This window comes from Mesoplodon bidens (assembly GCF_964165515.1).
Source record: "Mesoplodon bidens genome assembly, chromosome: 19".
Classification (NCBI taxonomy): Eukaryota; Metazoa; Chordata; class Mammalia; order Artiodactyla; family Ziphiidae; genus Mesoplodon; species Mesoplodon bidens.
In genome coordinates this window covers 27,051,417-27,195,595 of record NC_138179.1, presented here as the reverse complement: position 1 = coordinate 27,195,595, position 144,179 = coordinate 27,051,417, and positions in this window count along the sequence as shown.

Sequence of the window (144,179 nt, the reverse complement as noted above, 5' to 3'; positions counted from 1 at the left end):
GAAATCCCTTTTCAAGAGCTGCCAATGACACAACTTCATGTTAATGTACTACAAGTCCTTACGGGCACACGCTTGATTTCATTTTTTCATCTGAATTTCTGATGTCAGGGGACCCAGTGCAACTTTTAACTTGGCCAGCGTCTGACAACCAGGCTGCTGGATTCTGAAGTATGCCATCAGTGGAATGTGTGCTTTTCATCTTTGTTCTCTAAATCTACTTTTTATTTGCCTGCATAAAGGAGAGAGAGTCCCTTTAATGTTGTGTGGATAAAAGCCACAAGAAAGAGATAAAGCATGGCGCATGTACTGGGCCCTTAGGGGTAGACAAGCAAGAAGTTCGGGAGGGCTCTTTTCACCAAAGAAAGGCACTTTGCTAGTTGAGACAATTACAGACAAGACAATTGTGGTTTAATTTGCATTCATGGAGGACTGTCCCATTCTGTAGGAAGAGATTTTGGCAACGACAGATGAAGGCCGGTGTGCATCTATAACCCACAGTCAAACACATGATGAGGAGGACATAAATGTGGTTTTAAAGCTATTTGCTGCTGGCCCTAGACATTCACCAGAACCACCAGGCATGGCTTAAAGCAGAGTGTTTGGCCTGTCTTCCTGCTTCCTCCAAATTCTTTATCAAAAGCCAAGAACGCATTGCCCTTTGGATGATATGCAATTCGCTCTGCATATATTTCTCTTCTGCCCTGGCGTTGATTTCAAGGGGCCCGACCGTGGATGTTCCCGCTGTGGCCTTTCTCATCTGACTGTATCCCATTACTCCTACTTAACTACTTTTAAGACCAACAGAAGGCACAATTCATCCCTCTTCTTGTTAAGTTTGAGAATGTGGTTTTTTTTTTTAATTAACTCAGCAATAAGCACGATGAGAATTTTATGAAGGTGGACAAAGCCCTCCCTTTATCCTTTAAGTTCCAGAGCTGAGCTGAGGGAACTGAGATCATTTTCCAGGGGGAGAAATCAGCAAGCCTTCACCTTTTTCCTTGATGCCTTACTTTGTCCTGAGCTTTCAACATCAAGCCACCACACAGATGGGCAAACAGAGACTCGGGACACTGGCAACGTAAGGCAGCCCAGAGGGACGTTCCTAGTTATAAAATCCAGGAGAGTTTTCTAACATCTATTAATGAGCTGCAAGCCTGAGGCTAAATGAAGACCAAGCCCCGATAACTTTTACCTTTCATTCACATGAGGGAGAAGCTATTTTGATGTTTGTGTAGCCCCAGAGAGATCTTTGTTCTCCTGAGCTGAGATTTAAAGTACTATTGAATGTGCTCCATTGAGTCTTAAGGTTTGGGCAACGTTTTCCCAAAATGCGGCACATGCGGCCCCCTGAAAACCACCCTCGCACACTCCAGGCTGCTCTGTGAAAGCACCTCACCTCATCTTCCCCAGAGCTTTATTCACATCCTGCAGTAAACAAGCCACACCAAAGGACTTAGACCACAAACAAAAGTCAAGGGGAGGTCCCTGGAGAGACTGGAGCATCCCCTCATTTCCAGATTTGGGGTTCTCTGTTCTGAGCATGAACTCTCTCCAACGTGCTGCTTCCCGTCGGTACGCCTTTTTAAGCACGAGATTTGTTGCTGGATGATTCTAAATGACCATCGCCTGCTAACAAAGCCATCCTATTTAGACGTGGGCTGATGAGATAGAAAAATGGGTGGTTCGGGTAGATTTCATGAGGTCTAATAAATCTTTAGGAAATTACAGCTCATCCCCGAGTCTCCCCTTGTGCACTCTTTGTGTTGCTAATACACATTACGCCTTGGCTGGCTTCACACTTTCAGGCATCTCGGAGGTGAGGCCTGTACAAAGCTGCAGATGTGGAAACGGAGGAGGCGTTTGCACCGAATGTTACCCATTAACATTGGCATGGCCCACAAAAGAATTTTACTCTGGTTCTCCGGACTCAAAAGAGCTCTCAACTCGCAACTTGGGAGCTTAAAGCAACAAGAAGAGAGATGGGGGGAAGAAAGAAAAATAGAGGAGACCCCTGTATCTCTGGTTAAAAAATGCATGTTTTCAGTTCATTGGTGTAAAATATCCCGAGAGAGAGAAATGGACGTGGCCTTTTAAATTACAGCAGCAATACAGTTATAGAAGTTAAAAATTATAGTACCAGTGATGAGAAGTGAAAAGTTAATTACCTTCTCTCCCTACATTTTGGTGACTCATGTTAAGTTCCTCATACATGGGTCAGGAAACTTCTAAGCATATGAAAGTAAAAGATGCATGATAAAGAACCAATTTCCTTAATGCATATAATACTCTTATAAGTGAGTCAGAAGCTGAATAATGACTCTGGAAAAATGGGCAAGATATAAAAAGCAGCAGCTTATAGAAAAAAGTGATCAGTAGAACACTACCCACTCAGTGGAATAAATATAATATTGAACAATGAGCCATCATACTTTTCCTATCAGATTGGTGCAAATTTATAAGCTTAATAATTCCCAGTGTTATCAAAGATGCAAGGAAACAGATACTTTCTTTTAGTTCTGGCGGGAGTATGTATTTTTGGACAGCAGTGTGGCTGTTCCCTGAGTGAAGATCCTTTGACTCAGTAACTCCCTCATTGGGGTTGATCATAGTAATGGAATTTGTACACTCCTACAAACACTCCTACTAGAGGGTTCATTGCAAACAACAGTAGTAGGATAAAAGGGGGGAACATCTAGATTTGCATAAACAAGGGATAGTTTAAATAAAAATATAGAGTCTATGAAGTAGACTCCTATGCCTGCGTTTACAGACAGTCCCGACTTGCAATGGTTCAACTTACAATTTTCTACTTTAAGATGGTGTAAAAGCGATACTCATTCAGTAGAAAGCCATGCTTTGAATTCGGAGCTTTTCCCAGGCTACTGATGCATGGTACAGTCCTCTCTTGTGATGCTGGGCAGGGCAGCCACAGCTCCCAGCCAGCCCTGCCATCACCAGGATGAAAAACCGACACTTAACAACCATTCTGGACCCAGACAACCATTCTGTTTTTTACTTTCGGTAAAGTATTCAATCCATTACATGAGATATCCAACACTTTATTATCAAACACGCTTTGTGTTAGATGATTTTGCCCAACTGTAGGCTAATGTAGGTGCTCTGAGCACGTTGAAGGGAGGCTAGGCTAAGCTGTAGTGTGTGCTGGGTTAGGTGAATTCAGTGCATTTGTGACTTAACGATACAGGCTTATTGGGATGTAACCTGATGGGAAGTAGAAGAAGATCTGTGAGGTGCAAGCCTGGGGAAACAAAGCTGTGCAGGATATAGTATCAAGGAATTTGACTCCCAGAGATTCCCTCACAGCAGGTACCTGCCTCTGTATGACACATGCAGTGACCACATGGACCATTACAGGGGGCCCATCCCCTGGGCAGTCAGTAGAGCTGACCCTGATCAGACTTCGTGGGTCAGAATCTCAGGTCTACCATTTTATGTTGGTGTGAACCTGGGCAAAGTGCTTAAGCTAAGTCTTAAATAATCTATAAAATGACAATAATCATGCCTTCCTCACATGATGGTATTAAATGAAACAATGTATGTAAAGTGGTACATACAGCACCCAAATTTGTATTTCCAGTCCAGACCCGTCTTCTGAACTTCAGAATCACATAGTCAGCTGCCGATGTGCCACCTGCTTCACTGAAGCATCTCTACCTCTGCACTCTCAGGACTGAACTCTCAACCTCGTCCTCCCGCAAACCTCTTCTAAATCTGCTGCTGCCTTGACTTCTCCCTCTTGGTAGATAACACCCCATCCTTCCAGCTGCTCAAATCTGGATTCATTGATTCCAGATTTCTATTATCTTCTCCAAAAGATTTTCTATTACCATTTCTCCAAAGCCTGGGAACGCATGTGCGTGCGCGCGTGCACGCACACGCCCCCCACCCTCCACACACACACAAAGAGTTCTCGCCAACCCCATCTCATCTCTCACCTAGGCCACAGCCCTAACTTCCTCAGTAGTTTCCCTACATCCTCCCTAGGCCCTCTCCACTCTATTTTCTGACAACCAAGCAATCTTAAAATAATGCAAAGCAATTATGTCACTCCCCTGCCTAAACCTGCCTGACAGCTCCAGAACGATTTAAGGATCAAGTCCAAAATTGTTTCCATGACCAACTACACGCTCCATGATTTGGCTTCTGCTCACCTCTCACGCTTCACCTCCTGACATCTGCCTAGTGATAGCCTCCAGCCACACTGGCCTTCTCTGTTATCACAGGCGTTCTTTCTGTGGATGCTGTTTCTTCCAGATCTCTTTTGTTTCTAGCATCCCTCTTCACGTCCCACTTCTTGTCCTTGGGGGCCCAGATGAAAACTCTTTTATTGAATTTCGTTGCACTCTGCAATCTTTCATAGCATTTATAACAATTTTAAAATGATATATTTATTCACATAAATATGTTTAATATTTGTCTCTCCCCCAAAGATGAAATGCTCTGTAAAAGCAAGAAATGGATCTCTTGATAACTTCTTTTTTTAAATTTTATTTTATTTATTTATTTTTGTCTGCATTGGGTCTTCATTGCTGCACGTGGGCTTTCTCTGGTTGTGGCAAGCGGGGGCTACTCTTTGTTGAGGTGCGCGGGCTCTCATTGCGGTGGCTTCTCTTGTTGCAGAGCATGGGCTCTAGATGCATGGGCTTCAGTAGTTGTGGCTCGCGGGCTCAGTAGTTATGGCTCACAGGCTCTAGAGCACAGGCTCAGTAGTTGTGGTGCTGGGGCTTAGTTGCTCCATGGCATGTGGGATCTTCCCAGACCAGGGCTCGAACCCGTGTCCCCCGCATTGGTAGGCGGATTCTTAACCACTGTGCCACCAGGGAAGCCCTCTTGATAGCTTCTGTACTTGGAACTTAACACAGTGCTCAAAATAGAGTTGAGACTCAATGAGTATCTGTTTGAATGAATAAATCACATGAAGGTATGACGGCATACTAAGCAGAGCTATCAAAGACTTGAGCAAGGCCTTACTTAATCAATGGTTCTCAAGTTGGGGTCTCCAGATCAGTTGATAATGATGCTGCTGGTGCCAGTGCTTGTACGCAATAGTTTCATCTGTAAAATGGGAATAATTTCTGCCAAACTGGGTTATTAAGAGAGTTAAATTGCAACATACATGAAAAAGCACAGCACCCTGTAAACAACTGGTGCTCAATAAATGTTAGTATTCTTTCTCAGTCCCTATTGCTCTCCGGAAACTACTGCTATGCTATTAAAAAGGCAGCATAATAAACAGGCTATTTAGAAAAGTATTATCTACACTGAGACTTAAAAGCAGGAGGTGGAATTAAAGGCCTTCCCTTGACCAAAATGGAATACATAGGGTCTTTTAGGACTATTCCAACCAATTTCTTTGGAACAAACAAACAAACTTCCTTTGTTCTCTCTTTTCAACTGGATCTTAGCTTAAAAGTAATCAAGGAGATCTAAGCAACACTTAAACCCTGGTAAGTAGATAATGGTTTCCAGCAACTGTCAGAATTTCTGGAAAAGGAGAAGGTCAAAAACTAAAAGGATTTTCTCCACTAAAGCTTCCATATATGAGCTCTTCTTATATTGCATCCTGTTGGGTAGTTACAAGAGGTAGGCGAGCAGCCTGCATCTGCTGCTAAAAGATAAACTTAAGATAATGTGACTGAGTGTGGATCCCCCGCGCCATTAGACTTGTCAGACTCCAGCTTCCAAATTTATGGGGGAAACCCACTGATATCTCATGGCTTTAGGAAATGGTGGCTGGAAACATGACCTCCTTGGTACAGGCCTTGCCATCATTTAACTATTAATTTAAGATTCAGCAAAGGGAGATAAATTCAGATCTCAGTGACAAAAATGGCCTTTGAGGTCTTTCATCTTTGTTGTTAATGCTAATGGCTAACAAGGGGTGCAAACCCTTCACCCAATTCTGTCATTTTTATGGCAAAGAGCAAATGGTTAGGTTAAAGCCTAACCACCTCGGGGACTGTTTGCTCTTTTCTATTCCCACTGCCTTGGTCCGCTTCATCACCACCTCTGATCATTGGGTGATTTAAAAAAATTGATTTGTGTGAGTTCTGAATGTCACAAAAATTAGCCCTTCATCACATGCTACAACTTTTTCTTTCCTTTACATTTTTGCGCTGACTTTGTACATGCTATTTAAAAAAATTTTGGCTGTGCACTATGCAAGTTTAAAATTATGTTTTAAGTTTCTCAGTTTTGATTTGGAGCCTTCTATAAAGCTTTAAAAGTCCCTTCCACAACAAGATCATCAAAAATAGTTTGCCTGGGTTGTTGTCTAAAATACTTCTGGGTTGTTTTTTTTTTTCGGTATTTAGATTTTCAGTCACTTTGGTGTAATACGTAAACTGATGCTCTGTTCTTTTCCTTCGATATCCATTCACTTGAACCAATGCTATCTCCAAAGCATTTTCAAAGTGGCACCCTTATCCTATTCAAAATTTATATTTTAGGTGTATATTTAGTGTAAAATGAAGTGCTTTTTGGTATATTCACCGCTGTGCAGTCATCGTCACTAATTCCAGAACCCTGACATATGCTGAGGCTAATTCTGAACTTGTGTTCAGTTAAAGCTACTTGTGTCTCTTGCTGCGCTAGCGCCAGCATCTTCTGACTAGTGGTATTTACGATGCATTTTAGTAGATAAGTCAGTACATTAACTTAGACGTTCTCTTTCCTGGAAGACAGGGAAGAATGAATTATTCTGCAAAGCATGAGTCATTTCTGGGATACAAGTACCCAAATGTTGTCACTTTGGTGAAAACAGATTTTGAAGGTGCTTGATTCACTTCGCCTGTTAACCCTTACTGATTCAGATTCTATTAATTCAAAGTCCATAATTTTCTTGTTTATTTACCCATGAAAAGTAGCCCCCCTCCCTACGTACTTGGTTTAAGCATTCAACTTTTGTTTTCCTGTCCCCTTATTTAACAAGCTCATCACAAGCATCTTCTCTGTGAATTAAAATTCAACCCTCCCTGTAAGTCTTCTGTGGCTAACATTTGTGTTTATCCTGACATCCCCACTTATTGAAATAGATGGTGAATGCCCAGCGTTTCCCAGGCGCTGGGTGCCAGGAGGTAAAAGGATGATAAAGACAGAGAGAGTCCTCACTCTGAATATGGGTCCAGGAGGTACTTCATAGATGAGGAATTCTTTTACAGAGAAAGTGAGCAAGTCTGAATGTCAGAAGTCTCACTGCCCAAGCCCTCATGTCTAATTTGAGGAGGCTCGTTCTGAATAGACACTAGTTTCCATTCACTGAGGATGAAGTAGCATCCCTCCTTCCATCTGTCCTCAATCTATGTCATCCATCTACCCCAAGCACAACCTGAAGCGACACAAGGATGTGTGTCTGCATAATTGAAACAGTTGGCCCCCATGCACCTGCATCTGTCTGCGTTTCGGTGCAAACTCATCCCCTGTGCAGGTTGGAACTGCTGGTTTAAGATGTCACGTTCTTAGAGAAAAAGCAAGGCTCTGTTTCACTTGTTTGCCCGTCCCCGCGACAGCGCTGCACAGGTGGGTGCTGGCTCCCCGATGATAAAATAGTAATGAGCACCTAATTATGGGGAATTGCATAATGAAGGGCACTCTTGCCTCTGCCAGCTCCCAGTCGCAGCTGGTACCTGAACCCTCTGCTTGTGGCAACAGGCTACTTTCTTCTTGAATCATCCGAGGGGAAAAGGCAGCAAGCCAGCACACCAGCATGGATTCAATTTCCCCCAACAAGTTGGTGCTTGATTCCCGTTTCTCCCGGGCAGGATGGGAACTTGACTAGTCATTCTCCTAATCATCCAGGGAGATTAGTGTGTGCACCCGGGCTGTGGACTAATGATAATGCCCTCCATTTGGAGAGGACCTTAAATATTCAGGCTATGTAACCACACCCTTCTGGATTTCTGGTAACCAACTGCCCATGTGTCGTTCGGTAACCGCAGGCAAAGTGAGAGGCAAGTTTCAGCTCAGTGTTCCACGAATTTGCCTGTTTATACGAATCATCTTGGACGTTTATTAAACATATACATTTTCAAACCCCCATCGAAACCTCCTGAATAAAAATCTGCCAGCTGATCCCAGATCTGCCACTAACCATGACTTGGGAAAGTCACCATTTTTGTTTGTCTGAGCTGTCTCAGTTCTAAGATGAGATGGAGAACTCCAAGATCTGAGAATGTGATTCTATGGTGCATTGCTCCACTGGAGAGGAAGTGTTCCTCAACTGCTCTCCTAAACCAGTCGCCCATTCCTATGCTGCATGTAGCCGAAAATGACTACAAAGGCATCTCCAGTTCTACACGTTTTTTACTGTGTGACTTGACACTGCTTCCACTGAGGGATGGTGACGATGTTCCCTTCCCTTGAATCTGGGTGGCCTCGTGACTAGAGTGGAAGTGATACTAGTTGACTTTTGGAGCTAGGTCATGAAATGTGATACAACTTCCTCCTGGTTCTCTTGGGATGCTGACCCTCGGAACCCAGCTACCATGCCGTGAGGAAGCCCAAACAGCCTGTGGTCATGAAGAGACGCCCATCCCACGGTCCTGGCTGAGCAGAAATTTGCCAGCTATGTGAACCAATAGCCATCTTGAACTGATAACAGATGGACCACGTGACAGTGAGTGTAACTGATAACAGATGAACCACATGACAGTGGGTGTAACCGGTAACAGATGGACCACATGACAGTGAGTGTACGGGATGTATCTGAGCAGTGAAAACAAGACGAGTAGGTGGTGTCTGCCAAATTATGGACAACTTTCATGAGGGGATTGGATGTGATTTAACTGGCAATAAGAGCTATACCTGATGGAGGAGTTTAGAAAATACTTGAGAGGCAAGGGTGATGGTAAAGGGGCCACTGCGTTTATTCCAGCATGAGCTGAGGAAGTCCAGAATTAGGTCCGTGAGGGTGGAAAAAGGGAGACGAGACAGTCAAGGGGTTGAAAAAAATTAGCAGGACACATATTCAGGGGAGAAAGGAGGTTGAGATTAATGCTGCCCATCCTTGAGCTCGCTCACAGCAAGAATACTGGTCCTCTTGGCAGAAATGGGAAAATTGGGAAACTGGTGTAGGAAAAATCTTCTCTTCTCACTTGTAATTTTAATCGAAGCATTGCTATTCATTATTTTTTTTAACAACTCTTTCTTATAAGCACCAAATTTTAATATCTAAGTCACTTTTTGGGGGAAAAACACATCATCAAACACCATCAGGAACTTCCCTCCAGAATAAAACAATGATGTTCATTCCTCCAAACAACCAAATTCAAAGTCTACCAAAACCAAAACAATGAAAAAAAAGCCCACGCAGAAAAAAAAAAGTAACAAAACTCACATTCTAGGGGCTCCGCGCATTTAGCAGACTCTGCTATGCTATCCGGTCATCCTTCAGCTGACTTTCAAAAAATAACACCGTGCCTCATCAAAATATACATTTTCCATTTGCTTTTTAAAATTAAAAATAATAATTCTAAAAGGAAAATGAAGGAATTCACAATCGATTGCCTCACTCATTTCGATATCCCGTGTAGCATATGAAGGTCAGGATGGCTATCTGTAGCTCACATGATGAGGTGTGAGCCAACTTGAGGGATTACATGTCAATTTTTCTTTCCCTTTTTCAGGCTTTCTGTGTTTTCTTCTTTAATTTTTTTTTTTTAATCTCCTATCCTGTTTAGTCTGCTGTGGAACTCAGACAATTCCTAATTTCACTGGTGTTCATTTTAGGGCTAAAAGGATAAGTGCTTATGTGCTAAGCCAAAGGAATGTTCCAACCAAGACTCTGATTTCCTAGGGGAGAATCACTTATTTATTAATTTTTAAAATTTTCGTGTCTTGCTGAATCCTTTACCTCTCTACGGGAGAGGTCACCCTTAGCAAGCTACTGGTGATCATGTGATGCTCGGGGCAACAGAGTTCAAGACTTTGGAATAAAATGCTTAGAGAATGTTCTAGAATTTATTGTGAGATTTAGGTCTTTTCCTCTCTCCTCCCCCCTTATTTTTTTTTTCCAGCACATTACTTGTCACAGGCAATATCCACTTCTCATTATTGGGCACCTAGCAGAGGAATGTTGAAGTCATTATCAAATGCATGGCCTGAAGCCCACGTTGGGTGTATTATTGGATACTTCCAAACTATAATATTTCAAATTAGGGAGGACAGAATTCAGTGGAAATTTCAGGGGACCATTATCTAAGAGCGTTTTAGGGAGACGATCTCTTCTAGGGCACAATTATGTTTTAAAACAATATTTCCTTTCAAAACTCTCCCCTTGGTCTGACTTTTCTTACTGTTAACTGACATTGTTTCTTCAAGATTGTTGCACACTCTGTGATAAACCTGGGATCTTTCTTCAAATTGTAGATGTCCCCGGTCATTTTGTTTAAAGATAATGTATCTTCAATTAGTGTTTAAATGGAAATTTTTGTATGTGTTCCAAGAGGTTCAACTGCCCCCTACATATTCTGGTGTAAACCTCATTTTTCATCAGAAGTAAGTCTTTCGATGGGTTCTTGAGAGGACTGTTACCCTCCTGTCCCGTCATGTAATTTCTGGCTAAAGTCCAACGTGAAGAGGAGAACGGAGGCTATTTCAGTCATAAATTGTTTTAGTATCATAAATGGCCAAGAAAACTTCTGATTAGGGGAAAGAACAGTGGAACTCTAATATCTAAAGAATGGAAAATCTACCTTTCATACAGTTTCACATCCTAATTCAAATGAACTAGTGATAAATGAACTGGAGATGCGCTTTTGGAAGTTGAGAGCAAACTTCTGGGAGGAACTTTATTAACAAGTTTGTTCTGAAATTTTATACTATCCCAGGAGACTTCAAAATACAGATTCAGGGGAAGTCAGAAAGAGGTAGCATCCAGATCAATTCTAGATCCAAATATCATAATCTTGTTGGCTTGGCGATACATGTGAAACACATAAATCATAGTGAAGTGCTTAGTTTTCAGTCCCCAGGATAGTCTTTAAATTCATCTCTCATTACAATGGACATTCTTACCTGTGGCTTAAAGAAAATCTTGTCTTAAAAAGGGCACAAACATGTTTTAATCCACAGAATGTATCATCAGACCCTCTTATGGCTGTGTCAGTAACCTGTGCCATTCTTGGCTTCTCTCTTTGGGAATTTTTCTCTTTTTGGTCTTTTGTCATCTCATTGCCTCCGTTCCCCCAGTACTTGCTGGCTTGCTTTTATGATTCTTACACTTTAGACACTCCCAAAGCCTCAAGCTTTGACACGCCTCTGGGCAGGTTTCCCTTGGACACGCCCTTTCAATCGTTAGACCATCCCCTTCATTTCCTTGCCTTAGAAATCAGCCTCTTATAGAAATCTCATTTCTACTTTCCGGTACGCATATCTTTAAGGTGGCTCTCATAGGATATGGTCAGAAGTACCTTCAAGCATTACCCCCAACACAAATGTGAAAATTAGATGGGTTTCAGTTAGTCTTGTGAGGTTGACACATAATGGACCCAGTGAGAGAGATGCTAGGAAAAAGAAGCAGGATGGCCCCAGGCATTTTACAGTAACCCGTTGTCTGGAGCAGAATGCATCATTCTGAAAAGGGTGTGTGTGGTGGTTCCCCAGTGAAGTACAGAGATGGAAAGTCCCTGACGGTGTCAGGCATAGTCTCAGAGAAAGAGAGGGGGACTGGGATGTTTGATGTGGCTTCCGTGCCCATTGGAACCCATTTCATCATGGGGCCATCCGACGTCAGCCATTCTCAGCTTGCTCATTAAAAAATAACCTTAGCTGCTTCTCCTTCTGATTTCTCTCCCAATAAGAAGACTTGTAATTATGAATTGGCTTCATATGTAGCTTTGCCCATAAGGAAGGAATGAGCTGTCCACGCTGAGAGGTGAAGTTCTGTTAGACGACATCTCTCATTGTAAATTATTAAGCTAGAACACTGGTTTTAAAACTTCGTCTTTGGATCTTGATTCACGCATCTGTGCCTCAGCCCCAGGATGCTGAAAGAACAAGTTTCTGACCCCACAAGGCTGGGAGCCAAACCTTGAACGTGGAAAGTCACCAAGTAATACCACCTGACAAAGCCTCGTGGGAGACAGCTGTCCCGCATACCATGGACGATGTTCTAACCTCAAAAGACGTTTTCTCCTTCTCCATATCCACAGGTGTCTTGTGTTTGCTCTGTGTCAGATGACTTTCATGAGAGAAAAGCTCAGTAAATTCACCTTGACTTGAACTTGACTCACCCTTTTAGGGATGGGAGATTTTTCCTACACCGGTTTCCCAATTTTGCCATTTCTGTCAAGAGGACCAGGATTCTTGCAGTGAGTTCAGCAGCATTCATCTCAACCTCCATAGCTCCTTTCCAGCCTGAAAATGTGCCCTGTGGGTTTTTTCAACCTCTCACCTGTATCATCTCTCGTACCTTTGTGAAGGTTCCACAGAATCAGTGGTTTTCAAAAGTTAAGCTTTTCCCACTGTGCATACGTAGTTTACATGGTGATGAGGTTCTCACGGTGTTTACAGAAGGACCACAGAAGCATCTTGTAGTCCTAGACTTCCGGAAGAGCTCTTTGGGGTGGCTCCTCAAGGAGCACCCCAGTCTCTGAGTCTTACACACCCTCCCCTGCAGGGAGAGCATCACTCTGGCTAATTTCTTCCAGGGTATTTCTCCTGCCGCAGCACACAGCTTCAGAAAGGAGAGAGCAGAGCTCCTGGCATCTTGTCCCACCTGTTCCCTGCAGGCTGCAATCTGGGCTTTGTAGAGACAGGCAGCGCGTCATACCCCTTCGTCTCCTTGTCTGGTTCCTAGTCTCTCTTCATCCCACTCCAAAATCTGTCTTCTGTCTGGGGCTGCAGGAAGTGAGGCCCATCTGGGAGCTTGGTCATCCTCCAGAGGCCTTGGAGAAGGTCCACCTCACACCCTAAACATTCCTGTCAACTGCCACCCCTTCCTTGCATGGGTGTTTTGAATACAAAGGTCACCATTTTTCTCCCCCGAGCAGAACAGGGTCCTCGAGCAGACTCTGAGATGAGAGATAGGAGGCTTGCTGCTCTGGAGAAGAGCTTTCATCCATCCTCCACTGCATGATGCCCACTCACAAAAAGTCCTCCCACTGGGGAAGGTTGAAGAGGAGGTATCCCTGAAAGGTTCCAGCCTTGGCTGTTTTTGACAACCTGGTGTGTGCCAGGTAAGATTTATTGCCTTCGGAACAAGATCTAAAGCCAAGTGCTGTAACCATTTCAGTCATCAGTTATCAAATCCAGGTACAGCGTCTGCATAACCGATGGTCCTTGTATGGAAGGCGTGAGGGGCTGGCCATTCCTGTAGACTCCAAGGCAACAGATATCTGCCCTCTGCACCCAGCCTAGATCTTGAGTGTTTTAACACCCAGTTACTGCACTGCCTTCAGGAAGCCCATCAACGTGCAGTGACCGCATGGTGTACAGGTCAGGTATGGGGCAGAACAGGCATGGGTGAAGTGCCTCTTGGCTTGTCCTCGAGCAGGACAGCCCAGCAGCTGGGTACGTGGGGAGCTGCTTCCCTGCACAGCCCAAGCCCCAGGCTCCAGGAGAAACACAGAGAAGCACCACGATATTCATGGTGGGGTGCTTACAGGGAGCACTGGTATATGACTCAATTCTCCCATTCGCCCCAAGAATTAAGGACTGTCATTCTATTCTGCAGATGAGGAAGCTGAGGCTAAGTGAGGTGAGATGTCTTTGCTAATAAATGGCAGCGTCAGCGCTGAGAGCCCAAGGGGATGACATCAAAGGCACCTGCAGATTCTAAGCACCTACCAAGCCACAGTCCCCATAGGTTACTCTCAGTTTAGGGCAGGACTCTGGTATGAAAAGCTTGTGGTGGATTCTGCAGGGTAGCCCCCTTACCTGAAGGATTCATCTCCTGAGAGGACCATCATGAAGTCAGGGGTGGGCTACATTTTGGAAGATGGGTTTAAAGTTTAGATGTCCAAGCCATACCACAGGAGAATCTGATTTAGCTGATTCACGTGGGGTATTTTTGGTAAATTCTCCAAGGGATTCAAACATGCAGCCAGGATTGAAGTGCTTTTCAGGTGTACAGGAACACCCCCCCTTGGTCAGAGAGGACACCTGTCACCCTGTACTCTCCTTGCCATCACCTGGGGACAATACCTGTACTTTTGACAAAAATCAGAAGTAAGGGGAGTCACCATAGAGGTCCTGGGAAATGTGCAATAGAAATGGAAAATTTCCATTTGTCCTTGGATGGGACAAGTCAACAGGCTCTGTGGGGTGGGGAGAGCGTTGAACTCAGGAAGACCCCCAGTTTGGAATGAGCAGGGAGGGAGGGGAAGGAAGCTTTGGAGTAAGTGGAAGAGTGGCTCAGTGGACATCCCCACTTCTTCTGCAATGTCTTGGGTAGCCTCATGACTGATGAGGTGGAATTTTCAAATTAAGCCAGCGTTTTCTATTAATATTTCTAGGAATATTAATTCCTCGAAGTAAACTGACCTAGGGCAATAAATCACTCATTGGACCACATTACTAAGCGATGAAAATTTACGTGAGTGCCCTCTCTTGGGTATGCGATAAACGCCTCTTCTACCGGGAGATGGGTGTTAGGGGATCTGGAAGCCGGCTGAGGGCTGCCCTGCCCGAAATCCCTTCGTACACTGAGCCGGTTGCTTCAGGAAGAGATAGAAACATTTACTTAGGAGCTGTATTAGTTTCCTGTTGCTGCTCTAACAAATGACCACAAACTTACTGGCTTAAAGCAACACAAATGTATTTTCTCACAGCTCTGGAGGCCAGGAGTCTAAGATGCGTTGGCAGCTCTGCATTCCTTGGGGCAGCTCTTGGGAGAGCCTGGTCCTTGCCTTTTCCACGTTCTGCAGGCTGCCAACATCCCTGGGCTAGTGGCCCGACATCAATCCAACTTCTGCTTCTCTTGCCACATCTCCTTCTCAGACTCTGACCCTCCAGCCTCCCTCGTATAAGGACGCTTGTGATGACATGGGACCCACCTGGATGATCCAGGACAATTGCCCATCTTGAGATCTTTAACTTCGTCACATCTGGGAAGTCCTTTTCACCATGTGGGGTAACATAGTCACAGGTTTTGGGGACAAGCATGTGGACATCTTTGGGGGCCCTTGTTCTGCTTGTCACAGGAACTTACTGGGAGGAAACAGATCAGGGTTCTGAACATTTGGATATTCAGTGTTGCCAGAGTCTCACTCGTGGATTGTGATGGTCCCAAATAATTCCACAGCCAGCAAATCATGCCAGGGACCCACAGGGCATTGCTCCAGGGAAGGATTGTCTGCATGGGTGGCCTGGAGGTGCACCTTAGGCAAAGGCTGGATCAGGAACCTTTAGACCCTGGCATGTGGTTGTGCTTTGGCAACAACATCCTGGGAAATGAGCAGGAACAAAAAAAACCAGCTCAACAAGGGACTTCCCTGGTGGTCCAGTGGTAAAGAATATGCCTTCCAACGCAGGGGACTTGGGTTCAATCCCTGGTCGGGGAACTAAGATCCCACATGCCACAGGGCAATTAAGCCCATGCACCTCAACTAGAGATCCCGCGTGCTGCAAACTACAGAGCCCACGCGCTCTGGAACCTGCGTGCCACATCTAGAGAGAACCTGTGTGCTGCAACAAAGATCCCACATGTCTCAACTAAGACCTGTTGCAGACAAAAAAAAAAAGAAAGAAAAGAAAAAAAGAACAACTCAATGAGCCCAACTCGGGGTTCACTACAGACACAAGCCAACAAAGGCATCCCTGCAGCTGTGGACCTGCATCTCTCAGGGGGCTTATGACCTGCCTGCCCAGGTGGCTCAGACTTTCCCGAGGTGGAAGGAAGGATGCACGGAGAGGCACGGCTTCCTGTGCAGACGGTACACGTATAACTACCTGGAGAAATAAAAAACGTAGTCATGTGTGCACCCCAGGGTGGTGATGCAGAGATGCTTGAGCACAACCCAGTGCTCTGGAAATCTGTCTGATGAAGGCGAGCACAGGGTGGGAGGGCTCAGTCTTCAGAGCAGCGATGCCTCTTCAAGTTTAAGGGGCACACAGACCCCCTGGGGAGTCTTGTCAAGATGTAGACTGTGATTCAGTGGGTCTGTGGTGGGGCCCGAGACCCTGGATTTCTAATTAGCTCTCTGGATACTGATGCTGCTGGCTCTGAGCCCACTGTGAGTAGCAAGGAGCAGTCACACGGCCCCGACATTTTGAAGGACCACCCCCCTTGGTTTAATGCTCTTCTTCTGCCATTTTGAAATTCTTAATTCATTTTTATGCAAGAGACCAGTACTGTATCTGGTTCCTGATTTAGCATCAGAGCTGGGTTCAAATCACGACTCTGCCCCCACCATTCGTGCCATGTGCTGGAGGAAGGTCCTTAACTCCCAGGCTCATTTCCTTTGATGATAAACAGGATGCATGGCAGAGGCTGGGAGGGTAAGATGAGACGCTTAAGTCTATATTTGATGACAAGAGATGCTGGTGTTGCCCACACGGATCCTGCTGCCCTTACCGGCAATTATTGAGTGCTAATTTGTGCCAATACTACACTATTAGTATTACTTTTTTTTTGCCATTTAATTCTTAGTAATCATTTCCTCTTTAATCTCACTTAAGTGGTATTAAAGCCCTGTGGTAACTTTTGTTTTAATGCGGCTCTGGTGCCATCGTACGCTTAAAAGAAACAGGAAGGATTTTTCAAAGGGAAGCTATGTAACCCTGAGGCCAGGCATTTCCTCATAACAGTTTCAACCACAGTTCTTTGTAGATGTGAGTCTCAAATCCTCACCAGGCTGGCTGGTCGTACCACCAGATGTCTTAAGTTTTCCCTGAAATCCACTGCCTGGGGACTGATGCTCTCCCACCGGGTAACACACAAGGCACAGAGTTTAGGCCAGAGGGTTCAGGTCAGACGTTCCAAGGTGAAAAATCAAGGTGTGTGTGATAAGTAGTTTTCTTCTGTAAGAAACAAGAAGGAACTAAAAGCACAGGAAGAGTACACCTGTCAACGCAAAGAGGTCTGATCAACAGTGTCCCAAAGCCACAGGGAGGCTAATCCAATGTCTTGATAGAACTCATGTGCTTGCCTGCTTCTTTCGTAGGTCCCTAAAAGACCTAAGGCTTTTTGGAGCCACGTCCCTGTAGAAAAGCATCAGGTACCATCCCTCTTTGGGTTCTCCTCCCCAGCGTGCATAGAAGAGCCTTCAGCATTGCCGTTCTCCCAGCTTCTTCCAAAGAAAAAGCAGGTCTGAGGCATCAGCCCAGTCACCTGCCATTGTAGCAAAATACACTCAATGCTGGCTGTGGCTAGCATCATCTGGGGGCACCTTTAACACATACCAATCCATGGACCCCACCTGCGAAGATTTTGATTCAATGGTCAGAGAAGGTCCAGGTATTAGTATATTTCAGAAGTCTCCGAGGTGAGTCTAAGGTGTAGCCAGGTTTTATATGATGAGATTGTTTTAACCTGAGTTAATTATCAAGGATCAGAGCTTGGTGGGTAAGAGCATAAATGCTAGACTCATACTGTCTGGGTTCAAATCCCTGGGCTGCCCCTTACCAGCTGTGTGGCCTTGGCAACTCACTTAACTTCTCTGTGCCACAGTTTCTTCATCTTGTAAGATGGGGGGAGGGTGGGGAAGAATAATGCCCCCTTTATAGAGAATTCAGTGAGGTTTCCTCTGCAGAGGACTTTGGATGACGTCTAGCCCGTGGGAAGCACTGTGCAAGCTTTTGATAATTAAATATGCTCTATACACGGTAAAGCAATGTGATTTATGAGAAAGGTGTATTATTATCTTAAGGTGTTTTGGCTAATTACTTAGATTAAACGATTTTAAAATTTTGTGAAGTGTCAAGTTAACTTATTTTCTGATCCTAATTTTGAAGACTTTCTTGGGCTGAATTTCCCCCCTACACTTTTTCTCCAGTTTGTCTGTGTTGGCTGGCTTAAAAAAAAAAAAAAAAAAGGATGTCAGATTTTCTTTACATCTCCTAGCACAGACTTTATTGCTCACAGGTCTGTCCAATTACAGCTAATTAGCTAATGTATATTTTTCTTTTGCACAAGGGTGTATAGAAAAGCTTTTTATTATTAGCAAAAGGCTTACGTTCCAAAAACTGTGATCCTCACAGATGATCCTGCTGGTAGAAGCAGCAAGATGAAGTCAGGCTGGGAGTCAGGTTTCTGCATCAAATCCAGCTCTGGAGAATGCCTGCAAATCAGAGGGAGCAAGTTAGTGACTCCAGAACAGTAGTTCTCAAAGTGAGGTCCCTGCACCAGCAGCATCCTCATCCCCTGGGAACTCGTTAGAAATTCATATTGGGGACCCCACCCAGACCTGCTGAATCAGAAACTCTCCCTGGATGGGGCCCAGCTATCTGATTTTGACTCTCGTGCTGCTAAAATTTGAGAGCTACACTTTAGTACATTTCCTCCAAATCTAAAATGATACAGTTCTGTTTTGTCAGGAAATTAAAATGAGAAACTTCTTACAGTAATTCCCACCAAATTCTTATCTTTAACCTTCAAGAATGTATTTAAAAAAAAAAAAACCCTGTGCCATAACTCAGAACTACTGTAACTGTAATTAAAAGCATGAGTCAATGCTTCATTTGGTTGACATGTTTTGAAAATATGGAGTTTAGTTAATTTATTGTCAGTGCCTCTGTCGGTCCAAAGGGCTAAATTGTATATTTACATCACCAGAGACATTTCCTTTCTCTTATGAACTTCTGTGTTTTATTTACTTGTCCTTTCCCCCTTTTAACTGTTTTTACTATTTTTGAGTGATTTTTTTTCTTATCAACATAATGTTGTTCTATTTTTTGGATTTGTTTCAATTATGTTTGGAGTAAGAAATCTGAAGTGGCCTATTGTACGTAACTTTTTATCTATCTGATAGAAATCCTTAATAACTAAAAAAAAATGTGAGATATATTTGCTTAGTATGTCCCATGCACTGACTTTTATTTTGATGATTTTTTTTCCCTGAAAGTGATCTATTTTTTGGCAAAATGAAATTGAATAGTCATAAAAACAATGAGCTTTACACAGTGTATTTTCCAAGGTGCTATGATTTCCCCTTTCTAAGGCATGAAACAATGTAAATTACATCATTTTTTTCAATAAAAGACAAATCTCTGGGAAAATATCAAGAAATAATAACTACTAAATTATATTCTTATGTTTATAATTCTAATACTCACTGCAGTGTTTTGGTATTGTGATTTCCTTAGAGAAAATGAAAGGACATATGTATTATACTAAGATCTTAATGAATTCTGAGATTTAAGTAAAATTAACCCTTCTTTAAAAAGAATTCGTTAATATGAAATTTTATACAAATAATATCTAGATTGACATAAATTACAGGTTTTAGTTTTGTGGCTTCTATCAATACGGATTTCAGTGTAGTTCAGTGTAGTTCATATACACGTGAGCCCAGACACTTAAATTTGAAAGATACTTTCCACCTTTCAAGAAACTGATCTCTTTGGAGTTCTGAGAAGAATTATACAAGTAAAAGTTTCATAACATTGTTTCCGAAGGATTCTGTGAATTTTGAAGAATGATGCAGACCCTTAGTCAGTATACCTCTGTGATGGAGGGTACCACTTTATATTTGTGCAGTGTTTTATGGTTTTCAAAGCCCTTTCGTGTAGACCCACTGAACACTCTTCAGAGATAAGGCAGGGCGGGTATTACTATCCCTCTTTCCCATGTGAGGAGACCGAGATAAAAACAGTTGACTCTTCAGAGCTGGGTCTGCAGCTGGGGGCTTCTGACCTTGAGAGAGGGGTTTCTACTTTCCATGAATCTTATTACATGGAGATATTCCATCCAAATCAGCTGCAGTTCCCTAATGCTTCATGAAACATAACTTCACAGGACAGATGGCAGTGACTCCACCAAAAAAGTGTATCCATCCATAGAGAGTCAAGTGGGAAATAGAAACTCTTCTGAGCTAGCTGCAAACTTCTGTGTAACCTTCTCTATCCACATGTGAACATTGATCAAGTGGTCTTTGACTCACTGATCAAAATATACTGAAGAATATTGAACCTCCGGAACTTGGTGAAAGGCCACGGAGACGGTTTTAAAGGGTTCAAAACATTTTCCGGGTCTTCTCGGGATTCATATGAGAAGAGAGTAGAACCCTAAACAGACAGAATTATTGGGGATCAGGGTGGAAATAGGGGTGCAGGATGGGAGGCCTCGAGGAGAGCAAGTTCTCGGCCATGTACCCATAATCTGTAGAAATAACGACAGTAAAGTGACTGAACCAAGGACCGCTTTAGAATGGAGGTTGTGGTCAGTGAGTGGAGGGAAATGTTTGCATTAGGCATTCTCCCAAATGTCAGGCTGCTGTCCTTTAGGGATAGACAGTGAACCATCATGATGAACAGCCCAGTTCTGGAATCAGACTGCCTGGTGCAAAACCTGACTCTGACATTTACTTGCTGTGTGTCTTGGCCAAGTCACTCTCCGTGGATCTTCGTCTTTGCAGCGAGGATAAGGACCAGGGGGTATGTGGAGCCAGCTTGCCCCTGCCTATGGGAGACCCTCATTCACATCTTTTCCCAACTCAGCATTCAGTGATGTAATATTGCTAGCTTGAAAGTGGTCATTGGTGGGAGTCTTTACACCATGAAAATTAGCAGAAAGCTACAGAGCAGAGCTTTTTTTCTGTTTACATATTGATATATAAATATACATGGAGAGCCGGGTGTTAAGCACTGAGGACATCCTTCCACAGTTGTTGACAGCGTTCATTGAAATAGGTTACATCGCTGGCTGGCATAGTGGCTGGGACACAGGAGGGGTTGAATTAATGGGAGCAGCTGATTTTCATCATAGCAGAAATAGTAGAAGTTATAGAAATAGCCCTTCCTTTGTCTACAGGCAGACTTAGGGTCAGACCCCAGCTCCACTTTTGTGTCACTTTTTTACCTGGACTCCACTTTATTCCAGAGAGGTGTGAGATACCACATCCATGTCCTTCTTTGCTCCTTCCAGAATCCCTTTTTAATCTCCCAGGATGCCCAAACATTCCCATCTATTGTACTTTTAACTATAGCATCCATGAGAACACACTCAAAAGTTTCAAAAACCCGTCAGGTACCATTACTTTGGACCTGACACCATAGCTTCTGGATTTTGGCTTTCAAACCAATGGCTCACATTAAGGCATACCTCATCAGATAGCTGGGAACACCCCTGAGGGGGGATATTTCTTGGAGTTTGTTCTCATTTAGATTTAAATGATTTCTGTTTCCAAGCGGCTGAGGCAGACTATATGTAGAAAAAATGAGAAACTCTCTCTTTCCCTCCAAATTCGGTAAAGGAATTTCATAGACCGCACAGAAAATCCCAAGGAACCAAATTATGGATGATAGAGCCCTGAAATGTCCCCCCACATTTCCAGAAGTCAAAGAGGATTTCCTGGCATGTCAGAGCTGGAAGGGACCTTTAGGGTGATCTCATATAATCCTCTCCTCTCACAAAAATGCCTGAGACTTTAAATCAACTGCCTAAGGGTGCACAGCTGGCTAGCAGCTCCAGCAGAAGTGGGATTGGGTCTCTCCATGGCGCAGTGGTATGGAGGTTGCTAATCCATTTTGCAAACCCAAGAGTATTGACATCAAAGCAAATCCTATGTGACCTCAGGGGTTATCTTCTGTAAACATCTACTAATTGGTTTTGCCAACCTGAGACCTTTATGGTCTTCCCATCTAATTTCCCTTGTTCAGTGCATTTCTTCCTCTATAAAAATATCCATCTTCCCTCCCTGTCACACAGATACACTCACGGCACCTCCTTTCAGCTCCTCCCTCCACTGAGGATATAAAGCTGTCAGGTCCACCAGTGACAAGAGCCAGGCGGACCGCTCTAGTTTTTCATCTTCGTGTGGGGAGATGTGTGTATGTCCCGCAGGCTGGCTCTCTCCGGGGATCGATGGACCAGATACGGGGCTGTGTGCTGGATCCGCTAGTCTCTTTGGGGCTGGGGTTCCTATCAGAATGGACCCCACCCTCACTTCTACCACCTGTTCTTATGTCTAACCCTGTGGTCCAGACAGCAATGGGTGTCAAGTTCCCAGAACCTTCCAGCAATTTTTGAAACAAGATGAGGCAGTGGTTTTCCATTCTTGGGTGACTTAATGTCATCATAAAACTTCTCACCTCTCCAGAATCCCACGGTGGGCTGAAATTACCTCCCTATCAGTGTGAGTAAATTTTCCTTCCTTTGGGAAACAGTTTTAAAATTTAATTAATTGGGCCTCCCTGGTGGCGCAGTGGTTGAGAGTCCGCCTGCCGATGCAGGGGATACGGGTTCGTGCCCCGGTCTGGGAGGATCCCATATGCCGCGGAGCAGCTGGGCCCGTGAGCCATGGCCGCTGGGCCTGCGCATCCGGAGCCTGTGCTCCGCAACGGGAGAGGCCACAACAGTGAGAGGCCCGCATACCGCAAAAAGAAAAAAAAAAAAATTTAATTAATTAATTAATTTTTAATGTATTTATTTAAACACATTTATTTAAATATTATTTTTTAATTTATTCTCTAAAATAAAATTTTTATTTTTAAAAAAAACATTATTTTAAAAAATGAAAGCAATATGGTGTTGATTTTTGTGCAGGGCTGGTGCTTCATGAGAAGACTGGATATTTGTGTGATTTTTTTCCCCTAGAATAGAGAAGCGCTGACATAACCAATCACATCTCCTTTTTGCCCCTTTGAGTAAGTACCCAAATGCTGTGACAAATATATTTGAAACCCGTAGTTCTCTAACTTGAGCATCTTTCAGACTCAGCTGGAGGGCTTATGAAACCCCAGATTGCTGGGTTCCACCCCCAGAATTTCTGATTAGCAGGTCTGGTTTGCGTCCTAAGAATCTAAATTTCGCCTGAGTTCCCCTGTGATGCTGATGCCGCTGGTCCAGGGACCACACTTTGGGAACCACTGCTCTACAGCTTAGGGGCCACGTTTTCTCTCGGTGCTTATCAGCCTTCTCAGGTATTGAATCTCTACACTTGACCCCTTTTTGCAATGAGCTCTGTGCTTGAGCTAATTGGTCCAGATGCAGGACACACAGCACAGTCAGACCTAATTTTCTGAACAGGCGGTGTGCTGCTGAATACGGACAAGGGCTGTAGCTGTGAGTGAATTTTAGAGAGGAATTCACAGCCCAGCCCTGGCCTGAGCACAAGCAGCGTGGTCTGCGCGGGTTGGATTCATGGGTCAGAGGATGGCTTTCATCTGTGAAGGCTCCACGGCAAGAGCAACGCTTTATTCTAGGTCATTTAGTTTCTACTTGAAAGAATGTCCCCAAGGAGGAGGAAGCTGGCTCTGAACTTTCCAGAGAATCCGTGCTACTTATATATTCGGCCTGGAAGAGTAGAAATCAGGGCTACTTAAATTATGGGTAACATATTTCAGTGGAAAGCTTGTGGTTTAAAACCAGAGTTTAGGTATTAATTCCACCACTTACCAGCCATGTGGCTTGAAAGGAGTCACTTTACCTCTTCAAGACTCATTGTGTAAAATGGGGGACACATAATCAATCAGCAATGTTGGTGGGAGGGTTGACAGTTATGTGTGTATGAAGTAGGTCTGATGTGAACCTCAGGAGGCCTATCACACAAGCTAAGTTTATGAGCAGGAAAGCAACTAACGGTGAGTGTGCAGCCTGAGACTCGGCATTCCCACTCTGTCCGGGGCCTTTGGTGCACTGCTTAGCTCAGTGACCTGAGCCAGCAGGTGGGGACACCCCCAATACAACATGCAGCTTGCACAAGTGGATTGTAAGAAAGTCGATGCATCACGTACCCTGAAACCTCTTTGTGGTCCAACCACAGGCACACGCTCCCCGAAGAAAGATAAATCAACGCACACAAGCACACTCCAAAGCAAACAAACGAACAGCCAGCCAGGCTGCCACTATTCACTGCCACCACCTCCCCCATGGTCCCTTGTTTAATCACTCAATATTCGTTAATATTGAGTCTACGTCCACGACCTTTTCCTGACAAATGGACCAGGCCCACACCTTTATCAACATGACTTTGCATCATCCCTTAGGCAACTCAGTTCTGGTTAAGTTCACTCCTATCCTGGAAAATGGTAAGCATGCAATTCATAGTGACTTTTAATTTTTTATTATGAGAACGTAAAGAAAAGGACACGACAGTGGTCCTCCTTTCTCTAAAATAGTCCACACACAGTACCCCGACTTTACCTCCTCAAATAAAACTACTCGTAAGCACTGTCTGAAGATGTGGCACTGGAAGGTGTAGCAGAGGATGACTCATTGCTCAAAATGTTATGATTGGGGAAAATGGGCTACATACAGGACTTTTTCCTTAAATGCTATCTGCCATCACAAAGATATGGAAGAAGAGGGATTAAATGAGAAACTGTCCAAACACTCTTTCTGTAAAGTAATAGTGTGTTAGTCAAGGTTCTGCAGAGAAACAGGACATCTGTCTATCTATGTATCTATCTGTGTATCTATCTATTCATCTATCTACCTACCTACCTATCTATCCATGCATCTGTCTTATCGATAGAAAGAGAAAGAGACAGACAGACAGAGAGATTTATTATAAAAAATTGGCTCATGCAATTAGGGAGGCTAAGTCCGAGATCTGTACTTAGTAGCTTGGAAACCTAGGGGTGTTGATGGTGTGGCTCTAGTCTGAATCTGAGCCCAAAGGCAGGAGAAGACGGTTGTCCCAGCTCAGAGACAGGCAGAGAAAGCCAATATTTCATCATCGTGGTAGGCTGTATAAGGCACCCTCCACCTGCGCCCTGCCCCAAAGACGCCCCTGTTCTAATCCCAGGAACCGGTGAATATGTCACCTTAGATGGTAAAAGGGACTTTGCAGCTGCGACTGAGTTAAGAATCGTGAGATGAGAGATTACCCTGTTGTTTAGGTGGGCCCACTGTTATGACAAGGGTTCTTCTAAGGGATTGTGAAGGCGGGAGACTCAGAATGAGAGCAGGAGAGGTACCCACAGAGGCAGAGGTCAGCATGAGGCAAGATCACAAGCCAAGGCGTGTGGGCAGCCTCCAGAAGCCAGAAAATTCAAGGAAGTGCTTTCTCCCCTCGAGCCTCTGGAAGGAATGTGGGCCTGATGGTCCATTTTAGACTTCTGACCTCCAGAACTGTGAGAGAATAAATTTATGTTGCTTTAAGCCATTAAATTTGTGATAATTTGTTACAGTAGCCATAGGGAACTAATACAATCATTCAAATTGTTTTATACCAGTAGCTAAAAGATGAATAGTTCTAATAATGGTGGAAGAATATGCTAGCCATTTGGAAAAAAGAAAATGAATATGGAGCATGACTTCACTCATTAAAGCAAAATAAATTGCAAATGTATTAAAGATTAAAGAGGAGGGAGTTTGGGATTGACATGTACACACTACTGTATTTATTAAAATGGATAACCAACAAGGACCTACTGTATAGCACAGGGAATTCTGCTCAATATTATGTAACAACCTAAATGGGAAAAGAATTTGAAAAAGAATAGATACATGTATATATATAACTGAAGCACTTTGCTGTACACCTGAAAGTAACACAACATTGTTAATCAACTATACTCCAATATAAAATAAAAAGTTAAAAAAAAATACTATAGGAGCAGAAAAAAAATGGGATACTCAAAAAAATAATCTTGATGTAATGAAGGAGACCTTTTAAAGCAAAGTGAAGTTCATAAGCTTTAAAAGAAAAGATTAATAAAACTGGATATATAACAAAAAATGTTTATGAATGAAACAACCATCATAGGCAAAGTCGAAAGCAATCAACTCCTATAAAAGTTTTTGTGACAAATATTACAAAGGCTAAATTTCCTGAATATATAAGCAGTTCTCACAAAGTTATCAAGTGTTCAATAGAAAAAAACTTGGGAGTATATAAAAAGGAAATTCACAAAGAAAGACTGATAGCTGATAAACAGATGAGAAAATCATTTTTGATTAGACATAATGTAAAAATTCACAAGTTTCAAAATGAAAAACTATTTTGTACCTAGGATGTTGGCAAATATATATAAAGCTTTGTAATGTGCAGTGTATGAGCTGGTGTAAAGAAATGGTCCCTCTCCCACATGGCTGGTAAATTGTAACCAGGAAATTGTAACCAGTTTGGAGAACAGTTTGCTGATAAACATAAGTTTAAAATGGTCATTGACCCAGTGAGTCTACATCTCATAAGTTACTTAGCCTGCACTTGGGTTCAGAGAGATTTATACTACAGTGTTCATTGCCACATGGCTTGTTATTGCAAAAAACAAGAGACAACCTTTGTGTCCATTATTAAGGGAGTGAGCATATAAATATGTTACACCTGTAGGCAGCCATGCAAAGGAAGCAGACTGATATTTATGAACCGCTATGTAAAAAGAAAATTTTCAAATGATTAAACAACAACAAAAAATCACAGTGTAGCACAGCATATACAATATCATCCCATTTGTGAAAAATGGATAATCATATGGATATTATTAACACTCATAGCCTATATCCATATAGTATATGGAAAATAATATATATCTGTTCTATATACAAAGTATTTCCAGGAGGCTTAAGTTGGTTTAATCACAGGAAGCCTTCTGGAGGCTTTCCCAGAGGTAATGACAGTTGGCCACTCTCGTTACTTCTGGGAAAGGAATTCCATATACAAGAGACATACATTCCTTTGTGTACATTTTGTGTTTTGATTTTTTTTCGAGATGCAATATTAATTATTAATTAAAAGTAGTTAATCAAAGAAACCCATATTAAATAATGAGTCATTAAGTTTTTTTAAAATTAGGAATGCATCAGAAACCTCTCAAAGTCAGATATTACCTGTTATTAAAGCATTCTTTACGTCTTCTGTCTAAGAGCTGTAACCACTCCTGTTATCCATACATAGAAATTAGCATAGGCAACAGGATCTCAACTAGCAAACACACACATGCACACATGCACACACATGCACACTTGGCAAAAATTTTTTAAAAAAGATTACACATAAACAACATTTTAGTTAGGTGATTATCTCTGGTAGGTATGTGAGTGATTATTTTTTCTTTGTGTTTTTCTTTTCTCATATTTTGACAACTAGCTTATATTACTTTTATAAAGAGAAACTACAGTTTTAAAATTATTGATATAATTGAGATCTATACCAGATAAACTAAGTTATATTTGAAAAATATATACAAGATACATATTAAAGTGAAAGGATATATATCAAAGAGTTTTAACAGTAAATAGATCTTCCTAGAGAAGATTTTTCTTCTTTTCTGTGTATTCCAAATTTTCTGTGATGAACATTACTGTGCTTTAAATGGAAAAAAACTTCAATGCTAGGCATAAAAATTGGGAAAATCTCTTTCAGATATAGTTCAAAAAAAACCCCATCAGATTCTTAAAGGCTTGACGGCTTCCTGTGATTAAACCAAATGAAAACTGTTTTTCAGTTTGTGGAACCATTTTTCAGAATGGATGAGGAAATACATTGAGTGAGTTAGTAACCTTTTAAAATCTGATCGGAAAGCAGTCATTGGAAATAAAATCTGGAGCATAAATCTACTTTGAGGAGTATCTTTCCAGTTTGAGCCTCAGGGGTTAGCAATGTTAGAGTTTTCTGTATCATGCCTTCATATTGATGGTGATTAAATACATGAACACCTAAAGAAAAGAGAGCAGAGCCTCAGTTACCTGTAATGGAAGGCTAAACCTTTGTGATTCAAACCAGAAATGACTGCAACAAAAGCTCTGGCAAGGGGCTTGGTGGCAGAGATATGGTGTTGATAGGACAGACAGCCAGAGAACTTAAGCATTTAAAAACCCAAGTGAGGAACAACCAACACATGGAAACTGCTAAATGTCCATCAACAGAGGAATGGATAAAGAAGATGTGGTACGTATATACAATGGAATACTACTCAGCCATGAAAAAGAATGAAATAATGCCATTTGTAGCAACATGGAGGGACCTAGAGATTATCATACTAAGTGAAGTAAGTCTGACAGAGAAAGACAAATACCATATGATATCACTTATATGTGGAATCTACAATATGACACAAATGAACCTACCTACAAAACGCACAGACATAGAGAACAGACTCATGGTTGCCAAGGGGGAGGGGGTTGAGGGAGGGATAGACTGGGAGTTTGGGATTAGCAGATGCAAACTATTATACATAGAATGAATAAACAACAAGGACCTACTGTATAGCACAGGGAGCTATATTCAATATCCTCTAATAAACCATAATGGAAAAATATACTTAAAAGGATGTGTATATATGTATAACTGAATCACTTTGCTGTACAGCAGAAATTAACACAACATTGTAGATCAAGTATACTTAAAAAAATAAAATAAATTAAAAAACCCAAGTGAGGGAAGAACAGTCCTGCTTTTATATTTGAGAGAGAAGGAAAAGGGGAGGGGTGGGGGAGAAAGAGAGAATAATAGTGGGACAAAGCACAATCCACTAAGAGTTAAAATACTATAGAAGAAGATGCTAATCTACACTCATATGCTTTTATTTCTTTAAACTTTGTTTAATAGCGTATCTATTCAATTACATACCGATTAAGGCACTTAGAAACAACCAGTCTTTTTGTGAAAGGTGCGTGCTAGCGCAGCAGAAAACCACCAAAAAAAACCTGCAGGTTTTTTCAATGCCACATTAACATTTGATTTTCCCAACCTTACTGACTCACTTGGCAAACCACATCTTAATGAGAACAGAGAAGTGATGAGGCATAGGGAAAAAAAAAAAAAAAGCTTCTAGAGGGCATGTTAAATTTTATGAAGATATGAGTATTAAATTTGTCATGCTTCAGGGGAAAATGGAAAATAGTGACACCATTTTTGGCAAATACAATTTTATTATGCAGTATGGAAAAGAACAAACACATAGATATCCAATACCCAAATTTAATGTGTCAACATTTTGTCACATTTGTTTCACGTTATTACTTTTAAGAAATAAAATGTTATAAGTACTGCTGGAGCCTTTCCTGAACTTCTGTCCTGGACCATTTTCCATCCCTCCTCCGCCAGACATAACCACTGTCCTTCTCTTTCATGCTACTGTACATATAAATTTCCGTAAATAATATGCACTATTGTTGTATGTGAATTTAAACTATCTGTAAAAATGTCATTTTGTATTTATCCTCCCAAGAATAGCTTTTTCCATCTCATACTATGTTGATAGGACTTAATCAGGTTGCTACATGAAGATCTAGTTAATTTCGCTTCTATAGCTTTAAAGTATTCTGTGGATATAACACAACTGATCAATGCTTCCACTGATGTATATTGAGCTCTTTTCACTTGTTTGCTTTCATGGACAACAGTGCCACGAATATTCTTTATCTCCATGTACATCTGCTCTAGAGTTTCTTAGATAGTGAAATTACTGAGTCTTGGGGATTATATAGCTTTAGTCTTAATAGATGTCATCAAATTGCTCTTCAAAGTAGTTTTACAAATTTATGACATACTTCCATCAGCAAGGTAACAGGGTCTGTGTTTTCCCACGTCCTTGTCAATTAGAATTTCACATGTTCTAATTTGTGCCCTTCTATTGGGAGTGAAATAGTGCATCATTTTTGCTTGTTTTAGCTTTCATTCTCTTGGTTATAAGTGACATTGGTTTTTTTTTCCTGTTTTTTTTTTTCCATAAGTTTATTGACCATTTAGATTTTCTCATCTGTTAAATGTTCATTTATTTTTTTGTATTTTTTGGTATTTTTAAATTAATTTGTAGAATTAAAAAAATATGTTTTCTGGATGATACTTCTTTGTCAGTTACATGGGCTGAAATATATTTGCCCAATCTGTAAACAATATAAATTATTACATTATTTTTGCCTTATATCATATGGAAATACTTATGTTTAAATGTAATGAAATTTATAAAAGTATTTCCTTTCATAGTTTGTGTTATTTCCTCTCAGTTGAGGAATCCTGCCCTATCCTAACTTATGATGATATTCTCTTTCATTTCCTTCAAAAAATTTTATCGTTTAGATTTTCATGTTTCATTCATCTATTCAGCTGGAATTTAATTTTGTGCACGGCATGAAGTAATTTCATTTTCTTGCTTAGGAATGGCCAGTTTTTTTGGTGCTGTTTATTGAATACTACATCATTTTCATACCCATTTGTTATGCAAACTCTCTGTCTTTTATCACATTTTTATGTGTAGTTGGCTTGTTTCTGTGATCTCTACTCTACCCCACTGTTTTACCTGTTCCTAGATTACTACCATGACTTTATTAATATGGTTTTATAATAAATCCTAATCAGTGAAAAAGCAGATCCTCCCTCCCACATCTTCCAAATCTCTGCCGGTTGTTGCTTTACTCGTCCATATGCATCTTAGCGTCCACTTCTTAATTTCAGTGAAAGGCGGTATTTGAAATTTGACTTGAGTTGCATTGAATTCATGGACTAATTTGGAAAAAAATGATCAGACACCACCATGCATTTTCAAATGTATACCTGTTGAACAACTATTACTGAGTGCTCACTACATGCCAGGCATAGATCCAGACATCAGCTATACAGCAGTGAAAAACAAAATGGACCAAAACTCTGCATTTGTGAAGCATGCATAAATAAATTGACCAAATGAGGAGATGAATGAGTGAGTTATAAATTGGTCATGCTACGGAGAAAATGTTACTGAACTCAGGTTTGGCTGCTCGTTGCTCAAGAATCTGGTACTGAGAGACACGTGGTGGGTAAAAGGAAAGATAGCTTTATTGAGGAAGCTGGCAATCCTGGGGAATAGGTGGACTCATGCTCCAAAGAACCAACTCCCTGTTGTCCATCAGGGAACAAAAGGTTTTAAAGGGGCTTTTCAGGAGTATACAGGCGGGGGTGCTATGTGCAAAACATCACAGGCAGCTCCAACAATCATCTTGGAACTGGTCATGCAGTGGTCTGATCAGCATCATCTTGATGGTTTTAAGCACAGTTAATCTTCAATTCCAGGGTCGGTTTATTCCTATTTCCTTGAAGCTGGTTCTCAGAATTGTGTCAGATGGAGCAGCTTATGTCATGGCTACCGTTCAGTCATCATGCAGTTAGCTTTTACCATTTGGTGGTGGTTTTAGTATCTATAAACAACTCAGGAATGTGTGTCAGACACTGTTTTCTATGTCTTTCATGGAGGAACTAAAAATACTGTGACTCTGTAAGGCAGATTCAGTGTTTAAACTGCTACCAGTTCTCCAGATCTAGCTGCTATCTTTGTCACTACCTATCACTACTCTCACTATCTATATTCACCAATAAAACAGATTGTATTATAAGATATATTATGGTCACTAGTTCAGCCTTGTCTTTCTCCAGCTTTATTGAGATATATTTGACATGTAAGTTTTGTGAGTTTAAGCTGTACAGTGTGATGATTTGATGCACTTATATATTGCAAAATGGTCACCACCACAGCATTAGCTACGACCTGTATCACATCACATAGTTGCCACTTCTGTTTTGTGGTAGGAACATTTAAGACGTTCTCAGCAACTTTCAAGTATATCATACAGTATTATTAGCTACAATCACCATGCTGTACGGTAGATCCTCAGAACTGATTCAACTTATATCTGATGTTTGTACCCTTTGAGAAGCATCTCCCTATTATCTGCCCCCAGTTTAGTCTTTAATAAACTAGAATACTAGTCTATTTCTATCTCCCTAGACTGAAATGGATTTTTTAAGACAGAAATTTTTTAAGACAGAAATGAAGGGCTGACAGAAATATCCCATTTTCACTTCGTTCTTCTTCCATTATTCATTTTTCCTTTTTCTTTATTCAAAGCCACTGTGAGTAAAAAGCAAGGCGAGAGAAAATTTCGAGAGAGAACCCCTCACACGTGCTTGGTCTCTGTGAGATGCTCTGTCATAAGCATCCTTGGGCTGTATTTGTTCCCAGAATTTCAGGTCTGTGGCAGCCAACCCATGCCTTCAGGAGCCATGCTCCAGGCCTCCCACTACCTGGAACTTTCTCTTGATTGTCAGCCTACGTGTTTCTTTACAGTAAGTCCCTTACATATGAACTTTCAAGTTGTGAACTTTCAAAGATGCAAACGTGCCCCTGGATGCCAGCTGTGGTACTGTGCTACTGTACTTTTCAAGGTACTGTCCTGTAAGATTAAAAATGTTTTCTTTATTTTTTGTGTTTGTTTGGTTTTTTATGTATCATTTGTGAGAAAAGTATTATAAACCTATTACAGTACAGTACCATATAGCCGATTGTGTTAGTTGGGTACCTAGACGAACTGTTGGACTTAGGAACAAATTGGACTTACAGACGTGCTCTCAGAACAGAACTCGTTTGTATGTAGGAGACTTATTGTATTAAATTCCTTCTGCAAATTTGGAATCATACCCTTGATACCACCCACAGATGTCTTTCTCATTTGGTTGTTTATTCTATTAGCAGTTATCGCCTCATCAATCCCCCTCTTTCACTTGGTCTTCAGGAAAGCAATGTGGTTTGTATTAATATCTTCAATCGTCCTTCATAAATCAATACTTCACATCAAGTCACTTAATTATCTCTGTTCCTTTTCTTTCAACCCTCTGCTATTTACTGTATTTATCACACACTTCTCCAAACAAACGTTTTAAGACTGTTGTAGGTGTCAAATGAAATGGCCACTGGCGTTTCATAGTGGTCTCCAAAGAACTCCTTTACTAATGGAGTTGACAGCGTGGGGGACAGGAATAGGTTAAAACTTCTCACCAGAGCAAGAAAGTAAGACTTCTGGTACAAAACTGAGCTAGGGCCAAGCAGTTGCCCTTGGAGCAGATCAAGGGATAACCCCGGGGTACACAAGCTGGTAGATAATTTAAGTGAAGATACTACCACATCTTCCCCTTACCTCGCCCAAAAGGATGTTTTTAAAAAGCAAAATTAGGGGGGAACCAGGGCAAGGTAGTTAGCATATGCTGTAAGGAAATCCTGCCCAATACAATCAAATTTGAACCAAAGCTAAGGAAGATAAAAGAATCTGAGAAAATGCCCCTCCCCTAGTCCCCAAAACACAATGTGATGTTGTAGGAAGCAAGTGAGAAGCATTCTAGAAAACCACGCTACTACCCTACTCTAAAAGGATGAGGACTGGAGGTGGGGTCAGGCCACGGTGATATGATGAGAAAAAACAAAAATAAAAAACAAGCTGCCGTGTCTCACTTTACTCAGGACTCTTTTTCAACACTACAGTAAAATGTACAGATCTTAACCTCACATACGTAGAATCGTATAATATCAGATTTTGTGATTGGCTTATTTCACTTAACATAATTCCCTCAAGGTTTATTCATGTTGTAGCATGTATCAGAATTTCCTTCCTTTTTATTTTTAAGGGTGAATAATATTCCATTGTATGTATATACCACATTTTGTTTTTCCATTTATCTGTCTTGGTCTGCTTCCACTGTTTTTGCTGTTGCAAACAATATTGCCATGAACATTTATGTACAAACATCTGTTCAAGTCCATGATTTCAATTCTTTGGGGTATATACCTGGAAGTAGAAATGAGTGATCATAGGCTGGTTCTATTTTGAATTTTTTGAGGAACTGCCATACTGTTTTCCACAGAGGCTGCATGTCAAGGTCTGCTTAAAAGCGGACCTTAATTTTAGCTGGAAAACTTTAAATCTGGAATAGGAAGATTAGACATTTGGATACACAGAGATCCAAATTGACTTGTAGTCGTTTCTGTAGACCAGCAGCCTCAAAAACAAGAAACAAATATGTGACTGTGTTTTCTTAAAAACATATTGCTAATTGGATTTCTATTAATCTGCAAGCAATAAGCCCATATTATTTTAAAGTAGATGATCAACAACATTATAAATCAACTATACTCCAATAAACAATGTTTAATAAAAAAAAGTAGATGGTCAATCTGGGACCATAGGGACACCCTCTCAAAGGGAAAGCATATTCCCCCAACTTGGCAGCAAGGGTACCTTGTGACACTGTTCCATAAAACATATAAGAAAAAAATGCTTAATGACAAAGTTAATCGGCTTCTATGACCCCCCCTCCCACCTCCATCTACTGAAATTCTGGCTAATTCTCTGCATTTATACCAGCCTTCCCTCTCTGTCTGCTATGGAGAATATTGAAATGAAGCCCAGGTAAGCAAGAAAGGAATCCAGAGTATGTCTATTGACACTATTTTGTGATAAATATAAGACTGGATAGACTAGTACCCATTTCAAATGAGCAAACCAAAACAAAAAGGAAAACATAATGTAGAGCTAGTGGAAAATTCTCCAAAAAAAAAAAAAAAGAGAGAGAGAAGGAAATGAACATAAGCTGCAAAAACAGATGAAGGCTATACTCCTGGAGAAGACTTACTTCAGGAATAGTAAGAATGATTAAAAGAGACAATGTTTTACTTTTCATTATAATTATAATTGATGGGCTTTATGAATCAAGGAATGAAATTTGAGAAGATGAAGTGTTCTGTAGAAGTTACTGTTCCCTTTTTTTTTTTTTTTTTTTTTTTTTGCAGTATGCGGGCCTCTCACTGTTGTGGCCTCTCCCGTTGCGGAGCACAGGCTCCGGATGCGCAGGCTCAGCGGCCATGACTCACGGGCCCAGCCGCTCCGCGGCATATGGGATCCTCCCGGACCGGGGCATGAACCCGTAGCCCGTGCATCGGCAGGCAGACTCTCAACCACTGCGCCACCAGGGAGGCCCTACTGTTCCCTTTTTAAGGTTGAATAATATTCCATTGTATGTATATGCCGCATTTTGTTTTTCCACTTATCTGTCTTGGGCTGCTTCCACCTTTTTCACTGTTGTAAACAATACTGCTGTGAACATTGATGTACAAATATCTGATAGTGCTAAGACAGTAACTGTGTGAGACGAATAAAATCACAATGAGACATAAGGAAATAGTAAAGAGCATATGTTAAGACAGCATAAAAGGGATCACGTGGAGATGCTAATCAGAGGAAAGCAAAAAAGACACAAAGCCAATTAAACAGCGGAAGATTTTCTGAATCATCATCGATAAGTCTTAACATATGACAGGCAACTTTATTTTCTTTTTAAATGACTGAAACCAAGATATATCCTGGGGAACGTATTTAATTTTAAGAATGAATTCTCCAATCACTTAGATCCGGGTTTCTCAGCCTCAGCAGTGTTGGCCTTTTGGACCAGATCATTCTTCACTGTGGGAGCTGTCCTGCGCCTTGTAGGATGCTTAGCAGCATCCCTGTCCTCCACCCACTGGATGCCAGCAGCAATTCCTACCCACCTCGTCCTTCCCACCATCGCGAGAGCCAAAAACGTCTCCTGCAGGGCAAAATCAGCCCAACTGAAAACCGCTGAAGTAAACATGTCACTAAAAAGACAAAATTGAGCCGTTTACGACATTTACAAGATTATTCAGCAAAGGTCTGGGAAGCAAGGTTGACCAAGCTTTGACAGAAATAGAATATGCCCTAAGAATTCTCTACTCAGTCAAGTGGGTGCTCATCCACTTATTTTTCAAAGTCCTTAAAAATCAATATGAAAATACAAGTGCCCCAGTAATAAAATGAGCAAGGACACAAATAAAAAGTTTACAAAACAACCAGAAAATGCAAATATAAAAAAACCGGAAAAAACTGCAGCCTCATCAAATGAAAGTAATTAAAAAGATATTATTTTTCAAAGATCAAATTGACAAATCGGAAAAAAAAGAAGGTAATATGCAGTGTGGGCTAGGAGTCCTCAAACATTTCTTATATTGTTCTGATGGCTGATTTGGATTTATGTATCAAAAATCACTTGTCTTAAAATAATTGTGTTAAAATCATTGTGAGTAAATGGAAAGATTTGTCTAAAAATGCTTATTGCACCGTTGCTTATAACAGGGAAGAACTAAGTTGAACATAAATATATTACAATAAAGGACTGATAGTTACATCTATATGATAGTCATAAAAAGTCATTTTGAATAAGAATTCTTGTTAGCATGAGTAAAATTCTAATTGTGTTAAAAAATATATCAATGCACATACACACATACAGAGTGAGAAACTGACTAATTTAAGGTAATTATACCAAATAGCCACAGTAGTTATTCCTGAAAAGTAGGGTTTTGAATTTTTTTCTTTTTGTGATCTTTCTATATTTACAACATTTTCCATATTCGTCATTTCCCATATTTACCATGACTTTCATAATTTTTAAAAGGCCATTTTGAAGTAAAAGTATAAACTGAGGAGAGATCTTCATTGAGCATTTACTCTGCTTTTGGGGGTTAAAAATAAATCCGTTCCAATGGTTCTAACACCATATTAGAGTGAGCAAAACTATTCTGACCGATCCCTCTCTGCCAGTTCCTCTGTTCTTATTTGGGCTGACACTGGGCATGCAATATTTCAGATTCCACAGAATCACCCATGTCAGGTTATCATACTAGTCATGATAATTATGAGCTGTGTCCAAAAACACCAAAATAATTCAAGGAGGTCAGCTAACAATGACTCCTGTCCCCTTTTAAGGATGCAGTGCAGTGATCCCCACAAGCCCTGGACTCAGCTGTTCGATTCAACAGCTCACGTGAAAAAAAATCGCTCAGTTCCATGAGGAAATTTAAGTGCTAGAATATGATTTACAAAAATTAAATTGGCAAGGAATGTGGCAATAAAGTTGTCTAATGTATTCCAGGGTGTTGGTGGAGAGATTATTTAAAGTAGCCGAGGGCAGGAGTGATTTAAAATCGGCGGCTGAGCAGTGAATATTTTCAGAGCCGTCTGAGTCTTGGGTTGGGTAGATGGCATTTTAGTTCAAAGGCTGTAGTCCATTTCAGGGTTTGACAGGAAAATGTAAGAGGCCAGCTGAATTCTTGCCAGAGGATATAACAAAGAATTCAGAATCCCATACCCAGCCCGGCTCACACAAAACAATAGTTCTTTTTTCCCTTGTTTGAAATGCAAACCGGTCAGTCACTTTTCTGTTCCTACAGTTGTAACTAATGAAATCGTCTTTTCAGAGCTCTTAACAATGGCTTCCCTTTCTATCTCTGGGTTACTCTTTTCTTATTATTCTTGTTTCCACTTTCCCCCAAGAACTCAGGTCTCTTAAGACCGGTTACAGTGGCTGTAGCGTAAACATCATGTCCAGGACACGTTGCTCTTGGTTACTTTATTAGCCTGGATCCTGAAGTGAGGAGGATGACACAGAACAGAGCTGGGATATGCAACATGAGTCAAAATGAAATCTTTGTGCTCCAAGCCATGGTTATTTGTGGTTGTTTTGTTATTGCAGCGTGACTTAGCCAAAGCTGACTGATGCAGAAAAGGTGTACTTACTGCTGGAATTAACACCCATGGGTACACATGAGCTCCTAATGAAATATCTGGCATGCAGGTGGTGCTCAATAAATGTTTGAAAGAATAAATGCAGGGACAGCTTTGTCATCTGCAGGCTATGAGACCATCAATTAATTTGTATAATTAATGTATAATTATGTATAATTAAGGACACAGTAAGTTGTTCTGTTTGCCATTGGTATTGTTATGATGCTCCAGAATGAAAGTGTTAAAGCACAGAACAAGCTCTAAAGCGTTCTACAAATGAGCTTACCCACTCAAGTTAGTGAGAATAAATATTATTTCTATCCCACCTATTTGGGGTGAGGAGTAGTCATTTATTTTCAGTTTATACACAAGTTAAAAGTTTTTTCTTGTCTCTCAGCAAGGCATAAAGTAGAGAAATAGGGGTAAGTAGACATCAAGATGCCTAGTGTCTACACCTGGATGATTCATCAAGTAGCCAGTGCCCTTAGCCAAGACACCTCCCTTCTCTAGACTTCCACTTTATCTATAAAATAAAAGATTTACACTAGACTGCATACGAGTTCCTTTTCAAGTCTAGCATTCAAGTCGAACCACAGACCTTCTGAGGCTGGACTCCACAAAACTGTAATGGCAAATTCATCTCCATGTCTTTGGTTGGGGCTCCATCTGCCAACATTTCTAGATGAAAACTGAACAATGGTTCATTGCCCAGATGCTTCCAAATGTCCAGATGTTTGGCACGGAGACCTAGTGTGTGAGTGATTGACTAAATTGCTTCATTTTTCATCCAGACCTTTCGTCTGGGTTCAGAGGCAACCCCTCTCTCCACACCTGGAAGAGAATCTTACACTCGTGTGAGGACCTGAAATAAAGACCAAGAGGGAAGTATGGATTTTGAGCTCCTTTTTCCATGCACAGATTAAAGCTAACTGAGACTTCTTATAGATAAGAGGGCCAATGACGTTTCACTCCACCCCTTCACTTCTTCTGCTTTAATCTCTCCGTCTGAATGTAAGATTCATGACGCTAGATGCTGTTGGTTCCTAGAAAATATAGCGACTAATGAAATCAACAGGCAGATTCCCTTCAGCCTAGCCACCACGTGAGTCAAAGTAACAGATAAAAGGAATGAACATCTGAAAACCATTTCTCTCCTGTGGTCATTCCTCTTTCTGCTCTCTCTACATGCTTATCTGTGGGTATGCCTCGAAGCTCATTTCCTTATCTAGAGTTCTTCTTCTTTATCATCTTCACAAATACATCTATTATCATAAATCGGCAATAGTCTCATCGTAAGTGTAGAGGGAGGATGGGAATACACCTAATCCATCCAGACTCTGAAGCTTGTCTTTGTGTCCCCGTGGGGGAACACATTGCTACTATTAAAAATGTGATATAATTTTCAAACACCCACAAAAAGTGACATCTGTGGGAAGCATTAACATGCTTGTATTTTTTGGTGTAAGTAAATATTGTAAAATTACGTCAGGATAGGAGATAAAGAAACATAGAAAGGCCATTCACGAATTTAACAAATATTCTTCGATCACTCTGCCAGTGTGGCCAATTAGGAATCTCGTACTACCCTGCTAAATAACAAACTACCCCAAACCCAGCATTTAATGCAATAAATAGTATTTAGCACGTGATTCTGAGGGGCAGCAGTTTGAGCTGGATCTGGCTGGGCAGTTCTTCTAGGGGACAATCGTGCAACTGCATTCAGTTGCCGTGTGAACTGGGACCAGCTCATCTTTGACAGCTTCCAATGGGAAGCACAGTCTCCCGTCTTCCAGCTGGTTATAAAGGCTGGTTCTCAAGTGGCAGGCAGTGGTCCAAGAGAGCATGCGAGTGTGTGAGGTCTCTTAGGCTTGGTAATGACACCGCATCGCTTCCGTCATATTCTAGGGGTCAAAGGAGATAAAACTAGCCCAGATTCAAGGAATAAAAAAAATAGACTCAACATTTTGATGAGCAGAGCTGTAAAATCACATTGAAAAGAGTAGAGATAACACACAGAGTGGAGAGTTGGGACCATTCCTACAAGCAGTTCCCCACACCCTTCCAGATACATTTCCTCTACCCTTACACACTCCAGTTTCTGTCCCAGGAGGCTGATTGGTACAGGCTACATCAGCATATATATGGGTCTTGTTTTTGTATCCATTCAGTGAGCCTGTGTCTTTTGGTTGGAGCATTTAATTCATTCACATTTAAGGTAATTATTGATATGTATGTTCCTTTTACCATTTTCTTAATTGTTTTTGGGTTTGTTTTTGTAGGTCCTTTTCTTCTCTTGTGTTTCTCACTTAGAGAAGTTCCTTTAGCATTTGTTGCAGAGCTGGTTTGGTGGTGCTGATTTCTCTTAGCTTTTGCTTGTCTGTAAAGCTCTTGATTTCTCCGTTGAATCTGGATGAGATCCTTGCCGGGTAGAGTAATCTTGTTTGTAGATTCTTCCCTTTCATCACTTTAAATATATCGTGCCACCCCCTTCTGGGTTGTAGAGTTTCTGCTGAGAAATCAGCTGTTAACCTTATGGGAGTTCCCTTGTATGTTATTTGTCATTTTTCCCTTGTTGCTTTCAATAATTTTTCTTCGTCTTTAATTTTTGTCAGTTTGATTACTATGGGTCTCGGCATGTTTCTCCTTGGGTTTAACCTGTCTGGGACTCTCTGTGCTTCCTGGACTTGGGTGGCTATTTCCTTTCCCATGTTAGGGAAGTTTTCAACTATAATCTCTTCAAATATTTTCTCGGGTCCTTTCTCTCTCTCTTCTCCTTCTGGGACCCCTCTAATGTGAACGTTGGTGTGTTTAATGTTGTCCCAGAGGTCTCTTAGGCTGTCTTCATTTCTTTTCATTCTTTTTTCTTTATTCTGTTCTGCAGCAGTGAATTCCACCATTCTGTCTTCCAGGTCACTTATCCGTTCTTCTGCCTCAGTTATTCTGCTATTGATTCCTTCTAGTGTATTTTTCATTTCAGTTATTATATTGGTCATCTCTGTTCATTTGTTCTTTAATTCTTCTAGGTGTTTGTTCTTTAATTCTTCTAGGTCTTTGTTAAACATTTCTTACATCTTCTCAGTCTTTGTCTCCATTCTTTTTCCGAGGTCCTGGATCATCTTCACTATCATTATTCTGAATTCTTTTTCTGGAAGGGTTGCCTATCTCCACTTCATTTAGTTGTTTTTCTGGGGTTTTATCTTGTTCCTTCATCTGGTACATAGTCCTCTGCCTTTTCATTTTGTCTACCTTTCTGTGATATGGTTTTCCTTCCACAGGCTGCAGGATTGTAGTTCTTCTTGCTTCTGCTGTCTGCCCTCTGGTGGTTGAGTCTATCTAGGAGACATGTGCAAGCTTCCTGATGGGAGGCACTGGTGGTGGGTAGAGCTGGGTGTTGCTCTGGTGGGCAGAGCTCAGTAAAACCTTAATCTGCTTGTCTGCTGATGGGTGGGGCTGGGTTCCCTCCCTTTTGGTTGTTTGGCCTGAGGCGACCCAGTGCTGGAGCCTGTAGGCTCTCTGGTGGGGCTAATGGCGGACTCTGAGAGGGCTCACGCCAAGGAGTACTTCCCAGAACTTCTGCTGCCAGTGTCCTTGTTGTCACAGTGAGCCACAGCCGCCCCCCACCTCTGTAGGAGACCCTCGAACACTAGCAGGTAGGTCTGGTTCAGTCTCCCCTGGGGTCACTGCTCCTTCCCCTGGGTCCCAGTGCTCACACTACTTTGTGTGTGCCCTCCAAAAGTGGAGTCTCTGTTTTCCCCTAGTCCTGTCGAAGTCCTGCAGTCAAATCCCACTAGCCTTCAAAGTCTGATTCTCTGGGAATTCCTCCTCCTGTTGCCAGACCCCCAGGTTCGGAAGCCTGATGTGGGGCTCAGAACCTTCACTCCAGTGGGTGGACCTCTGTGGTATAATTGTTCTCCAGTTTGTGGTCACCCACCCAGCAGTTATGGGATTTGATTTTCTTGTGACTGTTCCCCTCCTACCATCTCATTGCAGCTTCTCCTTTGTCTTTGGATGTGGGGTGTATTTTTTGGTGAGTTCCAGTTTCTACCTGTCGATGATTGTTCAGCAGTTAGTTGTGATTCCGGTGCTCTCGCAAGAGGGAGTGAGTGCACGTCTTTCTACTCTGCCATCTTGAACCAATATCTCCTGTCATCCTTACTGTCCGATTTTCATCCTTCATAGGATTTTCTGCATTAGAAAACTTAGAGTTAACTTTGTTCTCACTCCTATTCAATACTTGCTTATATTTACATGTAATGACTTACCTTAGAAACTAGAGTTCCCTCTAATATTTACAAAGATGCTCTGAGCTCTCTTTAACTTATCTGGATGAGATGACCATAATACACAACAACAGGGTTATAGGAAGAATTAAATACGACTATATAAATGGATCTGTTTTAACCCGGTTTCTGGTCCATGGCTGATGCCTCATAAATGCTCATTTCCTTGTGTGGATACATAAGAAATTTTAAAACACATTTTGTTGGTTCATGTTTACTTATGTTTGTACCAAAGTAATATGCACACATGACAACTGTAGTAGAAGCTATGGGTGCTTCATCTGTATCCCTGGGTCCTCACCCTGTGCCTGGTCACCATAACTGCTGCCTGGCAGTGTCTGCATCTTTGTGCCTGAGAGCTTGTTTGCTAGAACCACGGCAGGCTGCTCTGCCCCCTCATGTACAGTGGGCTGGAAGTGCTGGGAAATTAGCAACACGCTGGGAGCAGCCTTCAGCCAATGACTGTTGAGGATCAGTGTATAAATACCCCCAGGTCCCTTGCTTCTCAGATAATTATAAAAAGATAAAAGATAATTATAAAATGCTTGGATTATGTTATTTTCCAGTTTTCCTGTGGAAATAGCTTTAGTTGCTCATTGCAATCGCTGGTTTAATAACCTAGTCTTTAGTGGTTCTCTTCCCTATAACATTTCCCCCACTTTCTTGCAGGTAGTCTTTGCATCCCAGTAGACAACTTGCCTCCAAGACCTGATTCAAGGTCTACTTCTGGGAGAATCCAAACTATGACAGTCACAGTTAAATAGCACAGAATAGCCTGTGATAAAAGCCAGGGATCTCACTCCTCAAGGACAATTTTTATTTTTTTCTTCAGTTCTGGTTTTTATTAAGGTGCCTTCATCACTGGAGATCAAATGCTGATATCTCTGTGTTTTGATTTAACCATTTTAGGGATATTTATAGACTTCCTCTTAGGAACGATGAATATTTAATCTTTTATGAGCCCACCCACAATGTTCAATGCTTGACATGCACACTTTTATATTTGGTTTTGTTATTGGCTACACTTAATTTTAAATCATCTACTTAAACCTCTGTTTCTCAATAAATCAACTTCCGACAGTATATACTGACACCCGAGTTAATAAGGTTAGGATGGACCCACCACCTTCTCCCTCCCCCACTTCCATTACCTGACTTTGGTCAACTATACCCTTGCTCTTACTGTGTCAAGGTCATTAACATTTATCTTCTGTCCTACAGTGTCCGCACAGCCTTCTACACTTTGTCCATGATTTGATTCTGAAAGTCAAAAAACTATACTATATAGAATTTTATATTCTAAAAGTTGAGGATTATACCCACAAACACATATCCCAATAATGTACATGTTGTGTATGTTTTTCACCTCTTAGGATTTACTATCAAACGTTGTTTTTGTTTTGTTAACAGTTGTTAAATACCCACCATATGCCAGGTGCCTCCAGGTAATAAAGATACAGTGATGCCCCAAAGACTCCCAGTCCTGGCCTCAAAAGAACAGATAGAAAAGGTAAAACCAAGCAAATAAATGATGACCAACGTGTAAGTGTTCCAAAGGAAAAGTACAGTGTGTTTGGTGAGGTTACAATAGGGAAACCAGATTTAGACAGGAGGGTTAGGAAAGACCTCTTGGAAGAAGCAATATTTACTCTGAGACACGAAGGTTGAGTCGATATTAGCGATTAGCATGATGTGTGGGTGAGGGTGTTTGGGGAAGGAGGGAGGCACAAAACACAAAGTCCCCAAGATGGGTCAGAGCCTAACATCACGATGACGGTAAACTTTGGACTTTGGCTTTTATTCTAAGCATGAGTGGAAACCATCCAAGGGATAAGACAGGAGTCAAATGATGCCAGGGAGCTGAGGAAGGGGATTCAAGGACCAACAAGGATGATTTCATGACTAATAAATGAGATCACATAGATTAAGTTCTTAGCAGAGTGTCTGGTGTATAGAAAGTTTTGAAGAAATACTAGGCATTATTATTTTTAATGATCGTTAATTGGAAAATGATTTATACTCTCAGAGGTTCAAATGCCTCCCTTGTAAAAATAAGGGTAATATCAACCCCAAAGTGTGAATACAAGACAGGAACCATATCATAAACTAGGAAGCATAAGTAATTTTTGTTCACGGATGAATGTGGCCAGCGGAGTGGTCTTGTTTCTCTTTCATCTTGAGAATATTTTCACTGGTGTAGAAATTGCTCTTGGCTCTCCGAAAGTAAACCAGAGTGTATGTGCAGCTTAGCTGTGGAAGTGCCACTGGCTTCCTTTGCTTTGACACAAGTGCTTTTCTTCCTTAACACTCCCCAGACCCACTGCGTGGGAGTGGAGGTGTCTGCCAGGAATCGCAAAGTGAGCGTTCAGCCCGGTGTATGTGCCTTGGCATTTTCCCTGCCACCATTGCCAAAACATCCAAACCTGAAACTTAGTGGCACTGCAGGTTTAACGATCCACTGACAGAAGCTTTTAGAAATGTGTGGTTTCTCTTTGTGCCAACGGGATGTTTTTCCTCTGGTCCCCATTTTCTGCAGGTGGTCCATTTAATTGAACTTCCAGCCACTACCTTTTTTTTTTTTTTTTTTTTTTTTCTTTTTGCGGTATGCGGGCCTCTCACTGCCGTGGCCTCTCCCGTTGCGGAGCACAGGCTCCGGACGCGCAGGCCCAGAGGCCATGGCTCACGGGCCCAGCCGCTCCGCGGCATATGGGATCCTCCCAGACCGGGGCACGAACCCGTATCCCCCGCATCGGCAGGCGGACTCTCAACCACTGCGCCACCAGGGAGGCCCCAGCCACTACCTTTTGCTTTGATTTTTGCAAGGGAATTTACTTGTCTTCCCCATACATTTCAAATTCCAGAATCCTATACATTTCCTGTGTTTTTCTCCTTCTCCCTTCATCCCCACTGCCTTCAAACTCCACTGCAAAAAGATTTTTTTAAAATCCTACAGAATAAAAAATTTCCATGAATCTGAACTGAATCTGGCATCATTTGTACCTGAGCAGCTAGTTGACTCTGTGGCCGGATGGTTTGCCTCAACACCTGAGATTTTTTTTTTCAATGACCTTATTTTAATGGTCCGATTTGGACAAATCCTGAGTTCTTGTTGAAAGGGATACGTGAGACACCTCATTTCTCTAACTGGTGACAGGAGTTTATGAAGTCTGGGCTAGTCCAGGGAGGCGAAACTAAAGGAATGAATAGGAGTTTCCAGTTTGGACAAGCCCCAGCAGGGGTGAAGCCCAGGGCTCACACATCATCCCTGTGATTAGGAGAGGAAGGCTTCCTGGAAGAGGTGATGCTTCAAAGCCGCAGCTAGAGAAGGCATGTATCCGGGAGGACCTTCCAGGTGCAAGAGGGGTACTAAGGCAGGGCTGCGATAAGCAGACCCAGGAGGCTTTGAGTAGGCTGTCCTGAGAAGAGCTGAAAAGAACATTCCAAGTGAAGGAATATAGACAACATGTCAAGGCCCAGGGCCTGATGCAGGACTCAGAAACAGGTGAGAATCCACCCAGTGCACAGGTGTGCATGCACCTGAGTGTGACGTGGATGTGTGCACAGGTGCACATCAGCAATGTAAGTCTTAAGCTCCATGCTGGTGTTTCCGAGACAACCAGGCATCAGGCAGCCACATCATTTCACAATCCCTTCAGAGAGCTGAAGGGCACAGCAGTAGTGCTTTCTGGAGGTTTTAGGGAGTCTCAGTTTCCCTGGGAAGAAGCGTGCTGTAGTGATTGAGTCAGACAGGCTGTGAGATCAGGGGAAAAAAATCACTTAACATCTCTGTGCCTCATTTTTCTTATCTGTGAAATGAGAACTGTTGAGGTGCCTTCAGTCTGAAAGGGGGAGTATTCTTAGCTCCTCTTCCAAGACTAGGAAATGTGAACTCGTGATCATTCCAGGAATGATCATCTATTATTAGTCATCTATTAGTTCTATTAGGTCACCTATTAGTTCAGGTCACAGAGTGACAGCCTCTCTCCCTCTGACCTAGAATAACCCTCTCTTCTCTGCTGGTTGCCTGTAGACGCAATGCCATTTGAGGGGTCTCTCTGTTGAGCTTCTGATGCCGAACATGGGATCGAGGGGTCTAGTAAAGTCTGGGATCCTAGTGTTTGTGGCCAGAGCATCAGAGCATCCCAAGAACTCATAGGAGAGCCTGCAGGCTCCCAAAGTCAGGATGAGGTTTGCTTCTGGTGCTGGAATTGGAGAGAGGGGAGAGACTGCAGAAAGGTGTGCTACGAGGTTTTCTGTCTTGTTTTGTTCTGTTTTTAGCTTGTGTTAATTCATGGTCAAATACTTAAAGCTTTGAAGCAAGTTTAAGGTATAATGCACCTTATATTTGTATGAGCCCAAGCCTTCACAAGAATAATAAAAATTCGAGTTCAAGTTCAGACAGCTCAGTGGTTCATTGCTTTCTTTTAATTATTCTCATATCTCAAAGGGCTACTCATCCTTTGAAGAGCTCTGACACTGATAAGATTCACAGATAACTGACCCCAGGAGGGTGTCTGTAGGATTAAATGAATTGTAGACAAAGAAGATGCTCCTGGGAAGCGAGTCCTTTCTTCTGTGCATCCCTGGGTTGGAGTCAACCCTCCCCTCCCATGTGCCCTGACAGTGTGCTTCCTGAGTTTCTGGTCCAACACATGTCCTTCTGCTTCCTTCTTAGGTCAGCCCTCCAGCTGGACTGTATACCCCTTGAGAACTGGGGTCATGTCTTATTCATTTTTATAACCTTCACAACGAAATGTAACTAAAACATCAGGAAGGAAAAAGCCCCCATAATTAGAGCCTCTTCTATCTTGAGCAACCCTCCCAATAACTTTCGGGGCTGTGACAATGCATTTGCTGCTTCTCTGGTTTTTGAAGCCTTGCTTCATTTTCAATCTTCCTTCCTACTTCTCAAAGTAATAGGAAGTATAGGCTTCTTTCCAAATTTAAGTTTAAATGAACTTAGCTTTGACAATGCTGTGAACTCTTGGTGATGGGGTCCATGAGAGATGAGCTATGGTGTGTCATCAGGACACCAGACAGGAGAGAGGAAAAGCCCATTGTCTATCTGCACGAGGAGGCATCACCGTTTGTTTTTTTTTTACACATTTCTGAATTTACTAAAAATGTGTGCCTGCTATATTCAGTAATTAGTCAACGTTCATTTTTAAAAGAAAATAGGAGAACAATTTGTTAAGGGTATGCAATAAACCAAGGCAACTTGGATTAACTAATGAGGATTATGGGTTTGCACTATTTTTTTTTTCAGCTTTACTTTCTTTTTTTTCCTTTTTTTAAAAAATTTCTTATCGGAGTATAGTTGCTTTACAATATTGTGTTAGTTTATACTGTACAGCAAAGTGAATCAGCTATACGTATACATATATCCCCTCTTTTTTGGATTTCCTTCCCATTTAGGTCACCACAGAGCACTGAGTAGAGTTCCCTGTGCTATACAGTAGGTTCTCGTTAGTTATCTATTTTATACATAGTATCAATAGTGTATGTGTGTCAAGCCCAATCTCCCAATTCATCCCATCCCCCTTCCCCCTTGGTATCCATATGTCTGTTCTCTATATCTGTGTCTCTATTTCTGCTTTGTAAATAAGATCGTCTATAACAATTTTTTCAGATTCTACATATATGTGTTAAAATATGATTTTTTTTCTCTTTCTGACTTACTTCACTCTGTATGACAGTCTCTAGGTCCATCCATGTCTCTACAGATCACCCAATTTTGTTCCTCTTTATGGCTGAGTAGTATTCCATTGTATATACATACCACATCTTCTTTGTCTATTCCTCTGATGATGGACATTTAGGTTGTTTCCATGTCCTGGCTATTGTAAATAGTGCTGCAATGAACATTGGGGTGCACATGTCCTTTTGATCACAGACAAGTTCATCTTTTCAGCTATGGCTGGTGCTATAATCAGATGCTTTCTCTAGAATAGAGCTTCTCACAATGTGGTCCTTGGACCAGCAGCATCAATATCATTAAAAAAATTTTTTTTAATAGAGTTTGTTTGTTTGTTTGTTTGTTTATGGCTGCGTTGGGTCTTCGTTGCTGTGCACAGGCTTTCTCTAGTTGTGGCGAGCAGGGGCAACTCTTTGTTGTGGTGCGCCGGCTTCTTATTGCGGTGGCTTCTCTTGTTGCAGAGCACGGGCTCTAAAGAAGATGTGGCACATATATACAATGGAATCAATATCAATTTGACACTTGTTAGAAATGCAAATTCTCCATCCCTGCCTCCAACCTCCTGAAGGAGAAACTTGTGGGATGGGGGCCCAGCAATACACAATAGCTGAACTACTGAATGCTTATCAACACCAATGGGGGAAAGGGGGTATGGCACCTGACACAGCTTACTTCATTCTCCTATCAAAACAACTTTATCCTAAAAACAATTTTTGTGTGCCTTTGCCCTAAGCAAGTGGAATAAAACATCCTCACGTAAGTCATAAACAAGTGGATTGAAATCATATCAAACCAATACATGACATATGAGCTCATAATGATACTAAAGAAATTGCTCACCTTTGGAATATTCTGAGAATTATCCCCATTATTTTGAAAATGTGTAAACAAAAGAAAATAATCATGCATCTATATTGCCTTTTCTATATAATGTGTAGCGCTGGGTAACTAAGTAATTAATGAGGAAAGTGATATTTTAAGGAGTATTTCAGCTAATGAAGGAAGGAAGAATGCTAAGGTTTGAGTCACCATTTTGCAAACACTCATGAATTAATTTGGATTCAGGTTAGATTCACCCCCTCTGGATCTAACTGCCCATTTACACAAAATACAAGGTTCATGTTAAAGACACTATGGAAAATTCCACAGTGCCTGAAACTGCAAAATCCAGACTGTGGGAAATTCTACAGGTCAAATGTCCTGGTACCTTCAATACAAATATGCAAGAAGAAAGAAAGATTTGAAAGGAGAATCTTTGAACCTGGGGAGACGTCTCAACCAAATTTAAAAAATCATATAAGACAATCAGAAAAATATGAACACTATAAAACTTTTAATATATTAAGGATTTATTGTACATTTTAAAAAGTGAGAGTAATATTATGATTAAGCTTTTAAAAACCCTATCTCTGGAGGTAGATACTGAAGTATTTATAAATGATTCATGGCTAGAATTTGCTTCAAACTGTTCAGGGGCCAGGGAGAAATGAATAGGGGTATAGCTGAAACAAGATTGGGCAGGCACTGATAATCTTTGAAGCTAGGTGATAGATACAGTAAGTTCACTATAGTCTTCTGTCAGTTAACACTTTTTGATATGTTTGAAGTTTTCCATAATAAAAGCTTAAGAAAAACTTGGAAGCAACCAAGATGTCCTTAGTAGGTGAAGTAAGCCAATAGATACCTAAGCAGTGGTCCATCCAGACAATGAAATATTATTCAGCACTAAAAAACAAATGGGTTATCAAGCCATAAGAAGATATGGAGGAACTTTAAATGCATATTACTAAGTGTGAGAGGCCAATCTGAAAAGGCTATATATGTTTAATTCCAATTACATGACAGTCGGGAAAAGGCAAAGCTATGGAGACAGAGCACAGAGGGTTTTTAGGGCAGTGAAAATACTCTGATACTTAATGGTGAATACATGTCCTTGTGCATTTCTCCAAACCTGTAGAATATACACCACCAGGAGTGAACCCTAATGTAAGCTGCAGACTTTGGGAGATAATGGTGCGTCATGGTAGGTTCATCAATTGTCATAAATGTGCCACTCTGGTGGGGGATTTTGATAGAAGGAGGGTAGGAGCAAGGGGTATGAGCAAAATCTCTATAACTTCTTCTCAATTGTGCTGTGAACCTAAACTCTTTGAAAAGTAAGGTCTTAAAATACACAGACACACACAGAGCAACATCATTAGTCATTAGGGACATACAAAATAAAACCACAATGAGATACCACCACATACCTGTTAGACGGGCAAACAATAATAATAAAAGACAACACTAGGGCTTCCCTGGTGGCGCAATGGTTGAGGGTCCGCCTGCCGATGCAGGGGACACGGGTTCGTGCCCCGGTCCGGGAAGATCCCACATGCCGCGGAGCGGCTGGGCCCGTGAGCCATGGCCGCTGAGCCTGTGCTCCGCAATGGGAAAGACCACAACAGTGAGAGGCCCGCGTACCGCAAAAAAGAAAAAAAAAAAAAATAGACAACACTAGATGGAGGAGCAACTAGAACTCTCACTGACACTGCAGGAACGCAACAATGATACACAGGCACTTTGGAAATGAACTTGGCAGTTTCTTTTTGTGTGTGTGTGTGTGTGTGGTATGCGGGCCTCTCACTGTTGTGGCCTCTCCCGTTGCAGAGCACAGGCTCTGGATGCGCAGGCTCAGAGACCATGGCTCACGGGCCCAGCCGCTCCGCGGCATGTGGGATCTTCCCAGACCGGGGCACGAACCCGTGTCCCCTGCATTGGCAGGCGGACCCTCAACCACTGCGCCACCAGGAAAGCCCTTGGCAGTTTCTTTTAAGTTAAACATAAACTAACCATATGATGAGCAATTCCATGCCTGGGCATTCACCCAAGAGAAATAAAAACATGTTCACACAAAAACCTGTATGCAAATGTCTAATAGTAACTTGATTCCAAACGTCCCCAAACTGGAAACAACCCAGATGTCCTTCAACTGATGAATGAATAAACCACGTATAGTCCTTCCATACAATAGAATTCTATTCACCAAGAAAAAGGAATGCAGTACAGAGCACGCAGCAGCATGGATAAACCTCACAAGCATTATGCTAAACAGAAGAAGCCCAACTCAAAAGGCTACACACGTGTGACTCCATATTTTGACATTCTAGAAAAGGCGAAACAATGGGCCCCGTGGGTGGTGGTGGGGTCGACTACTAAGGGGCAGGAGGGAATTTTAGGAGGTGATGGAACGGTTCTATGTCTTAACTGTGGTGCTGGTTACAAAATGGTGTGATTTGTTGAAACTCCTACAATTGTCCCATCTTCAAAGAGTGAATTTGCTCTATGTAAATTCCACGAGATTTTTCTTTCCTTAAGTTCCAAATGCAGATCTCTGTGAGAGATAACACTGGACTAAAAGCCAATGACATTAAGATGAGGTCAATTGGCCAACAACTGCCAGGGGATGGCAATTCTGACCCTTCCTGATTTTGGAGAACAAATGTTAAGGATGGTGGAGCGCCCGGGGCTTGAGAAGGGAAGAAAGGCTGGGGGAGGGTGAGGGACAGGCAGGGGACCAGCTGGTGGAGCTTCCTCTGGAGACCCAGGCCAGCCCCAGTGCAGTCCCTCGGGGCACTTGAATAAGCCATTCATTTGCTAATGATTCTTTGGGAGCAGCTTACCCGGAGCCCTGGTGCCCAACCCCCCGCCCACGGTCCCACATACCTCCGGTGCTCATTAAATTATTTTCCTTGATTTGCCAGAAATATATTCCGAGACCAAAACGATCCATCATAGGTATACTGGCTCAGTCCTGCTTCAGTGAAAAGCCGGGTGCAGCCTCGTCCTTAAGTTCTTTCCCCTGGTGTTTCCCACACGCGGTGCCACGTGGCGGGAGAACGCGGGACCTGGGATCCGAATTCAGAGACTTCGGTTCAGGACGCATCACTGATGGGCATCGTCCCTTCCTGAAGCCTCAGTTTCACCACCTGTCAAGTGGAAATCGTCGTTCTCAGCAATAATGCACTGTCTGTATTTGTAAGCGATTTGTAATCTGGAAAATGTTATTTATGCGGGGAAGCACCAGCAGGGACCTGAATCCCCTCAGCCGTGACCTGGGCTCCCTGGACGGCTCAGACCTTTGTTCTGCCGTTTTTACATCTGTGATATGATACGAGCCTCCTCGGAGGATCCCGGTTCCCACTAATGCAGCCCCTAACAATGGCTTCGATGAAACAGATAAGCGAAGAGGCCAGAGGGTCTTCGGAAAGAAAGGAAGCTTGTAGCTTTTCAAGTTCAATGAGGCTTAGGAGGTTGGAAGGCTCTCCACATAAAGGACTGTTTAAAAGAGCGTCCCGGATTCAAAGCCCGGGCTTTCCCAGACCCCTGACCACTTGCAGCCGTGTGTGTACCGTGCCTCGCGTTCCCTTCTCCGTCATTATTTCAGCCCAAGCCTGGACCCCAATCTGTAAGGACCCAAATGGATTACCTGCAAGGTCTGACTGGCGTCAGCCCTGGGAACCCCGGGCGGCAGGTGCAGTCCGGTGCCCCAATCCCAGCTCGGGGACTTGATGTATGCAAATGCTGGGGCCATCAGGTCGGGGACAATGGAGCGTCCTTAATCCCCCCAGGCGAGGGAGGGGGAGAGCCTTGTCTGCACCCCTCCCCCCTGCCGAAACCTCCACAGGACGGAGATCTTCCTTCACCTTCAAAGTGTGCAGCCCAGAGGGAGCTCCCAGCTCCAGCTGGGACCCCTGGGAGGCTCAGCCCAGTGCTCTGGGGGCTGAGAGGGGACCCTCAGGGGTTCCTGCTTCTTGGTGAAAACAAGCAAGCCCTGGAGGGGGCAAGGGGCTTGTCGGGGGTCTGATTAGGCTGTGCAGGCCGTCGGCCTCCAAGACGCATTTATTTATGATTTATTCCACCCAGGCAAAACCCCAGTTCTTACCCTGCTTGGCCCAGTGACTCTCCCCTTGGTGACTGAGACAGCCCTGGCCCCTCCGAGGATCCAAAGCAGAAGCAAGGTGGCTTCTGTCTGAAAGGCTTAGATTAAGTCACCACCACCAAGGGGACCAGGGTTTCTGTCCCCACCTTAGGTCTCAGAAACCCTCTTTCATGTTCACTCTTTAAACTATGCAAGTCACCACTCTGCTAGGGCACCTAGGGCACTCTGCTAGGGCACCATCTTTCCATAAAGATGGAAAATGCATGGTCCCCGACCCCCTGTAAAAATGAATTTGCCCCTCCCAGCTCCTCTCTCAACCCACAGAGCAACTCAACCTTCAAAGTGCATATGTTTTTAGGCAAGAAAAAGTGCGCTGCAGCCTGCATACAGATTAGGAAAGTTTACAAGAGAGTCTTACATTGTTCAGGTTCTGCCAGTATTTCCTGTTCTTTCTTCCTCCTTCCAGATGCTTTATGAGGCCCTTTCTTTCACTAAACTCCAGTGATCACTGTTCTGGCCTCAGGTAAGTACCAATACCCCACTTTGATGCTGTTCCCAGAATTTCCCTGGATTTTGTGCCACTTGCTAGAACACAGCTCGCTTTAACACGGGAGGAGGTGCATTAGGGAAACCCCGAGGTTCCCTCCAGGTCTGAGATTCCGTGACTCAGGGACAGTGCAAAGCTCTCCGATAGTGCTGCAGCGTGCACGTCTGGTATCAGATGCCACTTAGGTTTACCCCCAGGACAGGAACAGAGCTTAGGCCGATGCCTTTTGAACGAGAAGACTAAACATTTTCCCCTATGCTTTCTTATCTCCAGGAAGACTTGTTTCTTAGACACTCTGGGTCTGACTGCAGTTAGAAGAGGCTCCTGGCTGGCTTTTGGCTCTGGCACTGGGTCTGGGACACCGTGACCCTCTTTGGACACCTTGGCTGTGCCCGAGTTTGAGCCCATCCAGCAGCAGCATCTGTGGGGCACGTGGAATTGCACAGACGTTCACTTCCCTCCACCAAAAGCTGCAGAGATGCCAAAGGCACCGGCCCGCTTGCACTCGTGATACGGGAGAGTCTGGTTCATTACTTTCTAATGTTTTCAGATTCAAATGATCATGTCAATTAGCGATAGGAAATCACCATTAGGTCATTTTTCCTATCCTCTCAGGGGCTGAAGTGGGATCAATGTACGTTCTCCAGCCCTTTGTTCCCCTTGTGTTAAATGATGTAAGGAATGGTGCTTCTATTCTTGAGAGAGTATTACATATTCTAATAGATTTTCACAGTTAAGAAGGCCTTTCATCTTTTTTTTTTTTTTCTTTTGCGGTACGCGGGCCTCTCACTGTTGTGGCCTCTCCCGTTGCAGAGCACAGGCTCCGGACGTGCAGGCTCAGCGGCCATGGCTCACGGGCCCAGCCGCTCCACGGCATGTGGGATCCTCCCGGACCGGGGCTCGAACCCGTGTCCCCTGCATCGGCAGGCGGACTCTCAACCACTGCGCCACCAGGGAAGCCCAGGCCTTCCATCCTTGGCCCAGAGTTTCCTTTCTTGAACTTCATTTCATGACTTCATTCTTTGGGTCTCCTTGTACTGCAGCCTCTCCCTTCTGGGGTTTAGATCCTACAGGTGCATTTCTTAGCATCAGTTCTGTGAGCGAGATACATGAGCCCAGCCTGCCCGGGATGGAAACAAGTCCAAGTGGACCAAATCTTTCCTTCCCAGTACGAATGGAAAGGATTATAGAAACAGATGAGTGGGTGATACTGACCCAGAGCCTGAGGTGTCGTGGGTCAGAGAGCCCATTGGAATTTTTCTCTAGGTTTTTTATGATTCAAACAATATAAATTGTTCTGTTCCATTCAGAAGGACCAGGCACACCAATTAGAAACATCCCTTTTGCTTGCTGTGTTTCCCAGCCGCATCCTTCTGTACACCAACACCACCTGTTTCCATCTGGGGATAAAGATGGCAGTGGGGGAATCAAGGCTCTCGGGGGCTGGGAGGGGAAGAGTATTCTCACTGGGGTCCCGTAGGATGTGGCTTTTTCAGTCCCTCTTCAGAGACCCCCCAAAAGTCTCATTTTCCAAAGATGCCCATGAAGTATTGGCTTGTTCACAGGCTGTAGATACTTTGTTCAACTCTGTGCTTCTGATTGGTTCTACAGAAAATTGGCAAATCATTTGCAAATTTGGCCAGAACTCTTTCTGGACTTTTCTTTCAGTACTTTTCTCAACTCCTGGCAAGCTGGCTTGGAGACCCCCAAACCCTGCCCACCGCCCCCATACCTCTGCGCTTCCCTTTTAGACATTTTTCCTTCCTTGACTCTTGACTTCCAAGTCATTGGAAGGGATTCTGATAAATTAATTCAAAGTCAAGTTCCCCTTGAGGGACAAGGCTGTGGCTAGTTTCCATCCTCAGTAGCTTGCACAAGACTTGTCTGTGCAAAGTAGGTGCTTATTCGATGTATGGTAATTCAAAGAGGCTCTACTGTTTTCACTAAAAGATTTCAGAGGTGTAGCTCATTCTTTAACCTTCTTTCCTTTCCTCCCTCCCTCCTTCCTTCCCAATCTCCATTCTTCTCTTTACAATATTGTTGACCATGTAAACATAGCAAGCGCATTTTGATCTTCCAGGGATACAAGAGAAAACAAGACAAACAAGGTACTTTTGTGAAACTTGTGTCTGTTGGGGAAATTACAGTAACCAAGTCTAGGCAGGAGTACATGAGGTGAGTTCAGAGTGTGGCCGATGCTGTGAAGAGCATCACCTGCGTGATGTCCTGCAGCTACAAGGTATCAGTGGGGATAGGAGGTGTGGGGAGAGGAGCTTCCTTGGGATTGGTGACAAGGATCTCTCTCCAAAGTGACATTTGAGCTGAGTGTTGACCAAAAAGAAGCATTCACCTATGTGAAGCTCTGGGGCAGAGAGTGCCAGGCAGACTGTAAAATGGAATCATAAATGTTCTTGCAGGGGAGATAATTGGGAAGTAAGTAGGAGGCAATGCGGCTGGAGTATGCTGAGCTGGCAGGCAGATCTCGTTGGGACCTCCTGCATCAATGTGAAGTCTTGTAGACCATAGAAACAAGGATGCACTTTAACTAGAAAGATTCTCCTGTACCATTGTCATTTTGCATCTGTCCTGACCCTGCTTTGGCTGTTCTTTTAAGCACTTATGACTGTGTTACAACTTGCTCAAGAATTAGTGCCTTAAAATAACAATCACCACGTATGATCTCAAAGTCTCTGTGGCTCAGGAATTCAGAGGCCCTGGCTGGGCAGTCCAGCCCAGGGTCTCCAGTTCTGCTTGTCGGAAGGTTTGACGGGGGTGGGAAGATGTCCTCCCCAGGCGGCTAACTTATGTGTCTGGTGCTGCTCGTGGTCAGAGGCCTCAATCCTGGCCATGTGAAGCCCTCTCTGGGGCTGCTGGAGTGTCCTCAGGACATGGGGGCTGGTTTCCTGCAGAGCGAGTGATCTGAGGGAACGAGGTGACTGGACCTCAGAAGTCAAACACCATTATTTCTACAGCATCCTCTAGGTTACACAGGTACGCTTTGGGTTTACAAAGGGCATGGGTACAGGAGGTGAGGGTCATTAAGGACCAACCACGGGTTTGCTTACTTATCTGTGTTTAACAATATTTATGCTGGATAATTTCCAGGATCTTTTCTAAGTCTAGTACTTTGGGGTGATACCTTCCATGAATACTCATGTTCTCAAAGGATTCTGGTTTTAATTATGTCATTCCTCTGCTCCAAGTGAAGAGCATGAGAAGATGGATAAGAGGAGAAGGATGAAGCCCATGGTCCTCTCAAATCAGACCACAAAATACGCTCCAAGGCTTACACTAGAGCTGACACAATCCCGACTGCAGGGAGAAAAAAATAGAGCTGTAGAGCTTTATGACTCACCTCGTAGGATGGACTTGGCAAGCCTGAGCTCGCCCAATATTCCAGCAAACCAGGGTTGTCTTCTCTGTTGCTGCTGGGGCTTCGTCAAGCCACACACGTACTAGAGTTACTGGCGGGAAAACGTTATGAGAGGGCAGCCTGACAATGTGGCATTGTTCTGTGGGATTTATGACCGGGTTTTAACAAATGACTCTTTATCCCATGTGTTTTTCCCTCGGTTGTTCGCTACGCCTCAGTGTGGGCTCGAGGGGGATGTTTGGGAACACCTGTTTTTCTGTTGTGTCTCCAATATTTCTCAGTACATCTTTCAACTCTTCATTGGCACTGTCCTGGCAGCATCCTGCAGATGGAATGCTGTTTTAGGGCAGTCCGGGGGAGTTGGCAGTGGCAGTTCTGGTGGCAGCTGTGATTTAGTGGCAGAGAACATCCCAGAGTTGAATTTGCCCCAGCAAACTCCTGTTGCAACTCAGGATGGGATGGAACAATGTCAAAATTTGGAGAAAGGAGAAGAGGGTATTGTATGTCAGCCAGGGTTAAGGGGGAAAATATCTTCCAAAAGTTAAAAAAAAATTCTTAAGGAAATACATCATTGAATCACTATGATTTGTCAGGAAACTGGGGTTCAAATCCTGATGTCTTACTCTCTATGTCTTAGACAGGGACTCATAATCTCTGTGCTTCTGTTTTGTCATCTATTAAATGGATATGAATATCTTTGTTTGCCTACTGTGAGAATCAGATGAGAAGGTAATAATTATTAGAAAGTACTTTCAAATGTATTCACAGTTGCAGGGGAAGAGGCCATCGTAGGAACATGGCTTTGCAAGCAGTCAGCTCTGGATTCAAATTTAGTTTCTGCAAGATACATGTGCCCCAATGTTCATAGTAGCCCTATTCACAATAGCCAAGACATGGAAATAACCTAAATGTCCATCAACAGATGAATAGATAAAGAAGATGTGGTATATATACAATGGAATACTACTCAGCCATAGAAAAGAATGAAATAATGCCATTTGCAGCAACATGGATGGACCTAGAGATTATCATACTAAGTGAAGTAAGTCAGACAGAGAAAGATACCATATGATACCACTTACATGTGGAATCTAAAATATGACACAAATGAACTTATTGACAAAACAGAAACAGGCTCACAGACATAGAAAACAAACTTATGGTTACCAAAGGGGAAAGGGGGTTGAGGGAGGGGTAAACTAGGATTTTGAGATTAGCAGATACACACTACTATATATAAAGTGGATAAACTACAAGGTCTTCCTGTATAGCATAGGGAACTGTATACAATATCCTGTAATAAATCATAATGGAAAAGAATATGGTGGGGGGAGGACCAGTAGTATCACTGGATCTGCAAATCCTGAGTTTTTCACAGTCCTGACTTCACCACGTTAAGAAAGGCATTGATCAGGCCGAGCTCATGGGGAGACGGGTAAGCAGGACAGCAAAGGATTTTGAGAAAAACTCTTAATGAAGAATGGATAAAGTTCCTGGGAATATTTAGCCTAAGTGGGGAGATTGTTAGTAAAGCAGCTGGGATGGGGAACCTGAGCACCAGGCGATGAAAAATAAGAATCATCGTACCTAAATCCACTCCTTAGGCTGCTACTAGCCTTATCACACTGATTTCATGGATGGCGGAAGAGTAAGACACAGAGATCACCTTCCTCCCCACAAATACATCAGAAATACATCTACATGTGGAACAACTCCTACAGAACACCTACTGAACGCTGGCAGAAGACCTCAGACCTCCCAAAAGACACCAGAGGGCGACCTACCTGCAGAGGTGGAGCCAAATCCAAAGCTGAGCCACGGGAGCTGTGCGAAGAAGAGAAAGGGAAATTTCTCCCAGCAGCCTCAGGAGCAGCAGATTAAATCTCTACAATCAACTTGATGTACCCTGCATCTGTGGAATACATGAATAGACAACAAATCATCCCAAATTGAGGAGGTGGACTTTGAGAGCAAGATTTATTATTTTTTCCCCTTTTCCTCTTTTTGTGAGTGTGTATGTGTATGCTTCTGTGTGAGATGTTGTCCGTATAGCTTTGCTTTCACCATTTGTCCTAGGGTTCTGTCCATCCGGGTTTTTTTTGTTTTGTTTTTTAACTTTAAAAACATTTTTTCTTAATAATTATTTTTTACTTTTTATTTTAATAAATTTATTTTATTTTATCTTACTTTATTTGATTTTATCCTCTTTCTTTCTTTCTTTCTTTCTACTTTTTCTCCCTTTTATTCTGAGCCGTGTGGATGAAAGGCTCTTGGTGCTCCAACCAGGCATCAGGGCTGTGCCTCTGAGGTGGGAGAGCCAAGTTCAGGACACTGGTCCACAAGAGACCTCCCAGCTCCACATAATATCAAACGGCGAAAATCTTTCAGAGATCTCCATCTCAACACCAGCACCCAGCTTCACTCAACGACCAGCAAGCTACAGTGCTGGACACCCTATGCCAAACAACTAGCAAGACAGGAACAGAGCCCCATCCATTAACAGAGAGGCTGCCTAAAATCATAATAAGGCGACAGACACCCAAAACACACCACCAGATGTGGACCTGCCCACCAGAAAGACGAGATCCAGACTCATCCCCCAGAACACAGGCACTAGTCCCCTCCACCAGGAAGCCTACACAACCCACTGAACCAACTTTAGCCTCTGGGGACAAAAACCAAAAACAACGGGAACGACGAACCTGCAGCCTGCAAAAAGGAGACACCAAACACAGTAAGAAAAGCAAAATGAGAAGACAGAAAAACACACAGCAGATGAAGGAGCAAGATAAAAACCCACCAGACCTAACAAATGAAGAGGAAATAAGCAGTCTACCTGAAAAAGAATTCAGAATAATGATAGTAAAAATGATCCAAAATCTTGGAAATAGAATAGACAAAATACAAGAAACATTTAACAAGGACCTAGAAGAACTAAAGATGAAACAAGCAATGATGAACAACACAATAAATGAAATTAAAAATACTCTAGATGAGATCAATAGCAGAATAACTGAGGCAGAAGAACGGATAAGTGACCTGGAAGACAAAATAGTGGAAATAACTACTGCAGAGCAGAATACAGAAAAAAGAATGAAAAGAACTGAGAACAGTCTCAGAGACCTCTGGGACAACATTAAACGCACCAACATTCAAATTATAGGGGTTCCAGAAGAAGAAGAGAAAAAGAAAGGGACTGAGAAAATATTTGAAGAGATTATAGTTGAAAACTTCCCTAAAATGGGAAAGGAAATAGTTAATCAAGTCCTGGAAGCACATAGAGTCCCATACAGGATAAATGCAAGGAGAAACACGCCAAGACACATATTAATCAAACTATCAAAAATTAAATACAAAGAAAACATATTAAAAGCAGCAAGGGAAAAACAACAAATAACACACAAGGGAATCCCCATAAGGTTAACCGCTGATCTTTCAGCAGAAACTCTGCAAGCCAGAAGGCAGTGGCAGGACATATTTAAAGTAATGAAGGAGAAAAACCTACAAGCAAGATTACTCTACCCAGCAAGGATCTCATTCAGATTTGATGGAGAAATTAAAATCTTTATAGACAAGCAAAAGCTGAGAGAGTTCAGCACCACCAAACCAGCTTTATAACAAATGCTAAAGGAACTTCGCTAGCCAAGAAACACAAGAGAAGGAAAAGACCTACAACAACAAACCCAAAACAATTAAGAAAATGGGAATAGGAACAAACATATTGATAATTACCTTAAATGTAAATGGATTAAATGCTCCCACCAAAAGACACAGATTGGCTGAATGGATACAAAAACAAGACCTATATATATGCTGTCTACAAGAGACCCACTTCAGACCTAGGGACACATACAGACTGAAAGTGAGGGGATGGAAGAAGATATTCCATGCAAATGGAAATCAAAAGAAAGCTGGAGTAGCAATTCTCATATCAGACAAAATAGACTTTAAAATAAAGACTGTTACAAGAGACAAAGAAGGACACTACATAATGATCAAGGGATCGATCCAAGAAGAAGATATAACAATTGTAAATATTTATGCACCCAATATAGGAGCACCTCAATACATAAGGCAAATACTAACAGCCATAAAAGGGGAAATCGACAGTAACACAATCATAGTAGGGGACTTTAAAACCCCACTTTCACCAATGGACAGATCATCCAAAATGAAAATAAATAAGGAAACACAAGCTTTAAATGATACATTAAACAAGATGGACTTAATTGGTATTTATAGGACATTCCATCCAAAAACAACAGAATACACATTTTTCTCAAGTGCTCATGGAACATTCTCCAGGATAGATCATATCTTGGGTCACAAATCAAGCCTTGGTAAATTTAAGAAAATTGAAATTGTATCAAGTATCTTTTCCAACCACAACGCCATGAGACTAGATATCAATTACAGGAAAAGATCTGTAAAAAATAGAAACACATGGAGGCTAAACAATGCACTACTTAATAACGAAGTGATCACTGAAGAAATCAAAGAGGAAATAAAAAAATACCTAGAAACAAATGACAATGGAGACACTACGACCCAAAACCTATGGGATGCAGCAAAAGCAGTTCTAAGAGGGAAGTTTATAGCAATACAATCCTACCTTAAGAAACAGGAAACATCTCAAATAAACAACCTAACCTTGCACCTAAAGCAATTAGAGATAGAAGAACAAAAAACCCCAAAGTTAGCAAAAGGAAAGAAATCATAAAGATCAGATCAGAAATAAATGAAAAAGAAATGAAGGAAATGATAGCAAAGGTCAATAAAACTAAAAGCTGGTTCTTTGAGAAGATAAACAAAATTGATAAACCATTAGCCAGACTCATCAAGAAAAAAAGGGAGAAGACTCAAATGAATAGAATTAGAAATGAAAAAGGAGAAGTAACAACTGACACTGCAGAAATACAAAGGATCATGAGAGATTACTACAAGCAACTCTGTGCCAATAAAATGAACAACCTGGAAGAAATGGACAAATTCTTAGAAATGCACAACCTGCTGAGACTGAACCAGGAAGAAATAGAAAATATGAAGAGATCAATCACAAGCACTGAAATTGAAAGTGTGATTAAAAATCTTCCAACAAACAAAAGCCCAGGACCAGATGGCTTCACAGGCGAATTCTATCAAACATTTAGAGAAGAGCTAACACCTATCCTTCTCTTCCAAAATATAGCAGAGGGAGGAACACTCCCAAACTCATTCTACGAGGCCGCCATCACCCTGATACCAAAACCAGACAAAGACGTCACAAAGAAAGAAAACTATAAGCCAATATCACTGATGAACATAGATGCAAAAATCCTCAACAAAATACTAGCAAACAGAATCCAACAGCACATTAAAAGGATCATACACCATGATCAAGTGGGGTTTATCCCAGGGATGCAAGGATTCTTCAATATATGCAAATCAATCAACGTAATACACCATATTAACACATTGAAGGAGAAAAACCATATGATCATCTCAATAGATGCAGAGAAAGCTTTCAACAAAAGTCAGCACCCATTTATGATAAAAACCCTGCAGAAAGTAGGCATAGAGGGAACTTTTCTCAACATAATAAAGGCCATATATGACAAACCCACAGCCAACGTTGTCCTCAGTGGTGAAAAACTGAAACCATTTCCACTAAGATCAGGAACAAGACAAGGTTGCCCACTCTCACTACTATTATTCAACATACTTTTGGAAGTTTTAGCCACAGCAATCAGAGAAGAAAAAGAAATAAAAGGAATCCAAATCGGAAAGGAAGAAGTAAAGTTGTCACTGTTTACAGATGACATGATACTATACATAGAGAATCCTAAAGATGCTACCAGAAAGCTACTAGAGCTAATCAATGAATTTGCTAAAGTAGCAGGATACAAAATTAATGCACAGAAATCTTTGGCATTCCTATATAATAATGATGAAAAATCTGAAAGTGAAATTAAGAAAACACTCCCATTTACCACTGCAACAAAAAGAATAAAATATCTAGGAATAAACCTACCTAAGGAGACGAAAGACCTGTATGCAGAAAATTATAAGACACTGATGAACGAAATTAAAGATGATACAAATAGATGGAGAGATATACCATGTTCTTGGATTGGAAGAATCAACATTGTGAAAATGACTACTACCCAAAGCAATCTACAGATTCAATGCAATCCCTATCAAATTACCAATGGCATTTTTCACAGAACTACAACAAAAAATTTCACAATTTGTATGGAAACACAAAGGACCCTGAATAGCCAAAGCAATCTTGAGAACGAAAAATGGAGCTGGAGGAATTAGGCTCCCTGACTTCAGACTATACTACAAAGCTACAGTAATCAAGACACTATGGTACTGGCACAAAAACAGAAATATAGATCAATGGAACAGGATAGAAAGCCCAGAGATAAACCCACGCACATATGGTCACCTTATCTTTGATAAAGGAGACAAGAATATAAAGTGGAGAAAAGACAGCCTCTTCAATAAGTGGTGATGGGAAAACTGGACAGCTACATGTAAAAGTATGAAATTAGAACACTCCCTAACACCATACACAAAAATAAGCTCAAAATGGATTAAAGACCTAAATGTAAGGCCAGACACTATCAAACTCTTAGAGGAAAACATAGACAGAACACTCTGTGACATAAGTCACAGCAAGATCCTTTTTGACCCACCTCCTAGAGAAATGGAAATGAAACCAAAAATAAACAAATGGGACCTAATGAAACTTCAAAGCTTTTGCACAGCAAAGGAAACCATAAACAAGACCAAAAGACAACCCTCAGAATGGGAGAAAATATTTGCAAATGAAGCAACTGACAAAGGAGTAATCTCCAAAATTTACAGCAGCTCATGCAGCTCAATAACAAAAAAACAAACAACCCAATCCAAAAATGGGCAGAAGACCTAAATAGACATTTCTCCAAAGAAGATATACAGACTGCTAACAAACACATGAAAGAATGCTCAACATCATTAATCATTAGAGAAATGCAAATCAAAACTACAATGAGATATCATCTCACACCAGTCAGAATGGCCATCATCAAGAAATCTGGAAACAATAAATGCTGGAGAGGGTGTGGAGAAAAGGGGACACTCTTGCATTGTTGGTGGGATTGTAAATTGATACAGCCACTATGGAGAACAGTATGGAGGTTCCTTAAAAAACTACAAATAGAACTACCATATGACCCAGCAATCCCACTACTGGGCATATACCCTGAGAAAACCATAATTCAAAAAGAGTCATGTACCAAAATGTTCATTGCAGCTCTATTTACAGTAGCCAGGACATGGAAGCAACCTAAGTGTCCATCGACAGATGAATGGATAAAGAAGATGTGGCACATATATACAATGGAATATTACTCAGCCATAAAAAGAAACGAAATTGAGTTATTTGCAGTGAGGTGGATGGACCTAGAGTCTGTCATACAGAGTGAAGTAAGTCAGAAAGAGAAAAACAAATACCATATGCTAACTCATATATTTGGAATCTAAGAAAAAAGAAAAAAAAAGCTCATGAAGAACCTAGAGGTAAGACAGGAATAAAGACACAGACTTACTAGAGAATGGACTTGAGGATATGGGGAAGGGGAAGGGGAAGCTGTGACAAAGTGAGAGAATGGCATGGACATATATACACTACCAAACGTAAAATAGATAGCTAGTGGGAAGCAGCCGCATAGCACAGGGAGATCAGGTCGGTGGTTTGTGACCACCTAGAGGGGTAGGATAGGGAGGATGGGAGGGAGGGAGATGCAAGAGGGAGGAGATATGGGAACATATGTATATGTATAACTGATTCACTTTGTTATAAAGCAGAAACTAACACACCATTGTAAAGCAATTATACTCCAATAAAGATGTTAAAAAAAAGAATATGAAAAAGAATATATGTATATATAACTAAATTACTTTGCTGTACACCGGAAACTAACAGAACACTATAAATTAACTATACTTCAGTAAAAAAAATAAAAATAAAAAAATTAGTTTCTACAGTTGAGTTGTGACTTAGTCCCATGCTTCTCAAACTTTAATGTGCTCACAGATCCCTTGGGGACCAGGTTAAGATGCAGATTCTGATTCAACAGGGCTGGGGTGGGGGGCCTGGGGTCTGCATTTCCTGGTGATAACTAAGCTGCTGGTCCTCACTTGGAGGGCAAGGAGTTAGCTTCCCTAAGCTAGGGATTCTTAGCCCTGGTTGCCCGTTGGAACCATCTTGGAGCTGTAGAAAGATCCAATGCCTAGATTGCATCTCAGATCAATTAAATCAAAATATCTGAGGGTGGAACATAGCATCAGCATGTTTGTCCTAAGACTTGGTTTATTAATCTGAAAAATAGGAAAAGAATCATCTTCCCCTCATAGACTTATATTGGGATTCAAATTTTATAAGTATCTTCACACAGTGTCTGTGTTATAAAAAACTATCAACAATGTATAGATAGTATAGTGAGTTTGAATTGAAAGAGTCCTTGTACATATCAATTCTCAGAAAACCGTGGGAGATAATTCTATTTTCCAGACTCTGAATTGGAAGATTGGGATTGACATATATACACTATTGATACTATGTATAAAATAGATAACTAATGAGAACCTACTGTATAGCAGAGGGAAATCTACTCAATGCTCTGTGGTGACCTAAATGGGAAGGAAATCCAAAACAGAGGAGATATATGTACACGTATAGCTGATTCACTTTGCTGTACGGTAGAAGCTAACACAACATTGTAAAGCAACTATACTCCTATAAAAATTAATTTTTTTAAAAAAAGCGTCTGCAGCAGGAGATGGTATATCTGAGACTTGAACCCAATCTCCTCACTCGTTTCAGGGAACAACTGTGTGACTACACATGGCGCAACTATGTAAAGTATTGCCTAAAAACCTCTTCCTTGGGATGTAAAGCTGCCTATGTAGAGTAATATCACCACAGAGGTAGCCGTCCATTCCTGGATTTCAATCACTTCACATCATTCTTTTTTTTTAATTAATTAATTTATTTTTAAATTGAAGAATAGTTGATTTATGATGTTGTGTTAGTTTCAGGTGTACAGCACAGTGATTCAGTTATATATGTATGCATGTATCTATTCCTTTTCAGATTCTTTTCCCTTATAGGTTATTACAAAATACTGAGTAGAGTTCCTTGTGCTATACAGTAGGTCCTTGTTGGTTATCTATTTTATATATAGTAGTGTGTATATGTTAATCCCAAACTCCTAATTTATCCGCCCCCCACCCCATCTTTCCCCTTTGGTACCCATAAGTTTGTTTTCTATGTCTGTGAGTCTGTTTCTGTTTTGTAAATAAGTTCATTTTTGTACCATTTTTTAGATTCCACATATAAGTGATACCATATGATACCTGTCTTTGTGTGACTTACTTCATTTAGTATGATAATCTCTAGGTCCATCCATGTTGTCACGAATGGCATTATTTCATTCTTTTTCATGGCTGAGTACTATTCCATTGTATATATGTACTGCATTTTCTTTATCCATTCATCTGTCGGTTGATACTTAGGCTGCTTCCATGTCCTGGCTGTTGTAAATAGTGCTGCTATGAACACTGGGGTCCGCTGTAGTGAGGAATGAGCCACAGGTGGAATTTACTTCCTTTGTTCTCTAAAGAGAAGAGGATGCTCTGAATACACACCTGTGAAAGCTGTGTCTATCCAGCCTGCTCCAGGAATGGATCTCACTTTAGTTCAGAAGGAAAGCATGTCAATATAGGGCTTGATGTTGGGTGAAGCAAAGAGAAATGGCCTTTTTGGGGGACAAGCCACCCCTTTTGTTCCTGAGCTTTAAAGTGGGTAAGTTGCCGTTTGGGACCAACGGAGCATCTCTGGGTCCCTCTGACTTGCTCCTTCCCTTTGTCCCTCTTCCCCTGGAGGATGAAGAAGAATTAGAGAAAAGAGAAACCGGTGAGAAATCACTTTTTTAAAAATCCATCTTTACTGGACTTCTGAAAAAGATTTTTGGGATTCCTAAAAGGGTACGTGGTCTCTTTTTTTTTACCAGGGCTGAGGTTAGCCATAGAAGTAGGGCCTGGAAGAACCGATGTTGTAAAAATTATGCAAGCAGCCTACTGGCATGAGATCATTTCAACTTGGGTGTTTAAAAGCGCCTGAACATTGCATGCAAGGAACTCATCAGATTCCAGCAAAGGCTGGCATAGCACACTCTGAGATGCTCTCAAGGGATTTAAGGATTGCGCCCTGGAATGTTCCCCTTTCCTGTTTCCATCCTGATGATTGAGAGAAATGGCTTTGAGGGGGAAGAAAATCTTCCGTTTGGCAACTGCACCAAATAATGGATAGAAAATAGTATTTTAGATGTAATTGGTGTGTTTTCAGAATTGGTAGAGACCGAGAGAGCTCTTATTTATTTTGAAAAAAGAAACTAAATAGAAAATAGCTGTGTTATTGAACAAGCCACTGAAACACACCACACAGGGGATTTATTTTCTAGTTGCTGACAACCTAATGTGGGTTTCATTTCTTGTCATAGGCTTAGATATGAATCCAGAGCTGACGAGTTTTCCCTCTTATGGGATATTTCCTCTTTGTAAGGGTGCAGAGATATTAAGACACCTTGGCTAGGCCCTTTTGTCCTGGCGAGGTCACCAGAACACTCAGATAATCAATTACAGGGTATTTTGGCTAGACCAGGTGTAGGTAGGTGTCCCATCCTTATGGATGGCTAGAACTCTCCCTACCCTGGTAACAGGACCTTTTGGTAGGGGAGAGAGGAAGCTCTTGCCTCCTTTGATGTGAGGCTCAAAGTTATTACAACACGTCTGGAGGGCTGAGTTTGCCCATTTGGGGCCAGTTGTCAGAAAATGAGCATCTGGTCTCTGGGGGGAAATTATAGTCAAGAGTCAAGGCACTCTTGTCTGGTGACCCCTGGCTTAATAGTAAGGACCCAGATCATCCCAAGACGATGGCTCTGGGCTCAGGATGAAATATCTTCTGCTCTAGGCTTCCAGGAATAATGAGTACACTTCTGGGGAAGCATATGCAATTTTTTGCACTTACACTTACTTGCGCATATATTATAAAGGAGCCTCAGTGTTGGAAACCCAGATCAGCATCGTGAGGCTCCCCCATAGTGAGTGTAGCCCTTCTTCAAAGCCTGAGAACGACAGCTGTGTACCAGCTGAAGGCAGGACCCTCCACGGACCTACCAGACAATGGGTTTCTTACCGATGACGCGATTGTGAACAACCCAGAATCCCCTGTGACAGGTAAATTTCCTCATGGTTTTTGGACTTACCACGGGAGGGAGAGAAAAAAGCCCTTCTTTCAATTTGTGGAATAAGCCCTGGGAGTCATAATCTGGACACACAGGAAATACGATCTGAAGTTGCACCCTTGGGCAGTGAAGTGGGACGTATCAATTATCCTTGACTGTGGAGCAGCCAGATTTCCCAAAGGCAAGTCTGATCAAGAGGGAGAGTGGCACGCGCTCCCAGGAACCCTCCACCATCTCTTCCTTTGCAAAGTTTTCTAACGGCAGCAGCTTTCAAACGTTTCCTGACACATTATGAATGATGATAGATAGATTGTGTGCCAGGCACACAGGTGTTTGGGAAAATCCCTGCCTCTGTGGAGCTGACACTCCAGTGGAGGGAAACAGATAATAAGGGGTAAAAATAATAAGTGAATTATACAGTATGTTGGAGGTGACAGGGGCTGTGGGAAATAGTAGAGCATAGTCGGGGGAACGGAACAGACCTGGGGGGCAGGGGGTTTGGCAGTCTGCGATTTTAGGAAAGAGACCAGGTCTCACTGAGAAGGTGCTATTTGAGCAAAGATGTGAGGGAGGAGGGGGGAAGGGAGATTTATGCAGAGCAAGTGGCCACTGTGGAGGTCCTCGAGCGGGGGTGTCAGGCATATGTGATGGACAGCAAGGCAGCCAGTGTGACCAGAGCCAAGTGAAGGAGGAGATTGGCAGGAGGTGGGCCAAGGGGGTAAGGGACATGGGGTGGGTGAGGGTCATCAGACCATGGAGGGTCTTGTAGGTCAGCGCAAGCCTGTGGGCTTTCTCTGCCTGAAATCGCCACTGGAGGGCTTTGAGCAGAGGAGTGACGTATTCTGAATTATGTTTGAAAAGTGCATCACTCCCACTATGGTGCCAAAGGAGAAGACTGGGGGTAGGGGGAAGGCTGGAAGCAAGGAGACCAGTGGAGGTTATTGCAGTGACCCAGGCAAGAGATGCTGGGGGTCTGGGCCGAGTGGTGGCCATGGAGACGGGGAGAGAGTCTGCTTCTGAGTCTGTGGTGCAAGCTGCCAGTGCTCTCCGTACTCCCCAGACCTCACCCACCCTATTCCGCAGGTGGCTTCCAGCTGCCCTGTATCTGCATCTTTGTGTCTGAGAGCTTTTTCTCGGGACCTCAGAAGGTCCCATTGCCCACAGTGCCTCTCCAGGACTACCAGCCAAGGGTTCACTGAGGGTCTGATTTGTTGCCCTGGGACCAGCCTGACATAGCATCAGACCCAGGAACCCACTTTCCAGCCAAAGGGGAGGGAGGTGGGCAAATGGCTGTGGAGTCGTAGGTCCCATCCCCAGCCTGATGGAGCGGTGGGGCAGCCTCATCACACGGCACAGCTGGATCCCCAGCCCAGAAATGACATAGAGCAAAGCGGGGAGCCCTGTCCTTCAAGGCGAACGAAAAGTCTGTATCAGATCCTCCCAGGTGGGGCTCAGGAAGTGTGTTTTAACAAGCTTTCTAGATGATTCTAATGCATGCAGAATTACAGGGTGACTGCATTATACGGTGCCTGGTCCACAAGAGGTAGAACACCTAGGGTCAGGAACTAAAGGGTTCAGTCTAGTCATCTGGTTAATAATTCGTCCCTAGACTTTTTTTTTTTTGAATTTCCCAGTTGCACAATCATACTGTCTGTGAAAAATGAGGGTTTTTTTTTCTTTTTTACGATCTTTATCTTTTATTTCTTCTCATTGCCTTTTTGCAAGTTAACTGTGTGAAGTCATATACAAGTGGTAATTTTGAGTATCCCTGTTCTCAAGCTCAAAGAGAAAAGCCTATATTATTTTATTATTGAGTACAATTCTTACTGTAGTTTTATTGTACATACTCTTGTTTTATTAAAGATGTCTCTTTTCCTAGTTTGCTAAGATTTTTGTTTTAATCTCGAATAGATGATGAATTTTATCATATGCTCGTTCTATCTCTATTGAGATGATCATAAGATCAACTCTCCTTTATTCATTTTCTCCCCAGGCTCTTACAGAATATAAAGTTTCCAAATGTACCTTAAAATCTTCCTGGAATATACCTTAGGAAATGATGACTCCTCTAGATTGGGATCTTCCCAAATTATCTGGCGTTTCTATCATTTCCCTCCCCATTCTAGACCTGGACCCTTTGAATGCTGTACTCTCTTGGGAGGACAACTCACTCTTACATAATGAGGTCTGCTTCCAAATCTCAGTGTCTGAATTATTAGCTTTATGCTCGAAGTCCTTCAGGACTTTGAGGATTCAAAATGCTTCTCTTTCCCAAAAAGCCCATGCTTACAAACAAAATTTTAGTTTAAAAATTATTATACCAGGGCTTCCCTGGTGGCACAGTGGTTGAGAGTCCGCCTGCCGATGCAGGGGATGCGGGTTTGTGCCCCGGTCCGGGAAGATCCCACATGCCGTGGAGCGGCTGGGCCCGTGAGCCATGGCCGCTGAGCCTGCGCGTCCGGAGCCTGTGCTCCGCAACGGGAGAGGCCACAACAGTGAGAGGCCTGCGTACCGCAAAAAAAAAAAAAAAATTATTATACAATTTTACAGTTTTATGAGCCAATTTTAGAAGTAAAAAGTGAAGGCTTTGACTTCTCGTTTTCAGAGTTTGGTCCTCTGTTGGGACAGCAAACCTCAGCCTCAAAATGCAATATTTCTAAAGTTAAGTGCCCAGGAAGCAAAAATGAATTACTGAGGGCAAAACATAGTTAATTTTTTCAAAATACTGTACTGCTATTTGTTCACTGACTTGAATGGTGATAAAAGTAGGAGGGGGATCCAGGTAGGAATGTACTGAAATTGTCCAGGTGACAAATGAAGGTGGTCTGGAGAGAGAGCAGTGGAGAGAAATGATTGTGTTCAGGGGATATTCGGGAAGTCGAACCAATTAAACTTGAGCACTGAGGCTGGGGAAGGAGTCGTGGATGGTGCCTGAGATTCTGAATAGATGGTGGTCCCACCTTCTCAGACAGAGTTGATGTTAGAATATGGTGAGTTCAATTTTGGACCCAGTTAGGTTGAGGTGCCTGGAGAGACATCCGTGGGCTTATTGCTGATGAGCAGCTGTGTGTGCATGCCTAGAGCCCCAGGGAAGGAGCCTGGGCTGTAGGTAAAATCTGGCAGTGAACTTATAGGTGTTCACTGAAGCCATGGAAGTATATAGATTGGAGGATCCAGGGAAAGAGCACAGAGTGAAAAGAATGAAACGTTCAGGGCTGAACCCTGTGGAATTTCACCTTTAAATTAATAATACATTTAAGCACAAAAAAATCAGGTTACCAAACTGTATATACCATGTTGTATATTTTTGGATAAAAAAATCATATGTTTATGCACAGGGTTGATCTGCAGTGGGTATATACCCGATAGTGTAACAGTCAACAAACCTTGTTTGGAGTCTCGTTGTAACAGTATTTTGCGTATTGCTTGTTTATATCTTTTTGTAAAAAAGACTGGAAGGACAAACAGTAGTTCTCTCTAGTTGATGGGATTAAGGATAACTTCTCTTTTTTCTTTTTCTATTTCTTTATATTTTCTAGACTTTTGGCTAAGAACATGTCTTTAGTGCTTTGTTTCTAGTATTTGACTTTAGTAAGTTTAGTAAGGATGATGTGTCCCTGTTTAAAAAAATAAGGATTTTGCGGGATTGGGGGTGGGCGATGGGAGAGAGAGATGGATTGGGAGTTTAGGATTAGCAGATGCAAACTATTAAAAGTAGGATGGATAAACAGCAAGACCCTACTGTGTAGCACAGGGAACTATACTCAGTATCCTGTGATAAACCAGAATGGAAAAGAATATGAAACTGAGTCACTTTGCTGTACAGCAGAAATTAACACAGCATTGTAAATCAACTAGACTTCAATAAAATTTAAAAAATAAGGATTTGGGGTTAGATTCATGATTCTAAAACATAACTGATCATCAAAATCAGCTGAGGAACTTTTGTACGATGACTATTCAGGCCCTGGACTAGAGGCACAGAGTCTGGGTCTCTGTATAGGTGACTCAGTCACCAGTGTTATCCCAAGTCACTAATTGTTGATGAGATTGGGTAATTTGTGGGCTAAATATTTTCTAATGTCCACTCTACACATTTCATGAGAATGGGATGTAAAAAACATTTGGCCAAAGAAGGAGGGTTTAATTTGTAAATATTAATTGCCCTAAATGATAAAAATAGCTAAGAAACTTAAATTTTTTGACTGAAAGTCAAATTAGGAGATGACTATCCCCATCACAAAGAGATTCAGTGTGAGATTTCTTTAAATAGTGTCACTCTCAAGTTTACAGAAATATGTGGATGGATTAGTCCCTATTTTTCAGGAGTATATCTGAAACTTGAGCTCTAGAGCCAGACCCACTGGAATCAAACAGTAGTTCCAAGTCAGCTGGAATCCCTAACACAGAAGGGAAACATCACCTGGCATCTGGGATGATCTGAAATGAAGAGCCAGACCATTCATAAGAGGTGCAGAAAAAGGTTTTATGTTCTCCAAACTGAATTTTAAATACCATGAAAAAACATTAGATTTTAGCTAAAAAAAACCTAGCGAGACAAAAATCTGTTATTTTGTGTCAAATACAGTAAACTGAAACAATTTAATAGGATGGCTCCAACAACAAAGGCATTAACAAGTCAGGAGAGAAAACATAAACATTTTGGCTTGATGGGTACAGAGCTGGAGGGGGAGACTTCGGCACAGTCTGGCTGTACAGAAGCATCACCAGGACAGCTTACCTACCCAGATCAATTAAATGAGAACTTCCAGGCCTGGGGCCTTGGCATTGGACTTTTTAAAAAGTTCCTCCAGGTTATTCTAATGGGCAGTCAGGATGGAGAACCTCTGAATCCAAGTGCACTTTTAACTGGTTATAGTGCCCTGTCTTACTTCCTGAGTCCATCCATTTCTGGAGTTCCTGCTCTATCCTTTGGTAGCAGAGGGAGGCCCAAGTCTAGGGGCTTAGAGTTGGGACCAGAGGCAGCTTCATGGACCTGTGCCATGTGTTGTCACACCAGGGTCCATGCTCAGAGGACCCCACACTTGGCTTAATGCTCCACCACTGTGGTCTTGAACTTGCTGACAGTTTTGTCTATGACCTTCTGACTGGAAGTGAAGTCTGATGGCACAATGGGACATGCCCAGGAGCAGAAGAGGTACAGGTTGCCCCACTGGCACATTGCATTCACGATGCCCCATGAGCACAGAACTCTGGTAGAACCGGGATGCCTGGCATTTAGTGAGAGTCCACGTGTGCACAGGGGAAGCACAACTGAATGATCAAGGACACTGGGCCGCCGAAAGGCCATGCTTTCCGTGTGAGCCAGAGCTTGCTTCAAATGCAGAAAGGTGGCAATGGCCTTGTAAATATCATGATGGACTACAGAACCTTGCTGTGTCCTTTCTTATTTATGTTACTTCTCTGGAGCAGCCAACCATTTATGCTGACAATGATGACTTAGGAGGAAAGGAAAAGCTCTTTTCCTTTTGTCCTTCCTCACTCTTCAGTAAGCCAAAGGTGAGAGAGTTGGTAGAATGGGCAGGTATCAAAAAGTGAAACAGAAATAGTTGAGTTACTACCGGGCAGTGTTTCTGCTATTCTGGTAAGATTGCTACGAAAGACAGTGTGTGCAAATCTGGTGCCTCTGCACGTGAGTTAAATGCCCTTACGTTTGCATTTAAAACTGCCAATACACAGTATAAAGATTAATGATCAAATGTACACTAACAATTTAAAATTTTAGTTCCTTTCATTAGCACAACATTAAATAGCCAATCACACTATGACAAGTCAAGAGAGAGACTTCAGGAGAAAGGAAAAATACTTTTTTCTTGCTTTTTGAACAAAGGACCCCCAATTTTCGTTTTGTACAGGCACCTGAAAATTGCGTAGCTGGCCCTGATGGGAAGTCATCTATGCACAGAAGTGCCCCCCTACCTACTTGCCCACCCCCTAACACAAGCTCCGAGGAGCCTGGCCTGAAGGACCACAGGTACACAGCACCCCACCCCCGCCAAGAGCTGAGAACTGCTCTGGGGGAGACCTGACCCCACCGAAGATGCTGAGACTTCAGCTCTGTGGCTGGAATCCTGACCGACTGTTTCCAGACGGTCCAGGCTGCCGTCAGAGGAGGATAATGAACACTTCCTTCTGAGGATGAGCTAAGCACAGGCAGGAAGGACGATCATTAGCAGCTCTCCTGTGGATACACTCAGGCCAGCAAAAACGTCTGCAGACAAGTAATTCGACTGGGTGTGTTTTGACAATAAACTCAAACCAGACAGAAGTTGGATGGGGAGGGGAGAGAGCATGCAGAGGGAGAAGCCGTGAACTATACAGGAGAAAATAACTATTTTCCTTCAGACTCGTTGCCCCAGAGATGAGCTGCCGAGTGCAAGCTTCCTGGGGAGACGGTGCGGTCTTATGGGAGGCACCCTGGGCTGAGTGTCAGGCACTGAGCACACCAGCCCATCTCTGCTGCAGACCAGCTGGGCCACCCAGGGCAGTGGTGTCAGCCTTGCTCATCCTCTGTGCACATGCTTCTGAGATTTCTATAACCCAGAACTTATCCGTATGCTTAGGAGGGATGGATGGGGAGGGACCCCTGAGCCTCAGCCATCACCTTCCTGCCTTACGTCAGACTAGAGGGTTGCCAGGGAAACAGCCCTCGATTTGGGAGTAAATGGGTGAATGTGCCCATGGACCAGTCATACTGAGGACAGGGCTGTCCCCCGGGGAACCGGCAGGAGGGGGCCAAGTCTGCATTATGGATCTGTCAGACATCTGCTGTAATTCATGAAAACCGTAAGCTCATTTCATGTTGAGCTCTAGCTGTCTGGACTCATTTTATCTACTTTTAGAAATCCACAGATTAGCAAGTGCAGTCAAACATGTTGTTCAGGTATAATAAGGTCAGTTGCCAGGGAACTGAAGAGTGTAGACTAATATCCATCGTGGTTCCTGACACGTGGGGCTCGTGTTGCCGGCTCTGAACCTCACTCGCAAGAGCGCTGCTTACAGGGATGTCTGTGTCTTTGGTCTTTGCTGAGGACTTTCCTTACTGTGGAAGCCCAGAGCATCACTTTGGCTTGTGTCATTTATTTATTTCTGAGGCAGTTATCTTCAAAGTAGAGATTTGAACCTTGTACACGAAAATCCATTCATCAAACACTGTGAAGTAAGAATCTGCTGTATGCAAGGAAGATTTTTATTCTGAGATTGTGGGCCATTGAGAAGATGTCTAAGATGGTCTTTGTCATAAAGCAGTATTTCTCAGTCTTTTTGTCCTTATTGATCTCTTAAGGAGAAAAATGTTAATTTAAATTCTCCCGCACCAAAAGGAATTAAGTCATCAGGAACAAGATTTCATCGGGAGGGTGGAGGTTTGAAGAACCACAGACCGTTGAGCTAGCTAAAAAAAATTTTTTTTTATTACTCTTTATTTTATTTATTTATCTTATTTTTGGCTGCGTTGGGTCTTTGTTGCTGCGCACGGGCTTTCTCTAGTTGCGGCGAGTGGGGGGCCACTCTTCGGTGTGGTGTGTGGGCTTCTCATTGCAGTGGCTTCTCTTGTTGCGGAGCACGGGCTCTAGGTGCGTGGACTTCAGGAGTTGTGGCTCGTGGGCTCAGTAGTTGCGGCTCGTGGGCTCTAGAGCGCCGGCTCAGTAGTTGTGGCGCATGGGCTTAGTTGCTCGGCAGCATTTGGGATCTTCCCGGACCAGGGCTTGAACCCGTGTCCCCTGCACTGGCAAGCAGATTCTTAACCACTGCGCCACCAGGGAAGTCCCTAAGATTTTTTTTGCATACTACCCAAGAGCCAGTTTTCCTGGTTGGTTGGAGGCAATATGGTCCCCACTGAGAAAGCATCCCATAAAGGACCCGTTGGTAGGATCCACTTGGAAGAGAGACATGAGGAGGCAGATGAGCTAATACAAGCCCAAAGTTTGGAATCTGATATCCTGGGCTGTCTTGGCACGAGTACTTCTGGTCCCCAATCTCCTTACTTGTAAAAATGGTCCAATGATGGTACCTTCCTCATAGTGTTATGTGAGGATTAAGTTAGATAATACTTACACAGGACTTAAATGTCTGGAATGAAGTAAGCACTAAATCAATCGTAGTTTGGGACCAAAACCTGTATTTGTTATCTGTTGATGCATACTAAATTGCCCAAACTTAGAACAGCAGATATTTATGATCTCAGGGGGTTTCTGAGGGTAAGGAATCAAGGATGAGCTTAGCTGTGTGGTTGCAGATAAATGGAACTGCCTTGGAGATGGTCGTTTTTAGCACTGCTAGGCTATATTTTAACTGGCATAAGGACAGCACATCAAAACTCAGCATAATTTCCATAAAGACATTGTTGAGGATTTTATTCGTTCTAGGACATGTGTTCTGTCCTGTTTTTGAGGACCTGTTGGAGAAAAGTATAAGAAATAGCTGTGCTTTCTGGGAGCATGTGGTTTAGGAGTGCCCCTTAAGGATGCTCCAAATTATGCAATAATCTGATTTCACTCTTCATTTTGGAACTAGCAAATGTAGAAAGCAAATGTACAAGGGCTGTATAATACGTATGTGTATTAGCTTCACGCCTGACTCTCCTGGATGTCCCTGTCCTTTTGCTTTCCCTTTTCTGTCTCTTCTTCTTCTACTCTTCGGTTTTATTTTATATATTCTTGTAAGCTTCCTTAAAGCCTGTCTAGAACAAGACATTAATACATAAATAAGTAAACAAAGCACTACCTATAGTAATTATATGTATATGTACATAAATACAGATAATCTAAGAAGGATACATTTAAAAATATGTTAGTCACATTTAAAATTGAAGTGAAAAATAATGCCATTTGCAATAGCCTAAAGATGTGAAACTGTTAAAAGAAAACAAATTATATGCAAGACTTCTATGTTAAAAAATACAAAATATTGCTGAGGGAAAATGAAGAAGACATGGATTAGAAGACTGAATATTATGAAGATGGTAATGACCCCCCAAACTGATATAAAGACTCCACACAATTCCAATCCAAATTACACCAGGCAATTTTGGTAGCAATTGACATGCTGATTTTAATTTTATATTAAAATGTAGAGGACTTAGCATAGTCCAGGGAATTTTATGAAATAAGAAAACTGGAAGACATAGACTACTAGATTTCAATATTCACTCTACAGTAACCAAGGCAGCATGGTAGTGGAGCAAGTGTAGAACTATAGATCAGTGAACCAGAGAAGAATCCAGAAATAGACCCCACCCCAATATAGGCCAAGTGATTTTAAGTAAAATCACCAAGGTAGTTCACTGGGGAAAACAGGCTTTTCAATAAATGGTGCTGAAACAATTAGCTACCCATCTGTCAATATACAAATATGTAGATTGATAGATGGATGGATAGATGGATATATAGATAGATAGATAGGTGATAGATGATAGATAGATGATAGAGATAGAGATAGATGGATAGATGGATGGATAGATAGGTAGATAGATAGATAATCAACCCTTATTTCAACGATACTTAAAAATGAACTCAAGTTGGATCATAGAACTCAATGAAAGAGCTAAAACTAAAACTTTAGGGAAAAAATGGGAGAAAATCTTTGTGACACAAAAAGCACAAATCACAGAAGAAAATATACTCACATGTATGTTGGCCTCCACAGTTTAAAGCTTTTGTTCTTCAAGAGACATGGTTAAGAAAATCAAAAGACAAACACAGGCTTGCTTTTTTAGTAACATTTGAACCCTCAGACATTGCTGGTAGGAATGTAAAATGGGGGAGCCAGCTTTTTAGTAAACAATCCGTTTCTTATAAAGTTAAGCATATACTTACCATTCCACCCAGCCATTCCTCTCCTAGGCATCTACCCAGGAGAAATGAAAACACATGTCTACACAAACCCATGAATGTTCAAAGCAGCTTCATTCATCATAGCCCAAAGCTGGAAACAAGCACATGCCCACTAACTGGTGAATGGATGAAAAAATTGTGAGAATGGATACCCCGGTTTCTTGCCTTAGTATAGGATGAGCCTGAGGTGTGGTCCGCATCCACTACCTGAGGTCCTCATGGGACTGTCCTGGTTGCCTGCATAAGAGCCTGTTCATCACCTCCCCCTGCACTGGCTTCCCTGCCATCCTTGTCACTCTTGCTTCCTACCCCCAGCCACGTGTCCCGGCTCATGCCCAAATAAACCACTTGCACTTGCACCCCTGTCTCAGGATCTGCGGTGATGCAGCCCAAGACGGTTCTGACTGGGAGCTCTGGTTTGCTTTCAAAGCATTCTTCACCCCATAACTACCCCTAAGGGAAGTCTGGGGTTGGACTCCTCGATGGCTTTTCAAATGGGGTATGGCTGTGGTCACGGTGAAGACTGAAGTGCCAGGTGACACGTGGGAACAGGAGTTTGCAGGCTTTGCCCCCAGTGGAAATCTGCCACTGTAACTAGGGCTTTGGAACCCACCCTGTCACCCCTGTACATGTGACATTAGACATGTAACATTTAGGTTAACATGTGACATTTAGGTTAACACTAAAACCGGGAAGGAGGTGAGCTGTGCACTCTACCTTCCTCTGGAGAGAAATGGCCTTGTCTTTCACTGGGTATAATAATCACAGACAGAGATTCATTATGACACATTTAAGTACTTAAAAATTGTCGAGTATCTACCGTGTGCCTGGCACTCTACTAGACACCGTGAGACCAAGAATTGAAAGAGGAGGAGATAAGCCTGGTAAACGAGACAAAAAAGCAAAATCAAAATTTGAAGCACGTAGAGAGGCACAGGGTGCTACCTGTCAACTGAAAAAAAGCACAAAGTGAGAGTTGTGAGTTGAGTTTTATTGGGGGCAAAATGAGGACTATAGCCTGGGAGCAGCCTCTCAGAGAGCTCTGAGGACCTGCTCGGAGGAGGTGGGGAGGTCAGTACGTATGTGGGTTTGGTGAAGGGGGTGCAATCAAGCACACATATTGGCAGAGGCTGGCTGCTGGCCTCGTGAAGGTCACTGCTGGTCACAAGGAAAGGATGTTTCTGTTAGTGATTTGAGCGCTTTTCTAGATGTGAGAAGATGCAAGAAATTGGGCTCATAAAATCTTCTCCTGAAAATATCTTACTATCTGAAGACCTGTTCTGACAGTTTTCCCAGGGCACAGTGTCTCATTCCTGATCTCCACCCTGAAGCCCTTTCAGGGGGTGTTGAAGGTCAGAGACTGCTGTGGCCAGCGACTTTATTCTTCTAGATTGTAGGGGCCCAGTTTTAGTCGGCACAGCCTAGGTATGAAGGGAGGATGGGGGAGACAGAGGGCTCTTTAGCAAAGCTCAAGCTGATTTTTGAAAGGTAAAGAGGAGCTTATCAGGCAGAGAAAGGGAAGGGCACTTAGGCAGACAGAATAAAGTGTGCAAAGGCACCGAACATCAAGAGCAGGGCACGGTCAGCCGTGCGAAGTCTGCAGAACAGCTGGAGGGGAGAGGTTTTGTTCTGACCAGCAAATGGTCGAGGAGAAGGGGGTTCAGGTGGGCCCAGATGGTGTCACCCAGCCATCGCTTCTGAGATGCAGGTACATGGCATGTGTGGTCACCCAAGAGGCCAAGTAGAAAGGTGAATTTCCCAGTGCTTGGGGTGGGACCAGGGAACTCATGTCCTCGGGCCTGGAGAAGCTTGGAAACCCCTCTCGCGGCTGTCACCCCTTTTCTCAGACCCACCTGTACCGTCTCCCTACAGCTGCCACTCAGATGACCCCAGCTCTGGTTCTCTCCTGCACAGAAAGAGACAGACTCTCCGTACATCTTTCAAGATTTGTGAACAGTGACAGGGTCTTGGCCGCCGTTTCCTCGTCTGTCAAGCCACACACTTGGCTCTGCATGAGGAGGATTGTAAAACTGATGTGACCATTACTGACCATCTCCCCTTTGCTTCTGACCACGTCAGTAGCCTCTGCCAGATGGCCACGATGTGTTTTACACAATCATAGCAGTTTTGCCTGCCAAAGTACTTAGCTGTGGTATTTATGGAGTTAAGGAGATTATCTCCTCAATGCTAGTGTTAGGCAGGTACCAGTGCTACCCAATCAGATTCCTTGGCATCAGGGCGGCTTCTCGAAAAGGTGATGCAGGGGTCGAGAGGCCCCAATTCTGACATTTTCTCCAGCTTAAAAGATGCCCACACACATGTCATCTGTACATGGAGAAGCAGGGTCCCAGAGAGAAGCCTGAGCTTCCACAGCCACCAAGCTCTCCAATCTATCTCTGCTTGGCCTTTGAAAAATTACAAAGAAGCTTTGGGGTTTGTTCTGTTCTGTTTTGTTTTATGGGGTTTTTTTGCACGGTGAGGTAAAAGTGAGGGTCAAGACGCTGGAAGCGAACAACTTATCTTTTCACTTCTCTGCTCAAAAAGATGGATGCCAAAGGATCCACGTTTTCATCTCTCCTCCCTCTTTCCTCCCCTGAGCTAATCCTTACACTCAGGGATATAAAGATAAACACTGATCCAGCTGCCAAGAAACTTGCAGTGTCTTCAGAGAGAAACACAGTGCAAACAAAAGCACCAAGCTGTCCTCCTGCCCTTGTGGAGACCAGGAGCATGACTTGGACGCCACTAGAAATGCAGAGTCCCAGGCCCAGCCCACAGCCCTGAATCCGAACCTGCCTTGTAACTGGATCTCCAGGTGACTTGTACGGATGTTGAAGTTTGAGAATTATCCTGTGCTTTCAAATCAGGAGGCTGTGGGAGAATGAAGGATTCTGGAATAAGAGACTGCAAAGCAGGTTCTATGGAAACAAGCCACCAGCTTTGACAAAAGCTTAATATAAACCAGGTAAGTAGAAGAGAGACTGGAGAACAAGACATACAGAGCCTGGGTGGGATTGTAGAATCAAGGGAGAGTTCTGGGACGAAAGCAAGAGCATCCAGATTCTAGTTTCAGAACTCGTCTCTAATCACTTTTTTTCTTTTTATAAATGTGTTTATTTATTTTTGGCTACATTGGGTCTTCATTGCTGAGCACAGGCTTTCTCTAGTTGCGGCGAGCAGGGGCTACTCTTTGTTGCGGCGTGCGGGCTTCTCATTACAGTGGCTTCTCTTGTTGTGGAGCACGGGCTCTAGGTGCATGGGCTTCAGTAGTTGTGGCACGTGGACTCAGTAGTTGCGGCACGTGGGCTCTAGAGCGCAGGCTCAGTAATTGTGGTGCACGGGCTTAGTTGCTCCGTGGCATGTGGGATCTTCCCCGACCAAGGCTTGAACCCATGTCCCCTGCATTGGCAGGCGGATTCTTAACCACTGTGCCACCAGGGAAGTCATCTAATCACTTTCGAAACATGTGATATTGGACAAAAATCTCAGCTTTTTATCAGTAAAATGCAGATCATGATATCTGCCCTGCTAACTTCAGAAGGTGCTTGTAAATGTCATATCTGTTCACATACAGGAGAAAGAATTCTAAGTGGCAAAGTGCTTACAAATGTAAGTTTTAATTAAGAAACTAGACAAATGGGCAGGAATTGATGGTCACACAGCTTATATTACAAGCGATATACTGAAAGAGTTGACCAAGTTGAATCTAGTCCCTGCTCTTCAAACATCTAGAGTATCTCGGGAATCAAAGATCTGAGCCCAACTCGAGTTTCTGATTCAGTTGCTCTGGGGTGGCAGCCAGGAATTTGCATTTCTAGAATGTTCTGCCTTGATATCAATGCTGCTGGCCCAGGAAGCACACTTTGAGAACCACTCTTCTCCTATTCATAAGATGAAAAGAAACATTTACCAGGGTTTGAGGACAGTCTGGTTTTCTATCCTTTCATTGAAAACGTATCTTCTGATAGTTCTTCACCTTAAGACTGAGTCGTGGAAGGAGACCCCTTTGGGCTTCTAAGGTTGACCTGTGGCATCGTAGGGCAAGGAAGCTGTGTAAGGGAGTGGGAGAGAAGGAGCAGGACCCCTGAGCAGTAAAACAGGTTGGGAGCACATGGTGACCATTGTCTAAGCCAGGACTGCGTCCCTAGAGACCCATTGTCAAAGTCAGGACTTTAATAACAAGTATGTGTCACCTGTACTTGTTATTATAGTTGTTATTACAGCAAAGGTAGGCGTCTTGCCTGGGAAGATGGTGAATTATTTCAGTGCTGGGCGCTCACTTATGAAACTGGGCTCAGAAAAGTCCTGAGAATGCTGGTCTGTGGTTGGCGAGATGCCTGTTGGGCATGGAGGAGAGAAGTCTGTTGAGGGTCTTTGTCTGTGTGTGAGCTTGTTGCCCTCCTCTGCTGTTCCCCAGGAAAGCAAGCTCTTCCACAAGCATCCTACGATAGCACAGAGAAGTGACAACTACAGTCAGGTGAGTGGTCACATCCTGTGTCCCTGACCAGAGGTCAGATGTCCTTACCACTCCTCAGAAGAAATTATAGTTCATTGACCCAACTATTTAAATCATTGGCAATTAAGAATGAGAAGCAGGAGGTGAAAACTTTGCTGGCTGAGGGAGCAGTGACTCTGCTTCCCAGTAATGAATGACCTTGGGGCCAATAGACTTGGTGTCTTCAAACCCCGGGGGACTAAGCTTCAGCAGATGTATTAAATGGGTTTACAGACCTCCGCAAGTAGCAGAGGGACAAAGGACTGGAGGATTCCCTTTCATCATCCCAAAGATCCACAGGAAACTGTCAGTCCCTTCCTCCAGAAAGCAGAAGGAAGGCTAAGAAAGATGATATTTATGCATTTCATTTGTGAAGGGATGGGTAACTTCTACTCAATAAGCCAGAAAGTCAGAAAAGACATCCTAGGATGTCTTGAAGGCCCCGCTCCTTACCAGACTGAGACGTTCAGGAAGAACCTTCTTGGCAGAGGGTTGCTACTGAAAAATCACGAGCCTTCTCTCTTGACTCCTGTCTGTCTCCAAAAGACTGGTTTTCACCATGTGGTTCCCAAACCAGTATCATCAACATCACTTGGGAACTTGGTTAGAAATGCAGATTCTAGAGCTCCACCCAAGAGGTACTGAGTTGGAAGTTCTGGGGCTGAGGTCCAGTGATTTGTATTTCTATTTATTTATTTATTTTATTTTTTAACGTCTTTATTGGAGTATAATTGCTTTACAATGGCGTGTTAGTTTCTGCTTTATAACAAAATGAATCAGCTATACATATACATATTTCCCCATATCTCTTCCCTCTTGCGTCTCCCTCCCTCCCACCCTCCCTGTCCCACCCCTCTAGGTGGTCACAAAGCACTGAGCTGATCTCCCTGTGCTATGCGGCTGCTTCCCGCTAGCTATCTCTTTTACATTTGGTAGTGTATATATGTATTTTTAAAGTGTTCTAGATGATGCTGTTACTCACCCAACTTTGAGAACAGACTCCGAGATTAGGTTCCACTCTCAGCCTTTGTACATCCTTGCAACGTCATATAATATTTAGCCATTAAGGATGCTGCAGTACAGGGAGATCAGCTCGGTGCTCTGTGACCGCCTGGAGGGGTGGGATAGGGAGGGTGGGAGGGAGGGAGACGCAAGAGGGAAGGGATGTGGGAACAGATGTATATGTATAATTGATTCACTCTGTTATAAAGCAGAAACTAATTTTTTAAAAAAAGATGCTGCAGTAGATAGATATATATGTACACAGAAAATATTCCAGCTCACCCTCTCCTGCTCTTTGAAAGAAGCAGTGCCCTGTCCCTTCGAGAATGTGGGGCCAACAGCAGCACATCCCTGGGGCGCCCCTGATTTTGGGGAGGAAAGAAACCCTTACTTCCTGAGGTCAGGGTAAGAAGGCAGATGGTACCAAACCCTCTCCAAATTCTATTCCCAGTAAATTGCAGAAAGGTGGTACTGAGAAAATGCAGAAGTGGATTTGCTTTTTACGCAGTGGCAGTTAAACTGCTAAATCAAGACAGACACGGGATAACTTACATTGTTTTACTGTTTTATTTGGTGAAATTAGCAAGAACTTCTCAAGTTTGACTTGCCTGCTACTTGGGTACTCATTCGTTATTTTCAAGTTCACAGTGACTTGGCTGGCACTCCAGGAGGGACACGTACTTCTCTACCTGTGACGACAACCAGGGCTCCAATGTGATTCTCCAAGGCTGGACGACCACAGTCCTGAGCCATTGTCATTGGATCTGTTCCTCCAGTGAGAGGGCGGCATCCAGGCTGACTCACCACATCCCCATACCTGGCGCTCCTGGTGTCCAGGGCTGTGCCCTGGAAAGGCAGCTGGCCTGATGGGCCTCTACCACCCATGGCCCTGGGACCTTGGCAGGACTTTCTGAGGCTGAATCAGCAACTTAGGTCTCATGAACACAAAGCTACGAGCTAACCCCCTAGTCAAAGGTGTTTCTTGTAAAGTCAGCCTGAGTCTAGATGCCTGGTTATCACTTGGCTGGGCTGGAGGGAGTCCCTAGGGGCCTTCTGTGATCACAAAAGGGAAATGTGACAGCCCGAACTGGAGACCACCCCTCCCTTAGAGGAGGACCCCGGCCCAAGTAACCTTGCCTCTCGGGATTAGCTGTACTTGGTTTCCCCTCTCCCACCGCCCCTACCATAATTGTACAAAGGAAAGTCGTGGAGAAAATCACCCCCAGCCCCTTCCCAATCTCTTGTACACACTAGAAACACTATTTATTGGGGTCCAGTCTATGAGAATGCACCCCAGTTCCATAGATGCTCAATCAGTAAAAGAAAGGGTGGGCTTCCCTGGTGGCACAGTGGTTGAGAGTCCGCCTGCCAATGCAGGGGACACGGGTTCGTGCCCCGGTCCGGGAAGATCTCACATACCGCGGAGCGGCTGGGCCCGTGAGCCACGTCTCTGAGCCTGCACATCCGGAGCCTGTGCTCCGCAACGGGAGAGGCCACAACAGTGAGAGGCCCGCGTACCGCAAAAAAAAAAAAAAAAAAAAGAATGGAAAACAACTGATGTCCAACGAGTCAAAACTGGACCCACCATTTCCCAGGTGGGGCCTCTTAGACAAGTCACTTAGCTTCTTTAAACGTCAATTTCCTGGCCTTTAAATGGGGTTAATAAACCAGCTCCTCCAGGGTTGCCATAAACATTTTAAAACATGCCACGTGAGAGCGCCTAGCACATCCTGAACAGGCCCTGTGTAGATGAACCAACCAGGCATTGACAGATAACATGGGTTTTCCGGGCTCTGCAGTGGTGAATTGATCAGAGCTGTCCAGAGCCTGGGGTGGGAAGTCTGCTTAGGCTAATTGAACAGAGACCCCTGTCTCCTGTGCTCTTCTGTTTTCCAATGGGACTAATAGAGAGAAACAAGTTAATGAAAAGAAAACATTTCCTGGTGAGCGCTCCTCAGACACCTGAGGGTGGTTGCAAGGTTGAGAAAGGAAACAACTTCATGTCAGTTGGAAAGGTCAGGAATCAGGAGAAGCAAAACAGTCTCCAGACAAGAGGCAGTCCCTGGGAAGCCATGAGTGATAGTAGCCTGAGGCTGTTCACCCGGTGTGAAAAACAGGAAGGGCCCTGGGAGACGTGAAACAATCCTCCTCTAAGCTCGGCCTCCATTTCCTCGTGTCCTCCTCCTGGAAGGCTAACAGATGACTTCAAAGTGATTCATGGGTGTGAGTCCACCGAATTCCATACTAGGTAGTTTTCTTCCCAGGAACCTAATGAAAAAGTGAGTCTCAGCCATGTTCAGGTTCGAAAGGACGGCTGCTGTGGTTCCTAAAACCTACCAGGTCATAACTTCAAAATGATCATAGGAAACCCAGGATGTCAACCTTCAGGGTAACAAACATTGTGTGGACATTGGAGCCAGGCAGGAAGATGGCTAGAGACAGATCTCCCCACAAAATACCAGGCTAGTTCTAATGGGAAGAATGGTGAATTTAGGGTGGAGAAACCTGCAAGACACCAACGTGGTTAGGTGATCGAGGCTAAGATTACTGATGACAGCATGTTTTGGTGTTTGGGCTGTAACAAAAATACCATAGACTGCGGGGCTTAAACAACAGATATTTATTCTCACAGTTCTGGTGGCTGGAAGTCCAAGATCAAGGTGCCAGCAGATTCAGTGTCTGGTGAGAGACGTCTTCTAGGTTTGCAGATGCTGCCTTTCTGCTGGGTCCTCACATGGAGAGGAGAGTGAGACACAGAGAGACACACAGAGAGAAAACCCTTCTGTCTCTTCTTGTGAGGACACTAATACCCTCATAAGGAACCTGCTTTCATGACCTCATCTAAACTTACTTTCCAAAGGCACCACCTCCTAATACCACCACACTGTGATTTAGAACTTCAACATGGGAATTTTAGGGGGCCACAAACATTCAGTTCATAACACGGCATGAATGGAGATTATGTTTCCCCTGAGGAAAGGCAGAGAAGAGCCAGGATCCCTTCTGGGGAATTCTTACCAAGAGTATATATATGACCAGAGTCTGATCATGAGGAAATAGGGAAATAACTCAGGCAGAGGGTTCTCCAAAGAATGAAAGGCTTGTGTACTCTTTAAGACAAAGACATGATAGACAGGGAAAGACCAAGGAACGATTTCAGACTGAAAGAGACAATGAGACACAACAGATAAAAGTGATGTGTGGGGCTTCCCTGGTGGCGCAGTGGTTGAGAGTCCGCCTGCCGATGCAGGGGACACGGGTTCGTGCCCCGGTCTGGGAAGATCCCACATACCGCAGAGCGGCTAGGCCCGTGAGCCATGGCTGCTGAGCCTGCGCGTCCGGAGCCTGTGCTCTGCAAGGGGAGAGGCCACAACAGTGAGAGGCCCGCCTACCGCAAAAAAAAAAAAAAAAAAAAGTGATGTGTGTTCTTAAATGGGATGGGAAAGGGTAAAGAGATCCTCTGTCTTGAAGGGAGTCCGAATCACCTACCACTATGATGGGCGCCTAAGAGTGATTTTTTTTTTAATGTCCATCATTTTCTTCTACTGTAAGAAAGAGTGTTCTCTTGGGATTGACATATATACACTCATATGTATAAAACAGATAACTAATAAGAACCTGCTGTATAAAAAATAAATAAATTTAATTAAATTTTATAAAAAAGAGTGTTCCCTTCTCCTCCATTTATTTATTTACTTAAATCAGTATATGGGTGGTAATACAGTATTTTTTCAACCTTATTTAGGTATAATTGACAAATAAAATTGTAAAATATTTGAAGTGTACAACGTGATGATTTGATATATGCATCCATCGTGAAAGGATTCCCCACCGAGTTAATCCAGCACCTCACATATTTACCTTTTTTGAAATGAGAACATTTAGGTTCTACTCTTGTAGCAGATTTCAATTCTGTAATACAGTGTTGTCAACCATAGTCACCATGTTATTTACAGTAGATCCTCAAACCTATTCATCTTACAACTGAAAGTCTGCACCCTTCTACCAACCTCTTCCTATTTTCCCCACCAAGCCCCTGCAACCACTTTTCTATTCTCTGTTTCTATAAGCTTGACATTTTTTTTCTTTTTAGATTCTACAAAGAAGTGATACCATGCAGTATTTGTCTTCCTCTGTTTGGCTTATTTCACTGAGCATAATGCCTTCCACGTCCATCCACGTTCTCACAAATTACAGTATTTTCTTCTTTTTAAAGGCTGAATAATATTTTATAGGGTAAATACACCACACTTTCTTGATCTATTCATTCATCAGTGGACACTTAGGTTGTTTCCATGCCTTGGCTATTGCGAATAATGCTGCAATGAACACAGGAGTGCAGATATTTCTTGGAGATCCTGCTTTCCATTCTTTTGGATATATACCCAGAAGAGGGACTGCTGGATCGTATGTAGTTTTATTTTTAATTTCTTGAGGAACCTCCATGCTGTTTTCCAGTGGCTGTACCAGTGTACATTTCCACCTACGCTGTACAAGGTTTCCCTTTTCTCCGCATGCTCACCAGCATTTATTTCCTGTCTTTTTTTCTTAATTTAATTATAATTGGTTTACAGTGTTGTGTTAATTTCTGCTGCACAGCAAAGTGACTCATTTATACACATGCATATATTCATTTTTATATTCTTTTCCATTATGGTTTACCCCAGGAGATTGGATAGAGTTCCCTGTACTATACAGTAGGACCTTGTTGCTTATCCATTCTAAATGTAATAGTTTGCATCTCCTAACCCCAAACTCCCAATCCATCCTTCTCCCAGCCCCCTGCCCTTGGCAACCACCAGTCTGTTCTCTATGTCTATGAGTCTGTTTCTGTTTTGTAGATAGGTTCATTTGTGTCATATTTTAGATTCCACATGTAAGTAATATCATATGGGATTTGTCGTTCTCTTTCTGACCTATTTCACTTGGTATGATAACCTTATCTCCTGTCTTTTTTATAACAACCATTTAACAGGAGTGAGGGGATATCTCATTGTGGTTTTGCTTTTCATTTCCCTGATAAGTAGTGATGTTGAGCCCCTTTTCATGTACCTGTTGACCATTTGCATGTCTTTGAAAAAACATCTGTTCAGGTCCTTTGTCCATTTCTCATCGGGTTTTTTGTTATTTTGCTATTGAGTTGTATGAGTTCCTTGAATATTTTGGATGTTAACCCCTCATCAGATATGTGGTAGCAACCCAATATTTTGATGCTCAAATTGTCCTTGCTTTGTTTGGTGGTTTCCTTCAAGAAGACTTCTGTGCCCTTTAGATTCGTGTCCCTGATTCTTCAAACTGTTTCAGACTTTCTGGCACAATATTCCAGGGTCATCTTAAATTTCTTGTCCTACCGCTAGACCAGCTCTTTGCTCCAAGGTGCCCTGGTTTCTTTCAGTGAAGTATTTAGAACGTGGTCACTCAATGGGTTCATTGCTTTGGGAGACGAGGTGGCTGCTTCATCAAGTTACTCCTAGTTACTAACTAGGAGACTTTAATGAGAATTGTGCTTCTGAGTAACGTCCTTGAAATCTGGAAGTAGACCCCAGACAGGGTGGAGGTCTTCTCACTCCAACTACAGATGGATCCACCTACAGATATTTCTGTAATATTTAGACTCAGAGAGTAGAAAATGGTTGGTAAGACTAAACATGTGAAGAACACAAAAATGATTTTTCTTTGCTTTATGCTGTAGGTAGGAAAATGTGTTCACCCGGGACCAGTTCAAGCACCGTGAATTAGTTCCCTGTCATTTCTGTCCAATGTGGACAAAGCAATGAAAAAAAAAAAAAAAAGCAATCAAGCATTGTTCTCTGTGTCATATAAAAGAAACTATTACTACAATTTAGCTTTTTCAGCAGGTTGTTTGCATAGCAGGAAGATACATACACAAGCACAAAGGATTTGAGGAAGTAGTTACATTCTCTCTAAGCTCCAGATTGATCTCCTGCTATTTTGAGGTTTGCTCATGAATTAGGAGGAAAAATGTCCCATGTTTTATAGATGAGTTTTCCCAGCTACCAGATTACAAGCTAATGAGACAAATTTGGGGTGCATCAGGTCTACTTTACTCCGTTTCCAGGCTCTTCTTTCTTCTCCTCTTCACTCCTGGGGTCTCTGATAGGAAATGTAGGTAATTTCCTCACCACAGTATAGTTTAGGTTGAGAAGACTACTGTAACTAATCCAGTTGCAAACGAATCCAGTAACTAATCCCATAACCCAGTTGTGGACATTTTAGGGCCGTATTGCCCAAAGTGTTTCTCACTTGACTCTGAGCACTAGAAGGACAGAGACTATGTTTTTTGTTTGTTTGTTTGTTTGGGTTTTTTTAGTGTTTATTTTTACTTGTTGACAGTTTGCTTTATTTATTTATTTATTTATGGCTGTGTTGGGTCTTCGTTTCTGTGCGAGGGCTTTCTCTAGTTGTGGCAAGCAGGGGCCACTCTTCATCGTGGTACGCGGGCCTCTCACTATCGTGGCCTCTCTTGTTGCGGAGCACAGGCTCCAGGCGCGCAGGCTCAGTAGTTGTGGCTCACGGGCCCAGTTGCTCCGCGGCACGTGGGATCTTCCCAGACCAGGGCTCAAACCCGTGTCCCCTGCGTTAGCAGGCAGATTCTCAACCACTGCGCCACCAGGGAAGCCCTATGTTTTATTTTATCTTAGAAGTGGAAGTAATAGTAGTTACAGCTACTGTTTACTGAGCAGCCACAGAGAGCTAAACGTTTTGCTTATGCCCATTCTAATTCTCACTGCAGTCCTTCAGGGTGGTAGGATAATCATCCCCATATTCCAGATGAGGACCGAGGCTTCACCACGAGGTTATAACGTGGCCAAGATCCAACAGTTGGCGGTAGGATTGGGATGTGAACTGTGGAATCTGGCTGGTCTGAAGCTTCTGTTCTTTCCACTAGCCTAACCCTCACCCCCCAGCACTGTGGAGAATGCAAACACATAACAAGATTGAGTCTGTGATTATTGAACAGAATTGAACTAGACTGGGTTGTGAGCAGGAGGAACACCCAGCAGCTCCAGGGACGTATTCTAACCAAACTGGGTGCGGGTGAAGGTGGGGAGTAAAACTTTGAAATGGGGGGAAGAACTCCAGACTGGACCCTCACCTATGGCTGGAGCCTTAGAGTAAGTAAGTGACTCCAACTTTTTGATCCTCACTTTCCAAAATGCTAAAATGAGGTGGGGACACCTGACTGCCAGCTTTCCTCCTAGCTTTATTCTTCTTTACTCTCCCTTGTCAAAAATTCTTCCTTCTGCACCATTAGGGGAAAAGCTCTGAAATGCCTCATCCCATCACCTTCCTCCCCACCTACCCCAACCTTTAGCACCCATCTTCCCCCTTATTTTATTTTATTATATATATTTTTTTGCGGTATGTGGGCCTCTCACTGTTGTGGCCTCTCCTGTTGTGGAGCACAGGCTCCAGATGCGCAGGCTCAGCGGCCATGGCTCATGGGCCCAGCCGCTCCGCAGCATGTGGGATCCTCCCGGACGGTGGCATGAACCCATGTCCCCTGCATCGGCAGGCGGATTCTCAACCACTGCGCCACCAGGGAAGCCCATTCCCCCTTATTTTAGAGGTAGCTTTTCTTAAAAGAACTGGAATCAATCAGCTGCTTCTGGAAGAGTAGATGCTTGGCAGGTAGAGGTGTAATATCAAGCACTTCCTACTTGAGTGCAACCCAACGCATCCACAATGTGCCCAGGAATTAAAGGGGGAAAAAGTCCGTATTTACTTATCCTCTTTTATTTTTCTTTGCATTAGAACAAATAAAGAACGAAAGATTGTTCTTTAAATGCAGAAGCGTCAACAACGAAGATCAGCACACTCTGTAAAGAAAAGCCAAATTCTCCCTAAAATAAAGAGGCCTTTAGACACGTGATAAAAGCTACTCATTCCATTGTTTTTCTCAGGTGAAAGAGGGGGTGCTGTTTTTAAGCTCCAAAATCTATTTTGTGTAAATGTGCTTGGTAATAAAGTCTGGGGGAAATATCAAGCATGTATTTATCTTTAAGTGTATATATTGCTAATTTATTTATTTAGACCGAAGTCCAAATGTGAACTGAGATCAGGATTAGGCAAACAAAAAAAAAGGCTAAGGCTGAAACTCTGGCGGAAATGAATACATTTTCCACACTGGAGTTTGAAAATTAACACCTTCAAGAACCAGCACTCATTAGCACATCAAGAATTAGGATGATGCCTCTTTCAGCCCTGTTAATGAAACAATTCTTTGTATTCGATTTTTGCAGAAGGCAGAGGTAGCCTGGCTTCCAGAAGCAGAATTCCATGGAGGTCAATCCAGGTTCACCCGTCAAAAATAGAAGTACTGACCTATAAAGAATTTTTTCCAATGTAATCTTTTCAGGGTCTGGGAGTATTCTGAAGAAATACAACCGGGCAGGGGCACACTGATGGATGGGGAGTGGAGGACCGTCAAATCCCCTCCCTCCCCAGGAGCCCCACTCACGTGATGGCTGCAGCCCCCTTCCCATAGGACCCAGGTTGCAACCTGGGCCCACTTCACCTGGGGTCCAACTCCTCAAAATAGAAAAAGAGAAAACTCCAAATTGTGGCCCAATAACTAAATCAGTGAAAGGAGGCTGGGTGATTGGGGGAAGGTTTTCTACTGCAGAAACACAAAAATCTACTTAAAATTTAACTCCCCTTGAGTAAAAAGACTGTTGAAAACCTCTCTAGAAACGGTAGAAACCGCTAATTCTCCATCTGCAAGTAAAGGGCTCTCTATAGGGAGAGAATATGCCCCACTTTAAAAAATAGAAGTTATGATTATTTGCGTTACAAAAGGATTCCCCCACTGATGAGCAATTTCACTGTATTCCTTTTTTAAAATTTAACTTGTGCATTATAGAAAAAAAGTAGAAAATATAGAAAAAAAGTAGAAAAAAAATTTTTAAGTAGAATAAATACCCCATAACCCACCTCTCAGATATAAACACTGCAAACATCACCCACTCCCTGCTTTTTTTTTCTTTGCATATACAATGACACATATATTTTGGACAAGAATGAAATCACATACAACGTATTTGATAGCCTATTTTTTTCACTTAACATACATTATGAATACCTGTTCCTGTGAAGAATATATTTCTCCAACATCAATTTTAATGGCTGTATGGGCTTTCATGAAATGGGTTTATTGAATATCTCCATGGATGTTCACTAAAATTACTTCCGATTTTTCACTTTTATAAAGAATGCTGCGGTGTAAATTTTTTTAGCTAAATACTTACTTCTCTATTTGTCTCTCTAGAATCAATTCACAAATCTGAAATTCTGTTGGAGGATGTGCCAACTTATTATTTATTTATTTATTTATTTTTTACATCTTTATTGGAGTATAATTGCTTTACAATGGTGTGTTAGTTTCTGCTTTATAAAGGATGTGCCAATTTAAAGTGTTTGTTCATTGCAGCCAGACTGCTGTCCAGAAACCTGCCATGGAAATGTGCAGTTGTTAATAACCACTTAGAAGGAACACAGCTTTGGAAACTCCTCGGGGGCGTCTTTCTTATCTTTTTCCTTTTTCCAGCATGTCCTTACCTATTTGCAGGCAGCCTGCCAGGTGGTCCCAATATATCGATAGTGATAAAATTACAATTTCATCACTAATTGGAAAAGCCTTCAGGAGCAATTTCCCATTCTTTCAGATCTTCTTGATCTTGTGCTCTTTCTTCAGAAAAAAAAAAATGGTACTTTCTCAAACACGGGCTCATTTTCAGTGGTCCAGCAGATAAGCCAGCTCCTTGGTCCCTGCAACAATCTGGTGAGGTAGTTACTATTTTCCACAATCATGAAATTCAGTGAAATCATGCTTGTGAAATACTTGCGAGTAACTATTTTTGAGGTCCCCTTGAGGAGACCATGGTGACATAGAGTCCAAGCTTGGTGGTGGTCCTTGGGGAGCAGGTGAGGAAGGCGTGTCTTTCTAGTTTGATCTCAACACTTTTCCCAGGCCAGTGAGTTTGGGCTAGCATTTTCCACACTTGGGAGAGGTAAAATTCCCATTTCTTTATAATAGCTCCCCTTTTTAAGGAAGATTGGATATATTTTTCTATTGTTTGAAACCAAATACCCTCAAGATGGATTTAACTTCCTGAAGGGTCCTTCAAGGTAAGATATAACTTTGTCCAAGGGAGGAAGCAAAAAACTGACTTATTGAAAAATTGAAATGCAGAGAAGACCCTCAAAAGCCTGTATTCCAAAATGTCAGGTAAGAATTAAAATAAATGTCAGATAATATTAAGGTAAAACTCATTCCATTGCTGCCTCATTTTTTTTAATCCAAAAGATTACATCCTTTAAAAAGCATTTGTTCTTGCTCTACCTGTCGAAAGTTTGATAACCTGACCTCAACAAAAGGAAGAGACTACACATATCAATTCGTCAGGATTAGGACAAGAAAACAGCTACTCTCTGTATTTGCGGTATGAAGGATTTTTGTATAGGGATTTAGGGTCTTAGACAACCTTTATGAAGGGCTGGAAGTGTGGGTGAAATGCGAGATACTGCCAGTGATTTCAGCCCGGAACACCAACAGGGGCGTTTCTCAAGAGCAGACCAGGAGGGCACTGTGTATCTTGTCTGTCCAGATATCTGACTGCAACTCCATCTGGAGAGAAATACCTTTCCTTCTCATCCACCTTCCAAACACCCCGTGACTATGTCTCACTAGCAGACTCTCCCCTGGACCATATAGGAAAAGGGATTTTAGGAAGTGTCGTTTCTAAGTTTAGCCATCTTCAGATTAAACCTTAGAAGGGAGTGGCAGTGATTCCCTTAGAGGGGACTGACAACAGACAGTCCAGCATCTGGGAGGCTTTCTTCTGGATGTGTGGTCTGGAAGCCATGCAGAGGGTCCTCCTAGTCCCCAGAGGGAGATAAATAAGTGAGGTAAGCCTGTTGTTGAGAGGTGTGAGGCAGACCCCTGGGATGGGAGGTGGCCTTGACCAAGCAGGGAGAGAAGAGGTCACAATGTCACCAGCTGCAGACATTGAAAGTCATAGGCAGACCAGGGACAGCATTGCTACAGAGGCCATGGGGACAAGTCAGTGCCACGACTGAGCAGGTAAATCTGAAGTCCATCTTCTATGTAGTCAAAGCCACCACCTCTTGCCCCTCTAATACGTGCCACGTGGACACAGAACTTTTCCTCATGGCCTCGGAGCAGCTACTCCTTCTTTCTCACCTGCTTATTCTTGTCCCTTTGTAGACTGGGTCCCCTGCTCCCTCATCCGACTGTACGTGCTGGCCACGCCCCAAACAGCAGCCTTGACCTCAAGTTTATCCACCCTCCAGCTCCACAGCCCAGTGCTGACCTCAGTGCCTGCCTCTACCAGGAGAGAAGTTTGCTTGGTCCATGCAGTTATGGCTGGACTAACTCCAGAGGAATGGTTATTCCCAGAAGACGCTGAGGGTAAGAAAGAAACCATTTTCAGAGGGAATTCTCAGCATCTGTATGGTATTTTCCTTCTCTTGAAGTGGAAACCACAGCCTCGGAGCTAGCAGTTTCTCTATTTGAAATCAATGAAACATGCCCCACCCCCACCATCAGCAAAGGAATTATTAAAAGATACATTTATCAGAACATCGTTACCCAAAAAGGTCATAGTTACAAACAGGCAACATTCAGATTAGAAAGAATTGAAAATCTGTAGTTGACATTTGCTGAAGGTGTTAGAGGGAAGCAAAGACTTTGAGAAAATTCGATTAAGAAAGATTGCGTTTTTAGTAAGTCTTGAAGAAAGATTAAAGCTTTTCAGTAACAGCCCTCTAGCAAGAAGTGGGTATTCCCGACAAGAAGAAAAAGAACAAAGCGGATGGGACCAAACCAGACCTGCACAAGCCATTGGCTTCCATACCTGGCTGTGGGTTACCAGCAACTCCTTTGTGAGAACAGAACTTGATTTCGGCACCCACGGTATATCCTTCAGAGATCATATATAGTAAACTATGAACAGTTCTTTCCAGAATTTATTTCCAGTGGTCATTACCAAATCCTTTGATTTGTCTCATAAATCCCTGAGACACTGCATCTTCCACATAAACGCATGGATACTGGAGCTGAGTAGACTACAGTCCCTTTACAGGAATCTCTTAATGAGTCTTATTTTTGTCCTGAAGGTACAGTAAATTTTTAAATGGTTGTATTTTCACTAGGTAGTTGGCTCTTTTAGGACAGACGCTAAGTCCTATCTTATTCATGTTCTAAACATATAAACTTGTGTCTGGCACATACTGGATGCTCAGTAAATAGCTGAACTTAACAGTTTAAGAAATACCTTGGGGCTTCCCTGGTGGCGCAGTGGTTGAGAGTCTGCCTGCCGATGCAGGGGACCACGGGTTCGTGCCCCGGTCCAGGAAGATCCCACATGCTGCGGAGCGGCTGGGCCCGTGAGCCATGGCCGCTGAGCCTGTGCGTCCGGAGCCTGTGCTCCGCAACGGGAGAGGCCATAACAGTGAGAGGCCCGCGTACCGCAAAAAAAAAAAAAAAAAATACATAGACTAGTTTGAATATAGTGAGTTCTCATAATTTTCTTAAAATTAATCTATACATGTTATGCATGTTCAGTCCCAGTTTCAATGAGGCATTAAAAAAATCTTTAGTTTATTATTATGGTACTAAAATCAACAGCCATAAAAGAAAATTGACAATTAAAGGAAACTATATAACTTTTTCTGTATAGAAGTGATTGAATGGCAAATGTTGAACAAGGGGCAAAGTTTTACCATACAAAGAGCAAATTAACATATAAAACAAATTTTTATAAATCAGTGAGAGAAAATAATACCCCTACCCCACCATAAAGGCAAATGATTTTAACATACATATCTAAGAATTACAAAAACATAGCCAAGAAAGTATTGGGCTACTGGTGCACCACAGACATCTCCTAGGCAAAGCTGGGCATAACACACAGCCCGAGCCTCTAAAATGGGTCTGCAAACTCAAGTGTCTCCGAGAGTGGACATATAGATGTGTGAAGCAGGATATACCGTGGGTACCAAGAAATGGGAAGTGATGAGGGCTGGGTAAACTAGAACGTTAAAGTCTTACCAAAGAACAGCCAAATCAGTGTTCTTTTCTAAAGTTGTACCTCTCTAATTTGGCCTGTGGGCCATGAGGTTGTGACTTGTGTGTTGATGCTAAAAATAAAATGGTCCAAGCAGCTCTGGAAAATGTACTTTGGGCATAGAATGACACATTTTCTGGATGAGTAATAAGAAGGAAACAAAAGATACCAATGGTGTCCCAGGGCAGATTGCTTAAATGTGCAAAACGTAAAAGCATGCACTACACATTTTACCCTCAAGAAGACTTCAACTGAGTCAAAGGAGGTTTTAGGTGACTTTCAAGAGAACAGATGCAGAGAACTGTGGAGACAGCTATTATCTAGAAGGAAGAGAGTTACAAGAGCATGACTGAGGGAAAGAGAGGTTGAGAGAGCGTTGTTTGCCGTAGAAGTTGACTATGAACAGAACCAGTACCATAGAAGGATGGCTGCAGGTAGGAGCAAAACCATGGGGAAGACTTTCCCAAGATAATAGTTATCATTTGTGGGCCCTGTTGGCCTGGAGTATTTAGGTCTCCACACATATCTTCTTGTGTATAAAACATTCCTTTACTGAGTTGCATAGTGTACCCCCCAGAACCATGTCCACCCAGAACCTTGCAGACGTAATTAGTTAAGATGAAGCCATACCAGATTAGGGTGGGCCCTAAACAGCGTGACCAGTGTCCTATAAGAAGGCCATGTAAGGATACAGACAGCCATACTCACAAGGAGAGTGCCATATGGCCGGTGGGGGGTGTGTGGCAGAAATGGCAGTGATGCAGCCACAAGCCAAGGAATGCCAAGGATTGCCAGCCACCCCCAGAATCTAGGAGGAAGCAAAAAATGATTCTTTTCTGGAGCCTTCAGAGGGAGTATGGCCCTGCTGATCCCTTGATTCCAGACTTCTAGACTCCAGAACTGGGAGAGGAGAAATTTCTGTTGTTTTTAGCCACATAATTTGTGGTCCTTTTAAAAGGGGGGCAGGACCCTGTGGTCCTCCCCACACCTCCCTGCCCTCCACCTACCTTCTCTCTGTAGAAAAACTTTAGCAAAAGAGTAAATTGAATCAGAAAAGTGAGAAAATGCAGAAGCAAAGGAAAGCAGTCCAACAGGAAAAAGTAATAATAGGTTAGTCATTAAGCAAAGTCAAGGACCTTTAGTTCCTCCTCAAGGGCTATAGATAATATTCTGAGCCATGTCCTGGGAGCTGCCTTATAGACACTGAAACCCCACCAGGTGGAAGAAGCTAACTACCTGATGCTGTAGCCATGACATAAGCTGCCACAATTCCGAGAATTTTCCTCAAGGACACGGGAACAAATAGACTCTGGAATTGCAGACTAACTGTACTTAAAACAATCAAGATGACGCTGATCAGACCACCGCGTGACCAATTTCAAGACAACAGTCGGAACTGACTGTGCTGTTCTCCATGTAGTCCCCTCCCTCCGGCTATACACCCCTGAAACTCCCCTTTAAAAGCTCTTGCCCACTGTCATTGGGAGAGTCGGCCTTTGGACATGAGTCCACCCACCCCCAGTTGCCAGCCTCCAAAATAAAGCAAACTTTCCACCAACTGTGCCTCTTTATTGGCTTTAGAGCAGTGAGCTGCCGGACCCCACTTTCTGTAACAATTTGTTACTGCAGCCTTAAGAAACGAATACACGTCCTACATCTGACAGCAGAGAGAGAAGTCAGGCTGGAAATGTTGGGACAGAATGCAAGAAAGAGTCAGATCCTCTAAATAGAAGCGCCAACAGGCTGTTTTTAATGGAGCTGGACAGCTGATTCTAAGGTTCCTAGGCAAAGCAATCTTGCAATGAAAGCCAGAAAAAACAACAAATAAGAAAAGCACATGAAGGGGAATTATCTCTGCCAGGTAATAAAATACACTACAAATCCTCTAAAATAATGTGACACTGGTACATGAATAGACAGACTAGTAGTAGACGAGAGTAGAAAGTCCAGAAGTAGACTCACGTTCATGTGGAAATTTAGTAGCTGATGAACTTGTCTTTTTGCTCTTGTGTTGGTTACCTTTCTTCTGCAAATACACTCAGCTCAGAACTTTTCCCCAACAGGTAACAGGGCTTGGTGGCAAGGCTAAAAGGAGGGTTGATTTTCAAAAGAATTGGGAGAGCCCCTGGCCCTTGAGAGTAGCTAATGTGATGGAGAGAGTGTACGAGAGAAGGTGGCTTTCTTCTTTCACAAGATCTCAGGCACTTGGAACAACCAAGAGACATTATGGAAAAATGGAGCCAACCACATATCCAGCTGATGGGAATGCATGAGCATCCCAATAAATCAGAAGTAAAGATGCTTGAGTATGGAGTATGGGGAGTCTGGAGCCAGAGACCATCAGCCAATGTGTAGACTGGTGTTGAAGCCCACATGAAGCCTCAACCAAGGCGAGCATCACATTTTCTTCTATGGGCCCCATCACATGAGGCATGACCAGGAAATGGAAAGTGGACATGAGGTGATCTTTGCTCAGGACGATGGTCCTGAGGCTCCATGGTGGATGGGCCAGATGTGCCGGCCGGGACCAGGAATCCCTACATCCTGGATAAGACCTGATCTCAGGAAGACCCCACTCACCCTGTTTGACCTTTTTCTGCACCGGGAGCCATCCAGACAATCTGGGCTGGGCCAGGTGGCACCAAAACAGTGCCAAGGGGAAAGACTGAGTTTAAACCAAATGGTGATGGACACTCACTTGTGCTTCTTTGTGGCTCAGCTGCCACCTTGGTTGTGTGACTACGGGAAATGTGGGGAACATCTGTATCTCATTCTTACTTTCTCGTTTGATGAATCAGAAACATTTATTATGCTTTCCACAAAATGAGCGTGAGCAGAGGCTAATGTCGTCTTTACACTTCAGATGTGGGAAGTCACTGCCATGTCCTTGCACAAGTTAGTGAGAACTAGTTAGGAAACACACCAGAGATTTTCAAATCCCACAGCCCACGTGCTGTCCTGCCTGGGGCTGAGTACTTTCAGTTCATGGTGTGCTGTGTTTTATTTTTTCCATTTCTAAGTCAGTGCTCTCAGGTGGTCGCTGGACTTATAGAATGGTGACTAATAGCACAATTCAATATGTCCAAGTCTAAAATGATGCCCAAAGTAACATTTTCCCCCAATTGTTTGAGAATATGTGCTTATAAATGTCATACATTTGGACTCAATTGACTTTTTAGCAGGATGAAATTAATTGCTCTTAATAAAAATTCAATTTATAGTCACCTTTTGCCTAATTCATTAAATAAGAGGAATTTTTGGTCTTTCCCTTCCTTCCTCAGTAATCCTTAAAGAGAGAACTTGAAAAGATAAGTCAGCAGCATAATAAATCCTTTCGGCTCTCTACCTGAAGTGTCCTCTCACTGACTTCTGTATTTACTTTTCTGTATTTACTGAATCAATAAAGCTTTTGAGCTCCTTTTCCTTGTTCAGACAAAAACAACACATTCTCCCGGATCACAGCCTCATTTCACGAGGGAATTTGCTTTAATCATAATTAAATGAAAGCTCCTGAAGTTCAGTTCCACAACCAGTGTTAGAAGGATTCTGAGCAAATAGTTTGCCAAAGCCTGTAATTTGCATAGTAATGCCATCAGCTCTTCGCTGGGATTTGCAGCAATGACTACTTTTTAGCTCAGCCTCATGCCTAAAAAGCATTTTAATGGGCTCACAATGACCATAAGTGCTATTTGCAAAGCTCTGAAAATTGTGGACAATGATATTCTGTGCAAGAAATCATTCTCTTAGGCTGCGACAGTGAGAGGCCCACGCCCCGCGATGAAGAGTGGCCCCCGCTCGTCACAACTGGAGAAAGCCCTCGCACAGAAACAAATACCCAACACAGCCAAAAATAAACAAACAAACAAACAAGCAAACAAATAAAAGAAATCATTCTCTTAAACTAATTCCACACATTCTATTCATTCCATCAGCCCAGGTTTTGCAAGACTCCGCTCAGAATTGAATAATATCTCCTGCGGTCACAAGCCAGTGACATTGGTGGAATTCTTTGGGTCTTCCTGGAAGACGTTTGACACCATCTCCTCAGCTAAGGCCAAGCAGAGAGTGGAATCTGTTTTCTGAATAATTTGGAACAAATGACCCATATTATTATCCTCACCTTCCATTTCACTTTAGCTGTGAAGAACAGAACTATGTCTGTACATCCAACAAGTTGGATCTTGAGCTTGGAGTTACCGTTCAGATGACTCAATTGATCAGCATAACATTGTTGAACTGCTTTGATAAGTTATTCTTCTATTGGTCAACGAGACTGAGTTCACAGACTATGCAGGCACGCTGTGAGATTTTACACAAGGTCCCTCTTCCATGCAAAGCTGTCATCAGTAAGGCCAAAGCAAGTGGGGGAGTCAGACAGTTCATGAAAGAATTGGCCTTTGTGTTCCTGCTGATTACAGACGACAAGCATCCTGGATGCTGGGCTTGACCTCTACAGCCTGACGTAGCCAATTAATTCAAGTGCAGTCCATCCAGGGTCCACGTGAAAATACCTTTTTCTTAAAAAAGTCAACCAGGGAAGGCTGTATGTTTGAGGAGGGGTGGGCAAGAATAGTGGAGTGGAAGTCAGGCAAAACCAGTTGGGTTGAGAGTTGAACTGTGAGTCTTAAATCCTCATAAACCTATGAAGCAAATGCAGAGTCGTCATTTCCCTGCACGCACCCAGGACTTAATTCCCTGATAGTTTCAGAGCCTCTTTAAGCGGAGATTAAAGCCTACAACTAGCTCTAGCCACAAGAATCAATGAGTTAATTAACTGATTAGGAGATACTCAGTTTTCTAAATTTTAACTCATTTAAAAGGATAAAGGGATCCCTTGGTAAGCGCTGGGACTGGTGAGCGAAAGGTAAACACTTCGTCTCCTTTTGTTTATTCTCTGATTTTGGCTCGAGGATCTGCACATAGTGGATGGTGGAGCAGGTCTGTGGGTGCTGTCGTGGCAGGCAGATCTGCTGCCAGGAATGCTCCCCACTTCATAGGCTGTGACTGAGGAGGACCCAGCAACAGGAAGATGAGGTCAGTCATATCAAATACCCCTTTGACCAGGGCAGGGATGATAACGAAGCAATGGCATGGAGGTGATGGGATAAGTCAATCTAAGAAGTTAGGTGTGTCACCCCTCCATTTTCCCCAAGCTATATAAACAACACCTCCCATACTTTCACGAGACTTCTTTCTTAGGTGGTCTTGAAGGTGGAGGGTCCCTGTGGAAGTCACGAAGTCTATTGAAAATGTAGATTCTCTCTTTCATCCACACCCTCAACCTCAGGTATGGCCATGGCACTCAGTTTAAGCAGTGATGTACCAGGGGATGTGATGTGGGAAACCTCCATTAGGAAGTGGGAAGAGCCAGTGCACACTGGAACATGGTGCCCTCTCCTCTGCCTCTGTGGCCACCACTGATGTCCCCCTGATGTCTTTCCATCAACCGGGGGCCCACTGTGGGTGATGACATAGAGTAGGGTCCCCAGCCAACTCATACTGGACATGTAGCCCGAGAGAGAATAACCTTTATTTTTCATCCCTGCTCTCAGGCAAATCAATAGGTAACAGGTATCTTTCAGCCCTAGTCATGGGGGATTCATAATTCCTGTATGTGGATAGGAGGGTTCTAAAAAGTAATCATTTTAATAAAAGGCTAGATCCACTCAGAGTGTCCAGGATGGATGACCTTGTGGTTTGCACATGCCAAAGACCTACATACACAGCCTGGTTTCAAGAGCTTGTTTCTTTTAATAATAAAAAAAAACTATGCTCATTTTTTGCTCATTTGATGCTTATGGTGCAATCTGACAGTCTGGTTCGCTTCTAGTGATATTGACTCTTGGCAAAACCAACCTGGTCTATTCTGCATCCTTGCACACCAGCTGTCTCCCCCAGCGAGTTAGCATATCCCAACACCCATATAAGCAGGGCCAACGGACTGGTTCCAGCTGAGACCTGAGGTGAGGGGCAGGGCGAGAATTTTCTTATCGTCCAGGCATCACGGTCAACACATTGAGTCCCAAGGTGTTGGAAAAGGATATTTATAGGTTACAGTGTTCTACATTAAGTCAACATTAGAGAGAGTGTCAACAGCAGGGGGTATAGGTTGCGTTTTGGAGTGGCTGCTCTTTCCTCTGCTGGTGGCTCTCACGCCAAGAAATGCATGGCTGTTCTCCTCTGAGTATTTACAGCCACAGTTTAAAATAACAGCCCTAAGGATCTTAAGCCATTGTAAACGTATGGAGAACAAAGTGCAATCTGTGACACTATTATCACGACGTGAACTGAATGCCATAAATCAAAAAGAACTGGGAAGAGAAGCGTGCAAAAATGAGATTGTGAATATGGCCCATTCCTTAATTTTCAAATCCTCTATTATTGTTAACATTAAAACATTAAAACGTTTTAACAATTGAAGCAGAAAACTTATAAAACATGGAAGCAGCACAGGGTTTGCATGAATTGGCCAGTGTTCTTTCGTGAAGTGATTCAAGTGGCTTGACCTGGGAGGTCCAGTCTGTCTCTGTCATTTCAAATCTCCCTGTAACTCAAGCCCTCTTGGGATGCTGGGATGCTGGGAGGTGCCTTCACCAAACTCATTCATTAAAGATCTAATGGTGGAGGCGTATCTGTTCCTCTGTCTGTTCCCCCAGGTTAGCTGGAAAGAGACCCTGGTCCACACACACGTCTTCTGTGATGTATCCATCAGAATGTGCATTTAGAGTAATGAATTTGTGTCATTAATATTTTGGGCATGTTCCATGGTTGTAAAGTATCCCACAAGGGGAAAGTCGTTGCTGAGGACAGAGGTGTTTTATAGCTGCTGCTGATTTACAGGCTGGTAGAGACAGTCTTCAGTTGCCCTTGAGGATACAAAAGAGAAAAAAGACAGTGTGTGAAATCACCCAGATAGGTCTCGATCTACTCTGATACGGGGAATGGAATGAAAAGCTAGTTAGCACCTCAAGTACACATCGTTCCTTTCTTAGGTGTCTCTAATTCAGCCACTCTAAGAGCTCGGTTCTCCTGGTACCTGCCAGGTGGGGGTTCTCAGATAGACAAAGAGCAAAAAAAAGGGACCATCAGGACCAACATGGCAGATAGAAGAGGTAAGGGACCAGCTGAGGACCAACAAAAGCAATCCTACATGTGAATAAGGCAGAAGTAAATGATCAAGAAAGGGTGTCATAAAATGTAAAATTTAATAAGAAATGCTTTAATGTTAAGATAGTACAAAGGCATCAGGAAAATGATGTGTCCTTGTTTGTGCTGGACAACTGAAATTTTAGGTGGGTAGAAACAGCAGCTTTTATTTGGCAAGCAGGGCGAGAGAGGAGCACTGGATCCCGGAGTCCAGTAGAATAGGAGAGGTGGATACACCACAAGGAGTTAGAATCAGAGAAAAGTCATCACAAGTTAGCATGGGACACACATCATTAACCCTCCACCTTCCATTCAAGCTCCCTGCTTAGTGAGTGTCCAGGGCTGGTGAGAACAGAATCAAACTGCAGGAGAATGAGTCAATACAAAAGACAGACCAATAGGAATCGTGGGACATAATTCTTCAGTGAAAAGAACCAATATTTACTGACGATCTACTATGTGCTAGGCATCATCAGCCTCCTCGTATATTTATTAATCTTTGTAATAATGCTGTAAATTTGCTATTATTATCTCATTTTAGAGATGAAGAAATGGCACATGGAGGTTAACTGACTGACATGAGGTCACAACCCTCTCTCCCCTCTACCCACAGTTTCATTGACATTCTCTACCTTCTTGCCCTCCTCTGCCCTTGGAGGAACAAAGGTTTCTGATGCTTTTTCTTCTGAGTTCTTTTAGTAAATATACCTAGATTTTCTTACCCTCAAGTCAGACATAATTATACAAATTCAATTAGGACTGGAGAGTATAAAATTGAAATGAGTAACCTCCTTTCCCCCTGTAGTGCCAAAGCCCAGAGATCACTAAATTTTGCCATTTCTATTGAACTCTAACTAATGTCATAACCTCTGTCTCTTGATTGATTGTTTTTAGAAAGTGCCTACAAATTCCCTATTATGAAAATGAAATTTTAGTCCTTGCAATAGCTGCCTACTTTTCTGATTCTTACCAGTCACATATTTTTAAGTTTTTAATTCATCTATTCATTATCATCCGAGCTTTACAACAAATCACAATCTCTTGACCTCTTGTCATTATGCAAAATAAATCTTTAGCCGTGTTACAGCTGTCCACCTCTCCTGTCTTTACTTCCACCTTCCAACCACCTAGTCACTGCTTTTATATTGTCATGGTTTAAATCATCCATATTTCATGCTGTAACTGAAAAGTCATTACTATTTTACCTATAAATGGGTTTTAAAAATTGAGTACCAGTAATTCACATTTAACAGATTAAGACTGTCTAAATATCATTTGCTGTGGAATCAAGTAGTGGGTTTAATTCATGAAGAAGTAAACGGTAGTCTAGGGTCATTCAAGGTGTCATCTAAAGAATATAGAAACTGAGCAAAGAAATTGACTGTGATTGCATGTTTTCACAGTTACTAACATAATTTTTTCACCTTTTAAGTGAAATCACCCAGCTTCTTTTTTTTTTTTCACATCTGTATTGGAGTATAATTCCTTTACAATGTGGTGTTAGTTTCTGCTGTATAACAAAGTGAATCAGCTATACATATACATATATCTCCACATCCCCTCCCTCTTGTGTCTCCCTCCCACCCTCCCTATCCCACCCCTCTAGGTGGTCACAGAGCACCAAGCTGATCTCCCTGTGCTATGCAGCTACTTCCCACTAGCTATCTGTTTTACATTTGGTAGTGTATATATGTCCATGCCACTCTCTCACTTCGTCCCAGCTTACCCTTCCCCCTCCCCATGTCCTCAAGTCCATTCTCTATGTCTGCGTCTTACCCACCTTCTTTATTTTAATTTTTATGGGGAATTAGGTTTCTTTTTGACATTATTTTCAGAGCCCTTGAACTTTCAGCCAAGTTTGGATTGCCTGCTTTTCCGATCTACTGCAAAGAATTTGTTCTGGAATTTTTTAAATTGTATTCCTAGATTTATTTTCCCCTCACATGTTACCACACACTTGACCTTGTCAGTCTTAAAATTATTTTTGCCAATCTGATGGGCATGAAATCATTGATGTTTTAATACTTATTTACCTGTTCACCAGTGAGGAAAAGTACTTTTTCATAGGTTTACTGATAATTTGTTCTCCTTATCTTTGTTAATTCCTTGTTAATGTCCTTTGACTTTTTTTCTTACTGAGAGTTTACCTTCTCTCTTTTTATCTGTAGGAGTTCTTTGTCCATCCTGAATACGATTCCTTTGTCAAAGATTCTTTTCCCAATCTGAGACTTGATTTTTACCTTTGCTTTTGGCACCTTCTGAAGCACAGAAAGTTGTTAAACTTAAAGTTAATTTATTTATTTTATTTAAAAAGAAAAGAAAAAATTTTAAATAATGAAATTTGACAAGATCAAATGTATCAACAGTTTCCTGTGTCAGTTTTTATTTCCTGTTTAAGAAATCCCTTCTTTCCTAGCACACTCATTCTTCTCTCCAAGTATCATTTTTCAATAACAGGAAATATCCCCCTTGAGAAACTGCTGATTCCATATCCAGGGCTGAAAATGTAAAAGATGATCTTGGAACATCTTGGACCTGAAAGAAAGGAAATTATCAAAGTGTAAGGAGAGTGGGAAACGGACACAGGAACCAACTTGAAGGGGCTCTCTGGTCAAAGTGGGGACAATTTGAGGACCAAGATGAATAATGATTATAGAAAATAAAAAGCAGTTAAATATATAAAAATCCATGAGTCCCTAATAATACGAACAAGTACATTTCATTGATCACTTCTGGAGGTTGATAAGGCACCAATGCACATATTCTACCTCTCCAGTGAGAACCAACTTCAAAGTAACTACATAGACAATAAGGAAATTCTTCTTTACAGAAGAATTAAGCTAATAAATGCAGAAGGATGATAGAACTAGAAAATAGTCACTTTGCAGAACCTAAAAAATAATGGGTCTAAGGAGATTATCATCAGTGGCCGTGGTGATCTTTAGGCAAAAAGTCGGTGAAAACTTAATAGACAGATTAAGGTGGACAATCCATTTTAACATCACAAAATGTCTAATGGGCATTGACCAAGGTGCATTGTGTAGCACACTGCACAGCCTGTGAACTGTTCTTGCCCTCTGCAAAACACACACACAAAACAAACAAAAACCAAAACTGAATCTCATCAAAACTCCAGCTCCAACCACCTGTTTACAAGACCTAAGGGGGAGACAGGAAGCAGTCAGCCAAATCCAAAAGATGCAATATTCTGCAAGACAAATGACCTAGTTTTCATCTTCAAAACAAATAACATGCAGGGGGAAAAAAAGAAAGAGGGTGTGTGAAAAAGCAACTGTTACAAATTAAAAGGGACTTAAGAAACATACCCAGTAATTATTTAGAGCTTTTTTTATATTCTGATCTGAACAAACTGTAAAAAGACACTTGGGAAAAATCAACATATATGGAGCTGTAGATGATATTAAGGAATTGTTATTAGTTTTGTTGGGTGTGCTAAGTGGTACTATAGTTAATTATTTTTAAAAAGCCCTTTTCTGGGCTTCCCTGGTGGCGCAGTGGTTGAGAGTCCGCCTGCCGATGCGGGGGACACGGGTTCGTGCCCCAGTTCGGGAGGATCCCACGTGCCGTGGAGCGGCTGGGCCCGTGAGCCATGGCTGCTGAGCCTGCGCGTCCAGAGCCTGTGCTCCACAACGGGAGAGGCCACAGTAGTGAGAAGCCCGCGTACTGCACAAAAAAAAAAAAAAAAAAAAGCCCTTTTCTGTTAGGAACACATTATAAGTGAAATGATATATTGTCTGAGAATTAGTTTTAAATTGTCCAGCAAAAAGGAAAAAAAATAAGCGGGGAGGGAGGAATAGAGGACACAAAAATAGAACAAAGTTTCTAAAAGACTGAAATTAGGTGATGGTAAGTGGAGTTCATGATATAATTCTCTCTAATTTTGTATATGCTTGAAAATACCCATAGTTAATATTTTTTAAATATCTCAACTTGCCACAAAGAACAATAATTCTTGCAATAAATGAACAATGAAATTTTAAAATGTTATGTTATTGAAATATAGTTGATTTACAGTGTTGTGATAATTTCTGCTGTACAGCAAAGTGATTCAATTATGTATGTATATATACATACATACATATATATATATATATATATATATATATATATATATATATATTCTCTTTCCTATTCTTTTCCATTATGGTTTATCACAGGATATTGAATATAGTTCCCTGTGCTATACAGTAGGACCTTGTTGTTTATCCATTCTATAGATAATAGTTTGCATCTGCTAATCCCAACCTCCCACTCCATCCCTCCCCCACCCACCCCCTTGGCAATCACAAGTCTTGAACAATGAATTTTAATAATAAAAAGAAGAAACCCTTTCTGACCGCCTCACCCCTCCACCAATGTCATTCTCTCATCAAATTGTTTTACATTTTCACCTTTAGAGTTTTCATACAACTTGGGTTTACTTTTGAGTCAGGGATATATATCTACAAAACATTTATTGATTAGTCCACCTTTCCCCCCATGTAATTATAATGTCTCCTCAATCATATAACAACGTCTCATAAATGTTTAGGTCTATTTTATACGCTCTCTTTGGACCTATTGAACTGTTCATCTATCCTTGTGCTGGAATTATAATAGGTCTTAATATCTGGTAAGTCTAGCTCTTCTTGCCTTTTCTTTTTCCCCTAACTGCCAGACTATAAGAAGCAGCACCTGGAGATGGATGTAGAGGGCTATAGACTCTGGACTTTGCTAGGAGGCAGCAAATAGTGAAACTTTGCTTTTACTCCCTTGGGGAGGGATGTGAATGTGTTGTGTGCATCATATCTGTTTCCACAATTACTTTGGTCAAATAAATAACCTTGGTTGATCAGCCAAAAGCCTCAACCATGGCAGAGAACTCAGTTTCTATTCTCTCTTTCTTCCTTAGTAAGAAAACCTCAGATTTTGGCTGGGCTTTCACTTCCCACTTTTCCTTACATTTATGTATAACATGTTTAAATTCTGGTCGATGATGTGTGAGTGAAACAACTTCCAAGAAATGTCTCTAAGCAATTGCTGGCATGTGACCTTTGCCCGTTTTCATTTTTGTCTATTCTTCCATCTTCTTTGCCCCCTATTAAATTATGCTTTAATAGTCTTTTCTCTTTTTGTACAGCAGATATTTCTTTTTCTTTTATTTCTCTTTTTTTTGACTTAGTCTACTTTTCAAAAAAATTATTTATTTTTTTAATCGAAGTAGAGTTGATTTTCTCTTCTTCCATCTTTTTTTTTTTTTTTTTTTTTTTTTTTGTGGTACGCGGGCCTCCCACTGCTGTGGCCTCTCCCGTTGTGGAGCACAGGCTCCGGAAGCGCAGGCTCAGCGGCCATGGCTCACGGGCCCAGCCGCTCCGCGGCATGTGGGATCTTCCCGGACCGGGGCACGAACCCGTGTCCCCTGCATCGGCAGGCGGACTCTCAACCACTGCGCCACCAGGGAAGCCCCCTCTTCTTCCATCTTGATACCTAGAGCTCAGATACGATGGTTGGAGTTTGGGCCTTTATCTTTGATCATGAGAACACGGTCTCATTGGGACAGGCTGGGACCTGGGACCTGGGACTCTTTACTGCAGAGCTTGCACCTGGCAAACGTCTCCTTGAGCAACAAAATACAAAGAGACTATGAGGGACTAAAAATAACTGCATGCAGCACAGTTGGGGCAAATTATGGACAAGATACAAAAAGACCAAAAACTCAACTGCCACTTCTGAAGAGCTGGGAGGAAAAACAGGGTGTCGGGAGCAAAAGCAAGGTCCTACGCATGCCCGCTGTACACAACACCACCAAAGAGGTGGGCAAAACAGCTAAGTCACCCCTCTGGCCCATCACCTGGACACACCCCTACCCTCACCCCATATAAGGACCGCCCCCCTTGGGAAGTGAGCAAGGGAACTTGTTACTTGTTTTCACTCCCTCCTGCTGTAGCAGGGGCCCCAGTAAAGCCTTGTTTGAATTTCTTGTCTGGCCTCTTATCAATTGCTATTGATTAAGGAAGGCCAAGGACCCTGAGTGGTTAAGTCATCATAGAAATCATGGACCAAGAACACGGGTTACTATTGACTCCATGAAGCTCCCTCAGTGCCTTGAGGCTGCCTACCTCATTTACATAAGGGATCCCTAAGGAGCCCTGCGTTATTCAGGAGGTGAGTGTGAGGTGGGGTGGGAAGAGAGGACACAGGGACACTGGAGTTGTGCTAAAGAGTAATTTAATTTGTACCTGACACCTCATTTTCCCTTAATTAAACTCAGAAAGCCCGATGCAGAAACACACAAACCAAATTCTCCTCTGTGCAACAAAGTCTGCTGAAATAAGCTCAGTGTTCTGGGGAATCCGAGGTCAGATGCTTCACGGAGGCTCACCCCGGAGGAGCAAGTAAGGCAGTGACGTGGCAGGTTAGGACATCCGACTCCAGAGCCGAGTTCCTTCAGCCTGGGGGGGTCTTTGGGTGGGCTGGAAGTTATTTTCTCCAGATGCTGCCTTGTGTTTCAAAGGCACATTTTGAAGCCTCAGCAACTGATCAAAACGACTACTGAATATTTTTCTCTGTGTGTGAAAACTACAGTGGGATGGAGAGCCACAGGAAGTGCTCTGTTGACTTCTGAAGTTGGTCTTACACGCAGTTCTCCTTCTGGGACTCTTTCTCTCTCTCTCTTTTTAATTGCAAACTCCTTCCTTCCTCTTCCCTAACCCCTAACGACTGCCCTCCCCCACCGCCACTGTCTCCTAGACTTGAAGCTCTGGCTCTGGTTAATAATGCATTGACATTCCCTTGGCAGTGAAAGATTCAGAACTTCTCACTGATTACTGATCAGAGTTGGAAAGGTATTCACAATGAATGCTTGTTTGCTAAGTGTTTCAGGGGAAGAAAAAGAAAAGCATGAAAGCAGCTAGCATGTGTTTGCCTAGAACTGGTCTCTAAATTATCTAGACTGTTGTCCAAGTTAATATGAATTTGAATCCCAGCTAGAGAAGGGGGTTTTTGCACAATGAATCCAGTATCATCGGACCGTTTCAATAATGTGTCTGAATGGTCCTCTCACCCCCCCCACATAAGCCCTCATTCCCCACCCCCATCGTTTATTGACTTTTATGGGAAAGGTAGTGAGGATGGAATTCAATTGAGAAAGTACCGAATTTCCAATCATCCTCTCATCCTATGGCTGCATTGCTATGAGACATTCCCAACTACAGCACTCTCTAGCATCACCTCTCTTTTGGTCAATTCTCTTCAGTTTTGCGGAAATGACCTTTCCAAAATCATGTATGTGATCAAGTGATTCCCTAACCTAGAATCCCTTTGCTGCTTCCCATGGTCAAAAAGCACCATTTAAGGCCTAAACCCCACCTGCTTCATCAGATGCATCTCCACCCAAGGAAATCTACATTAATCCATTAAATTTCTTGTCTTTCCTAGAATAAAACATACTCTTTCATGGCTCCTTTTTGAAAAGTGCTTGGAAAGATTAACTAACATGTCCAAAGCCACATAGCTTGGAAGGGATAGAGTTGGAATTCAAACACAAGCAATGACCATAGATCTCATGCACTTTTCCACAGGTACTTTTAGTTTTTAAGCTGGGAATTTAATTTTTTTTTTTTTAAATTGAGACATTTAAGAAAGGAAATAAATGTACATCTTCTGACTTTTGGTTTTGGTGTCATAGCCATAGAGATGACCCTTTTAACCTACAGTTTCACTTTCTTCCTTTATGATCTGGCACAGTTTAATCCTCAAGGAAGAATTTCCCAATTATCTTCACCCAGTTTTCCCACATCTGCCTGAGAAACTCTGTTTAAATAATTCTGTCTAGCAATCATTGGCGCCTCTCTTTCTTTGGCTGTGTAAGAAATAAAAGAGGACTAAATCTTGGTTAAAATGAATAAAAAGATAAATGTCTTTCATGAATTTCCCCTTTCCTCCCATCCTGGAGGAAAAGCAGCAAATTAACTTTTCTCCTTCCTCCTCACAGTAACTGAGGTTGTAACTAACACTCAATAAACGCTTTTTATCAAAGTGGATCCTATCAGTGATGGAAGAGCTTCTAAATAATCCGCAATTCTCTCATCAAACTGTCAGACCCAATAAGTGCCAATGAAATTGGGAAGAGGAATTCAATTCCATGGCTGAGTCCCAATGACATTTTCTTACAAAGATTCATAATAATAATCATCTCTGGGAGCCTTGGCTATTCATTTCCTATTGTTCTTTGTTGAAGGGCTGTTAGCTTTGGGTTTTGCTTTGTTTTGTTTTGTTTTTTCAAAAACAAAGAATAATACTCTGTGACTTTTGAGAAAAGCATGGAGTTAAGGAAATGGTACCAAAAGGGATAGAAAGGAGGGACTACAAAGGACAAATTAAATGCTGTCCTTTTGAAACTTCAATGGCGCCAAGTTTTATATTTTAAAAAGCATAAACCATCCTTTGTCATGTCCAGAGGGGGAGAGGCTCATGGAAGAAGGAAAACAAAGTGATTCTTGTGACGGAACTGAACTCTTTCTCTCTTAAAAAGAAATCTGTGATCCTTGTGAAATATTAGAAAATGTATATATGAAAAACAAGGGGCGAAATTTACATAATCTTGGACAAATGGGAAAGAAGGGAAATATGTATTGTTTTCGATTTGGGTGGTCTCTTTTGTATTTGTCTAGAATGGGGGGGGGATGGCCTTAACAGGGAAGAGAGACTTATCCAGGGGGCTATGAAGGTGGGGGACGAGGGGGTTCCAAGAAATTTATTACCAAACCGAGTGGTATTTACCTGAGATGATAACATCCATTCTCTTCTTGAGGGTGTACACCAGTGTGTGCCTCTGAGGTATGTTGGGTTCTCTGATCTGATCCTCATCATGCAAAGGCCAAAGGCTCTGCCTTCTGTCCCGACGTACACACAGCTGTTAATGCTGAAGCCCTGGGCTTCTCCAATCAATAGATGCCCCAGAGATGCTGGTGACTCTAGGGCCTTCTTAGTGTCCTGGATCCACGTGCCCACATTTTTCCTGCCTTTAGAAGAATATCCTTGCTTTCTTATAATTTCATCTTTGAATTTAAAAAGTTTCTAATAAACATTTTCTCTAGCATTTGTGTTTGGTATTGAGAGAGCTTCAGGATTGCTAGTCTGTTGATCACATTTCCAAACATGAAAGAGTTACAGGAGGGCTAGAAATCACACATTAGATGTTTGAATGTCTGTCTTATTCCCCACTACTCTCATATCCAAACAAAGAAGCCAAAAAAAAAAAAATGCCCTTTTGGAGATCAAGACCCTTTAACATCACCATGTAATTATCTTTCTTCTGGAAAACAAGTGGAACATGAATTTTTATATTGTTATTAAGCAATCTAGGCAAACTGCAAGTCCCCTTTACAGAAAATGGGCTTCATAGTCGCACCAAGGAGGAGAATGGGTCAGACCTGTAATTTACCTGTTTAAAGTCTTTGTCTAGAAATTGTGCCTGCGAGACGTCATGATGTGTTTATGGAGCAAGCTGCCCCTCCCTGCTCCCAAATAAGTTAAGAGATATAATTGTTTATAACCATAATTTCTGCCCCAAGGAATAAAATCAAATGAGTCAGAACATCTCCCAACTAACGGAACAGTTGCCCAGTTGCCCCCGCAAAAAATTAGCTATGTGGCTGCAGGAGAAATTTGTGTTCCCAGCTCCATCACTGAGAATGCCAAAGCCCACTCTATTCCTCCTGTTAAACATATAGAGTTAATATCTGAACTGAACGTTGAGTAGCATTCCACTGGATTGGACAAAGGCAATTTTAATGAGTAATAAAGGGAACCTTTTGACCAGGGAGAGACTAGTCTAAGTTTTCTCTTAGAATTCTGAATTTCCCCATCTTTTAATGATGAAAAGAATTTTGAAAAAAGAGATTTAATCCCAGAGAGGAGAATTATCCCTAATTTTTAAGGCCCTGCATCCAGCTCTGTTCCACCACCAAAACACACACACCAGCACACAAAGTAATGATGATCAGTTGCATTATCTTCATGCCAAGACCCATTACGTGAGCTACAATTCCACATAAAACTGTGTCCCTGGGTCTGTTCCACAGCTTCCAACATGTTTCATATGGTGCATTTTTCTCATTACAAGGGGATAATCCTGTCATGATCGTTTCACCTGATCATGATGTGCAATCTGGATGTTCCAGGTCCCTCTCTTTTCTGTGAATTTGGCGGGGAGGACAAGAGAGGTTCCCAGAAGGTTTCCTCTTGCTCTCTTCTGACCTGCAGGATTCTCATGTATCTCCTGGGTGCTGGGGTCTCTGCCATTGTCCCTATCCAATGCCAGCCTTGGCGTTTTCATGAAAATAAATTCTCCCATCTACGTGGGATGGTTATCATTCTCTTTGACCACCCAGCATCTGAACCCTCATTCCTGTATCTGTAAAGTTCTGCTCCAGACGAGTCTTGGTTAGAGGTAGCTTGCACCTCGGATTTGGATCTATGACCCAGGTCCTATAGCATAGAAATCTGACCTTCTTAGATGAAAGGAAGGACAACCTATCTCTGCAGCCAGCCCAGCACCTCATGTTGGGAGCCTTCATATTTTGGTTAGTCAGTGGATGAATGTGTGTTGAAATCAGATGTCCAGTGCTTTCCTTATGGCCTTGAAATGACAGACATTCCACAGTTGGTCCTTGACATCCGTTGGGCTAAGTGGGCTGTGCCGCCATGTGCCCGCATTCCCCCTAAGTTCCGACTTCCCATCCCTCAGGCCTACCAGCTCTTTTCTTTCCTCTGATACTCATTTTGTCAAGCAATCCATGAAGGGCTTTGTTTGGGAGATGTTACGGAGAAGAATAAGAACCAATTGAAATCTTTTATAAGGTTAAAATGTCTGTGAGTGAGGCTGTAAGAAGGGGGGATGTGAATTAAAGACTGAAAGAACTGCTGCTTCGAGATCTACTGAACACGAGAAGCCGAGAGGAGGGGTATTCATGAAAGGGGAGACGGTCAGAAACCACTGCATAACTTTGCCCCAGCAGCCTTCCCTCTTCTGGACCGCAGAGTCCACCTAGGAATGATGGTTGAACGTTCAGATCTTTCTTTAAGATCCCTATCCAGCTCTGACACCGCACTTTCAAAAGGAAAAAATCATCAGTCCATGATTCGTCTTTCACCCAGTGAAAAATCCTTTAACAGAAACCAAACAACAGGGCACGAGCAAGAATCGAGCCCTGTGATCATGGATGGGAAGCTGGGCCAAAAGCGGCTGAGGACTCAGCTGCTGGAACCCTATTAGCAGCAGCTCAGATGTCCTGGTTCCAATGGTTGCAACACACTCAGGATTAGCTTTGCCCGCAGCCTGTGGTTAACGACTGTTTCTACAGTAACTGTCTGCTGTTATGCCGACAAAATGCCTGTAAAGACGATGCTCAGATTTCTAGGAGAGGCCACATATTCCCCCCGTGGATGGCAAAGCCGTTTAGAGAACAAAAAAGTTTCTGGAATATGTCACCTAACACCCAATCCAAAACTGGGCTCTAAGTATCCATCGTGCCAGTGCTAGTGGCGGCTGGCATCCTGTACTGTGAAACAGAACATCCATATCCACCAGGGATGCCTGGCTCCATTCTCTCCCCCATCACTGTTCTATTTTTTTATTTATTTTTTTTATTGAAGTATACTTGATTTACAATGTTGTGTTAGTTGCTGTTGCACAGCAAAATGATTCAGTTATACATATACATACATTCTTTTTTTTAAATGTTCTTTCCCATTATGGTTTATCATAGGATATTGAATATAGTTCCCTGTGCTATACAGTAGGACCTTGCTGTTTATCCATCCTATGTATAAAAGCTTCCGTCTGCTGACCCCAACCTCTCACTCCATCCCTCCCCCAACCCCCACCCCCTTGGGCAACCACCAGTCTGTTCTCTAGGTCCGTGATTCTGTTTCTGTTTCGTAGATAGGACCTTTGTGTCATATTTTAGATTCCACATATAAGTGACCATCACTGTTCTGTTCATCTCTTTCCCTTCTTGCTTGCTTTCTTTGTTTGTAAGCTTTAAAAAGCCCTCCTAGGGACTTCCCTGGTGGTCCAGTGATAAAGAATCCACCCACCAATGCAAGGGATGTGGGTTAGATCCCTGGCCGGAGAACTAAGATCCTACATACCCTGGGGCAACTAAGCCCGTGCGCCACAACTACTGAGCCCATGTGCTCTGGAGCCCACACCCCACATCTAGAGAAAAGCCCGCGCATCACAACGAAATACGCTGCATGTCTCAACAAAGATCCTGCGTGCTGCAACTAAGACCTGATGAAGCCAAAAATAAATAAATAAAATAATAAAATTAAATTAAATTAAAAAATAAAAAGGCCTCATACTTCCCCAAGGGGAAGGAAATATTCATAGTCTGACAAGATTCTATACCAAAGGTGATATGGAATTTGTTTTATTGCCAAGGAATTGATATCAAATTATTTGTGAAAATTTCAGTGGCTTCTTATTGGCAAAGAAGAAAGTTCAAACTACTTTACATCATTCAAGCCCCCCTTTCAATGCCTCCAAGCTAGGTTGTTAGACTTATCATTCCCTCCTGGAATTCATTCTGGTCTTGCTTTAGCAAAATATAATGTTTTAATTATTTTAGACCATGGCTGGGGTTTTTTGGTCTTGATCATCTTCGCTCACACTCCTGCTGCAGCCAGAGTGCCCATCCATCATTTCTGTTCATCGACATCATCTTTGTGGTTTAAAGTACAGACTAAGTACTGCTTTCTTTACTGAGTCCCCAGCAGTCTTTTCTCTTATTTATTCCCTAAAATTCTGCTTTGGGGGCTTCCCTGGCGGCGCAGTGGTTGAGAGTCCGCCTGCCTATGCAGGGGACACGGGTTTGTGCCCCGGTCCGGGAAGATACCACATGCCGCGGAGCGGCTGGGCCCGTGAGCCATGGCCGCTGAGCCTGTGCTCCGCAACGGGAGAGGCCACAGCAGTGAGAGGCCCGCGTACCGCAAAAAAAAAAAAATTCTGCTTTGCAACTCCATGATTTGGGTATACTTTGCCTTCTCCTTGAAAATAAGGACTGTATCTTATTCACATTTCTGTTCCCCCTGGTGACTAGGACAGAGTAGATCCCAATGACTACTTTTTAAACCACTGTTTGCACTTTTTGAGTTTGAAATTTAATTTTGACCCAAGAAACTCTCTTGGTAGACTTGTAATTCGGGGATGCTGAAAATACATGGAGTTCACTTTCATTCTTTTGACTGATAGACTGAAATAAAACTGTGAGGACAAACACTTCAAATTCTTTTTTTAGTACCTGTATATATATTTAAGCTAAATATGCTTTAAAGGTAATTATGTTCTTGTAGGCTTAGAGTTTAGTAAGTTAGTAACAAAGCAAGTTGAGTCAGAAGCAAGTTGTAAATTTTAGAGGGGAGCTTCAGGGCTTAGGTGTAAAGAAAATTACTCCTTTCTGATTGAGAATATAATTATGAAGATTCACATAGCAATGCAGAAAAAGACCATAATCTTCAGTCTTGAGGCTCTGACAACTTGCATGAAAGAGAAAAGTTGAGTCTAAAAGGTGCAGCAGATAAAAGCTTCTGAGGAATCAGAGAGGAAAAGATAACCAGAAAGAGACAACAATAGGTAATTCTTATTGAAAAGAGCCAGAGGGACCCAGATCGGCCACAAGAGGTGTGAGGCCTGAGAGAATTTAAAGATCAAGGAGAAAGCTCCCTATTTGTACGTAGATGTTCTCATTTCTCAAAGATTGGCCTAGGAATGTGTCTTTTTCAAGACAATGTCTTTTCGTGTTTATCACTAGCCTTTTTAAGAATGTTCTTTTTTCCTACCTATTGGAAAAGCTCTCCGAAAATTCCCATCCCAAGAACATAAGTTTAAATGACTGGGCTGTTTCCAAAATTTGGATGAGCGTAAGAATGACAAGAGAAAAAAAAGAGCCATCTGTGATAATATTTTTAAAGACCTACATTCACCTTCCCCCTATAATTATGTATCAAGGGTTTAATAGAAGTGGAATTAGAGCTGCCTGTAATATACAAACATGTATTGGGTATCCTGATATGAAAACAGAACGATGCCCTTACTAACAGGGGAGATGCATTGTGGCAAAAACCAAAACAAAGATAAAAACCTCAGAAAACCCTTGTGGTCCAAAATATTGATTCTAGAGGTAGAAATACTAAAGGAGGTACGTGGATCCTTTCCAGAATGTCAGAAAAGGCGATACACTATGATCCCAAATCTCTGAGGTGCACCCAGCTGCTCTAATATCTAATATACCTCCCAGAGTAGCCTTAAATACTACGGTAGGCATGTACTCATAGGCTGCCCCTTACATCAAAATCAGCACCTTCCCTCTCTCTTTGGATGAGCACAATACCTTGGCTGATGAGCCGTGATGCTCCTTTAAGCCAATAGGAATGTACACTTACAATCATGTATACCATACCAGTTCTTTTGATTGTGGAACTTCTAGACATCATTTCTCACAGCCAGGGATGCCTACAGGGTCAAGTTGTGGGAAGATGGCCTGTAGAAGCTTACAGTTGAATTTAAGAAAGGAGGAATCTCAATGAAATATTTTTAAAATATTTATTCAACGTAGCAGATACTAATTTTACAATGGGAGTAAGTGCCAGGCAGCAATGGTGTTATAAATGACGTGTATTTTCAGAGCTGGTTTAACTCTTACCTCTATCACTTAGAAACCTTGCAGTTTTGGTCAACTTTCTTAACAAGCGACGCCTTTGTTTCCTCATTTGTAAAATGTGTGGGGTAACAGTACCCACTTTGCAGGGTAGGGGTATTTGATGGCATACAATGTGGGTAAAGTATACAGCAGGTGATCAATAAGTGGTGGCTGTCATTACTGTAGTTGCTGAAATACAGTTGAGATGATGGTGGGGCAGATGCATTTGGGGAGGAAGGGTGTGGAGGCTGAGCAAGGGCTGAGTTGATTCAGACAGAGGGCATCCTGGAAGACTCCCTGGAGGAGGAGGACGACAGCAGTGGGAGAGGCAGAAATACAAGTCAAATGCCTGGGGTTGTGAGATGAACTTCTGGCTGGAACAAGAGCTTTGAACTGAAAATAAGGGTTGTGTATGAAGGGAGCAGAATAGAGGTGAAGAAGTAGGTGGGGGTCAGGATGACTTTGAATCCCAAATGGAATAGTTTGTTCTTTCTCCTAAGAGGCGATGGCCAGCCACTGGGTGATTTTCAGTCCAGAAAAGAAAATGATTAAAGCTGTATTTTGGAAAAATCACTCATAAACATAAGTAGGTTGGATTGGAGTAAGGGGCGGTCAAGCACTGGGAGACCATGGGGATGGCCATCGGGGATCCAGGTGGGGAGAACAGAGGGAAGGAAGATTAAACTGAGCCTGGTAGCTGATTGCATAAGGAAAAGAGTAGGAGCAAGATTTCAAATCCAGGTGACTAAGGGAATGATTATGTTGGTCCCATGGACAGAAAGATGGTGGCCCCAAAGGGCAGTCGTGGGGATAGGAAAAAAAAGGGATGTGAACAAAAGTTCTCCAAGAATATCTGCTCAGGTCTCTTTGTTAGAGCCAATAACAGTATTTACATCTGAGCTCCCTCTACGCCTCCGACCCCATGTTCAGTGTTCTCCCCCACATTATCTCCTTTCACCCTCACAGAACTAGTCATTGAGAATTACTCTTATTATTCCCAGGTTACAATAAGGAAAGTAAGGCTAACAAGGATGAAGTAACTAGCCCAATATTATAAGACCACTAAGTAGACAACCAGGATTCTAACCCAGAACCCAACTCTTCCCCATTCTGCCTTCCTGAACTGCTGGGTTGCAGTTAGCATTGTGTTGACCACATTCTATGCCCCGATTTCTAAGATCCTGGAACACAGCTTAATTCATGTAGAATTGAGTGAGCAGGTTGAAGCCATAAAGGCAATGGATTTGTTGTAAGGGGAATATAGAGGAAAGAGGAGGGGATTGAAAACTGGCCATTAGAATGTGTCCACATATAGCGCATGGACTTGGGGTCAGGAAGCCTGGGTTAACTTAGCTCCATTTATTAGCAACTCGCTGCACTTTAATTTTCTCCTCTTCAATAGGGTGATAACATACTCCCCTCATAAAGCTTTGAAACTCCGAAATAACAGAGATGAACCTGTTTCATGACCAGTAAAGCAATTTACAAATATCAGCTGTTATGGGGAATTTGAGCGCAGGACGAGGAACCATTGAAGGTTACAAGGACAGAATACTAGGACCACAGCACACTGTATCTTGGATGCTGAGGATGGAGAGTTTCAAGAGAGAGGGCACTCACGGGTTAAAAGTGATGTGAACATGTTGGTGACCAGTAGATCTTTGGTGACCTGGGGGAGAACGAACGGTTTCTGTCGAGAGATGGGGATAGAGGCTAGATTTTATGAGATTAAGGAGAAAGTGGGTGGTGAGGAAATAGGGGCTCTGGAGAGTAGACCACTTAATTAAGAAGTTTACAGTGAAAGGAAACAAAGAATGGGACAGTAGCTTGAGGAGGCAGCTTAAATTCTTACCGCTTCCATGGATATAGACATTTTAACAGGGATCAAGGCCTTAAACTAAAGGGATTAAGTGCTGTGTGTGGAATTTCAGGCAGCCAGAGGGTGGGGGAACAGTTTCTTCTTCGACACTTGGGGCCTTTTCCAAAATCCCAGAAATCACACCATGAAGAGTCATTTGCCTGTTCTGCCTAAATGTGAAGCTCACCCTGTAAACCTGCAGAATTTGGGGGTTCTCCCATCCTCCACTCTTGCTATTTTACATCTTTGTGCCCTTTCAACAGTACTTCCAGACGCACTGATTTGCCTGAAATGATGATGCTATGAAGTAGATCCTGCAGGGATGGGAATAAAATCCCACTGGTCTAAAAGTTCGACTTTGGTTACCTTCAGCCTTCCGAAACACCAAACTGTGTTAAGAAGTTAGAAAAAAAAAAAGTATTTTGAGTTGTAAATAGCTGTCGCTATGTCCATAAATTTTTAGTCCACCAAAAAGGAGGTGGCTCTTGCCTTTGACCTCTTTGACTAAACATTTTATGTAAAACAAGGCAGCCAGCATTGCTTTCACGTTCCCTGTAATCTTGGGTCCAGCCCACTGAGCATCACACTTTTTCCCCCATCATCAGTGTCCCCACTTACTCACGCCAGCCCCTTGTCTTCTCTGCACCTGTGTCCATCCTGTCCTCCCTGTAACAGCCTTTTCATTCCCTCCCCCACCTACCCCCATCCCAATTTTTTCCATCTAGAGGGCTGGGTTCAATTCTCAGTTACTTGCAAAGGCTGTCCTGACAGTTCTCGCCACATCTTCTCCAAAACTCTACAGACTGACACAGTCTGTGCCATAAAAGTCAGCCTTGGCTTACATAGAGTTTCATCTAATGTCTGAATTGTTCCCTGCCTGGTAGCCTTCTTCCTTTTTCTTTAAAAAAAAAAAAATTGAAGTATATTTGAGTTACAATGTTGTGCTAACTTCTGCTGTACAGCAAAGTGACTTAGTTATACATATATTTATATTTCTTTTCATTCTTTTTCATTCTGGTTTATCACAGGATATTGAATATAGTTCCCTGTGCTACACAGTAGGACCTTGTTGTTTATCCCTCTATATAGGTACCACTTTTTACAATTTTTTATCTCCTGCATTCTTAACTTGTGTGTATTTAGTAAGTACACCTCGTCATGGAAGGATTAGTGGGAAGCGTGGCAGGAGAGTGGTGATGGTGGCCAGGAATAAGACGACGGACTGATAGGGCTTCCCTGGTGGCGCAGTGGTTGGGAGTCCGCCTGCCGAGGCAGGGGACACGGGTTCGTGCCCTGGTCTGGGAAGATCCCACATGCCGCGGAGCGGCTGGGCCCGTGAGCCATGGCCGCTGAGCCTGCGTGTCCGGAGCCTGTGCTCCACAACGGGAGAGGCCACAACAGTGAGAGGCCTGCGTACCACAAAAAAAAAAAAAAAAATGTATTCAAATAATCCAAAAGTAGTCATGAATGAAGGACAGAGGAACCATAAAGCAGAGAGGATGAATAGAAAACAAATAATAAAATGGTAGATAGAAATCAACTCCAATTAAAAGTCAGAGTTTGTCAGAAGGGCTAACACAGCGAGACCTGACAAAATAGCATTTATAGGAGTCACACCAAGACCTGGTTAGGTTGAAAATAAATGGATGATAATTGATTTTCAGTGCAAACAGTAAGCATAAGAAGACTGGATTGACTTGTTAAATTGGAAATACACCTTCTAAACAGAGTATTACCAGTGATTGAGAGAAATATTTCATAATAATAAAAGAATAAATTCATCAGGAAGACATAAGACTCATTAATGGGTATGTCCCTCAAGACTGAGCTTGAAACCACATAAAGCAAACAGTGACAGAATTAAAGGAGAAATACATAATTCCATAATCATGCCTAGGAAGTTTTAACATCCTCTCTCAACAATTGTTGGGATAACTCGACAAAAATCAGTAAAGTCAGAGAAAATCTGAACAACTCCCTCTCAGCTTAAAGCCTGTCATTTGTTAGTTGCTATGGGTGGCATCGTGCTGAGAAGGATGGAAATCATGAGCTTAGAAGAAAGAGTGCTTTCATGGGTGATTTCCACCATGGACATGGAGTAGGAGAAAGAAGGCTGCCCCTGGACCAGTAACCTCCTTAACCCTTGCTGTGCATTAGAATTAGAAAATGGGGAGCCTTTTAAAAATACTGATGCCTGGGCCTCTCACCTGGAGACTTTGGTATAATTCATCTGTGGTACAGCCCAGGCATTGTCATTTTTCTGAAATCTCCCCAGATGATTTCAATGAGTAATGAGGATTAAAAACCACTGTCCTAAACTGTGAGAAAGCGGCCACTAGTACTCTGATGAAGAGAATGTAAAATATGTATAATACATTAAGGACCTTCAATGCATATTTTTATATAGAAATCTCATTTCTAGGGAAATAATAATGATGTGCCCATATAATTTATATTCAAGAATGCTTTTTGCAGTTCAATTTATAATAGCAATAGATATAGATAGATGATAGGTAGATGGATAGATAAGTAGGTGATAGGTAGCTGATAGATGATTGATAGGCAGATAGATACACAGATACATAGATACATAAATAGATAATCGGAGAAAGGGAAGGAAGGGAGGGAGGGAGATAAAGAGAGAGAAAGGAAACCTAATTATTCAGCAGTATGGAATTGGTAAAATACATTTAAATCAATGTACAATAGACATCTCTTAATAAGATGATGTTGATATGAATTTCACATCAAATATGTCCATAACAAGCTGAGAGAATGATGTTGCAAAATGGTCTATAAAAGAGTCTGTTCTTTTTTTTTTAATTAGTTTCTGCTTTATAACAAAGTGAATCAGTCATACATATATATCTGTTCCCACATCCCTTCCCTCATGCATCTCCCTCCCTCCCCTCCTCCCCATCCCACCCCTCCAGGCAGTCACAAAGCACTGAGCTGATCTCCCTGTGCTCTGCAGCTGCTTCCCACTATCTATCTACCTTACGTTTGGTAGTGTATATATGTCCATGCCTCTCTTTCGCTTTGTCACAGCTTACCCTTCCCCCTCCCCATATCCTCAAGTCCATTCTCAAGTAGGTCTGTGTCTTTATTCCTGTTTTACCCCTAGGTTCTTCATGACTTTTTTTTAAAATTCCATATATATGTGTTAGCATACGGTATTTGTCTTTCTCTTTCTGACTTACTTTACTCTGTATGACAGACTCTAGGTCTATCCACCTCATTATAAATAGCTCAGTTTCGTTTCTTTTTATGGCTGAGTAATATTCCATTGTATATATGTGCCACATCTTCTTTATCCATTCATCCGATGGTGGACACTTAGGTTGTTTCCAGCTCCGGGCTATTGTGAATAGAGCTGCAATGAACATTTTGGTACATGTCTCTTTTTGAATTATGGTTTTCTCAGGGTATATGCCTAGTAGTGGGATTGCTGGGTCATATGGTAGTTCTATTTATAGTTTTTTAAGGAACCTCCATACTGTTCTCCATAGTGGCTCTACCAATTCACATTCCCAACAGCAGTGCAAGAGTGTTCCCTTTTCTCCACACCCTCTCCAGCATTTATTGTTTCTAGATTTCCTGATGATGGCCATTCTGACTGGTGTGAGATGATATCTCATTGTAGTTTTGATTTGCATTTCTCTAATGATTAATGATGTTGAGCATTCTTTCATGTGTTTGTTGGCAGTCTGTATATCTTCTTTGGAGAAATGCCTATTTAAGTCTTCTGCCCATTTTTGGATTGGGTTGTTTGTTTTTTTGCTATTGAGCTGCATGAGCCGCTTATAAATTTTGGAGATTAATCCTTTGTCAGTTGCTTCATTTGCAAATACTTTCTCCCATTCTGAGGGTTGTCTTTTGGTCTTGTTTATGGTTTCCTTTGCTGTGCAAAAGCTTTGAAGTTTCATTAGGTCCCATTTGTTTATCTTTGTTTTTATTTCCATTTCTCTAGGAGGTGGGTCCAAAAGGATCTTGCTGTGATTTATGTCATAGAGTGTTCTGCCTATGTTTTCCTCTAAGAGTTTGAGAGTTTCTGGCCTTACATTTAGGTCTTTAATCCATTTTGAGCTTATTTTTGTGTATGGTGTTAGGGAATGATCTAATCTCATACTTTTACATGTCCCTGTCCAGTTTTCCCAGCACCACTTATTGAAGAGGCTGTCCTTTCTCCTCTGTACATTCCTGCCTCCTTTATCAAAGATAAGTTGACCATATGTGCGTGGGTTTATCTCTGGGCTTTCTATCCTGTTCCATTGATCTATCTTTCTGTTTTTGTGCCAGTACCACACGGTCTTGATTACTGTAGCTTTGTAGTATAGTCTGAAGTCAGGGAGCCTGATTCCTCCAGCTCCGTTTTTTGTTCTCAAGATTGCTTTGGCTATTCGGGGTCTTTTGTTTTTCCAAACAAATTTTGAAATTTTTTGTTCTAGTTCTGTGAAAAATGCCAATGGTAGTTTGATAAGGATTGCATTGAATCTGTAGATTGCTTTGGGTAGTAGAGTCATTTTCACAATAGTGATTCTTCCAATCCAGGAGCATGGTATATCTCTCCATCTATTTGTATCATCTTTAATTTCTTTCATCAGTGTCTTAAAATTTTCTGCATACAGGTCTTTTGTCTCCTTAGGTAGGTTTATTCCTAGGTATTTTATTCTTTTTGTTGCAATGGTAAATGGGAGTGTTTTCTTGATTTCATTTTCAGATTTTTCATCATTAGTGTACAGGAATGCCAGAGATTTCTGTGCATTAATTTTGTATCCTGCTACTTTACCAAATTCATTGATTAGCTCTAGTAGTTTTCTGGTAGCATCTTTAGGATTCTCTATGTATAGTATCATGTCATCTGCAAACAGTGACAGCTTTACTTCTTCTTTTCCAATTTGGATTCCTTTTATTTCCTTTTCTTCTCTGATTGCTGTGGCTAAAACTTCCAAAACTAGGTTGAATAAGAGTGGTGAGAGTGGGCAGCCTTGTCTTGTTCCTGATCTTAGTGGAAATGGTTTCAGTTTTTCACCATTGAGGACAATGTTGGCTGTGGGTTTGTCATATATGGCCTTTATTATGTTGAGGAAAGTTCCCTCTATGCCTACTTTCTGCAGGGTTTTTATCATAAATGGGTGTTGAATTTTGTCGAAAGCTTTCTCTGCATCTACTGAGATGATCATATGGTTTTTCTCCTTCAACTTGTTAATATGGTGTATCACATTGATTGATTTGCGTATATTGAAGAATGCTTGCATTCCTGGAATAAACTCCACTTGATCATGGTGTATGATCCTTTTAATGTGCTGTTGGATTCTGTTTGCTAGTATTTTGTTGAGGATTTTTGCATCTATGTTCATCAGTGATATTGGCCTGTAGTTTTCTTTCTTTGTGACATCCTTGCCTGGTTTTGGTATCAAGGTGATGGTGGCCTCGTAGAATGAGTTTGGGAGTGTTCCTTCCTCTGAAATTGTTTGGAAGAGTTTGAGAAGGATGGGTGTTAGCTCTTCTCTAAATGTTTGATAGAATTCGCCTGTGAAGCCATCTGGTCCTGGGCTTTTGTTTGTTGGAAGATTTTTAATCACACTTTCAGTTTCAGTGCTTGTGATTGGTCTATTCATATTTTCTATTTCTTCCTGATTCAGTCTTGGCAGGTTGTGCATTTCTAAGAATTTGTCCATTTCTTCCAAGTTGTCCATTTTATTGGCATAGAGTTGCTTGTAGTAATCTCTCATGATCTTTTGTATTTCTGCAGTGTCAGCTGTTACTTCTCCTTTTTCATTTCTAATTCTATTCATTTGAGTCTTCTCCCTTTTTTTCTTGATGAGTCTGGCTAATGGTTTATCAATTTTGTTTATCTTCTCAAAGAACCAGCTTTTACTTTTATTGATCTTTGCTATCGTTTCCTTCATTTCTTTTTCATTTATTTCTGATCTGATCTTTATGATTTCTTTCCTTCTGCTAACTTTGGGGGTTTTTTGTTCTTCTTTCTCTAATTGCTTTAGGTGCAGGGTCAGGTTGTTTACTCGAGATGTTTCATGTTTCTTAAGGTGGGATTGTATTGCTATAAACTTCCCCCTTAGTACTGCTTTTGCTGCATCCCATAGGTTTTGGGTCGTCGTGTCTCCATTGTCATTTGTTTCTAGGTATTTTTTTATTTCCTCTTTGATTTCTCCAGTGATCACTTCGTTATTGAGTAGTGCATTGTTTAGCCTCCATTTGTTTGTATTTTTTACAGATCTTTTCCTGTAATTGATGTCTAGTCTCATAGCATTGTGGTTGGAAAAGATACTTGATACAATTTCAATTTTCTTAAATTTACCAAGGCTTGATTTGTGACCCAAGATATGATCTATCCTGGAGAATGTTCCATGAGCACTTGAGAAAAATGTGTATTCTGTTGTTTCTCAATGGAATGTCCTATAAATATCAATTAAGTCCATCTTGTTTAATGTATCATTTAAAGCTTGTGTTTCCTTATTTATTTTCATTTTGGATGATCTGTCCATTGGTGAAAGTGGGGTGTTAAAGTCCCCTACTATGATTGTGTTACTGTCGATTTCTCCTTTTATGACTGTTAGTATTTTTGCCTTATGTATTGAGGTGCTCCTATGTTGGGTGCATAAATATTTACAATTGTTGTATCTTCTTCTTGGATCGATCCGTTTATCATTATGTAGTGTCCTTCTTTGTCTCTTCTAATAGTCTTTATTTTAAAGTCTATTTTGTCTGATATGAGAATTGCTACTCCAGCTTTCTTTTGATTTCCATTTGCATGGAATATCTTTTTCCATCCCCTTACTTTCAATCTGTATGTGTCTCTAGGTCTGAAGTGGGTCTCTTGTAGACAGCATATATATGGGTCTTGTTTTTGTATCCATTCAGCCAGTCTATGTCTTTTGGTGGGAGCATTTAATCCATTTACATGTAAGGTAATTATTGATATGTATGTTCCTATTCCCATTTCCTTAATTGCTTTGGGTTCGTTTTTGTAGGTATATTCCTTCTGTTGTGTTTCTTGCCTAGAGAAGTTCCTTTAGCATTTGTTGTAAAGCTGGTTTGGTGGTGCTGAACTCTCTCAGCTTTTGCTTGTCTGTAAAGGTTTTAATTTCTCCATCAAATCTGAATGAGATCCTTGCTGGGTAGAGTAATCTTGGTTGCAGGTTTCTGTCCTTCATCACTTTAAGTATGTCCTGCCACTCCCTTCTGGCTTGTAGAGTTTCTGCTGAGAGATCAGCTGTTAACCTGATGGGGATTCCCTTGTGTGTTATTTGTTTTATTTCCCTTGCTGCTTTTAATATGATTTCTTTGTGTTTAATTTCTGACAGTTTGATTAATATGTGTCTTGGTGTATTTCTCCTTGGATTTATTCTGTATGGGACTCTCTGTGCCTCCTGGACTTGATTAACTATTTCCTTTCCCATATTAGGGAAGTTTTCAACTATAATCTCTTCAAATATTTTCTCAGTCCCTTTCTTTTTGTCTTCTTCTTCTGGAACCCCTATAATTCGAATGTTGGTGCATTTAATGTTGTCCCAGAGGTCTCTGAGACTGTCCTCTGTTCTTTTCATTCTTTTTTCTTTATTTTGCTCTGCATCAGTTATTTCCACTATTTTATCTTCCACCTCATTTATCCGTTCTTCTGCCTCAGTTATTCTGCTATTGATCCCATCTAGAGTATTTTTCATTTCATTTATTGTGTTTTTAATCGATGCTTGATTCATCTTTAGTTCTTCTAGGTCCTTGTTAACTGTTTCTTGCATTTTGTCTATTCTATTTCCAAGATTTTGGATCTTGGAAATAGAATCTTTGATTATCTTTACTATCATTATTCTGAATTCTTCTTCAGGTAGACTGCCTATTACCTCTTCATTTGTTAGGTCTGGTAGGTTTTTATCTTGCTCCTTCACCTGCTGTGTGTTTTTCTGTCTTCTCATTTTGCTTATCTTACTGTGTTTGGGGTCTCCTTTTTGCAGGCTGCAGGTTCGTAGTTCCCGTTGTTTTTGGTGTCTGTCCCCAGTGGCTAAGGTTGTTTCAGTAGGTTGTGTAGGCTTCCTGGTGGGGGGGACTAGTGCCTGTGTTCTGGTGGTTGAGGCTCGATCTTGTCTTTCTAGTGGACAGGTCCACGTCTGGTGGTGTGTTTTGGGTGCCTGTGGCCTTATTATGTTTTTAGGCAGCCTCTCTGCTAATGGGTGGGGTTGTGTTCCTGCCTTGCTAGTTGCTTGGCATAGGGTGACCAGCACTGTAGCTTACTGGTCGTTGACTGAAGCTGGGTGCTGGTGTTGAGATGGAGATCTCTGGGAGATTTTCGCTGCTTGATATTATGTGGAGCTGGGAGGTCTCTTGTGGACCCGTGTCCTGAAGTTGGCTCTCCCACTTCAAAGGCACAGCACTGACTCCTGGCTGCAGCACCAAGAGCCTTTCATCTACACGGCTCAGAATAAAAGGGAGAAAAAGTAGAAAGAAAGAATTAGTAGAAGAAAGAAAGAGAGAGAAAAGAAAGGAAGAAGGAAAGAAAGGAAGGAAGGAAGAAAGAAAGAAAGAAAGGAGGGAGGGAGGGAGGAAGGATGGAAAGAAAGGAGGGAGGGAGGGAGGAAGGAAAGAAAAAGAAAGAGTGAAAGGAAGAAGGGAGGGAAGGAGGAAGGAAAGATAGAGAAAGAAGGAAAGGAGGGGCGGAGGGAGGGAGGGAGGAAGGGAAGGTAGGAAAAAAAGAAAGAGCAGGTAAAGTAAAATAGAATAAAGTATGAAATATAGTAGCGTTATTAAAATTAATAAGTAATTATTGAAAAAAAACGGACAGATAGAACCCTGGGACATATGGTGGAAGCAAAGCTATACAGAGAGAATCTTACACAGAAGAATACACATACACATTCACAAAAAGAGAGCAGGGGGAAAAATCAAAAATCTTGCTCTCCAAGTCCACCTCCTCAATTTGGGATACTTCGTTGTAAAAAGAGGAAAAGGGGGAATAGTCTTAAATCTTGTCCTCAACGTCCACCTCCTCAATTTGGGATGATTCGCTGTCCATTTATGCACTCCACAGACGCAGGGCACATCAAGTGGACCGTGGAGCTTTAATCCGCTGCCTCCGAGGCTGCACAGAGAGATTTCCCTGTCTCTTCTCTGCTCTCACAGCTCCCGGGTCTCAGCCTTGGACCTGGCCCCGCCTCTGCGCATAGGTCGCCGGAGGGCGTCCGTTCTTCGGTCAGACAGGACGGGTTTAAAGGAGCCGCTGATTCGGGGGCTCTGGCTCACTCAGGCAGAGGGGAGGGAGGGGCGCGCAGTGTGGGGCGGGCCTGCGGCGGCAGAGGCTGGCGTGACGCTGCAGCAGCCCGAGGCGCTCCGTGCGCTTTCCCGGGAAAGCCGTCCCCGGGTCCCGGGACCCCGGCAGTGGCGGGGTGCACAGGCCCCCCGGAAGGCGGGGCGGACAGTGACCCGCGCTCGCACTCAGGCCCCGCGGCGGCGGCAGCAGCAGCCCCAGCGTCCACGCCCGTCTCCGGGGTCCGCGCCTTTAGCCGCGGCTCGCGCCCGTCTCCGGCGCTTCCCCAAGCAGCCCTCTTAATGCCCTCTCCTCGCGCACCAGGAAACAAAAGGGAAGAAAAAGTCTCTTGCCTCTTCGGCAGCTCCAGACTTTTTCCCCGGACTCCCTCCGGGCTAGCCGTGGTGCACTAACCCCTTCAGGCTCTCTTCCTGCCGCCAGCCCCAGTCAAAAGAGTCTATTCTTGAGACAATATGTGTACCCAGACAGAGAAAAAGTCTTAAGGTTATGCTTCAAAATGTCTATCATATTTCTCTCAAAGTGATGGTATTTTCATCCATTTAACTGATGTTCTTTTCGTTTCTAATGTGTGTAAAATGAATACACGTTTTTTGGGTAATACAACAGAAGTGAGGAAAAAAACAGCTCTCTCTGATGATGGTACCCACTCTGAAATGGGGACAGCCTTTCATCTTGTCAGCTCTAACCCTTGAAAGAAGGTCAAATGGATTATTATCCATGCCGGTTAAGGAATTAAGAAGAATTTAGAACAGCCCTGGGAAAGGGTGTGGGAACCACTCCATTACCTTAGGTGAAAACAAACAAGGGTGGGTCCCTTTGATCCACGGGTGCCCATTCCTTTCAGCTTTCTCTGGGTGGATCTGGACCCAACCTGTAGAGAGAATGAGGCCAGCTGGTGTGGCTGAGAAAGTGGGAGCTGCCTAGGTCTCCACCCAATTATCCTTTCCACCCCAAGAAGGTCACACCTGTCAATCTATCTTCTTCCAAAAGGAAGGAATCTAGGCAGGTTCATTCAAAGAAATGGAAACAATGCCTAGATCCTTTGGGGCACTCCACCCCTCCTTCCTCCCACATCATCCCTCCCTCTTTCTTCATGTTCATTGCTTTGCAGACCTCAGATTCTCTCATCTGCTGCAAGAAAAGTGGTCTAAAAACCTCATTCTCATTAAATCGTCAATATTTGCATTTTGAGGAAAGATCAGAGGAATAATGTTCACAAATAAATGACTTTTTTAATATTTTAATTTTATTGGGGTATAGTTGATTTACAATGTTGTGTTACTTTCAGGTGTACAGCAAAGTGATTCAGTTATACATATACGTATATTCATTGTTTTTTAGATTCTTTTCTCAGATAGGTTATCACAGAATATTGAGCAGAGTTCCCTGTGCTATACAGCAGGTCCTTGTTGCTTATCTACCTTATATGTAGTAGTGTGTGTATGTTCATCCCAAGCTCCTGATTTATTCCGCCCCACCCCCACCCCCCCGTTTCCCCTTTGGAAACCATAGGTTTGTTTTCAACAAATAAATGACTTTTTAATGGAAGAATCTCAAGCAACAACTTATAGAAAGGGTGGTGATGTTGTGGATCAGAAAAGCCTAAAACATCTGCAATTCTGGACCCACAGTCCCAGCAGAAAAAAGTGGGAAATACAATACCCATGGAGCTAGCTGCCATTGGGACATCATCCTTTAAGAAAACTCTTACCTCTAGGGATGTAATGCCTAATGATTTTGAGAAACTAAGTAGAGAAGATGTTTTCTAAACATGCAGCCCAGAACCCCTGCTGTCTCTAATAAACCCACCTCCTCACCGTCAGGCAAAGAAGCCAGATGTTCTCGGTCCTATTCCTAATTTATTTAACCATCTACGTGTGGTGGAGCTAGCATCAACAGATGTGCTTTCCGCAAACAGTCTAGGAAATATTCCTTGATGTCAGGTCGCCCAGCAAAGGTTCCAAAGTGGTGGCTGATTACTGCTACCTACTCTACCTCCATCACAAGGTAATGGTTTGCTCTTAGTCAAGACGCTGTAAAGTCTAGGTTCTTTTAGCCCTCTCCCTGCTTCACTGCTGCCAGGGTGATGGGCGCTGGTCAATACCACCCTCCAGTGACTGATTAGTTCAGTCTCCCATGGCTGTGTGGTGATCATCTATCACAGGGCAATCTCGTATGACACAAAATATAGTGCCCTTGTGACTCTTCACTCTCCGGCACTCACTGACAGCAAATGAAAATGACACTGCCTTCCAAGACCAGCCATGACTCAGCCTCATTTTCCAGAAAACCTTCATGGGGCACTACGAAATAATGAGATGTGCACTGCCTAGAGGTTACAGCACAGCCTCGCTGTGGTGCGCTCAGATAAATCAGCCCAACACATGATCAGTCCCTCCAGAAGTAAAAATCACTCTGTTTTCCTACATATTTTACTGTATAATTTAAGCAAATGAGTTCAGTGCGATATTCCTCTTTAGCCATAACCAAGAAGGTGACCAATATTGGTTTGAGAAACAAGAGAAAATAATTTCTATCCTAACCTCATTCTCTACCATCCTGCTTGAACAACTGAAAGGGATTTGGATCTGAAAAAAAAAAAAACAACACCTATTGAGAATGATGATCATTGATGCTGATCATTGGTAAGGATGGTGATGCCCCAGCTTAAGAAAGCATTCTGCTCTACAAAAGGGTATCACATGTATTTTTCATTTAATCTTTATGAGAAATTCTGTGAAATAGATAACACAGGTCAATTATACATTTTTTCAGATGAATACCTGAATCCCCCAAAATATGACTTACTTAGCATTGTACTTCTTGAAGATTTGGGAGAGCAGAGGGGATGGGGGAGTATGTCCAGGTCTGATCATCCATCTAGAAGTCTCCTACTGCAGCCAGGTTTTTGGCTACCTGAGAAATACAACTTGGCTTAATCCCTTCCCACGTTAGAGATCGTGGAACAAATTGAACACAATTAGCATTAAGGTAGGATTTGCAAACAATAGACCTGCACAAAATGAAGCAAAAAAAACCCCAAACAAACAAACAAAAAAACAACCAACTTAGCCAAAATTATTTTACACTCATTGAGAATACAAGTTAAATGATCGATGAATTATTGATTTCTTGAGTAAAGTTTAAATAACATTGATGGAACAATTACTATCTGTCACTGAGTCAGGTGTTGGGGTACAAAGATGCTTTCAAGGAGATGCTCCCTAGTAAATATCACACTGTAAATGCTAAGAAAGTGGGACACAGACATGAAGATTCCCTATAGGTAGTTCATAGCCTACAACGAAGTGGAGATTTGATCATCTTCCAGTTACGTGAATCTAGGGAGACAAATCGAAAAGTCAATCTCACAAAGGAGACAAAATTATAACCCAAATCACAGAGTCCATGAAAAATCCACAGAGGACATTTCTACACTAATAGTTCTTCCACATGGTAGTCAGGGGAGGTCGTTTGGCTTTTAAAATAGTACAAGACCCAGTTGCATGCATGTCCTCTGTGCAATTAGACAATCAGGTATCTTTTTCCACTGAACAATAGGCTCTATCTTATCTGTTATCCCCAACAACTAGCTTAATGCCTGGTGCATAATAATTTTTTTAATTGATATATAATTGACACATTATGAAATTTATGTTTTGAACGTGTACAAGTCAGTGCTGTTAATATATTCACAAATTGTGCAACAATCACCACTATGCAATTCCAGAACATTTTCATCACCCCAAAAAGAAACCCCATACCCATAGCCTGTAACTCCCCATTCCCTTCTTCCCCTAGCCCATGGAAGCTACTAGTTCACGGTCTGTTTCTATGTTACTATTCTGCATATCTCCGTTAAATAGAATCATGCGTGTGACATTTTGTAACTGGCTTCTTTCACTCGGCACAATGTTTACAATATTCACCCATGTTGTAGTGTATATCAGTACTTCATTCTTGTTTGTGAATGAATAATAATATTCTATTGTATGGATATACCACATTTTCTTTATCCATTCATGGACATTTGCATTGTTACAGTTTCTGGCTATCATAGTAGGATTTTACTACTATTTGGTGAACTTCTAAATGTTAATATCATATATGGGAGGGCCAATGAACATATATAAATTATTAAACCTCATTAGTAATCAGAGAACTAGAAACACTAAACAATGTAAAACCATTTTCCAGTTACCAGATTAGCCAAGACTTTTCTACTCTAATAGCTGTTGCCTGTGAGGGTATGCATCGTGCACCGGTTATGGGAGTGTAAATTAGTGTAAGCGTTTTACAGCAAGTTGGTAATATATACCAAGAGCCTTGGCATCCTCAGACAATTTGACTCCCCTAATTCTATGTCTGAGATATGAGACTAAGGATGTAATACAGAACATAGAAAAATTCTTTATGGTGAAGATACTTATTGATAATAATGAAATATAAAAACCAAACCTAAATACTCAATAATAATGAAATATTTAAAGAAGGAAGGAATAGTGGATACATACAATTAAATAGCAAATAGCCATTAAAAATCATATTTTGAAAGAGTTTTAATTGCACCAGAAAGTGTATATTCAGTGAAAGTAGGCATAGTATGTTTGATCTAAAATATGTGAAAATTTCACAGAAAAATAGGAATTTGAGGAAAGCTACAAAAACATTAATATGAACTTTTCTGAAAGGTGAGATTATGGATGACTTTTATAGTGATGAGAATGTAGAAAAGAGGACAATCTTAGACATAATTGCATCTTATCATGTCTTAAGTTAAATAGTGTTTATGTATACGTGACTTAGCTCCCCTTTCAAATAGTAAGTTCTGAGAGGGCAAAGAACTATCTTAAACAGCACCATTTCTGTATTAAGTATACAACAGATTTTTTTAATTATTAAAAAAAGAATTTTACTTGTATTAGACCCCACTTAACCCATCCAGCCACATATACTTAGAAAAGGTATTTCAGGTAATTATGATAGTCAAGAACAAGGTAATGGATGTATAGCAAAGTGAACTATGTAAGGTTCTATAATTCTTTTCAACAGGGTCATCCCAAAAGTAGGTAAAGGACTGGTGGCCTGTGTTACCTACTGGCCCACCTCAGAGAACCTGCTGGAATAAGTGGCATGTGGGAAATATTAGATGTTCAGCAAGAAAGTAAATGGATCCAATGACAGAGGCAAGTGGCTGATGAGTTACCTACGGGGTGAAATATGCCACACTTCGTTCTTCTGCCAACAGAGCAAGTGTGTTTCTGTCATGTCTCCATGAGTGAAGTGGCAGATGAGACAGGGCATTCTAGTCACTGGGGAGAAAGTGAGCAGTAATGGCCTTTATGTTTATGCAACTGTGACAAGTTGTGAGTATCTCAAAGCTTTCAATGCATTTGCCCCAAGCATCTTTTTTCCATTATATTTAAACATTCAAATCCCTTTTATGGAAAATATACTCCCACATGGTCTTAATTCACTTCTACTCAACTTATCAAAACATTATCCTGTGAGATTCATTTTAAGTCCAGAAAATTATCTGAGCTTCTGGTATGAGGCTGGTATTAGCTCCTCTTATAAACAAGTTCTTTCAACGACTGGTTTTGCATGCCCTTCAACTCTGCATGTGTTTGCGTGACTTGAGTTTAAGTCAGACTTGAATACCTTTGAATTTGAGCTGCAGACGTTATCCAGATAATTCAAATGTAAGTATCTGTGTAGTTCAAATCATCTCAAGTGAAGAACAGTCTGAAATCATGCACTTTGTTTTTTGTTTGCAGACAAAGCAAAGAGTTAATACCTTAACTCTTTCTATGTACATAGTAAAGTCATGATTTAGTTACCTTGTAAAACAATAATAGATAAAATTAATTGTCAGAATTGATTATGTGCTGAGGCTTATGTTATGGCTACACATGCATGTTTTCATTTAATCCTCAGAAGATGGTAAGAGATAGATATTACTAAGGGCAAAATTATATGTTCACCAAAAAAAAGGGATTTATACAAGAATATTCATAGTTCATAGGAGCTTTATGTATAGCAGCCCCAAACTGAAATAACCCAGATGTACACCAACAGATGGACAAATTGTGATATATTCATACAAGGGAATACTACTCAATGATAAAAAGAAAGAATGAGCCACTAATATGTGTTACAACATAAATGAATCTCAAAAACTTTATGTTGAGTAAAGAACCCAGCCAAAAATATATAAATATGAAATATAAAAACCATAGTGTATGATCTATTTATATAAAGTTCTAGAACAAGTAAAACTAACCTATAGTGATAGAAATCAAAAAAGGGTAGATATTTATTGGAAAAGGACAAGAGGGAAAGTTCTGGAGTGAAGGAAATTTTGGTCAAGATGGACACCACCATCTTGATCAAGGTGCTGGTGTCATGGGTGTGTGTGTGTATCAGATGTTTGTCAAAACTCACTGAACTGTGCATTTTACTTTATGAAAATTACATCTCTAAAAAAGGTCATTAATAGATGATGAAGATAGGTGGATAGATAGATGATTGATAGACAAATAGATAATAGACAGATGGATAGATAGATAATAGATAAATGGATAGATAGATAATAGATGATAGAGAGATGATAGATTGATAGATAGATACATAGATAATAGATGGATCAATAATAGATAAATGAATAGATAGATCGATAGATGATAGATGGATAGAAGGACAGATAATAGATAGATAGATAGATGATAGATAAAAGATAATAGAAAGATAGGTAGATAATAGATAAATGGATAGATGATAGATAATAGAGAGATGGATAGATAATAGATAAATGGATAGACGTATAGCTAGATAATAGACAGATACATAGATAATAGATAGATAATAGATAAATGCATGTATATATATATAGATGATAGACAATAGATGGATAGATAGATGGGTAGGGCTTCGTATTAGTAAAAGAGTTTAGCCTTTTGCTCAAGGTTATACGGTTATAATAGCAGCGAAATTTGAGTACAATTTGAACACGGGGAGCCTGACTCCAGTCTGACTCCTGGCTGAATAGTTCATGAAATAACCCACAGGTACACTTGGCAGCAGCTACATGCCATACAATTTCCTAGCTGCTGTGGGGAATAAAGAAGTTCACCTAAATGAGTTAATACACATAAAGTGCTTATTATAGTGTCTGGCATATGGTAAGAGCTCAAAAGTGTTAACTCGCATTATTATAAGATATGAACCTTGGCCTCAAGGCAATTATAGGGTGCCTGGGGAAACAAGCCATTAATTCATAAACCATTAAACAACAATACAAAAATCATAGTTCAGTATAAGAAATGGCACAAGGAACTACGTAAAGCCAAGGCCAGATACTCAGCGTCTACAGGTACCAAGCAGCTTAACAAAAGTGCAGGAGGGCGTGGGGCACCTGAGGACACAGATCCCATCCCATGGCACAGCCATGCAGCACCAACCTATTGTCGCCACGTGGATATGCCAGGCTGATATTGTCAAAACTCTTTTTAAAGAACCCAGAAATTTAGATATTTATGTGAAATCTCCCAATTTTTACACGTTGGCTACTAATTCAGTGCTTTTTAAAAGTGCATGATCAGGCTTCCCTGGTGGCGCAGTGGTTGAGAGTCCGCCTGCCGATGCGGGGGACATGGGTTCATACCCCAGTCTGGGAAGATCCCACATGCCGCGGAATGGCTGGGCCCATGAGACATGGCCGCCGAGCCTGTGCGTCCGGAGCCTGTGCTCCGCAACAGGAGGGGCCACAACAGTGAGAGGCCTGTGTACCGAAAAAAAAAAAAAAGTGCATGATCTTTGGGTTATGAGCTATAAAATATGTCCTAAATGCATAGTCTTAAGAAGATCCTAGAGGCCACTTAAACATCTACTCCCCATCTTAGTCTTCTATTCAATCTTGACAAGGGAATCCAACCCAGCAAGGGGAAGCCACTTGTCCAAGTTCACCCAACTAGTTAGAGGCACAGCTGAGAATTCAGTCTACACAGACTTTGATGTTGAATAAATGGCATAGCTGCCACTTCGCTGTGAGTTCTGCCCCCTTGGGCTGAAGCAAAGATTCAGGAGGAGGTGAGCTTGGAATGGGATTCAGACAGAAACACCACAAGTGAGGGGAACATCATGGGAAAAGCATAGAGAAAGTTCAAAACATGTTCCATGGACACTAAGGACATTCCAGTTTGAGATGGGAAAAGTCTTGAAATGGCCTAATGAGAGCCCGGGGAGCCACGAAAGTTTTCTATTTTATGCCACCCTCCATGGGAACCGTGGAAGGTTCCTAGAGCCTCATGCCATAATGCCATTAGTCCTAATGGCCTTTCCAAAGGGCAGGCTGATGCAGTGCTCATCTCTGGGGTCGAGAGGTCCCATCAGCCATGCCCCTTCCTCCTTGCACCCAGATTTTCTATCTAGGGAAAAAGGGAGGGCACAAACATCTGAGGAATTGTAATTTATCTAAAGAGTAAGGCAGTAAACTGAGGATAATTTATCAGTCACACTCAGGGAACCAGATTCAACCCAGTTACGCTTTTTCCCCCTCCATCAAATGTAATTGGGTTCTTGAGGAAGAACCAGTAAATTTTAGATGTAGATTTGTAAAACATCATGTCTAAAGATGCACTGTGAATAAATTAGTGACCCTGCTCCAGACATTTCCAACCCAGATGCAGGCAGATATAGATATCATAAACCTAGATTCTCTCTTTGCCAAAGTCCCTTTTGACCACTCATTCAGAAATATTTATTGCATGTTTGCTATATTCCTGATACTAAGTTGAGCCATGAGGATTCAGTGTCAACCAAAAGCAGAAATGTTCTTCTTACTCATGAAGCTTAAAAGACTACTCATGGAGATAGTCCTTAATAAATCTGATGAAATAAATGTAGCAGTAGAATGTGATATGTGCTTTAAAGAGGCATTGCACAGGCTCTGAGAACATCTGGTAGGAGGCTTGAACCTAGTCAGGGAGATCAAGAAAGGCTTCCCCGAGGAGGTGATGATTTAGTTGAACTCTCAAAATTAAGGAGACATTTTTAAAGCAAGCAGGATAGAGAATCCAGGCAGGCAGAGGAAACAGCAGCAGCTGTGTGCAGAACCCACCTCATACTGGTTCACAAGAGCAGACTGTTGAATTTTCAGGAATTTTGCAAGCCAGTTGATGTCATGTTGGGAATATTTATACCATGGACATTGGCAAATGTTGCAAGATCAAGGGGGCTTTTTGGAGGGCATAGATGTTTTTGATTTTATTTTTATGAGACCCAGTCTTTAACAATTGCCAGCACACCATCATTAAATGCTGTGGTTGGCAAGAGGTGAGCAAGTATAGTGGACAAAAAGAAAGTCCAGTGTCAAGAGAGCAAAGAACAAGAGGAAGATTATGGGAAATGAAGCAGACAGTTAAGCAGGGGCTGGACCATGCACAGTTCTGAAGCCTTGTTAAGCATTTCAGCCTTCACTTTAAGAATAATGGGAAGCCACTGAAGTATTTATAAACAGGATGAATAATTTAAGCAGATAGTAGTTTTGATAGGATCCATCTGGCTGCAATTTGGAGATTGAATTGGGAGAAGGCAAGAGAAGATGTGGATGACCAATTAGAAGGCAGTACCGTAGTCCAGGAAATAAAAGCTTGGACTAGCCTGTGGAGATGAAGAGACATAACAGATTAAAGATATTAGGGAGATAAAAATCAACAGAATTGAGGATCCTATGGGATTGAGTTGATGTAAATACTATAACTGGGCGTATGGTCAGGATCCATCACAAAAATAGAAAATATTGAAAGAGGATTGACATTTTTGACAGAAAGGAGAAATATAATGAGTTGTGTGGGGACATGCCTGGCTTGCTGGCTTTGAGAAAACCAAAAGGGCATGAAGGATGAGGGATCTGGGCTAGAGCTACACATTTAAGAGTCATATTTAAGAAACAATTGAAGGGCTTCCCTGGTGGCGCAGTGGTTGGGAGTCTGCCTGCTGATGCAGGGGACACGGGTTCGTGCCCCGGTCCAGGAAAATCCCACATGCTGCAGAGTGGCTGGGCCCGTGAGCCATGGCTGCTGAGCCTGCGTGTCCAGAGCCTGTCCTCCGCAACGGGAGAGGCCACAACAGTGAGAGGCCCGCGTACCGCAAAAAAAAAAAAAAAAGAAAGAAACAAATGATATTGTAAAATGAGAGTACAGAATGTGAAGAAAATTGGACTTAGAATTGGGGCTTTAAGGAATTCCCAACTTTAAAGACTATTGAGGAGGATGAGCCTGGGAAGGAAACTGGAAAAGAGCAACAAGAATTCTGTTAGTTTCAGCATCAAGTCCCCCGTAAGTTCAGAAGGTGCTACTCTGATATGATCGAAGTGGCAGATGGAGGAGGGTAAAGATGAGAAGGAGAGGAAATGGAGATGAGGAGTAGGGACCATGCTTTCAAGAAGTTTGGCTGAGATATGGGACCCAAAAAGTCGTCTGTTTTTTTTTCAAGTGAGAGCGATGTTAAGACTGTTTAAAACAAAAACAAAGATGGTGGGATAGCCCAAGTTGAGAAGGAGAATCAATATACCAGAGAAACAGGAGACTCACGGAGAGGGGAAAAGGAACCCACAGAAATAGGTACCAGAAACCATGGTACTAAGGGAAAAGAGGATGAGATGGGTACAGTACTGATGGTACTGAGACTGATACTTTTCATACTGGAAATCTACAAGAGTTCCTACCTGGTGGTAAAGCTTATAGACTGAATTGCTACGTGGGGAAAACTTAGACCAAATGCCCTCTCTGGTTTCCTACTGAAAAATATTTGAACCCATAATTTAAACTGTGTGGGAGTTGAATTTCTCTGATCTTGAGGGTCTCAGAACCTTGGAAGCAGAAATTAATGATCTTATCCACCCCCTTCATTTCAATACGTTCCCTGAATATGTACTGGGCATCCACACTGTCAGGCACTTTGCTAAGCACTGGGAATTCAAAGATAAACAAGACAGCCTCAGACCTAGAAGAGATAGTGGAATAAAAATATTTATACGATTAACTATAATATAGTTGCAAACACAGCAATAGAAGGATGGACAAAACTGCAGGTCCCCAGAGGATGAGCTAGTGGGTGACAGGGCCAAGAAAACGATCGTGGTCTCTAGCCTCCAAATACAATACCTTCTTCACTGTCCATATATAATATTACTCTTATTATTCTAAAAAAAAAAAAGATTAGCTGTGTAAATCTATTTGTGTAACCCACAGAGATAATATAATCTTTCAGCCTTCTTGTTAATACACTAGCATTGCTAATCCAAGATCAACACTCATATATATTGTTGGCCGAGAACTGTGTGATTTGGATTCCGGTATAAACCACTCTTTTCCTTTTAAACATTAGTTTGGAAACCATTAAACAGTAGATGGTCATCATCCCACATCCATTATTCACTAGAACAATTCTACTTGGCTGTGTCTATATGAGGCCACAGAATCAACCACATTTTGTGAGCCTGTTCATTTTTTCGTTACTGCTGCTGTTATAATTCTAACCTACTAGTTAAAAGCAGCCAAAATGTTTGACCATTTTTCAGTCCCATGTCTTTTATCCTTTAGGTTGAACCTATATTAATGGTTAAGAAATAAAACTTTTAGTCATTGACATATTGGCCTCATATGGAGTAAAATATTCATTAAAATGAATTCTTACCTTCCTTTATTTTTTTGGAAATTCATCACATATTTACAGAAGACCCACAGTTGCCTGGGATGAGGCCAAACGCATCAGGGGGAGAAAAGAGACAGTTTTGGCTCTCTAAGAGCTTGTAGTATAAATCTAGAGATTCCATTCTGAACATTTTCAAACCTTAAATTTTGATTTTAAAGCAGATATTGGCACTTTTAGTGGGGAAAAAAACTTTCTAGGACGAAGACTATCTAACAAGTTCATCGTGTTGAAACTCACTTACGTGAAAATGATTCTGAAGCGTCAAGTATCTAATTCACTTCTTCTCTGTAGAGTTTCCTCCTGCTCTGGGGGCTGGTTCACAGTTGGCTTCAGTCTGACAGGGAGAAGAATGGCATGGATTCATTCATCGGTTTCCTCCTCAAATAATCCACCACCTGTCAAGCAACAGGCATTGCACCAAGGACCCTGGGAGGAATATAAAGATGAAAATGCTGTTGAGAAATTTGTAATCTCATGGGGAAGACAAGGATGGAAACGGCACAGCCAGAATGAAATTTATGCTGAACAGTCATGGAAGCAAACATGCTGTGGAAACTCAAAAGGATGAGGTTTCCTCTGATTGGAAAGTTGAGGAAAGCTCCTCTGTAATGTTTAGGATGAACAGGATTTAGATGTTTGGAAAAGATGGGGAGGACATTCCAGGCTAGAGCGTCTTCTGTCTTTGCAGAAGTTACAAAATCATGTGGCAAATATCACTGCATAAACCCAGACAAGAATTTGACTTTTTTTTTTTTTTTCCATTTAGGAACCACTGAAATGTGCCCATGTTGATGACTGGATTTAGGAATAATTTGTTGTAGCAAATTAGAACCACAGACTCCCTCTAAATTTTCCCCTCCTGGTTGTTATGATTGAGGCCTCCCTCGACATCCAAGCAGACAGGAAGGGAAACCTTGGCAGCCACAGCTCACTGCAGCCTCACCAGGAACAAAGACAGAGCAGTGAGGGGGGCGGGGAGAACCCGGCTGCTGGGGTGTCAGAAGAGTAAAGCTTGATGCTAAGTGCAAAGTACACCACCCTCACCTGAGTTAACGTTTCAGGTGGGACTCCACCCTAGGCCCTGTTCCCAAAACAGGAGGGAAGAGAAGCACTGCCATGCACCCAACTTGGGGAAAGATTAATTTTTTAAAAACCAAGCACTAGGGCTTCCCTGGTGGCGCAGTGGTTGGGAGTCCGCCTGCCGATGCACGGGACACGGGTTCGTGCCCCGGTCCGGGAAGATCCCACATGCCGCAGAGCGGCTGGTCCCGTGAGCCATGGCCACTGAGCCTGCGCGTCCGGAGCCTGTGCTCCGCAACAGGAGAGGCCACAACAGTGAGAGGTCCGCGTACCGCAAAAAAAAAAAAAGTCAAATAGATATAGAAACTAACACCCCAAAATAACTACATTAAATTGTGTGTACATTTTGTTACCACTGCAAACGTGAAGGACATTTTGAGCCAAGATCCCTTTTGGATGTGTCAGAGTGTGTTCTACGGTAGTGACTCAAAAAACTACAGGACTTGGGGTCATACAGCCTGGAATTGAATCCCACTTCCACTCCTGCCAGGCTCTGGGACCTTGGACAAGTCACAGAATATTACTGAGTCTCAGGGCTTTTGTGTATAACAGAAATAATAATAATAGCTAGAGTAAGGCATTGTTATGCTTAAACGATGAAATATATGTAAAGCATGTAGAAATCACCCTTTCTGGATATTTACCCATAGGCATTGAAAATTTAATGTCCACACAAAAACCTGCACAGGGTTGTTTACAGTATAATTATCAAAACTTGGAAACAACCAAGATGTCCTTCAGTGGGTGAGTGAATAAATAAACTGTGGTCCATCCGCACAGTGGAAAATTATTCCGCACTGAAAAGAAAGGAGTGATCAAGTCATGAAAAGATCTGGAGGAATCTTATGAGTATAACATTGTTTCATGGAAAGGCTACATATTGTATAATTCCAACTATATGGCATTCTGGGAAAGCAAAACTACGCAGACGTTGAGAAGATCAATGGTTGCCAGGGTTAATCGGGAAAGAGGGATGAACAGGCAGAGCTCAGATGATTTTTAGGGCAGTGAAACTACTCTGCATGGCAATAGAAGGGTGGACACATGCCATCATTTATTTGTCAAACTCCATAGAGCGTGCAACACGGAGAGTGAACCCTTAGGCAAACCGTGGACTCTGGTTGATGATGACGTACGTGTCAGTGTAGACTCATCAATGGTCACAGATGGACCACTGGTGGAGGATGTTGATGGTGGGGATGCTGAGTCCGGGGGGAGGGGGCATGTGGGAAATCTCTGTACCCTCTGCTTAATATTGCTGTGAACCTAAAAATGCTCTAAGAAAATAAAATCTATTTTTTAAAAAAGAAGACGTGGGGGGAAAGAAGAGGCAAGAAAAACAAGCAAGAAAGTTAGAAACTGACAGAATTTTTATGATAATCTTGCATCCGAAAATCCAGTCGAGGCTGAATCTTCTGCTTCTACTGATGTAGCATTTCCACCGTGACTTTGGTTTTCACCCTCCAAACAGAGCCACTAGTCTGTGTCTAATTGTGCTTGTTTTTCCCCCTGCGGGGATGTTTAACAGACCCCTAGCCACTGAGATGGTCCCATAAAAGTTTATGACAACAATTTCTTAAGTGAAATTTCCATTCAGTCTGTTTGTGGGACCCTCAAAAAAGCCAGAGAAAGCCAAATAGATATAACTCGGGACATTTTTCTGAGGTCTAATTTAATTATAAATCATGACTTTATGAGCCTACTGTTCAAAACTACCATACAATTGCTTTGCAACACAAAATAATTTACTGCTCCTACAAGACAGTGAGCTCCTGCCTACAACCAGAGGGCACCCTGAACATCATTCCTTTGAGAAACTTTACAAGTTACGTTCTGAGAACGGGACATGTGGCATCGAGAATTGGCAAGCTCAGCCCCGCATCCCTTGCCCATCAGGCCAGCGTCGATGGGCCCAGAACAGAGTGATGCCAAGAGGCCTTGAGTGTTTAGTTAATCTGAAGAGAAGAGCAGAAGCAAAGCACACAGATGGCTGTTCCTCTCCGCCCAGAGATGGTCTGTTATCTGTATTTTTCCAGTGTTCGCACACATGGCAGTTAGGAAAATGCTGGGCTAAACAGTCACACGTCCTAATTTAAGGCAGAGGTTTCAGAGGTGGAGCCTGGAATTATTCGGTGTGAAATGCAAATAGATTTAGCAGCTTCACCACTATTCATGTGACCTTCAGCGAGGCCTGTTGAAGTGGGCTTTTCTTCTGTTTTCTCTGAATATCTGGACATTTGTTAAAGACTTTGGGATCTGTGAAAGTTGGCCTCCTGGTAGTGACAGCTCATGGCTCTTGTGAAGGCAAGTCAGAATCACACTCATTCTGGGAGGAAGGGATGGAATTTATCGGTAAGATTTATTCAGAATTAAGAAGGCAAGGAAGGGATTCTGAATGTGGGCAGATCCTCAGTCTGGGGTCAAATGTGTTACTTAACAAAAGCAAGAAACGTAAG